Source organism: Populus trichocarpa, chromosome 3, assembly GCF_000002775.5.
Source record: "Populus trichocarpa isolate Nisqually-1 chromosome 3, P.trichocarpa_v4.1, whole genome shotgun sequence".
Lineage (NCBI taxonomy): Eukaryota > Viridiplantae > Streptophyta > Magnoliopsida > Malpighiales > Salicaceae > Populus > Populus trichocarpa.
The window spans coordinates 12,316,035-12,458,420 of record NC_037287.2 but is presented as its reverse complement, the minus strand read 5'-3'; the positions used below and the strand labels follow the sequence as shown (position 1 = coordinate 12,458,420).

The window sequence follows — 142,386 nt, the reverse complement described above, 5'->3', positions numbered from 1 at the left end:
TAGACCCTTTTCACCAAGGTTGATTTTCCCAAGCCTCCCATTCCGACCACAGAAATCACTTCACGTCCTGTTTTGCTTCCAAGAAGCCACTCAATCAATTGCTTTTTGGGTTTTTCAATGCCCACCAGATCAGCTTCTTCTATTAAAAGGGCATCCCTTTGACATTCCAGCCTAGGGATGCTGTTGGAGCTTGATCCTTGAATCATTATATTATTCTTGTTGCAGTATCTCCGATGTGACTCTGAGATACTGATGACTCGAGATTTGATGCTTTGGATTTTTGAAGCAATTCGTCGCCGAGCTCTTTTATCCTTAATAGAGCGAGAAATTTTCCTGAAACAGGAAAAAATACCGTGCCCACGATCACTAACATGGGATAGGCTGAAATTATCAAGAGCATCCTCCGTGTCATAAGCTGCATCTCTCACTTTCTTGACCAAACATTTTAACACAGGATCACTGTCTTCCATCGTATCTCCAAGTCTTAGGAAGGCTGTCATGAACTCTAGTTCATCACTGATATACTCAACTTCACACTCGACTCCTGCCAGGTTCTTTCCCCTTTCTACGAGGAAGTCTGCAAGCTTCGTGAGTAAAAAGGTTACCACGCCTTCAGACATGGGTGGTTTTACTTTTTAGTTTTCCAGCAAGTGATTCTGAAACTTTAGGGAGTTTAATATTGGTGTTCAGAGTTGGAGTTGGTTTGTGTTTCTGAGAGTTCACTCTCTATTTACATAGTGTTTATATATATATATTAAATCTGGATGACCACTTCCTTTATGAATATAATTTGTTATTAACCAATGAGATCTTTTCTAGAAAGTGTAGGACACTCCAAATAAACATCAGCAAGGTTCTTTCTGTACTTGTTGTCTAAAGTTCACTATTTGCAAGCTCTATGTAACTTCTCTTCAGTCATACCAATATTTCAATAGCTCCAAAAGGTTCGAGAAATTAGTTTTCTTTTTTCCCATTTAGTTTCAGCAAAGAAATGAACAATTTGCTATTTTCTTCTCAGAAATTTAAGACCCTGCTGTTATCAGATGCGCCTGGGTTCTTGAGTCCATTTTGCTGAATCCTGAATGTGATGAACTGAGGTGGCCTTGTCCAATTCTACACGGTAATGTTTAACCTTCTGGATGGTTGCCACTTTGGCAGCTTTAAAATTAATGTAAAACTTGACCAAGACAAACAAACTGACGCCCAACATGAAGATTTTATAATCGGCTTTAGCGTATATTTATTAGAAATATTCGGTGGAGAACGACTGGCAATATGTGATTATATATTGAATATGCATTGAGGAAGAGACGAAAGATAAGTTTAGGACTTCAGGACAAGAAATAAAAGTGATGAATGTAGAAGTTAAAGAAAGCAATTAAACAAAGAATACAAAATATTTTAAATAGATGAAACTCTAAATTTACAAGTTTATACTTTCTAAAAATAACAACAATGAAATTTGTCTAATTAGAAGATTTACAAAACCTTCAATAAGTCAAAAACCCTACTTTAACTAGGAAATAAAAATAAAAATCCAAAATTACAAAAAGAAAACCATAAAATCTAAAATAAACAAAAAATCTAAAAGTAAGAAGGACAAACACAAAAACTATCAAAATTAGATGTCTCAACAAGATTTTTGATATCTAAAGATTCGATAGTTCGTATAACGATCTAAGAAAAAATAACCTCTAAAATTACTTTAAAAATTTGAACGTAATCCAATAATATTTATAGTTCTTCTTGAGCTGTTATTTTAGCCAGACATATCTAGATTTTTGGAAGATCTTAGCCTAATTTATTGATTTATAAATTCATATGCTAAATAATCCAAATAATCTTTCTTCAGAGTATATTTATTTTGATTAGTACATACTCGTACCTCGCAACTCAAAATCTCCGCCCGACTACATCAGAAAGGGTCATTCTAGCTGAGACACCATTGCTAGGTAGTATCTATAAAATAATAGCAAACCCAAACTGGGCTAATTTATGCTGACGCTGCTGAAAGAGCTTGCTTTCAGGCAGGGACACAATGCTATCTCACATTACCAGATGCTTTACAAGTGTCCTATTCTTACTCTACACAGAATCACGTGTAAAAGGAATCTTCAAGTAAATATTAAAATACCTTTTCTTTTCTTGTTTAGGCAAGCACTCACGTCAGATTCAAATCCTTTCGACGGTCAAAAAAATAAAAAATACAGAACAAGGATAAGATCAAGATTTTGTTAGTTCTGGGTCACTGTCTCTCTCCGTGGCAAGCTTTGGATCCACCTTCGGCATTTGAGTCATCAGGTTATACTAACTTTCTTTAGAAAAGAAAAGGGGAAATAAAAGAATAAAAACACATAGTAAACCCTGTGAATTTGACTTCTAAAACATCATTTTGGATAACCATGCGCAGCGGCTAGTCAGCATTAACCTTTTCTCTGAAGGAGAAGGCAGACTACTAGTTAACGAACGCCAGGAAATTAGACAGCAACACTAACCTTTTAAGGAGAAGGCAGACTACCAGTTAAAGAACGCTAGGAAATTAAACAGCAGCACTGACCTTTTAAGGAGAAGGCAAACCACTAAAGAATTATAGTGAAGTTTCTGCACAGTCTTCGAAGCTATGTTTTCCCGAACACTTCTCGTTAAGAAACTGAGAAATTTACAATCATCCCCAGAAAATCTTGAGACGTGATCATATATATGGGGGAAATCTATGGGATTACACAATAACATTTTTATCGAGTTGGAGAGATATGCAGCTGATCATTCACCTTGGCTCAAGCACAAGCTTCCTTACGTGATAACTTACATATATGACAATTAATTAAGTCCTAATCCAAAAAAAAAAAATTAAGCTATTGGGTTAAATATCTATTCTTGTAGAGGTCACTTAAATTTTTTCAATATTTTTTTTTAGATTCTATATTTTAATTCATATTTTTTTTTCTTTATGTTTTTAGATTCTTAATTGATTTTAAAGAGATAGGGTTTTTTGACTTATTAAAAGATCGTGTAAACCTTTTAAGAAAGCAACCATTATATATAAATTTTATTTTTTAAAAAATAAAATTGTGAATTTAGAGTTCATGTTTGCAATTCTCTTCGCTTATTAAATCTTTTATATTTTTTTATTATGATTTTTATGTTATTATTGTCCTACTTAACTTTCGCTGCATGAAATAAATTAGAGAATTTGTTTTTGCTGGTGCTATAACTGATTAAGGGTTCTCTATATCTCTCTCTAATGCAATCTTACATGTAGATTTTATATTTATAAATCTTAATGACAAGCTATAAGTGTTGGATACAAATTGAAACAAGAAACATTAGTACTCCCTTAAGAGAAGGGGAATGGTTGCAACCCAATAGCCTTATTAGGGCATCTCAAAGGATGTCCTAAATAAAAAGTTAAGAGAAAAAAAAAATAATTTTTGGCTTTTATCTTTTATTTTTATAGCTCTAATAAAGCTTCTTTATTAGAGCATCTCAAAGGATGCTCTTAGTATGCTATAAAAAGCTTGGCAAAGACTACTTCAAAAGCTGAAGTCAGAAAGCTTTTTATATGATATATAGCAGCCTTGTAGAAAAATCAACCCTAGCTCCACACTACTCCATCGACACAGATTATTTGAAAATTAACGAGAAATATTCACATTTTACACAGCACACCGTACACCAAATTAAGAGAAAACAACAGAGAACGAAGGGAAGGAAGACAAACTAAGAGATAAGCTTATTCATGAATAATTTACAATCACAGAGATAAAAACTTGTTATTTCCAAATATAGTCGCGCCTGCTACCGCTAGGGCTATGCAGGGAAGAACTTCCATCTTCTTTGGTTAATAAAGCGAAGTTATCCAGTATACCGTTGTTCCAGTAGGTAGAGTAAACATCAGGAACATGTGCAACCTTCAAATAATCTCCATTCTCTTCACTGGGTTGCAAAGTCATGATGAGTTCTTTTGGCATATTGAAAAACTCCAATACCTTTAGCGTGGTCAGGTGTTCAATACCTGATGGCACCCTTTTCAATTCCTTGCAGCTTTGGACGATCAGCTTTTCAAGACAAGGCATTGCTCCTTGTTGAACAGTTATCACTCTGAGACTCTCTAATTTATTTATGCCCAGGAACTTGAGCCGTTGAAATCCCTTAGCTTGGAAACACAGCATCTCCCCATCGTAAACCTGTACAAGCTCGAGGTGTACTAGATTGGGCAGATGCTGAAGAGATAGCAGTGGATCATCACTTAACCGACTCCATTTTAAAACCAACTTGACCAAGCTATCCGAAGAATGCAACCACTCTGGTAAACTCTGTAACCGTCCTGTCAGGTACAATCGCTGAAGAAATCGAGGAGGATTTGATAAGTACTCCAAATCAATGAATTCACTGTCTGTGATTGAAGTTATAGATAAGGCACGAAGGTCTGTCAGCTTTGTAACAGAAGAACATAGAGCCTTCCCATGTTCCTTCCTGAACCTTACAATGCCTAACCGTCTCAACTGATTCAACCTTCCCAGTTCCAGCAGAAGATCACCGCCTTGATTTGCCTCTACAAAGCAGAGTTTTTGTAAGGATTGTAGACTTCCGATTTGAGGTGGTGGTTGGAAACCATATTTGGTGTGAATCCTGTCATCAGAATCAATTTCATAACGATACACCAAAAGGTGGCGAAGTTTTCTGAGCTTCAGAATCCCAACGGGCAATTCAGAGATTTGAGTATGTTTTAGATCCAACGTTTCCAGATTCAGAAGCTTGCTAATGGAGCTTGGAATGGAATTGACATTGGTGTTCCTCAAACTTAGATACTTTAAGAGGAAGAGGCTGGAAACTTTGCTGGGGAATTCCTTCAGAGGTGCTCCTTCCAGATCTAACACATTAAGCAACCTCAGGTGACCGAACGACAAATTAGGCGCAGGAGAATCAGGACAAGAATCTGCCCCCCAAAATATGAGCACTGAACGAAGTCGAGAGGGAACATGTCTTCGTTGTATGCTTGGCACGGCTTTATGTATTGACACACGACGGACTTTTTCAGACCACACCATGCCTTCTTCCTTGGCTATTGCTACAAAGTCTTGGTCTTTTGCCTTTGTAATCATAATCTCGCGCAGAAGGTCATGGATGCGGCATGTTTTGACGCGTCCATCACTGGTTGCCTCTACTACACGAACCAAGCTTCTTTTTATGAGCTCATTCAGGTAGTCTTCTGCAACTTCCTCTAATGTCATTACTTCCTTTCCTTCCACAAATCCTTCAGCTATCCATAGCCGAATAAGTTTCATCCGCTCAATTGGATTACCTGCAGGGAAGATGCTGAAATACAACAAGCAAGATTTGAGATAGTAAGGCAAATCATTGTAACTCAGTGACAGTATTTTTCTCGTACTCATCAGTGTGTCGTTGTTTTCAAATCCAGCACCAAGGCTACGATGGACCATTTCCCATTCGTCTATTTTATTCTTGTCTTTTGCTGCCAAGACACCACTGATTGAGACAATTGCAAGTGGCAATCCCTCACATCTACCAAGAATTGTTTCTGAAACATTCTTCAAATGTGGAGGGCAAGTATTGTTCTGAAATATCTTTTTGCAGAACAAAATCCAAGATTCTTCTTGAGATAATGGGTCCAAAGGAAGTACTCTGTCAGGGAAATCCATACATGCGGTAGAGGCAACTTCAGTATTACGAGTTGTGACCATAATTCGGCTGCCACAGTTGTTGTTTGGCAAGGCATGTTGGAAAGCACCCCAGGTACTTGTGTGCCACACATCATCCAAGACAATCAGGTACTTCTTCTGTTGCAGAAATTTATTGATCACTGTCCTTAGCTTATCATAGTCCATGCTATCCACACCTTTAGGACCTGGTTTTCTGTGAACACGAAAGAGTTGTTGAATAATGTCTTTTAGGAGTTCCTCTTTCTTGAAAGATTGAGAAACGGTGATCCAAGCTCGGAACTTGAATTGTTTCTTCACATCTGGATCATCGTAGACTTTTTTCACCAAGGTTGACTTCCCCAACCCTCCCATCCCAACCACAGAAACCACCTCGCGTCCTGATTTTCTTTCCAAAAGCCACTCGATCAACTGCCTTTTGGGTTTTTCAATGCCCACCAAATCAGCTTCTTCGAGCAGAAGGCCATCCCCTTGAGATTCCAGCCTTGAAATGCTGCTGAAGGTTGAGCCTTGCCCCATTATATTATTTCTGATCAGGTATCTCCGGTGTGCTTCTGAGATGCCTATTACTCTGGATTTGATGGCTCGGATTCTTGAAGCTATTTGATGGCGAGCTCTTAAATTCACAAAGTGGTCGAAACTTCTTAGGAGAGGAGCAAAGAATCTTTGTCCACGATCATGTGTAAGACGCAGCTTGAAATCATCAAGAGCATCTTCCATCTCGTAAGCAATATCTCTCACTTTCTTGACCAACACTTCAAGGCTCGGGTCCCTCTCTTCCATGGCATCAGCAACTCTTAAAAAGGCTTTCATGAACTCCAGTTCATCACTGATATACTCAGCTTCTGTCCGAACCCCTGTCAAAAGCTGGCCCTCTTCTTCGAGAATTTGAGCAAGCTTCGAGAGGAGAAAGTTCACTGAACCTTCAGCCATTTTATCCCTTGCTTAAATAGCTAGAAGTTCGGGATCTGCTTGGTTACAAGATAGAGTTGGTTCTGTTTGTCAGAAAATTAACTGTATCCGAAGTGCTATTCTAATATATGCATTAGATTTGTGACAGGAATGGGTATGTCAGGGTATTTCTTAAAAGAAGGCTGGAGATGGGATTTTTGTTGTATGTGTCAGGACACTAAGAATTTAGAAGCAGCTGGTTTTGTTCAGGGTTCAGGTTAAATGTCAGGCTTGGTTGTGTTTTTTTTTTTTCCCCTCAAGGAATGGAACTTGAAGAGAAGGTTGTTTGAACTGTGATTCTGAGACTCCAACTTTGGGCTTATATAGTTTTTTCTCGCATTAGGTCAACTAGCCATGGTTGTCATAGGAAATATTCAAGATCCCTGGTGATCAGTTATCTACACACCATCCAGTCACTTATTTGCTTGAGAGCATAGTTTACTCAGAATTTTCGTAAGCAGGAATATAGATCTGTAGTTTTTTATTGTCTCTTCCAAAAATTGTAAATTCCATGAAATTCTCCAATTTGGCTTAAAGTTATGCCAGCCTCAAATGTATGTGGCCATTTCTACCACTTAGAGTCCAGAAAGCTTAAATTACTTGCGCAGGAGAGTTAAATGATTGATGATCTCTCACTCGCTGAAAGTTCCAAACAGCTACTTTTCCCTTTCGTGGAAAGCTTCATGGGCTGCTGTCAAAATTGTAATTCCAAGGATCATTTTCATGAATGATGAGGCACCTACGAAGCCTAATTTGTTTTCTTTTCCTTTTTATTAGAAAGGGATGAAAAACTATGTTCTTAAACTTAACCCGATCTAACAGAGAGACTCGAGAAACTCATGACCTGGAGCCTGAACCGAAAAACTGAAACTCAAAGCCCGACTCAAACCAGATTTCTAGTCGAGCTGAGCCAAACAAGACGTTGAGGTGGTAAAACCTGATTAACCAAGCCATGTTTTCAGTGACTTACTTGACCTGCAAAACTAGTTGGTCAATCCGAGATAACCCATTACCTATTCCAAGTACTTACTTCGAGGAAATACCACCTGAATAGTTCCGTTCGCGAGGTTGAAAAGTTCAGTATTTCTTCTAGGAAATTGCAGATATGAAAACACATCCACTCGAACAAGCTACAACGTCCTTTTTCTCCTTATCAGCAAGTAAGATTTTTAAATATAAATTGAAACTCTCGAAAGCTACAAATAACAATATTCTTTTTTTAAAAAAAAAACCCGTAAGCTGATGGCTACCTCGTCATTGATATGACACTCTGTTCACTAATCAATAACCAGGTGTTACCCCATATTCAATGTACATTTTGACCATGGAAACGTCCTCGTCATCACTCATCACCACCAAGACAATGCCGAGCATTAACAAGTATTAACAACAAATTATGAACTCTGCTATTACCAAGTTCCACTTATTGCGAAATTACGGGACAAATATTCATGCAAGAACGGCGCCATTTGACATCGTCAAGAAGTTTCATTCTATTTCCCTTTCTTTAACTTGAATTTTGCCAAACTTACCAAGCAGTTTAGGTTTAGGTTATGAGATAACAAATCCGTTCATGCTTTCTCTGGAAATAAAGATTGACTAATCTCAATTGTTGGAATTGCCCGGCAGTATGTTACCATTTGAAGATAATAGTTTGATCTTACCGGCGGATGACACCTTTCGGATTGACGGTTAATTTGACAAGTTGTTAAGAACCAATGTCTCCTTAATTACGATGAAATAATTATCTATGCAACTCTAATTTTCAAGGGGATTTTAGTCCTAAAAAGTAAATTTAAACTTTCATGGCATGTAGTAGTAATACGTATTAATCATCAAGTACATAACCTGTGTTATTGTTGATTTTTACAGCAACTTGTATGTGTATAGATATATTAATTTTTATTTTATTTTTTTGAAGACAAAAGGTATCACTTCGATTTTGCGCATCAGATTAAGAGTCTGTTTGGAAACGCTGTTACAACAGTATTTCCTTAAAAAAAATTTAAAAAAGTTTGCTAAAAATTATTACTTTTTATGTTTTCATATTGTTTTGATATGCTGACTTTAAAAATTATTTTTAAAAAATAAAAAAATATATTATTTTAATGCATTTCTATGTAAAAAATACCTTGAACTGCAACCGCTACCGCTACCCCAATTCCAAACAGGCCCTTACTGCAACCCATGGCCCCAAGAGTTTTTTTTTTTTTTTGTTAATTCTGAGGGGTGTAACTCAACTAGTCAGGCTCTAGGTTTGCTTCTTAGAGGTCACTAGTTCGAGTCTCACAAACCTCAGGGTAACTGGAGGCTTAAATGGTCGTTAACTTTAGGGTCCGTGAGATTAGTCAAGATGCACACAAGCTGTCCCAAACACCCACGTTAATAAATAAATAAATAAAAGTTTTTTTTTAATTTTATGTGGACACTAGGATTCAAACTTGAGACTTATCTTATAATCGTCGCCCAACAAGCATAAAGCATGAAACTCAGGAGCCCTCCCCTAAAAAATCGCATTTTTGCAGATGGCAGCTCTTTCTGTTGCTTTCCTACAAGCCCCGGTCATGACCCGGCATCCTGTTACCTATTTATCAATTTGGCTAGACCCATGTTTAGTTGCTTCTTTGTTAAGAAAAAAAGAGAGATTTTTGCTGCTACCTATAGGATTATTGTCCTCGAGCTTTCGTGTCTACTTTGCTTATATTGTTCAAGGTTATTTAGACAACAACATTTTAATTTGAATTCAATTTCCTTTAACTCATGTTATAAATTATATTGAATTTAATAATTTTATTTAATTACATGATAAAAAAAATAAATAATTACAAAATCAAGCACCAACTCAATTTAGAGATGTTTTTGTTAAGACTGAAATAACAAATATATAAAGCTATAGAAAGAATAAAAAAAATTAAAAAATTAAAATTTGTCATATATCATTTTTATTTTATGTTTACATAAAAAATAAAAAAATAAAAAATAAATAAACATTTATATATTTATTTGTCAATGGAAAGTGGACACATGAGATGAGATATTTAAAATAATTTATCATAAATACAATATCTCATAAATAAAAATCAATTAATAAAATAATATCATATGACATTGACAAAAAAACTTGAACGCCTCTACAAATCTCTATAAATAAATAGTTTCTCCCTATCCATAAGGGACAAAAATAAATTCTTATTAAAAATATAAAGTTTTTTAAATACAAGCTTTTCAGATAAAGAAGCTCTTTTAAAAACTCTCGAGCCTTTTTTATCTATGTTTGAAATCTATAAAAAAACAAAGTTGTAACGACAAAAAAAATATATATATGCATTGAAATCTCAATCATATAATCACGTCATGTATTATTCATTTCATGTTAAATAAACCCATCGGTAGTCTCAGGCCTACCCATCATTTCCATGTTCCATCAAGCATAATATATAATTTTGATGAGTCATATTCATACAACAATGACGCTAAACAACAATAGACATGAGCATGCATACATATAAAACTAGCCTAAAGTAGAGCTAGAAACAACAATAGGCTACAACTCCGGACAAGTATGTGAGGTACCTGAAAACAACATACAGTTTGAAGACCTACATTAAAATAACGTATCTTTACACATTTATTAGTACATTAAAATAATAAATACTTATACAACACGTAATTTTCACCATATATAATCAAATATTAACTTGATTTCGTCACATGGTTCAACCCGTGAACTAGGTCACATGGTTCAACCCGTCAAACCTACGAACCAGGTCATAGACTTTACTAGGATCAATAACTTGATTTTTCCCCAAAAATATTCTTTATTTAACTACTTGATAACAAAAATAGATAATCACAAAATCAAGCGCCAACCCAATACTGCGATGTTTGTCTAAGACCGCGATGACCTTATAGAAATTGAACAAAAAATCACGAAGCATAATTCTCAATCAATCTAATTTTGAATGATGAAATTGCAAAAAAAATAATAATTTTTTTTAACCAGCTAAACCCATGAATCGGATCAACCCAGGTTAATTCGTTAAACTCATAAACCAGTTAATGGACTCCATAAAGTTTAATAATAAATTTTTTTTTCCAAAACAATGTTTTTAGCTATATGATGAAAAACAATATATGATCACAAAATCAACTTCAATCCCCAAAAAAAAAACACACAATCCAAAAACTTAATTAAAAAAAATAAAATTCAATAACCAAATAAAAAATTAAAGGACCAAATACAAAAAGAAAAAAAACATCATGAATTACTATTGTATAATGAATAAGATTGAATAATATTTTTTTTCCACTCCCTTTTTTTTCTAAATCTTAATTATATATGTGTTCTATAAAATATTTTCATAATAATATTATCATGACATTTTTTTTTTATCAATAGGAAATTAAGTATTTTTCTTGGTTGATTTTGAGGATGCACCTTCCACGTCAACCTAGGGTATTTAAAGGAATTTTTTAAAAAATTCCTCTTGTTACAACCTCTTTTAAGGTTCAAGTGTCTTTTTGCCTCCAATCATATCTATTATACCATGTTATGTGGTGCTATACTATGAAATTATATACATCAAACTATTTGATAATTAATTACCATGCTAGTAAAATTGTTATTAAACTTATAATTTAAATCAAACAATTTCTTTAAAAAATAAAAAAAAATTAAGAAACTAAATAAATTGCTTAAGAAATATTTTTTAAAAAAACCACACAAATATCATAACAAAATGTAAATAAAAAATAATATCAAACATTATATAAATTATTTTAGTAAATAGAACTACTAAATAATTTAATTAAAATCTAGACAAGGTAAAATCTAATATACTTGAAATAAAATAATCAAGGTTGGTTAATTTTAAAACATGTAAGGTTATTAACTATGTAACTAAATATTGGGTAATTATTATGTATAAAACAACAAAATGAAGTTAGTTAAATTTAAAATATCTAAGATAGTTTTTATTTTTAAATAAAATAAGCTTTCTTTTATCTAAAAGAAAAAGGCACGTTTCATATTTTTTTTAAGTGAAAATTATTATAGATTTAAACTATTTTATAATAATAATTTTCACTCTTCAAAGTTAAGCATCTAATTGTTAAAATCATGATAAACTACTTTTTTGAAGAATTTTTTAAACAAATCAATGTTTTCCCTAACACTTCTTATTAAGAAACTGAGAAATTTACAATCATCCCTAATAAATCTTGAGACGGGGGAATCTATGAGATGTTTTTATCAAGTTGGAGAGATATGCAGCTGATGATTCACCTTAATTGGATCATGCACAAGCTTCCTTACGTGATAACTTACGTATATGACAATTAAAAGTCCTAATCCAAAAAAAAATAAAAAATTGGGTTAAATATCGATCATATATATAAGTCATTTAAATTTAGAGCCTTGATGCTCCGATTTTATTATTTTTTCTATAGTTTTTCAGATTCCATATTTTAATTCATATTTCTTTCTTTTATTTATTCCTTTTATATTTTTATATTCCTAGTTATTTCTAAAGAGGTAGAGTTTTTTAAGAGCTCTTGTGAACCTCTTAAAAAGACAGTTACCATATACTTAATTTTTCAGAAAATAAAATTGTGAATTCAGGGTCACGTTTGTAATATTTTTTTTATCATTAAACCTTCCGTGTTTTTTTTTAATGATTTTTGTGTTATTGTTGTCCTACATAGCTTTCACGTGCATCAAATGACTTAGAATATTTTTTTTTGTTATGCTTTTATTGATTATGGGTTCTCTATATCTTTCTGGAATATAATTTTACATGTAGATTTTATTTGTATAAATCTTAATGACAAGCTATAAGTGTTGGATACAAATTGAAACAAGAAACATTACTCCCTTAAGAGAAGGGGAATGGGGCAATTGGTTGCAACCCTTATTGATTTGTACCATGCTGACTGTTTTGTATCTTAAAGGCTTAAAGCCAGTGATTCTCATTGGCCTATGGGCCTCCTCAATAGGGCATTGGATCCAATGGATATATTAAATGGACTTTCATATCTTATTTTTACAGCTTCAATGAAAAAACTATATTGGAGAGTCAAAATAATATTATTTTTACATGAAAAACTATTTTTATATATCAATCAAAAAGATTAAAAATAAATTTATTTTTAATAAAAAGGTTTTTGATTGAAGTTGTATTAGTTCGTTATAATTAATAAATAGTATTAACTTTTTTAAATGAGTTTTTTTTACCATAGAGTATATATAAACAAAAAAATTATATTTAAACTATTTAAAAATTTGTATTATCAATTTAACTCTTCTAAATAGCATTTTTGTTGCGAGATGCGTATGCTATAAAAAGCTCGGTAAAGACTATTTCAAAAACTGAAGTCAGAAAGCTTTTTGAGGGTGTTTCGCTTGGAAGTGTGGTGGTTTTTTTTCAAAGATACAATACATTTTAAGCACAAATCACACCTTCAAAAACTATAAAAACATGTTTTTACTATATAAAAAAAACACAATCTACCTCTCATCCAAACATTCTTATATATGATATATAGCAGCCTTGTAGAAAAATCAACCCTAGCTCCACACTCCTCCATCGACACAGATTATTTGAATATTAACGAGAAATATTCACAGTTTACACAGCACACCGTACACCAAATTAAGAGAACACAACAGAGAACGAAGGGAAGGGAGACAAAATCAGAGATAAGCTTATTCATGGTTAATTTACAATCACAGAGATAAATTAAAAATACTTTATAACAAATCAAAACATGTTATTTCCAAATATAGTCGCCTGCTACCGCTAGGGCTAGGCAGGGCAGAACTTCCATCCTCTTTGGTGAATAAAGTGAAGTTATCCAATATACCGTTGTTCCAGTAGGTGAGTAAACATCAGGAACATGCTCAACCTTCAAATCATCCCCATTCTCTTCACTGGGTTGCAACGTCATGATGAGTTCTTTTGGCATATTGAAAAATTCCAATACCTTCAGCGTGGTCAGGTGTTCAATACCTGATGGCACCGTTTTCAATTCCTTGCAGCTTTGGACGATCAGCTTTTCAAGACAAGGCATTGCTCCTTGTTGAACAGTTATCACTCTGAGACTCTCTAATTTATTTATGCTCAGGAACCTGAGCCGTTGAAATCCCTTAGCTTGGAAACACAGCATCTCCCCATTGTAAGCCTGTATAAGCTTGAGGTGTACTAGATTGGGCAGATGCTGAAGAGATAGCAGTGGATCATCACTTAACCGACTCCATTTTAAAACCAACTTGACCAAGCTATCCGAATAATGCAACCACTCTGGTAAACTCTGTAACCGTCCTGTCAGGTACACTCGCTGAAGAAATCGAGGAGGAGATGATAAGTACTCCAAATCAATAAATTCACTGTCTGTGATTGAAGAAATGGATAAGGCACGAAGGTCTGTCAGCTTTGTAACAGAAGAACATAGAGCCTTCCCATGTTCCTTCCTGAACCTTACAATGCCTAACCGTCTCAACTGATTCAACCTTCCCAGTTCAAGCAGAAGATCACCGCCTTGATTTGCCTCTACAAAGCAGAGTTTTTGTAAGGATTGTAGACTTCCGATTTGAGGTGGTGGTTGGAAACCATATTTGATGTGAATCCTGTCATCACAATCAATTTCATAACGATACACCAAAAGGTGGCGAAGTTTTCTGAGCTTCAGAATCCCAACAGGCAATTCAGAGATTTGAGTATGTTTTAGATCCAACGTTTCCAGATTCAGAAGCTTGCTAATGGAGCTTGGAATGGAATTGACATTGGTGTTCCTCAAACTTAGATACTTTAAGAGGAAGAGGCTGGAAACTTTGCTGGGGAATTCCTTCAGAGGTGCTCCTTCCAGATCTAACACATTAAGCAACCTCAGGTGACCGAACGACAAATTAGGCGCAGGAGAATCAGGACAAGAATCTGCCCCCCAAAATATGAGCACTGAACGAAGTCGAGAGGCAACATGTCTTCGTTGTATGCTTGGCACGGCTTTATGTAATGACACCCGACGGACTTTTTCAGACAACACCATGCCTTCTTCCTTGGCTATTGCTACAAAGTCTTGGTCTTTTGCCTTTGTAATCATAATCTCGCGCAGAAGGTCATGGATGCGGCATGTTTTGACGCGTCCATCACTGGCTGCCTTTACTACACGAACCAAGCTTCTTTTTATGAGCTCATTCAGGTAGTCTTCTGCAACTTCCTCTAATGTCATTCCTTCCTTTCCTTCCACAAATCCTTCAGCTATCCATAGCCGAATAAGTTTCATCCGCTTAATTGGATTACCTGCAGGGAAGATGCTGAAATACAACAAGCAAGATTTGAGATAGTAAGGCAAATCATTGTAACTCAGTGACAGTATTTTTCTCGTATTCATCAGTGTGTCGTTGTTTTCAAATCCAGCACCAAGGCTACGATGGACCATTTCCCATTCGTCTATTTTATTTTATTCTTGTCTTTTGCTGCCAAGACACCACCGATGGAACTGATATACTCAGCTTCTGTCCGAACCCCTGTCAAAAGCTGGCCCTCTTCTTCGAGAATTTGAGCAAGCTTCGAGAGGAGAAAGTTCACTGAACCTTCAGCCATTTTATCCCTTGCTTAAATAGCTAGAAGTTCGGGATCTGCTTGGTTACAAGATAGAGTTGGTTCTGTTTGTCAGAAAATTAACTGTATCCGAAGTGCTATTCTAATATATGCATTAGATTTGTGACAGGAATGGGTATGTAAGGGTATTTCTTAAAAGAAGGCTGGAGATGGGATTTTTGTTGTATGTGTCAGGACACTAAGAATTTAGAAGCAGCTGGTTTTGTTCGGGGTTCAGGTTAAATGTCAGGCTTGGTTGTTTGAACTGTGATTCTAGACTCCAACTTTGGGCTTATATAGTTTGCTCTGGTTAGATAATAGTATGAATCATACTTTGAGATCTCACCTAATAATTTAAGTTATTGAATTAAGATGGTTCTTTAACATATATCAAAGTTATGATGACTAAATGGTTATGAGTTCGAGTCTCAAAATTCTTATTTATTTGATAAAAATTTAGCACAAGGTAATGTAGGCTTATGCAAGTTTCAAGTTTAAAGGATTTTCACTTGAAAATATATGTTAGAGAATAATTAAGCTATTGTGTTGAGATTATTTTTCAACGGTTTTCGTATTGGTCAACTAGCCATGGTTGTCATAGGAAATATTCAAGATCCCTGGTGATCAGTTATCTACACACCATCCAGTCACTTACTTGCTTGAGAGCGTAATTTACGCAGGAATATAGATCTGTAGAGTTTTTTATTGTCTCTTCCGAAAATAGTAAATTCCAAGAAATTCTCCAATTTGGCTTTAGTTACGCCAGCCTCAAAAGTATATGGCCATTTCTACCAATTAGAGTCCAGAGAGCTTAAATTACTTGCGCAGGGGAGTTAAATGATTGATGATCTCTCACTCGCTGAAAGTTCCAAGCAGCTACTTTCTCTTTCGTGGAAAACTTCATGGGCTGCTGTCACAATTGAAATTCCAAGGATCATTTTCATGAATGATGAGGCACCTAGGAAGCCTAATTTGTTTTTTTTTTTTATATATAGAAAGGGATGAAAAAACCATGTTTCTTAAACTCAACCATACCTAACAGATGACTCGGGAAATTCATGATCTGGAATCTAAACCGAGAAACCTGGGACTCAAACCCGACTCAAACCAGATTTCTAGTCGAGCCGAGCCAAAAAGACGTTCAGGTGATAAAACCTGGTTAACCAAGCCACGTACGTTTTCAGTGACTTACTTCACCTGCAAAACTAGTTCGGTAAACCCGAGATAACCCATAAACTTTTCCAAGTACTTAATTTCAGGAAATGCCACATGAATAGTTCCGTTCGTGAGGTTGAAAAGTTCAGTATTTCTTCTAGGAAATTGCAGACATGAAAACACATCCACTCAAACAAGTTACAACGTCCTTTTTCTCCTTATCAGCAAGTAAGATTTTTAAATATAAATTGAAACTCTCGAAAGCTACAAATAACAATATTCTTTTAAAAAAACCCTGTAAGCTGATGGCTACCTCGTCATTGATATGGCACTCTGTTCACTAATCAATAACCAGAAGTTACCGAGGTTTGCTTTCTCTGTGATCTCAGGTTCGAGCCATGTGATTGCTTATATGATGGCCACTGAAGGCTTACATGGTCGTTAACTTCAGGGTCCGTGGGATTAGTCGAGGTGCGCGCAAGCTGGCCCAGACACCCATGTTAAACTAAAAAAAAATAACAAGAAGTTACCCCATATTCAATGTACATTTTGACCATGGAAACGTCCTCGTCATCACTCATCACCACCAAGACAATGCCGAGCATTAACAAGTATTGACAACAAATTATGAACTCTGCTATTACCAAGTTCCACTTATTGCGAAATTACAGGACAAATATTCATGCAAGAACGGCGCCATTTGACATCGTCAAGAAGTTTTATTCTATTTCCCTTTCTTTAACTTGAATATTGCCAAACTTACCAAGCAGTTTAGGTTTAGGTTATGAGATAACAAATCCGTTCATGCTTTCTCTGGAAATAAAGATTGACTAATCTCAATTGTTGGAATTGCCCGGCAGTATGTTACCATTTGATGATAATAGTTTGATCTTACCGGCGGATGACACCTTTCAGATTCACGGTTAATTTGACAAGTTATTAAGAACCAATGTCTCCTTAATTACGATGAAATAATTATCTTTGCAGCTCTAATTTTCCAAGGGGATATTAGTCATAAAAAGTAATTTTGAGCTTTCATGGCATGTAGTAGTAATACGTATTAATCATCAAGTGCATAACCCGTATTATTGTTGATTTTTACAACAACTTGTATGTGTATAGATATATTAAATTTTTTTTTTTTGAAGACGCAGAATATCGGTCAACTTTCACGTATCATGTTAAGGCTGCATTTGGGAACGCAGTTGCATTCCTTCAAAATTCAATTGTTTTTTTATTAAAAATTATCTTTTTTATATATTTTTAGATCGTTTTGATGTGTTGATTTTAAAAATAATTTTTTAAAAATAAAAAATATTATTTTAATGTATTTTTAAGTGAAAAATACTTTTAAACGGTAATTAATACCATAATTTCAAACAGGCTTTAAATTATTGTAGCCCATGGCCCCAAGAGTTTTTTTTTTTTTTTTGATATAAGGATTCAAACTTGAGACTTGGAGAAAGCACAAGCTGATATTCGCTAGACCAGCCTTTCAGGTTATAGATATATTAATTGGTATAAACAATTTCTCTTTAAGATGGCGGTCTTTAACAATTTTATTGTAGGTAAATTTTCCATTTTGTATACGCTAGGTTTCAATTTACCTAAAGAGAAACAACAATAATCGGTCACGTGTGATTAACGTGATTATCATAAATAGATGAAGAGAAGTCTGCAAGTTTACAAGGATGAGAAACTTGGGTATAAAATGACCTCGCATCAAGTGTTTGTTATCCAGATATCCTTTGAGTTAGTTTTACCTTGTTCTTCCAAAGCTCTTTTTTAATGAAGTACCAAAAGTCCAACTAGCACAAAAACATGGCTCCCATATTAGATAATTGGTTAATAATCTCATATATTTTTCTCAGCCAAGATGGTTTGTAGCTAGTACTTGTAAAATATCTTATTTGATGGATATGAGAACTCTCAGATATTTGAGTAAGTATCTTTTTAGATAGAAAAAATACAATAATATTCGTATTCTAGAGATAGATGCTCTTAAATATATATGCAGTAGAGAATGAATATTGTGAATCTTTATTTAAAATGATTTATGATGTATTTATAGCTCACAAGCTTTGTCTTTTTATGGATAAGAAGAGCTAAAGTGTAATTTCACCTTTATAATATTTTGAATTGTGAGTTATATTCTATTAATTTTATCCAGCAAAAAGATGGAGACATGGTAGACTATAAGAGACTTTAATATACCTAATGGTGTTGGTGGAGTATAGACTTATTTAATTAAGTCTATTTGTTGATAAATAATCTCTCTACAATTTTATATAAAAATCTCTAAAATTGTAAATATTTATAAAATTTATAACATTAGTTTCAAGCATTATGTTTCAATTCATAGATATAGCGAATCCAGTTATGCCCGAGGTGTGACGATAAAAATCCTCAAGCTCGACATCCTCGGATAACGAGCAACATGCCCACCTCATTAGCCTGACAGCGCTCCAGGCCAAGCATTAATTAATTGATAAAATCTTGGTTTATAACTTTTATAGTTTTGCTTGTTCTTTAATATTCTTTACTTTGTTGATCTCTTATTTAATTAAAAATATAATTTACACTGGATTTCCAAATTTCCAAACATATCAGACACTAGCCCTCTCCTACATTCAAAAAAAAAAAAAAAAAGACTTATCTTATAATCGTCGCATTTTTGCAGATGGCACTCTCTCTTTTGCTTCCCTACCAGGCCCGGTCATGACCAGGCATCCTGTTACCTATTTATCAATTTGGCTAGACCCATGTTTAGCTGCTTCCTTGTTAAGAAAAAAAGAGAGATTTTTGCTGCTACCTAGGATTATTGTCCTTGGACTTTCATGTCTACTTTGCTTCTATCACTATGGGTATATTGCTCAAGGTACTTTAGACAATGATATTTTAAATTGAATTCAATGTTTTTATAACCCAGTTATAAACTTTATTAGATTTAATAATTTTATTTTTTTAATTATTTTTATATAATTACATGATAAAAAAAATACTTATAAAATCAAGCACCAACTCAATTTAAAGATGTTTTTGTTAAGACTGTAATAATCATATATAAAGCTATAGAAAGAATAAAAAAATCAAAAAATCAAAATTATATGATAAAAAACTATTACATTTAATAACTTTATTTTTTAATTATTTTTATTTAATTATATGATAAAAAAATAAATATTCGTAAAATTAAGCACCAACTTAATTTAGAGATATTTTAGTTAAGACTGTAATAATCATATATAAAGCTATAGAAAGAATAAAAAAAATCAAAAATTTTCACATGTCATTTTTATTTTATGTTTACATAAAAAATAAAAAAATTGAAATAAATAAAATGAAAAATAAATAGACATTCATATATTTTTTTGTCGAAAAGTTGACACATGATATGAGATATTTAAAATAATTTATCATAAATACAATATCTCATAAATAAAAATCAACCAATAAAATAATATCATATGATATTGGCAAAAAACTTGAGTGCCTTTACAAATCTCTATAAATAAAGGGCTTCATCCGAGACATAAAGGATAAAAAGAATTCTTCTTGAAAATACAAAGTTTTTGTTAATACAAGTATTTCAGACAAGGAAGCTTCTTTAAAAACTCTCAATCCTTTTTCATTTATATTTGAAGTCTATAAAAAAAATATCGTTGGATAACCATAATCAATTTTTCAATACCATTGGTAGTCTTAGGCCTACCCATTATTTCCATGCTCCATCAAGCATAATATATAATTTTGATGAGTCATATTCATACAACAATGACTTTAAACAACTAAAATCATACAACAACATAATTAATTTACATTCCAAAGTAAAATTACCATTGAACATAATTACAAAAAAAAATCAAGTTTAAACTTTCAAAAAACATGTTTCTTAGTTATCTGATACTAACACATCACTAAAGGATATATTTAACTTTTTTATGAGCATGCATGCATGCATATATAACTAATATATAGAACTAGAAACATCATTAGACTACAACAACATTAGACTTATTTGAGGTACCTGAAAACCAATATATAGTTTGAGGAACTACATTAAAATAATATATTTTTACACATTTATTAGTACATCAAAATAATAAACATTTATACAACATGTAATTCTTTCCATGTATAATTAAATATTAGCTTGATTTCACAAATAAATCAAGCCGCCATAAATCAAATTCAAATGAAAAATCAAAAGATTAATTTATTCTTTTGTATGAATATTTTAAATAGACATTGTATAATGTTATACATTTTAATAAAATCAAATATTTATAAACGTGTGCTTGCTTAATTCTTAGGTATTCAAATTTGTGTCTATAAAAACAAACCAAAATAAATTATGAAACTTATTTTTAATGAACCCGATATTGAAGAAAAAAATTAAAAAAAGGCACATCAGGTTTGGTGGGCAAACCCATCAAACCCATGAACTAGGTCACACAGTTTAACCTGTCAAACCTATGAACCGGGTCATAGACTTTACTAGGATCGATAACTTGATTTCCCCCCAAAAATATTCTTTATTTAACTACATGATAACAAAAATATATAATCACAAAATCAAGCGTCAATCCAATACTGGAATGTTTGTCTAAGACCGCGATGACCTTATAGAAACTGAATAAAAAAAATCATGAAGCATAATTCTCAATCAACCTAATTTTAAATGATGAAATTGAAAAAAAAAAATTAACCAGCCAAACCCATGAACCGAGTCAACCTGTATTAACTCGCCAAACTCATGAACCTGTTAATGGACTCCATAAAATTTAATAATTTTTTTTTTCCAAAACAATTTTTTTTAGCTATATGATGAAAAAAAAATATGATCACAAAATCAACTCCTATAAAAAAAACACACACACACAATCCAAAGACTTAATTGAAAATAAATAAAATTCAATAACTAAATAAAAAATAAAAGAATCAAATGCAAAAAAAAAAAAACATCGTAAATGTTCATAGTGTAATGAATAAGATTGAATAATATTTTTTTTTACTCCTTTTTTTTTTCTAAATCTTAATTATATATGTGTTCTATAAAATATTTTCGTAATAGTATTATCATCACATGACATTTTTTTTTTGTTAATAGGAAACTAAGAATTTTTCTTGGATGATTTTGAGGATGCACCTTCCACATCAACTTAGTGCATTTAAAGGAATTTTTTAAAATTGCTTAAGAGTCCAAGAGTCTTTTTGCCTCCAATCATATCTATTGTACCATGTCATGTGGTGCTATACTATGAAATTATATACATCAAACTATTTAATAATTAATTACCATGATAGTGAAATTGTTATTAAACTTATAATTTAAATCAAACAATTTATTTAAAAAATAAAAAATTAAGAAACTAAATAAATTGCTTAAGAAATATTTTTTTAAAAAAACCACACAAGTATCATAACAAAATGTAAATAATAAATAATATCAAACATTATATAAATTATTTTAGTAAATAGAACTACTAAATAATTTAATTAAAATCTAGACAAGGTAGATCTAATATACTTGAAATAAAATAATCAAGGTTGGTTAATTTTAAAACATGTAAGGTTATTAACTATGTAACTAAATATTGGGTAATTATCATGTATAAAAAAACAAAATGAAGTTTGTTAAATTTAAAATATCTAAGATAGTTTTTATTTTTAAATAAAATAAGCTTTCTTTTATCTAAAAGAAAAAAAGCGACTTTTTATATTTTTTTTAGTGAAAATTATTATAGATTTAAACTATTTTATAATAATAATTTTCACTCTTCAAAGTTAAGCATCTAATTTTTAAAATCATGATAAAATACTTTTTTGAAGAATTTTTTAAACAAATCAATAAAAAGTGTAGAAAATGCTACGAGTTTAAACAAATCAATAATTTTTTTCGAAAGCACTCCTTTTCTTCCCCTGAAGTTGGGCTCATAAGTTTCAGCCCATGGACCCAAAATAAGGCCTAAAATGAGTTAATACTTCATACGTAAATCCGACAAAATCAAGACCCAAACTCTCAACATCTAAAACCCTAGAATAAACCACCTCCTTCCCCTCGAAAACTCTCTTGGCTTTGGTTCGCTCTGCTTTCACTTTGCAGCCTCTAACCTACAACAACAGCCATGGGTAAAAAGATTCGAGAAGCCAATCTTAACGGCGAACCGATTGCCCAACAAGAAGCCGCAAATGGTCACAAATCAGATAAAAAGAAAAGGAAGGATAAAAACAAGAATCAAGAACCTGAATTCCAAGAGACACAAAAGGAACCAACTCTAAAGAGAAGGCTTGAGGAAACCCAAGACCAGGAAACCGTCAAGAAAGAAAAGAAGAAGAAGAAGCATGAAGAAGAGAAAGAAGGTGAAATCCATGAAGGGAAAGACAAAGAAAGTGAAAGTTTTCCAGAAAGTACCAAGAAAGATAAAAACAAGAAGAAAGAAAGCAAGAAACAGGAGGAAAATGGGAAAGAAAATGTAATTCATGAAGTGAAGGAGGAAGTACAGCCGCAAGACAGAGTAGTGGTGTCCGGAAAGGATACACAAGAGACAAAGTATGCGTCTTTAAAGTCTTTTGCTGAGGCGAAACTGCCTGATAATGTGTTGGAATGTTGCAAGAATTTCAAGAATCCATCTCCTATCCAGGCTCATGCTTGGCCCTTTTTGTTTGATGGGCGTGATTTTATTGGGATTGCAAAAACTGGATCAGGTAGATTTTGTGGTTTTATTTTGTGTGTGCTGAAATGTGATTTTGTTGTCCATCGGTTAATTATTTATTTTATGTGTTGAGTGTGGTGAATTTAATTTTTATATGTTTATGTTTTTTGAATAATTTGAAACTAGAAATAAAATTTGATACAAATATGTGATTTAGGTAAGACTTTGGCATTTGGGATACCTGCAATAATGCATATTCTGAGCAAGCGAAAGGGGAAATCGACAAGGGGGGCAAATCCACTTTGCCTTGTGCTTGCTCCTACAAGAGAATTAGCTGATCAAGTATGTATTTTATTTCCATAAGCTGTAATTTTAAATTTGTATCCCATAAAAAGCTGGCATATGCATGCTGAAGTTTCTTCCTTCGAGCATGAATTGTAAGAGGTACACAATCTTCTACTATGCAAGTGAAGATCATTTGAGAATCTGCAGTTGAATGATTTCAGCAACATGGGTGTTGCTACAATTTTTCTGGGCTCATTTTTCGCAGAAGCTACAGCAGAGGTTTTAAAACTTCGACAAATGCTTTTATTTTTCCATCAAAAGAAAACCGACTGTCTGCTTACGAATTGAGACCCTTTGTGGGTGCCAGCAGGCAATCACACCTCATTTGATTGTTGAAAGAGGACGATGGCATGTGGGAAAAAAATATAAAGTCAGTGCTTTACCTTGAAAAGAAGATCAACTCGTTTGTCATTGACAACATGGAAACAAATATGTTGGTTTGGGTAGAAAGAATTTGTATTGATTTTCTCATTGTAGTCCAATTTGTTTCCCTCTTTTTTTGTTTTGCCAACTTCACTATACACTATACAAATGATCTTTTAAAGTTAAAACTTTTGTTTTAATTTGATTGTTGAAACTCATTGGTAGAAAATGGGATGATTCTTTATCTTTTGTGACAGATTTCAGTTGTTTTACGTGATGCTGGGGAACCTTGCGGTGTGAGATCAGTTTGTATATATGGAGGAACTTCCAAAGGACCTCAAATCAAGTCTCTGAAGGCTGGCGTTGTACGTTATTCTATTATCTCTCTCAAACTAAACACAAAGGCATGCATTTTCTCTTTCTTTCCCATACACACAGAGAGACCGCATAAGTACGAACTTGTCAGCATGCTTTGTCTTAATCCACATGTATATTATTTTGATGCGCGACAAGAAGATTTGAAGAAAGAAAAGTAGAGAAAGGGAAGAAAGAAGGGAAAAAAGAAGCTTGAGAAGAAAAGGAAACGGAGCTGAAGAAGAGAAGAGAAGGGAAGGGAAAGAGGGAGGAGGAGGAGCAATCCAAAGATTTTTCTTAATTCATCATAAACTGTCTACAATGTAAAAAGAGCACATATAAATAGTAAAATCCCACACAACCAGCAATTGGGCTTATAGCCCACTAAAATAAAATGTTCAACAATAACAAAAATCAAGCCCAATTATTAAACCAAATGAAATTCAATCACATAGACATAAGCCCAATCTCCCAACCAAAAAGTGATGTAATTGAGCTATCCTCTGTCATCAACAACCATACATGTGTGTGAACTTTGTCTCTTGTCTAGTGTCCACACCATATTTTCGAAACTTATTTATTTGCAGAGTGACATTTCCTGTTATCATTATTTGTTTACAGTATTCTTTTCTCTTACATGCTCAGGATATTGTCATTGGAACCCCTGGCCGTTTGAAGGATTTGATAGAAATGAATGTATTGCACCTTGCAGAGGTATCTTTTGTGGTAAGTTAATCAATAACTGCTTCCCCTAATTGCTATTTATTGGATCCTTTTTATTCGTATTCCATAGCCTTATGTTGGTTGCTTAGCATGTTATCTTATTGTATCGAGCTTTAAACTGAGTGACTCCTCTAACCAAATTATATATGAGAATACAACATAAATTCAGGATTACCCCAAGTTGCTCAGATAAAGTTTACAAGGTGTTGTCGTGGATGCTCAACATATAGGATATCTATCATTTCCAGCATTGCAGTTTAAACTATTGTTGATACATCATGCATGCTGGAGGTTTCTGTCTAGTTGCTGGAGAGTTTGTGGTATTGCGTAAAGAGCCCTTTGCCTGTGATAGTTAAATTGTTTACTCTGAGGTTTCCAGTTTTCCAATATTCCAAGAGGTTAATTTTAATGTTTTGTTCCTGAACTGCATCATCGTTATTTAAAGCAAACTCGTCTCTTGGTTTATGATAAAAGTTTTATTTAATGCTGTGGTAAGACCATGACTCTGAGTTGTTGAGTTGTTTTATAAGCCAATCGATTGAAAAGGATATTGGTGTTCATTTTTCTCCCTTGTCAAGAAGGATGATGGTTATGTACTCTAGTGTCTTTGTTGCAGTTGCAAGCATCATTATATTGTCTTTTGTGTATTTCATATTGCTTTAGTAAATGAATATATTTTTGTAGCATTCTAACTTGAAAGAATTAAAATTGATTTCTGTAGTAGATGAATATATTTGAATATATTCTGTAGTAGATGAATATATTTGTACATGAATATAGTCATATTGCTTTAGTAAAATTGATTTCTGTAGTACATGATTATATTTGTAGCATTCTAACTTGAAAGAATTAAAATTGCTTTCTGTAGGTTCTTGATGAAGCAGATAGAATGCTGGACATGGGATTTAGACAGGAAGTTCGTTCAATATTGAGCAACACATGTTCTGGTATGTGGTATTATTATAAGATACAGTTATATATGGAACTGCACAATCACTTCAAGACAACAATCCAGCCTTGAAATTCCTAGAAACTCTAGGCTCAGTACCAACCTACCCCTGGTTACAGTTTTTCCTCCATAACCAGTGATCAGTTGCTGACATGTATAAGACACCAATATATCTCCTTAGGAGAAATATCCTTATTCCCTAGTTGACGAAGAGGTAACTTGGACATTTAGATTTTAACTATCTTCTCTCCATTTTATATTTCTACTCTGTTTTGGTAAGTTTTTAGTGCAGAAATGTGCATTGAAAGCCCCCAAGCAGGGAAACCTATACTTAAAAGGTACAAAGTAAAACCTCAAAATCAAAAAGCTTAAACTCTAGACTCCCCACCCTGAGTTCTTTTAAAGGTATGGAAAGAATCTAACACTTGCTCCCTCCTTCAAGAAATAAATGAATGAATAAAGAACTTTCCACGACAAAGTCGTAGCCCGAAGAGGTTTATTTTGAGTAAGCTTGTTGCATTACGTCAAGGTGTTTGTTTGTTTGACTCCCGTGTTTGTTTGTTTGACTCCTGTGGAACTTGTAATAGAACTTAAGGCAAACTTAGTTTAAGAGTATAGAAAAAGAAGTAATAAATTCCACTTGTTAGAACCTTATTGCATGAAAAATAAGAGAAAGTTGTTTAGTTGATGTTTTTTATCTTCTTACTTAAAGTGTTATACTAAAGTTACTTGAAATCATTTTAATTATTACAAGCTCAAATAAACTACATTTGTAATGCACATGTATTTGACTGTTGGTACAAATCTCAAAACCTGTGCAGCTCGCCAAATGATAATGTTTAGCGCTACATGGCCTTTAGATGTTCATAATTTGGCAGAAGAATATATGGACCCAAATCCTGTTAAGGTGTGGCTCTTTGCATATCATTCCATTACATATTTGCTTTTCTATATGCTCTAAAATATGAGCTCCATCTCAGGTGGTTGTAGGTTCTGAAGATACAGCTGCCAACCATGATGTCATGCAGATTGTTGAGGTCTAGTTTCTTAATGCCCAGCAGGAGGCCCTTTTTCACTATTCAATGTTTCAATTAATAAAGAGAGATGTTTGTCCTTATATTTACATTCTCACTTCCATAAATGCAGGTATTGGAGGACCATTTGCGTGATCAGCGTTTACTTGCTTTGCTAGAAAAATATCACAAATCTCAACAGTACGTTTGCTATTTTTTTACTGGATTTTGTAAAATTTGTTCTACAGACATATCTTGGGTTAATGCCTGAGCTATTTGAGCATGGAGAATTTAGAGCAATAGTTTTTTTAAACAGTACGTTTGCTATTTCATTACCATCTTCTTTTGTTTTGATGAATGACCAAAAAGGGATTTTATTGGTTTTCAGAAGCTGATGCTTAATGAGTGTTTACTTTCAGAAAACAGTTTTCCCAAGTTCATTTTAATTTTCATCTCTATTCTAAATTGCTTCACCGTCGAAAACTAAGAAAACGTTTGTTCTCACTAATAATTTTCTAAGATAGAAAGCTAGGACCATGTTTGGATTATTTTTAAAATGACGAATGATGAAGAGATCAAATAGCATGTTGACTAAACAGGCCCTTGTTTTTCTCTAAAGTGGAGAATTTGGAAAAGAACTAAGTTCCTTTTTAAAGAATCTTGTTTTAAATTTTTAATCAGCAAATATGTTTTCCATTTTCTGTTTTTGTATTTAGAAAATTGGAAAATTCTCGATATTATACGTGAACTAATGCCTTCTTTCCTCTATTTGCATCTGTGACGCTTTTATTTTACAAGTCAATGCTATCCTTCCTTGGTTATCTGAAATGGCCTCTATATCTCCATGCTAGATTATGGAAAACCTTGAATTTCCATATTTTCCTTGATATGCCTTGATTATTCATTCATGGTGCTTATTCATGGGTTGGGCCTCTAATCAGGAATAGAGTGTTGGTTTTTGCCTTGTACCAAAAGGAAGCGGAACGTCTTGATGGAATGCTAAGAAAAAGGTACACAAACATTATTTTGGTTATTGTTCTCTATTTGCTAAGTCAACATTTTCTAGCCAGCTGCTGAAAGTACAATTGGAAGTCGATGCTGATTTCAATGAGCTTGTTTTCACTTTCTTTCTTTTTTGAACTTAGCTGCTGAACTTTAATTTTTTTTATTCGAGTATCTCAAACTATTTTTTTGATTAAATATAGGTCTTTTCGTTAATTTTGATCATAGATGATACTTTAAAAAAATGACGTGTCAAAAAAACACGTGATTTGAGAAGAAAAAGTTAATCGAGGGCCCTACCTTTTACCCCCAAAAAATAGTTCATGGTAATCAAATAAAAAATTAAAGTTCAGCGCTTAAGTTCAATTTGACCCAATTTTTAGGATAGTTTTGGGTAATTTAGCCTTTTTTTAACTTGTTTTCTAGTGGGTGGAATGTTGTTTCTATTCATGGCAACAAAGCACAAGAACAACGAACAAAGGCATTGTCATTATTCAAGAAGGGCAGCTGCCCTCTGATGGTACGTTGAACAATTACAGTTTTTCAAGTATCATAAGACAGTTTTTCATTTTAAGGTGTGTGCGCTTGGACATTTAGTACTTCACTTATGGAACAATTAATTTGTCTTCAATATGCTTTTCCTTTTTCAATAATGTAATGTTAATGAGTGGGACTTCCAAAAGTAACAAATCCTCAAACCATGTTTTTCTTGTTTTAAATACAGTTTTTATGCTGAAAATGACGTGTAAAATTTATCTTCGGGATCAGTTGTCTCTTAGGAGCCACTCATTGTATATGAACCTTGTTATTGTAATAGTTTTCTTTAAGTTCATGTTTGGTTTTTCTGGCAATAGATTAGAATTTTGGGTGTTCTCTCACATCCCTATATCTATAGGTTGCTACTGATGTGGCTGCTCGAGGATTGGATGTTCCAGATGTAGAAGTAGTAATCAACTATACCTTCCCACTCACCGCAGAGGATTATGTCCACAGAATTGGCAGGACTGGACGGGCTGGCAAGAAGGGTGTTGCTCACACATTTTTCACGCATCATAATAGGGTAATATTTAAAACCTTTCTGGTACTGCCGCTTTAAATTCTTCTATCAAAATATCAAGTCATTGATTATGCAATATTTTGGCCATTATTTTCTCATCTGATGATTATTTCAGGGGCTCGCTGGAGAGTTGGTCAACATTCTTAGAGAAGCTGGGCAAATCGTGCCACCTGCCCTTTTGAAATTTGGCACTCATGTGAAGAAAAAGGTGCGCATTTCTGTCCTACATTATCCACTAATGTTCTTACATGATTGTTCAATATATGAACTGCAACTTATGTCATGTGCATGCACACTGAACTCATGTCTAATGAGATGGCAGAAATATAATTAGCCTGAAGTATGGGCTGGTCTCAGTAATTGGGGTACTTAGCGCATTATGAACCTCCGTGGCTGTATTCATCATTCACAGTGCCTTTTCTCGTTGCAGGAGTCCAAGCTCTATGGGGCTCATTTCAAAGAAATCTCTGCAGATGCTCCAAAGGCCAAGAAAATAACTTTCAACTCGGATGACGAAGATTAAAGCATATGGTCTCCAGATTTTGTAAGATCAGCAATGAAACAAATATACAGTATCGGTTATCTATTATTTAAAGTGGTATAAGATTTTGTAAGATCGCTTCCTGTCTCTTCTTTTTGCTCATTTACATAGGTGAGATATCAGCAACATTTGATTCTTTGGCAAATTTTCAGTAAAATTAATGTCGATCGTTATTGGATTTAATCCGCTCCGATTGTCTTTATGTATCTCTCATTTATTCATGTATTTTTCAACCTTTTTTTTATCGTGTTTTTCAACCTTCATGTGAAGAGTCCTTAATCAATTTCTTTGGTTGCACTGAACGTGATAAATGCTCAACAATAACATAAATAAAGATCAATAATAAAATCAAATGAAATCCAATCTCATAGGATTAAGCTTGATCTCTTAAGTGATGAATTGAGTTATCATTTGTTATATACAATTTGAAACAACTTAATAACTCAATTTCATTAATATTATATGTAGTAGAGATTATTTTTTAAAGTGATTTTTGTTTGGAAATATATTAAAATAATATATATATATATATATATATATCATCATATAAAAAAATTAATTTAAAACAAAAAAAAAAGTGCGGTTGGACCATAAAAACAAAAGTTGTCTAAATATAGCTTCAAAGAGTGTGGCTGCGGTTGTTTTTCAAAGTGCTTTTCACTCAGATATATATTAAAATAATATTTTTTTATTTTTTAAAAATTATTTTTGATATTAGCATATCAAAATAATCTAAAAATAGCAAAACCATATTAATTTGAAGTAAAGAAAAAAATAAAATAAAATTTAAATTTTTTCAAAAACACTTTGTAAATGCAAAAACGAACAGAGTAGCAGACTTTACTGCAATATTGCTATTGTGATTCAAGTACAATATAAAGCAGGTTGCTTGTTCCATGAACTAAGAATTGTTGAATTTCATATCCTAGTAAAAACAAGTGAATTTAAAATAAAATTAATATGTTTCTCTAGTGCTAATGATAATGGTAATGAAATATTGATTTAAAAAAATATCATTAAAGATACATGGGAATAAAACATACAAGCTTTTTAGATTTGTAAACATGAACACTAAATAACTTAAGGTGCGGGGAATAGAACAAACATTATTCAACACTTGAGTGGATATGAATCAATAACAACCTAGTAAATTATAATCATTTTCCTTATCATATATAAGACTTAAGGAATTATAGAGCTCAATATACTCCTCAAATTTTATATCATATTGGATATCAAGCATAGGGGATAAGGAATCAAGAAGTTTAGAAGGACAACTATCTTGAAACTCTTATTCTTATATATCCTTTTCATCTAGGTTATTAAAGTTCTTGGGATTGAGCTCATACACTTATTCATTATAGTCTTCCTCTTCACTCTTATCCTTGTGTTCTTTGATGAATTGGGGCTTAGTGATATAGTTGGTTGTAGTATGACTAAACCTTGACATTTAACACACTAAACTCTTGAACTCATCTTAGATACTTCATTGATGATTCACTTGTCTTTTTTTTTTTTTAAGTTGAGCACTACTAGGATTAGGTTCATGAGGTGGAGTACTTAATACAAAACTATTATTTCTAAATTAAGACCTAACATGGGTATAAAGGTCTTAACATTTTGTCCATTAAATCTTAATGCCCTTTAAAGGTGACATGCAGATAGAAAATAGTTAACGACTAAGAAATACGATGTTGTATTGACAAGTCATATGTAAGTATGGGTCACACCCGGTACCATACTAAATTCATTAGAGATCATAATTTTGCCTCGAGGTACGTGCTAATCATTGGATTCCTAAGAATATGTGTGGTACTGGGTCTAGCTCAAATAGTACCTCTCAAGGTTGTTTGAAGCTCAAACCTACCAATATAAGGGTGACCGGTAGCTGATCTCGTGGTTAGGTTGAGGCCTAACCGCAAGACCAGACAACTTGGCTAACCAGTATAGCCTCATGTGACTAGCCAGACAACAGGGTTAGAAAAGGAAGCCAACAGTCTTGGGATTAAAATAAGTAGCTTTCTCCTCCGCATTAGATACTTGAAAATGAGTTTCAGAAAGGTGGGCGATACACTGGGCATGTATACGATACAAAGCAAGCAACAGGGAAGTGAGACAAACAGAATTGATATTGAACAAATTATGTACAGATCTTAAACTGTTTATCGGAGCATTTCTTTTATGAATATTTCAGAGACGCGGGCTTCTGATAGCACCTGGGTAGTTTTTGATGTTCTACAATGAAGCTATACAATAATCTACAGACAACTAGATACAAATCCTTGCAGTTTTCAACTACAGGTAGTAAAACCAACCTGTGACAGAAATGTTATTTCCGGCGAGTATGGTAAATAATCTACGGACAACTAGATACAATACAAATCCTTGCAGCTTTCAACTACAGATAGTAAAATCAACTTGTAGCAGAAGAATCATTTCCAGCGAGTATGAAGCTCCTGGCTCCGTATTACGGGACTCGGCCGGGAAGAGTCATTCAGACTCTCCAAAGAATGGACTTCCCATCCCCCTTCTCTCCAGTAGGTTGAGTACACTTCTGGGATGTGCGCGACCCTCCAACAGTCTCCCCCTTGTTCATCTGAAAGAAGTGTCTTGATTAGTTCTCGAGGCACATCGAAAAATCCTAGCACTTTCAGGTTTGTCAGATGCTCAATGCCTAATGGTGCCTTCTGCAGCAATTTTCAGCGCTGAATACTCCGTTTTTTCACCACACGTGAAAATTTCAAAGTATAAACTCCAATAATATAATCAAATAAATTAATTATTATTTATATAAAAAAGTAAAAAAAAGTTGTTAATAATAAATAAAAGAGAAACTGAAAAATTAAGATATAGGTATAGTTTAAGATATTTAATCTCGTAAAATGAGTTATTTATTTGTTTTTGTCAACTGAATTTGTTTATTAAAATCAATAAAAGATAATAGAACTAGAAACACATGCGAAACTGATTAAATAAAATAAAATAAAAATTATCTTTTTATATAAAATAAAGCTCATCTATGTAAAATAAAAAATAATTCTTTAAAAATTAAATAAAAATAAAATATTTTGAAAATAATTCTATTAAAAAAAGGTTTGCAAAACCCATAGTCTAAGCAATGAGACGAGAATAAATCGATAGAGAATAAATTAAAGATAATCATAATTTTTTTTTAAAAAAAAACAAATAATATAAAATAATAAATTCGTAAAAGAAAATGAGAAAAAAAATCCTGAACTACATGGACTTTTCAGACTCATTACTCATGTTATTAGATAGAAGCATGACAAATAAAAAAAACTACAAAGCCTATTTTCCAACAAATCAAATGTCGAAAGATAAAACTTTTAAAAAAATCAATCACACAATAAATTTTGATTACAAGAATGAGGGTGGAAGTCAGAATAAAAAATAAATTAGAGAGTATCAAAATAATTTAAATTGGAGGGTTAAATTGAAAAGGAAAAAACTTTAACAAAAGAAAAATGAAATCAAAAAAATGAGAGCTAAATTGAAAACAATAAAACAACATAAACTTTGATTGAAGGATAAAATTGAAAACCAACAAAATTTTAACAAAGAACCAAGAAAAAAAATTAAAAATCAAAAGAATAAGGACCGAATTGGAAAAAATAATAGACTAAATTGAAAACATAAATTTTTTTTATAAAATGACCAAGGACGAAAATAAGCAATAAAAAACATGAGGACGACAATTGAAAAATCTAAAGAAAAGAGGACAGAAAGAAAAGAAGGAAGAAAAAAAATAATTGTCGTCAACAAACCACTCATAATTCGCTGCCACGCGCTACCTCATAAGAAAGAGAACACGGTGGAACTTCTAAGGACACGATGAAAGGACAAATTTGGCCACCGTATGACATCGCATGCGCCACCCAAAAAACAGTAATGTCACCCACTCATTGGCGCTTCTTCATCATGCACTAACATCTTTTTCGAATAAAAACAATTTTGCAAATGAAAAATACTAGAATGTCCTCCATAAACATGAGAATTACGGGGGGGGAAATAGTGAAAGTACACAAATGCCCCCAGAGTTATGCCTTGAGTTTTGTCTTTTCCAAGGGTGAAAACATATTTGTACTTACCAAGTGAAAAATTAAACAAACTCTTGGTTAACAATTTTTTGTTTTTTTTTACTTGAGGGGTAAATACTTATTTTGACATTTTTAAAGATTTTGAAAAGACTTAACATCTCTTGGATTTTGTTAATTTTAAAAGTATAAATATTTTTTTATTGTGCAAAAAGATTGAAGAAGGACCAACATATCATCAAACAATCTTTTCTAATTTGCAATGAACCTCTGAAAAATAGTAAACTACCCTCGTATCGAAGCCTCTTATTTTTTAAACCCAAAAGCATAGTAATTTTATTGTAATAATCCACATTATTCTGTATCTATAGCTAAATCCACAATATAATTCATCTATAGCTACAATGAAACTCTCATGCCCTGTTTATGTTAATGTGCCCAAGGCTATAACACCAATGAAGATAATGCAGATCCAACTGTTTAAACAAGCAAAATAAATTGGTTTGTGAAGAAAGTCCAAGCACGTAATCTCCCTCCAGCCATCCAAATTATAATTGCTTGGAACTACATTGATCGATGAACACAAAATATTCACTGCCAACTTCCTTAGAACACGACTACAAATATTTCACTAAATTAAATCACTGTAGAAACAAGAAATTATAAATAAAGCCAGACAAAAATCAGAGTACTAATAGCAAAATTATAGTATTTTGCATTAATTAAAAAAAAAATCGACATACAGCATATGCTCTATGTGGGCGATCCGGTCCTCCAAGACGTATAAAAAATTTCTAGGTGAAGCAATCTTTGGGGGGAGGTCAATTTCCAAAAGGAATTTTGATGAAAATGGCTGACCCAGCAAAAAATCTATTTACTCGAACCTTACGGAAATGGTAGCTATTTTGGGCCAATTAATGCCATACAGATACAAAATCTAAGTTCATTTGAACCATGATATCCAGTTTTTTCTTATGACATTTTATCCCCTAGATAAGCAAAAACCCTTTTCTTAAATACCTGACCTAACTCAACAATTTCTGATTCTTTCACATGTCCTTGGACATCAGATTGCCTGTGTCTCTGGTCTTCTTGGGACAACCTGTTTGCAATATCGATGGTCAAAATAGCCATATCTCTTCTAGCTGTTAATACACGCAACGCTATAGCCGAGTAGCCAGGATTGGACACAAGTCTATTAAGTAATATCAGTGCCTCCCGAATCAGCAATGTCCTACATATACAGAGGCATTGACGACAAGAGAAGCAATCAAGGAAAATGGGCCATAAAAATGTAAGCATAGACAAACTATTTAAGTGATCCACTGACCTTGCTTTGATGCTTCTTTCTGGCTCAGCAGAAGCTTCTACATCCATTTCGGACACCAACACTTGCAAAATCAACATAAGAAAGTTTGTCTCTCCAGGTAATTTGCAAGTCACCATAATTTCAAACCCAGGTTTTCCAGATGAGGCTAAAAAGGCCAGCATGATGATAGCCCGCTTGCGAAGTTCAATATCCTGAAAGCCATTTACTACAAAATGAAACAGATTGCATTTTGCAGCAAGTACCATGTTTGTATGCTTTAACAGAATAAAAGAATAAAATGAAAGATAAACCAGATTGCATAATGATCAGAGTCATTTTATGTAGAGATAGATTTCCAATAATAAAATGACAAAATGAAATGCAATTTCATGTCCCTTAATTAAAAAGGTGTAGACTTCCATTAAAAAATAAGGGGAAATAAAGTGGCGTCTCACTGTTGCTGCACAGCCTCTAGACATGCCATATTAATATAAAGAAAGTCATGAGATAAGATGTTACCTAGGATATATTAACACAAGTTTTCTCTTGATAACATTGTATCATAAACAAAGATCATAAGTTCAAAACCAGAAAACAGGCAAATGCAACGGGAGAAATAAACTGCACATTAAAAATATATGAAAAAATTGTGCCACATCAAATTGAATCGTTAAACTGAGAGCTAAATTATCACACCTACCTGTAGGCTATATCCAGAGCATGCAATACATTCTGCCAAGCCCTCAAGGGTGCTACTGAATCCTTTGGGTGTTGAAGTAATTTTCTTGTCATTTGTGGAATCAGAAATCTCTGCCTCTTTACAACCAGAGCAAAATATGCTCAACAGCTTGGAACCTTCAATTCAACAAAGAACCGTAAGCTAGGAAGGGTTTTGCTGGGTACACCATGGAAGTAGCATGTCAAGTAGTTCAAATCTTTAACTCCTAAAAGAGGGAGGTACAATAGAGTACTGAGCAAAATAAGGTGGTATTCTTAATTTATTCAGCTCAAATAAATAAACTTCATATGGTTTAGTGGGTAGACATGGATATGAATATGTGTTAACCATAATCCACTGCTGCTTCTGATTGTTCAAACTTTTCAAGTAAATGAAAGGTCTCCAAATAAGTGTCAAAAAAATGGGGGGCAAGGTTGCAATATCCTCAAAGGTATATTTATAAGGACATCAATGGGGGACCGGTTCTATAGAAATTAGGACCTTTATTTTCTAAATACTAGGACTTTCTGAGTAGTTTTTGTAAAATGGTGCTATTTTTGTTGGGCATTGCTGATATAACCACCCATGTTTTATTTTATTATATTTGGTGTACGGGAATGATGGATTATTGAAATCTTGACTATTCTTTTTCACCAATTGTATTATAGGTCTCCTTGAGGACTCAAGGAACCCCTTGTCAGTCGCTATGGTTTATCTTCTCTTTTGATAACACACTTGATAACACACACACACATGTATTTATATATCCAGAATGCTGTAAGACAAAAGATCTTGGTTTCAATTAGTTCTTGCAGTAAACCATCAGATGCTAGCAAATCTTTATGAATGGCCAGATGGTGTGATTTTCTTTCTTATCATATGTTTGTTACTCATTTCAATTCAAAGGAGCATTTGAGATAAACTAATCCAATTTAGTGCATACGAGTTTATTCTGAGCATTTGGATAGAAAAGAAATCTTTTTCTACTAATCAGGTGTTTTACAGCTTTTAGGGTATAGATTTGCTTCTTTCTTTTAACCAAACTAGAAGATGCACACAGTCACCAGCAAATCACATGAATCGATATTTGCAAGCATCAAAACTTGATCCTTCAGTTTTGTACTAGACACTACACCGCTGCTTATTCATTTGGATCAACAATCAACAGAGCAGGTTTGTTTCCAAAATATTTAATACTGACTCTAAATAGAGAGCAAGCTAGTTAACAAACTAATGGAGCTAAGATAGACATCATAACCAAATGGGGGAGAGCAGATCAACTCGGATGGTATCTAACAGATTGTAAAAGAAGTTTGACAGCCAAGTTTGAAGTTAAAGCAAAGATTCTAACCAGAAAGAAAGACAAGGAAAGCTAGTCAAATTAAACAGGAACAAGAGACAAAATTGGCTCCGACTTACAATTTAGCAACAAGAATAGAAGATGGAGAGCTTCCTTTTGGACACGTGAGCCAGCTTCCCTTTTTAACAATTGTGCTATGCTTTCAAAAATTGGTAATTGGCCAAACCTTTTTAAGCAACATTGGATTCAGAATTTAAAAAGTATTGCTTTTTAACAGAATATGCAACCAAAGGGGTAGGAGAACTCACTTTTCCCTCTGTGTAAACGCATTAGTACTCATCAGAATCACATTCATGATAGAGACTGCCTCCAGTCTCACACATTCTTCTGTATTGCTCACAGCAACCCGAAGCATCAGTTCAAACAAAGAAACCCAGTTTACAGAAGTAAGAAGCAATGATGTGTCAGCATTCCAGCATCGCTTCTTGCACAGGTGTTTTAAATCAAAAGATCTGATCCCATGCGAACTACAGCCCACATGAGATGTCTCATGGCTGACCACACTAAACAGATCTTGGCCTCCAAGGCTGCCCCCAGAGCAAAGTCCCTCAATCTTGATATTGTCCCTGAGTATAGTGCACTGGAAAGATCAAATCAAAGTTCATAAGAACACAAACACAATTAGAAAATTTTAAGACCATCACTTTGCAAGCACCAGATATGCAGAAAACAAAGTACCAAGTCCTCCCTTTTCCAAGAGAAGATTACGTAATAACTTGAATATGCTGGTGAATATTTGATGCTTATGAATGTACACAAAACTAAGAAAAAGAAGTTTCTGGCTTGATTTCCTGTTCTCTTCCCAGCGAGCAAAACTATCCAGATTCTAGACCATTTCCTATTATTTCCTCTTCGTTTTCTGCTCAATAGATCATCAGTCATAATTCAAGATGTTCTTTAGCTCCTCTGTTCTAACATGTAAGAAAAACAATCCTTTTTATTTGGTGTATCAAACAAATTGACCAGAGTTGGGATCCTCTGCTATGTATTTAGGAAGTTCTAGTGGTCAAACTGCTTTTTAGAGGCATTTAAAGTTTTCCATGTTTATTAAAAGCAACTTGAAAAATACAATATGAGCAATGGCCATATACTTCTAGAATCTAAATGGCATTTTGACAATCTAAAATTTTGAATAAGGAACAAAAAACAAATTAGGAAGTTATCATTGCATAGAATCCAGATTTTGATCGGAACAAGAAAACTAAATCAAAACATCATGACAATCAAAGGAAAGGGTTCTAATCCACATCACAAAGCATGACATTGTTCAGCATATAAAATCTCAGCAATTCATTTTAAAGGCATAAACAAACTTCAAGAAAGAAAAATGAATATATGAGCCATAGTAAACTTACCCTCCCAATTTTGTTCCCAAACTCAATAGGTACTTCAAAAAGACGAGCAGTATATGTAAAGAACTAGAAAGAATGGAAACCTGTAACAAGGAAAAAAAACAAAGAAAGATAGGTGATTCCTTTGAACTAGATGAGAAGAAAACAACTGAATTTGACTATGAATGACCCAAAATGAATTTTGATCATGAAGCATGGAAAAACAGAGTCTGAGCTCACATTTGGAACATCACAAAGATCAAGTAAAGATCTAAACAAAGCTTCCAACTGTAGCACTCCATTATTGATCTGCAAAATAGAAGAAACAAACAGAAAACAAACTTATCGGATGCTCAAAAATCAAAATAATGGGGAAAACATCCAAGGATAATTTAAGAATGCCTTAAGCATGAAATGGTTTGGCACATAACACAAAAGAAAGTTAGCCCCCATGTGTTCTGCAGGGTTATAAAACTATCTCAATATCCTTGAAGTTCATGTCATTACCATGCATGGCTTCTCAATCAATTACCATGCGCAGTCAATATTGCTGTCACAAGCAAACATAAAGGTCTTTTCTGACTAAGATTGCCAATCATTTTTCTTCTTCTATTAAGGTAAACCCACCTAATTTTGTAAGGTTCATGTTTCTATGACCCACATCCTTAATATCAATGATATGGTCAGTGCTCAGTTATGGTCCCAAGCTATCATAGAGAGGGCCTTGGAAGGAAGTGATTGGAGAAAGTCAGATGATCCCTTATATTTGTATCCAAACAAGCAACTTCAGAGCATGGCAATGAAAGGTAAGGATGAAAAGGAAACCAACACCTAAAATTTAAACTATTCAAGATTATCAAAATGATATTAAGGGAAAGGGAGACAAATCCACAAGAATAAGGGATCCCACAAGACACTAACCAGAGCTTCATAAATATGAAGTCCTGAACCTTCAAATGCTTGAACTAGAGAAACTAGACAGGGATATCTCAAGCTAGGCTGGTTATCCATACATGTCATTCGAAACATTTCAAATTATTAATATATAGTCATCTTGACTCTTTCTTCTCTTTATAAGGTGTTATTTAGATTTTATTTCTTAGATGACATTTTTTTAAGCATTTCCAGTCATTTTAATTCCCATTTTATTAGATACAATCGAAAAGAAAAGGCTAAAACAATGAGCCACACATTTCACACAGTTGCACTTCTAGGGTTGGTCTCACTTAAACAGGACATGATGCATGGCTCCTTACACCTCTTCCTAAAAATGAAATCCCTAAATTGTAAACTATGGGATGTGTCTCAATCGTAAATGCCTAAAATCTATCTTTATCTCTAATTAAATGTACATGAAGTTTTTACATTACGATACCTTTGTCAGTACAGAATACAGATGAGAAACTTTTGCAGCTTCAGATGTCGGAAAAGAACGCAAATGATACTGCAAAGCTGCATGAGAAGAGCTTTCACCTGGCATATAGTCCATTTGTACTCTAGAGGACATATTCATGCTCATGCACCCAAAAAGAACCTGAAAATCTGTCAGGCAGGCCATGAACAACTTGGAGATCATATTTCTTCCTAATTGTTGTTCACTTGTGGAACCCCAGATGCCCAGCAATGTTTTGGAAAGTTCAAGGTGAGAAGATAAATCATTGTTCAAGTCTATTTTGGTAAAATCAATGCTTCTCTCTGTCTGAACTCCTATGGCCTTGGACGTAGAAGCTGTTAACAAACAAAAGAACAAAGCATGGAGACTTCAAGTCAAAATAAATAAATAAAAAGACAAGAAAATACTATGACAATACACATTTATCCAACTCATGCATCTTACCTATATGACAAAAGAAAATGCTATGACAATAGACGTTTATCCAACTCATGCATCTTACCTATATCAATCTGGTCCTCCAAAGGTTTTGCATTTTTAGAGTGCTGGGAAATTCCATGAACATCCTTGCTGTGAAACCCATGTTCCCTGCCACTATAGCCAGTGCCATTCAAAAGAATTGTAAAATGTAAATCATAGCAATAAAAAAGTGCCCACTGCCCAATTGTGATTTTATAACTGACAAGCTAAATAGTCAACGGAAAAAATGCAAGCAATGTTAAGAAAAAAAAAGGAAAAAGGAATAACCAAAGCCATAGCTAGAGAAAGTTTTCAAATAAACTAACTGATGATGTTGACAAAAAAAGAAGCGATATTGATTGTTTTTTATAGACAAGGGTATTTCTGCACTTTTCAGATTTGCTGGAAATTATGAAAAAACTGTCTAGATCTAGTTTTATTTTATATATATCATTCTACTAGTTCTAAAAGAATTAGCTTTGTTAGGCTTTTCCTATTCTAAATAGGAATAATCATGTTGGAGGTTTAGGAATCCATGTCCTTAGTGGATTTGGACAATTAAAACTCTATAAAATAAGAATGTAGGCTTTCAATATTTTTCAATTTAATAATATGAAATAATTTCCAGTAACTTTGCTTTGATTGTGTAACTCGATCTCTTCTTAGGTATGAATCTTAAGAACCCTAGGTGTGACTCTTAGAATCTATCTACATCCTTCCTCATATACCACCACAAATCGACACTAACACAGTTCTAACAGCCATAAAACAGCCTCTAAAAGTCAGATTCTGAACAGCCTCTACGCTGCCCTGCATCAACTGACTAAGAATAAAAAAGCCACCAAGAATATTTTTTATCTAGATAACCACTCTGAGGCTGTCAAACTGTGAACTGGATTTTGCAGCGCAAAATAAGATTGATCAAGACCTCAGCTGGTGTTTGAGTAGAGATAATAAGCCACACATGCAATATCACATAAACAGCTGCTTGGATATATAACCAGGATAGTTCAAAGAAAATTTAAAAGATACCGAGAGGGAAAAAAAAGCCTCACAAATTCGTCTTTTTTCGGCTGTGAACATCCATATCTTTTTCTTCAATATTTGCATATGCAGATTTAATTTGGTCATCTTTTTTTCTTCTCTCCTTCTTAAGTTCAAAGCATTCTTTTTCCTGAAATGATTTAGCAATTCATCAAAACAGAACCCCATTAAGATGGACATAACTTTCAAATAAATAAACCAATTAAAAAATGTAACAAAGTGCCACTATCAATGAGATGTAGCTTGAAAAACTAGATAATGAAGAAAATGGATAAATAATGCACAGATAAATACTTATAGCATAGAGAAAGAGTAGGAATTTCTTTTTACCAAATTTGTAAGGTGCTTTGATACGCGGCCCAATTCTCTCTGCAATTTGTAAAATCAATTAAAACTGAATCAGAAATTTCAATCCTTTTCCCCTTGAGAAAAACATGGCATCACATTCATCTTTCACCGAAAGTGGAATTGAAAAAAAAAACACTAAGATATCAAAATGTAAAGTAACGTTTAACAACGTCAAATATCGGTATTTGATAAAGGAAGCAAATATGAATCCAAAGAAAGGAACGAATAAATAAGAAATTTCGAAAAAAGAAAAACGAAACCTTTAAGCGATCAATTTCCAGGTCTCTTGCATTATCGTTGGAGACGGAAGTAGAAGGAGCGGAATGCGAGAATTGGTTAGAAAAACCATCAAACGTCATGCTGTTATTGTAGTTGATACCGAACTCGATTGGTCTTTGAGAGAGTTCTCGAGGAGGAGAGTAACTGATGGAATTATTTTGATAATCTTGGTGTTGTTGTTGTTGCGGTGGTTGTACTGGTGGTGGGAGGTAGGAGAGTTTGGTGGTGGTGGTGGAAGGGGGGGATATGGAGGAGGGGAGTTGAGAAGAAAGAGCGTGTTCTTCGACTTGGATCAATTGTTCTAAGAAATCAGCGCCCCATTCTTCAAACCCTTCCTCCTCCTCTTCTTCTTCTTCTTCTTTCATTTTTCCCTTGCCAGTTTTTGAATTAAGACAGAGCTGTTGGGAGTTGGGATTGTGCGCCGTTCCTCTATATGCAAAAAGTGTGCAGTGGCAGAGTAAAAAAATAAAAATAAAAAACTATTTACTTTTTGAGTACTTGCACATTAGTTCCTCTGAATTTTTTAAAACAAATTAAACAATCCTTTTAATTTTAAAATAATTAATTAATCTCTTGATTGGTGGTGACCGTACATAAAGCTTTATTCTAATAATATCTTTTTTCTCATCCGTCTTTCCATATTATTTATTTATTTTTTACTTTTTTATTTTATTTTTTAAAACAAAATAAATTTAAGAAAACATAAAATGTATAAAAAGAATTAAGTTACAACTATATTAAAAAAAACATCAGGATTAATTAATTATTTTTAAAATTAAAAGAATTGTTTAATTTATTTTTCAAAATTATAGATTCTATTTTATAATTTACTCTTAATTTTTCTTGGAAGTGACTCCCTTTCAAAAAAAAAAAAAGAATTTCAAATTTCATTTAGTAAATATACTTAAAGTTTAGATTGTGTTTGGAAACATGATTGAAATTGTATTTTTTATTTAGTAGAAATGTCAAAAATAAATATAAATAATACATATCAGATATTTTGGGTGTCCACTCTCTATTAAATCATACCAAATAGGAAAAGTTATTTCAAAAGTCAATTGTATTGGAGTGGAAGATATAAGTGTTTAATTTTTTTTAATGAGTTTGATGTTTTTTTCTTTTCACATGGCTACAGTTTTAATTGGTTTGTTTTTTTATTGACCTACTTTATTGGTTTTGACTTTTTTAAAAAATACATAGGAATAACATTTGCTGGAAGAAAAAAACTACTTCAATATGTTATTTAGCACTTCCTTTAAGCACATAAAATAAATATAAAATAATTAAAATAATATTTTTTTTTAATTTTTAGCTTTTCATTTAGCGGACTTTGTGCTCTTAGGCACTAGGAGAGGTGCATGTTCATTTACAATCACGGAGACAACATCAAGTATTGTAGGCCTATCATTTGGACTTTCTTGGAGACAAAGAATGCCTACGATGGGTAATTAAGTTATCTTCCACGACTTGAACAATTTTCTTAAAAAATAAAAAAAAACTTCTGATTTTATGGTAAAAATTTCCATGTTTTATAATGGATAATTAAGGGTTAATAATAATGATAATTAATTATGATAATTACTAAAATTATTAATTCCAACTTTAAAAATAAACAAAAAAAACTAAGAGAAGAATGGATTTTATTGTATTCCTCGTTACAAAATATTATTTATTGAAATAATATTATTAATTTATTGGATTTTTTTTACAGTTTTTTTTAATTTCAATTTTATTTTTTAATATTATATTTAATGAGGATTTGAATTAATAATTTATTTTAACTTATTTTTTTCGAGGTTATCTCAGACTTATGATTTAGACCGTAAATTTGACAAATTAACTCAATTAACTCGAGTTTTTTCCCTTTTCATAATTGATTTTTTTTCTTTAATTTTATCATTCAACATTGAGTTGATTGAGAATTAAACTTTGTAATTTATTTTGATTTGTTTTACATGAGTTTATCTCTATCTCATGACTTGGATTACAAGTTTGATGGTTAACTTGGGTTGGTTCGAGTTGATTTTTTATGTTATTTTTTAATTAATTTTTTAATTTTATCCTTCAATATTAGATTTATTAGTGATTGAATTTTATAATTTTTTTCAATGTATATTTTATAAGATTATTCTAATCTCATGACCTGAACCGTAAATTTAACAAATTAATCGACTAGAGTTTTTTTTATTTTTTTTTATAATATTGAATTTATTAGAAATTATAATTCTTGATTTCTTTCTGTTTGATTTCCACGAAATTATCCTAAATTGTCAAATTGTATAAGTGTTCGATGTGATGAGTGGCTTGATGGGCTGCGGGACGAGAGAGAAGTATTGCCCCCAAATGCAGATGTTACTGGGACAGCTGCTGGCACTGCTGCTGCTCCTCATGGAATTGAAGTAACAGTGTAGTTTAAGCCAGTTGAGCATCCAATTGAGTCTCTCAACAATGATCAACCAATTCAGTGCCCGCTTCCTGAACCTTGAATTCTTAATGTAAGCATGATTATTGTTTTGTTTCTCAATTTTGTGTTGTATTTCCAACTTTGTTAGTTTTCTTTTTCCTCTTGTTTGAATTGCTTTAGGTGCGAAGTGTGGTGCAAAATCAGGCCCGAATTCGGATTCAATCCCGAATGCCTTTACCAACAACTGGGATTTGATCGAGTTGGATTAGGACTAAGGAATTAAGTTTTCTTTCTGAGTTGGGGAAAGGTTTTGTTACTGAGTTTTGTTAGGTCATACTGCAAGTTCCTAATGTATGGAGGCCATCCATTGTGGTTCGGTCGCAATGTTTTTGAGCACTAATTTCTGAAGAAGATTAAATCATTGTAACGAAAAACACATGGCTTGTATGAGAATTAACGGCTATTAGGAAATTACATGTCAAAGGTGAATATGGCCTGGTTTCGAGCTATGGAAGTGGGCTCTGCATGCTTTTTCTTTCTTTCTTTTGGGATTCAGATTTTTGTGGATGAATTTGCGGCAGCTTTAGAAGTTCTCCACTGTTTTATTTCACAAATTTATTTTATTTTTGGCCACGCTAAGGGTTTGAGACTCTAATTTCAAGTTTCTTTATATAGGATGGAAGATTATGGAAGGAGTGAGTATCTGCAACTGTGCATAGAAGAGGTGACTTGCCTGTCGTGAAAGAAGGCGGGGCTCTTGAATCTGAATCTATTGAATCTAGGCCACGGCCAAACCAGTCCAATCGATTGATACTGCCTTCTATCAGTGCCCTCGAGCATAATTTACTAAAACTACTTGAAGAATGCGATGCATCCGGGATCCAAAACCTGGTATCAATTTCTGATCGGAATGCAGCTCTGCATAGTTCCATACAAAATTTAGTCTCATTCTTTTCCTTTTTCTGTGCTTTATCTGCTTCTGCATAAGTTCACTGGAGAATACGTAATTACCCATGAACCATAACAACGTTACACCTGTTCTATGTATATGTAACGAGTCAATTTTGGACGCAGAAACATTCTCAAAATTTGATAGATGTGGTCATTTATTACAGCTTATGGAAGTAGTCATTGTTTATATACTCTACTTGACAATGGAGTTTCCAGGTCCAACCAGTTGTTGGTGTCATCATTTCCACCCTTGTCAAGGTCATTATTGAAGCACGTTGTGCATGCTGGTTTGCATTACAGCTGCTGGATCAGGGAATTTACATTTGGATGCAATCCAGAATGTGCCTCCTATCTTGCGTCAAACTGTCAGCCTGTGCCTTAACGTGTTTATTTGTCGTCCTCAGCATAACATTTGTGGATCAATCCACTCGTTTCCTTGTATGTCGATGACAACCTAAGGATACATCCTGAGGGGCCAGGATTAATGAATATAGTTACGGACCAAGCGAACTATGAGTTTTCAGTATCCATAAGTAGTTGGAGTCAGGGTAGCACTTTCCATGTTACAGTGATTGCTTGTTACATGTAAACAGCCCTTGCATACAAGTGTGAATGTGTGATCATGCCGAATGACTTGGATTCAGCTGTGATTGTGCTGGTTTGTTAGGATGGCTGTATCCTTGTATCTACTGCACTCTCTTTAGTGTTTGTAGAATGCTTTTGTACGATGGATCCTAATCCAGCTGTGACCTGTGATTTATCAAAAACAGAGTAAATTCTCATAGCATGAAATAACATGTGATTTATCACCAGTTGGTGATTTTTTTGTGCACTCAGCGTGATTCAAATTTTCATGCTATTCAGCATATGATTTTTTATTAAATACTTCCCAACAAGACGTTTGTTATGCGAATCTTCCTTACTTGATGTTTTCGTGGTCAACACATTCTGTTGGCTGTTGCCTGTTAACAACATTCAAGAGGAAAAAAGTTATGGATTGATCAAGCACTCGGTTTGATTAGTTTTATGGTTCTTAGAAGAAATGGAGATGATTTCTGTGACAAATTGAAACAGTGCATTAAACCGAGGTAGTAATCAAATGAACTGGTTTGAGAAATGTTCCTTGGAGAAAATGAGATGAAAATCCCATTAAAAAACAAGGTTATGATGGTGCTAGAGGATCAAAATCAATGTTTGAGTTCATCTTTTAGAATGCTGTCATTCAGCTATACTGATCTGCTATCCGGAAGAGTTCGGTGAAGAACAGACAACAGGGAGGTGTTGAAGGCTTGAAGCTCTTTTTTTTCATTTAATAGAACTTGCACATGGGACTCAGCCAATCCCAGTAACTGGTATGAGCGAATTCAGAAAACTAATCACAATAGCTGATACATTCAAGTACCCCCTAAAGGCCTACAAAATTAGATAAATAGTCCAGGATGATACCACAGATACAGAAGCACACATAAATAAACAACAAAAGAGGAGGAAGGAGAGAAGAAGAAGAAGAAGAGATGTCAAGACGAACTAGAAGAAGAGTAAAAAGAACAGGGAAGGCTATGCAGGCAGCTTGGAAACTTCAAACGGATGCTCCACTGTTGGGTCGACAAGGTGCTTCCTAGGGCCACGAGCGCTTCCGTGATTTATTCTCCGCCACGACCGATATGAATTTGGAACACTCTTTTTCCCGGCAGCATCACCGGCAACAGAATGAATTGAGGTGAAAACAAGGAGGAACAAAAGAACAAGGGATGCGAGTATGGCCTTGAACAGCATCATTGTGTTTCTTGGCTCATGCTTTTCTGCCTTGGGAAGGAGGGTGGGGTTAATAAAGAAACTCAAAAGGGATCGTTAACTTTGCGTTGCTCGGAAGTCACATGGAAAATATTTGACCTTGCATAATATAGATATTGATTGCTTGGGGGACTTATCATGGTTTTAGTTGGGTTTTGTTAGAGGGGCTGGTTTGTCCGCGTTGCTGCTATCATTCTGCTCGAAGACTCTTCACCAGAATAAGAAATCAAATGATTTTAGTATTCAGAAAGGTCCTCTAAGAAATCATACTTAGGCCTCCCAGGTGCATGGGTAAGATGCAGAGCATCCACAACTCAACCCTTCTTCCATTTTTTGGTAAATGCTACTGATTCTTCAATATTGGCTAATATATATATATCAAATCCATGTAACATTGTTTATTATAATAGGGTTTTGTGTTTTTTTTATTTGATTTTTTTTAATTTTAGTTTTTTAATAACAAGTTGTTTTGGAAATTGAAATTTGTATTTTTTTCAATTTTTTCTAATAAGTTATGTACTGATCCCATAGATTTAATTTAATTTTTTTTCTTCATTTCAATCTTCAACATTACATATGTTTGAAGTTAAACTTTATTATTTGTTTTAATTTATTTTCTATGAGTTTAACTCGATCTCAGGACCTAGATGGCGAGTTTAACATATTAACCTGAGTTGATTTTAATTGTTTTTTTTTACCGTTTTTTCTAGTTGTTTTTTTGTTTTTTGATTTTATCTTTCAATATTAGGTTGGTTGAGAATTGAATTTTGTAATTTTTTTCAATTTTTTTCTATTGAATTATCTTGATCTTATAGATTTATTTTTTTTCCTTTTGATTTCAACTTTAAACATTGGATCTGTTGGAAATGGAGTTTCGTCAAATTTTTATTTGTTTTTTATGAAGTTATTTTAGGCTCGTGACCTTGGTCATGAGTTTAACAGATTAATTCGATTGGCTTAGTTATTTTTTTAAGTTATTTTTTCAATTTCATCCTTCAATATTGGGTTGCTTGGAAATTTAGCTCAATGATTTGTTTTTATTTGTTTTCTGTTGCATTGTTTCAATCTTATAATCTAGGCTGCAGGTTTGACAAATTGACATAAGTTGATTTTATTCATATTTTTTGGGTTTTGTTTTTAATTAAGTTTTTTTTATAGAGTTATCTTGATCGTGAGTGTTTGGCAGGTAGACAAAAGTCAACTCGGTTTATTTTTTTGGATTCTTTTTTAATTGATTTTTTTCTCAATTCCACCATCTACCAACTCAATCTTCTCTTTTTATTTAGTTTTTTTTTTTCAAATTCATCTCTTAATATTAGATTGTTTGAGAATTGAGTTTCGTAATTTTTTTTAATTTACTTTTTTTGGAGTTATCTAAATCTCATAGATTTATTTTTTTTTTCTTTTCAATTTCAACCTTCAACATTGAATTTGTTGAAATTGAAACTTTATAATTTTTTTATTTGTTTTTTATGAAATTATTCTGATTTCATGAACCAAGTTGCAAGTTTAATAGGTTAGCTCAGGTCGACTTCAGTTATTTTTTCAAGTCCTTTTTTGAATTGATTTTTCTTTGATTTTATCCATCAACATGATTGGAAATTGAGTTTGTATTTTTTTTTCAATTTTATTTCTATGAGGTTATTCCAAATCACAAGTTTGGTAGATTAACCCATGGTGATTCAGGTATTTTTTTAATCTTTTTTTTCAGTTAATTATTTTTCAATTTCTTCTTTCAATACTGAGTTGATTAGGAATTGACCTTTATAATTATTTTTTGATTTTTTTTCTATAAAATAATAACAATCTAATTACCATAAATTTGACATGTTAATTCGAATTGATCCAATATGTTTTTTTCTCAATATTTGAGAAAAAATATAATTTAATATGTCATCGTGTTAATATTTTTTAAAAAATATTATCCACTATATATTATATTGTGAATTTAAGATTTTTTTTGGGTTAAAAAACAAGTTAATAATACTTGAATATCTTTTTACATTAATTTTTTTTAAAATCTGCAGCACAGAGCCAATACCTGGTCTAACCCTAAACCACGGGGCACGTTCATGCTCTTCAATTTAATTTTTGTACTTAATTTTTTTTACCTTAGAAATCACAACCCCTTGTTTTATTTGATGTGCGAAGAAAAAACTAATGTGAAACCTTTTGAAGGAGGGGGGTAAATGCGTCAATTGAATTAGAAATTACTTGTATAAATGCACCAAGTATTCTCGTTCGATTAAGCTAGCTTCCAACTTAAATACACATATTATTGCACGTAAATTAGATTATTTAGTGAAACTTTTATTTATTGTGAATAATAATAGTGTAGATTGTGTTTTCTGTATTGGATTAGTTATATTATTATTTATTATTATAAAGGAAGTGGACGTGCTTCATTTTGAAATGAATAAGACATGGCATGGAACACAATAATTTTGTTAATGTAAAAAAATATTAATATGTTGAGATGTTATTAATATGTTTATTGGTATGAAAAAAAAATTAAAATCAAGTGAGGATTAATTTGATATGATTTAATTAATTTAATGAATATAAAAAAATTAAATGATTGTAAAAAATAAAATTTGACTAAAAATAAATTTCATAATATTTTTTTTAAAATATTAAAATAAAAACATATTGGATCGACTTAAATCAATTTGGATTAACTTGTTAAATCTATGATCCAAGTCATAAGACTAAGATAACCCTATAAAAAACAAATTATAAAACCAAATTTTCAATCAACCTAATCTTAAAGGATAAAATTAAAAAAATTAATTTAAAAAATATAAAAAAACAATTTGAGTCAAAATGAGGTAGCTTACTGGAGGTCATTTGATTAAAATAACCTTATATAAAGTAAAAAATCCCTTGATGAATTGTAATAATAACAAAAAAATATATATATAAGAAGAAGACAAAAAAACCCTTGAATCCAAGTTAAAAATAATTTTAACCGAACGATAATATAATCATTTTATTTTATTTTAAAAATAAAAAAATCACCCTACCTTATAGTTTATTATTGTTTTTAGAATATATTAATTATTTTATTGTAAAAAAAATAAAAAACCATTATATCAGCCGAGCCCAAAGTTTTATCTTTATGAGTTCAAAATTATAATTTTATTTTATTTTAAAAATAAAAAAATCACCCCTGCTTGATGTTTATTATTATTTTTATTTTGTAGAATATATTAATTATTTTATTATGAAAAAATAATAAAAACCATTATACCTGCCGATGCCAAAATTTTATCTTTATGAGTTCAAAATTATAATTTTATCACTCCAATTCATATTACCAACGACAAGAGAGCAACGGTAAAATATCTATCCTTTTAGTTTCTTTAATAATAATAATAATAATAATTAATAATAAGTAGTCCAAATCAATCTTATCTTGGCATGCGACTTCGGGATAGTAGGAGGAGGAGGATAGCCCTACCAATGTTTACTGATTTTGTTTTGTTGGATTGGGCTGAATTATGAAAGCCCACAAATCCAATCCTCTACTGTGTAACCCGACCCAGACATTATACTACTCCACTCCACTATTTTCTGTTTTTCCCTTTTTCCTTTTCCTTTTGTTTTCTTTGAGCTCAAGCCAAACAAACTAAACCCACAACGAACAAAGAAATTAGAGAGACGCATCACAAACAAATATTATTAACCCTCCAAAGCTCAAAACACAGAAAAAAGATCTCTCAATCGGCGCCATGGCTGCTCTACAGTACTTGGAGACACAGCGCAACGCGCATCCGGAACTGGACGAGTGGTACAACTCACTTGCAGATCTGTACCAGAAGAAGCTTTGGCACCAACTCACTCTCAAACTTGAACAGTTTGTCGCTCTCGCCGTCTTTCAGGTCTATTTCTCTACGCTTTCTTCTGCTCCACTCTTGTTTAATCCTCTTTTCTGCATGTGTCATTGTTTGCTTGTTTGCTTGTGGATGTTAGTTTTTTTTTCTCTTTGTGGATCTGTTGGGATATTGTTTTTGGAAATTGTGTCTTAGGTTTCAAGAATTTTGGGGATTTAGGGTTTTGTGGTATAATTAGGGTTTTTAGAGGTGCAGTAAGTCGTTGGATTTGGTAATGAGGAGATTTGTGGTCTTGACTTTGTAATTAGGGTTTCTACGTGTGTCTGTGTGTGCGCTTGAGTTTTGATATTATTATGTGTTTTGGCTTTTTAATAAACTGGGGAAATGAAGCGAGATTTGAATCTGAGTGTTTCTCATTTTTGGTTTTCTTGTTCAATTCTTGCATAATTTAACTAGTTGAAGTTAGTTGCGTTGGTGGACTGTTGTTTATGGCTTTTGCATTTTCTTTTTGGTTTTCATTTTTACATGTTGCGGACCGAAATTTGGTAACTGTTTATTGTGGTTTAAGATGTATATGATAATCAAGAACTGTGGCTTGGTATTACATGCAGACAATCTGATTTATTTCACGAAGTTGTCATGCACATTGCAACATGTTAGTAGGAAGATCTGTTACCAAATAGTATTGTCTTTGTAGGTTTGGAATCAATATGTCAAAAGCATACAATGATTCTGGTTTTTAATCTGTTGTATTTGCTAATTTTTGTTAGCTTCTAGTAGAGTTTGAAGTGCTTATGGCTGCTCTTCAATGAGGACTTTTGGTACAATTAGCAACCTGTCAAATACCTTGAAAGCTTATGTACTTAGTTACACAGGCACGCACACACTCGCACACTTACACTTATTTTACTCTCTGATTCTCATCCCTTTACCCCTTCCCAATATACAAGAGTGCTGCTGTTTTCTGTATTTATTCACTTCCTCACTTGTATTAAAGTAACTTTCCTTAGGTTTGTTAGCCTATATGACTCAGATACTTATTTTTTATTTTTTGTTCGTTAAATTCCAGGCTGGTGATGCTCTAATACAGTTTTATCATAATTTTATCACCGACTTTGAGACAAAGATCAACCTTCTCAAGCTTGCACACTTTGCCGTTATAGTTTCTCGGCGTTATGCAGAGAAAGAAGCTGCCATTAGCTATCTTGAGGGGGTGATTGAAAAGCTTCGAGCAACTAGAGAACAGCGTATAGAAGAACCAGTCCTTTACATTAAGATGCAAATAGCCATATTCAAGCTTGAGCAGGGGGATCAGAAAGAGTGCAAGAAGCTTTTAGAAGATGGAAAGAGTACCCTTGACAGTATGACTGATATAGATCCATCCGTGTATGCCAGTTATTATTGGGTTTCGTCTCAGAACTATAAACATCGTCAGGAATTTGCTGATTTCTATAAAAGCGCTCTTCTTTATCTGGCATATACAGCAGTGGAGTCCCTCTCAGACTCATTTAAGCTGGTATGATTATAGATGTCCAAATATCTGATACAAAAGACTGATGGTGGTGTGGCTTTCTGCCATTATATTTGAGCTCTATATTTTCTCGGTTTCTTTTGGCATGCTAGCTCTGGTAATATGCATGGAACTTCTAATGCCAGATATCTAGATCTTGGTTCTCTGTAGCAATTGTTTATTTTGATTATTCCATGCCCATGGAAACTTTAAAATATTGTCTCGCCAATTTAAGTCGGGGATCAATCTCTCATTTCTTTCAGACCAGTATTATTTTGGCATTCTTCATGGGGGAAGTATGATGATCTGAAGAAAGTTCAAGCAGTGAAGTTTGGTTGTGCTTTTGTGGGTCTAGGTGCTCAACTGAGCAGTTTGTGTTTTTATTTTGTTTTTCCTATCTCCTGCTAACTTGGATATGTTATAAGTAATGACTATTTATTATTTTGAATTGCTATAAGTTCAAAACAGAGAAAATGAACTTGCCATCAAGTATAAATGAATTAAATTATTTTTGACAATGTCTTAGGCATTGTGACGATTGTCAATGACTCCTGGGTTAACGTGAATTCTTAATAGTGGTTTGAAGTTTTTTACACTACAAGCTTTAAGATGGATGGTAATTATTCTCCTAAAGCATCAAATTTTGAAGTTTTAGTATATAATAAAGATGTCTAAACATCAATTAATCTCTAGGAGTCTTGATTTCTGAATCTCTAGTTTTAATTGATTTGCTTAAAGTTATTATTTCTCTGTTTGGAATGAGAATTTATTTTAGCGATGATGTTTTTGCTGGAATTGGAATTTATGAGCATTAGGTCTGATGAAATATAGGTTGTATGGATTGTTTCTTACAGTTACTGGCACTGGTAACAGATTTTTATGAAGGAAAGAGTTAAAACAAACAGAGTAAATTCATTGGTTAAATGGTTTATATGCTTCTACTTTGCATATGTCTTGTGCTTTGCATTATCAATTATGATATGGTGTTCATGTTCACAATTTGATTCAATTTCTTATCTTTTCTTTTTAGGATTTGGCATTTGATCTTTCTCTTTCTGCGCTTTTGGGGGATAACATCTACAACTTTGGAGAGTTGCTGGCTCATCCTATAGTAGGAATATCTTCATCTCTGTTCCTTTTCTCTTTATAAATCTGTAGAGCTTTCTAACTACATTGTGGGTTTGGGATGATGAACATTTAATTTACTTCACAGATAAAGAGCCTACTGGGCACTCAGGTTGAGTGGCTCTACTACATTCTCCAGGCATTTAACTCTGGTGACTTAGTTCGCTATCAAGAATTGTGCCGTGTGCACAACACTGCCCTGAGGGCCCAGCCAGCATTAGTTCAGAATGAGCAGAAGCTATTAGAAAAGATTAACATTCTCTGCCTAATGGAAATTATCTTTAGGTATGTGTATTAGTAATATCATTTTACTTGTGGTTTGATGGCCAAAGTATAGCAGATCATGTGCCACTTGTATAAGATTATTGCTGGCTGAACTTAAATTTGCTTCCTTGCAGCCGTCCTTCTGAAAATAGAACTATTCCATTAAATGTTATTGCTGAGCGCACAAAGCTTTCCATTGAGGATGTGGAGCATCTTCTCATAAAGAGTCTCTCTGTAAGTCCAACTTTCTCTCCCAATATTGATGTTGGAACTTGGATGAGGTGCATAAATTTTGTTCACTTAATAAGATCCATCAGCATTCTTTTCAGTGGCAAACTATGTAGTTTCCATAAAGAAACCGTTTCAGATGATATATATATCTGGTAGCCCAAAAGGCGAATTGCTCATCCCATTTTCATATATGTTCATTGGGTACATGCCTGACTGCTAACATTGCTACAAACATGCAAGGCAAACTTAAAACTCTTTTAACCTTTTTGGAGGCTTGAACAAAGCAAGCACTCACCTAATTGAAGTGAAGCACATGGTTCCAAAACATCATCCTCTCCCCCTAGTTCAAAAGAACTACCAAAGGGGAAAAAACTGAATCAACAAGCACCAAAGAAAGCAAAGGATTTGAATTGATTGGTAGTTTTTGGTCTGAGGAATTCTTGATGCATAGAAACGTAGAACATGGACTATGTTTTGTTTCACATCCTGTCAGGAAATAAGTTGCATATAAACATAAAAGGGGAAAAAAAAAAGAATTGGGAAGATGGAAATAGTGAAGAAGAGGGCAATTAGTGCATGTTTTATAGGTGCTTTGTGCTCCACGAAGAGTCCTACTGAATGCACCTCACTTGTTGGCAAAAAGAGCTTTTCTGCATTATTTGTGTATAACTAGCTGCAATTTGGCTAAAATGAGTACAACTTGTTTTGTTTTCAAGCTTTTCACTTTGAACCCAAAAGACTTGGGTTCAAAGCGAAAAGCTTGAAAACACTTGAGTTGTGTAATGTGTGCCCAAAGAAGCCAAAAGATCTAGTGTGCATGGAACTGCTTCGCTAAATTTTTGTCCCAATTGCTATTGATGCTTTGTGCTGCTTTGCAAAATAATCAAATTTCCAACCAATGGCAAAAACATTTGAAGGCATAAAATTGTGACATTGACAAAATCTAGAACTGCATTAACTCAAATTTGAAAATTTCATTTGCTTCTCTGTGCACCTTTTATTGTTTGAAGTTTTTACAGTGCAAAGCTAATGCTATGATTTTGGCAACAGGTCCACCTTATTGAGGGTATAATTGATCAAGTCGAAGGAACAGTGCACGTTTCCTGGGTACAGCCAAGAGTTCTGGGGATTCCACAGATCAAATCCTTGCGAGATCGACTGGACAATTGGTTGGATAAAGTACACACTGCTTTGTTATCAGTGGAGGCAGAAACACCTGATCTAGTTGCATCATAATCCCCCCCCCCTCCCCCTCATTTCTTCCTCTTGATTTCCTTTCAGCCTACTGTAACACTTTCTTAATACAAAAGGCGGATATTGATGGGTAGCAAAATGGAGAGACAAGCTGTAAGTCGCATGGGCAGTTGAGTCAAATTTGCATGCTTCCTTTCACATTGCAGAATCCTTTTTCCTGAATCATCAATTTTTTCTTAAAGGAGCTGCATGTGTACTTTTTTCACTTGGGATTTGTTGGCTATATAATGTGGTCTGCCTGGAGGTAAGGTGAATTTGAATGCAAAGAAAAGCTTTTCTACATTTAGCATGGTTATTACTTGTTAGACCATGTATTGGTATTTCTCGCCTAAGGCGTTCAAGATGTGATCCACTTATTTGTGGGAGCAGTAACTGCATTTAATTTCTGGTAGACATTCAGTTGTTGGTTCTTTAAATGCATAAGCACTGCTGCTAAGTTGTTTCATGTTGTGTGCTGTTTCTGTGCATGTACGTCTCTATTACCTTATCTGGCAATAAATCTAACCCCAATCAATCCCATATTTAGAGGGATTTTGTGGATGTCATCCGTGATCCCTGGAAAGTCTTGGATTGATGGGGGTAATCTAGGTTTCCAGAAGGTATTCCTTCAGTTTACGTTGCGGAAGCAAATGCGATGCCTGTTTTGTACAGGGCTTACCGAATCTTTTGAAGTTTTATTTGGGTCTGGGACTGAATAGTGGAGAGAGATGCATCTCATAACACAGAAAGACTTTCAAGGTTTTCCATCAACTTTCAACCAATATTTATCTCAAAAAGAATAACACAAGTTTGCTGACATCGCAAGGTCTTCGTTTATAATGAACAAAGCCAAAGTTTTGTGAAGCCAAAGCTCAGCAAGCAGTTGCTGACTGAGCTACAGACTGCCGTGGAAGATGGAGCAGTGGAGGTTGGGCACCCAATGCCCCTGCAGTGCGTTCAAAGGCGCTGGATTGCAGTAAAAGCCCGAGTTCTCCATTTTGAGGAAAGATGGGCCGACAGCAGTAGGCTAGGCCATATACTTGTATTTATACTCAAAGCCAATACAATACAAGCGTTGCCAAACCTGCTCTCTATTCTTTAATCTCTGATTATTCTTTAGTTTAATATATAAAGTAGAAGAGCCTATCCATTAATTGTAGTATGGCTTTTCTAGGAAACATAACATCTGATGCTCTTAACTCGCAATCGGCGACCATCAATTCTACATCATATAATTCTCGCCATTATATTTCTTAAAACTTATTCACGAAAATTACTTATTTTGGGAGGCTGAAGTTGAGTTGTTTCTGGTTGGACAAGGTCTCTACGGGTTTGTTGACGGCAACGATATCTGTCCACTTGAATTTCTTCAACAACACATCAACACCAAGTCTCTAATTCTTGGTTGCACTGCTTTGAAAGCTGTTTGGGACACATTATCTTTTATTTTGGCCTCACCTTCCATTACTCGTATAATGTCCTTTCATTCAGCTTTACTGGGATTGGAGCAATCTCTGGATGAGACTGTCACAGCATATCCGTAGCGAGGAAAACCATACCATGATGGACATAAGGAACTTGACTTGACTGATTTTTTTTTTTTTATCAATATCATCCGGAATAGCTTATGTATATCTCGATTAATTTTATTAATTTTAAAATTAACGATCATATAAACTTTCATTGACCCTGAAAAAACTCTAACTTATGATTATTAAAAAAAAAACTTAAAACTTGACCAACTTTTAATTATTTAAATTACTGTGTTTGGAGTTTAAAGACCTTGTTACCACCGTCGTTGCAACGCACAAACCAGTGCCACTGATCTTATAATGTCCTTCAATGGTCATGATGGATTATGGTAAGGGATTTGACAATAGACCGACTTCACATGTTACTTCTACTTGATGTCTAGACATGAACGCCATCATGTTATAACCCACATCGAACCTTATACTGGTTCAAATCATCTCGAGGTTGGTAATGGTAAGGGACTCTCTATCTCTCATCTTTGTGATTCCTTCATTTCAACATCTACCAACACCTTGCGAGTCCATTTTCTCTTGAAAATAAAGCCCTTTTTAAATTTCATGGTGATTCATGTTTCCACGAGGAGCAAGTGTCCAAGGCTATCCTTCAGCGTTAAAGATGACCTTTCTTGGCTAGACAAGCCCTCCTCTAAATTGATCCCTCGTGCATTGTCTATTGTTTGTTCCACTTCTGACATTCGGTATAGATGTCTTGGTTATCCTCACACTGACGTCTTCCATCACTTGTTTTTGAATAAACACAATTTTGGTTATTTTTTTCTAGCTCATCTTTTCAGTATACTGCTTGTCCTTTGTACAGATCTAGTAGATTGTCATTAGGTCGTTCAAAACATATGAACTCTGCTTTGTTGGGGTTATTGTTTAGTGATGTTCGGGTCCCTCTTCCACGTTCTCATTTGAAGGGTACCGCCTTCACTTCATTGTTTTTACAGGCCATTTTTCCAAATTTACAAGGTATTTTTCCATGCGTGCTAAATCATATGCTTTAGTGTTTTTATTCAATTTTATACCATGGTTGAAAAGCAATTCAACACTAGCATTAAACAGCTCTAGATAGATTGTGGCTATGAATCCATCTCTGTGATGTCGGCATTGTTCATTGCTCGAGTTTTCTACTTTCTTTGCTCGTACTATCATCATAAAATGAACTATCGCTCTTCTCCATGTGTTTTTCTTGGCCATAGCCTTTTTTCATATTGATTATCATTGTATGGATTTGTATTTTTTAATATTAGACGTCATTGCACTTCCTTCGGACTCCTCTCCTCTTCCTCATTAGACACTTGGGGTCTATTATCCTAGCCAAACTTTTCTAAGCCTTCATTCCTTTCCATCCCTATCAACAACTCAATCTTCTTCCTTCCTTCGATCTCCCTCCCCTTTTTTGACTTACCCTCGTCCTTATCACCGTCTCGTATTGTCTTTCATTCTCTTTTTTTCATTTTTATCTTCGTTTTCCTTACTTCGTCTTAACGTCTTGGTCGATCTTAGTCCCTCCTCTCCTCTTTCTTTACCGTTTTCTCCTCTATGCCATCGTATCTGCATCATGCTATGACCTTATATCATTGTCAATATACTTCTCAACTAGTTCTTGTCACCGTACTAATCCTGAGTTCAACCCTTATTTGTAATAACACATGGTTGCTCGTTCCTACTCTGTTTTCATGAATATTGTGAGTTGTAAATGGGTGTAAATGATTATGTTAAATGCTATAAGGCGTGCCTTGTGGCCAAATGGTATCAGGAGGGGTTGATTTTGAGGAGATGATCAACCTGGTTTTCAAACCGTACACAATTCAAATAGTCTTGAGCATCAGTCCCTCTCATGGCCGACTGGTTCGTTAGTTAGATGTGCATAGTGCCTTTCTCAATAGGCATCTTAACACTGATGTGTATATGCAGCAACACCCAGGTTTTGTTGATCTTACTTCGTCGCATCATATTTACAAACTTCATCGGTCTTTGTATACATCAAAACAGGCGTCCTGGATTTGGTTCAATCGTCTCCATAGCTACTTAATTTCCTTGGGTTTTCATAGCTCTCAGGCTGATCCATCACTCCTCATTCTCTATATCATGAAGGCTACGATATATACCTTAATCTATACCAATGGTATATTTCTAACCAATAAAATCAAACATGGGATATCATGTCGTGACAACAATTCGGACAATTTTGACCATTGTTGCTTCCTGGTCTTGGCCTCTTTTACCAGATAAATATAAAAAATATGTTTCTTCATGGTGATCTCAAAAAGGACATCTATACGTGACTCTTGTTGGGTCTGCCCAATTCTTTTTCTGAGAATGTTTGCAAGTTGAAACGTTCATAGTTTGAAAGAAGCTCCTCATGCATGGTTTAAGAAATTATGTTCTACTTTGAGGAAGCTTTCTTTTGTGCAACTTATTTATTCATCAAACATTAGATGTTATGGATGACATTCTTCTTATAAGCACTAACTTTGTTCATAACTTCAACAATCCTTGAGTTCATCCTTCCATATGAATGACTTAGGTCCTCTCCACCATTTTTTGGGTTTGGAGGTTCATGCGACTTCCAAGGAAATCTTCTTGAATCAACGTAAGTATACCACCAATCATATTTTCTTTGCAGGTTTTGTTGATGCTACTCCTGTTGATGCACCAATGGAGATCAATCTTAAGTTGAGAAAGGAAGAAGGGGATCTTTTGTGTAAATTGTACTCTCTACCGCAAGTTTGTTGGGAGCTTGGTTTACATGACTAGTACTCGTCCAGACATTGCTTTGTTTGTTCAACAAGTGAGCCAATTCCTAGCTTTTCCGGTTGTAGTTCATCGCATCATACCACTTATGAGTTGCTCTTTCCATTTGATTCTCCATTGACTTTGACAACTTAATTACTACAATACTGATTGGTTGGCTGTCTAGACAGTCATTGTTCTACCACTGGCTTGTGCATATTTCTTGGTGATGCTCTTGTTTCTTGGAAGGACAAGATACAGGCAATGGCCTCCAAGTTTTCTACCAAGGTTGAATGTTGTGCTATGTCCACTACATGTGCTCCGATCATTTGGCTTTGAGGTCTGCTTGTTGAGATCAAGGTTTTGCTCAAACCAATCCTACTCTTGTTGCGATCAAGGTTTTGCTCGGACTAATCCTCCTCTTACAAAAGTTGACTCGACATCAATTCTTAATTGGCAGCAAATTGCTGCTGATTGATCTCCCAGCATCAATTTGGATGTGTTATTAAATCTATTTTTGTTATCAAGTCTATTTTAGACAATACAGCTATTATTGACTTTAATCTATTATAAATACTTCATAAGTTGCGCACCATTTATGACACCAATTTAAAGACAGTTCAACATTTCACCAAATGATTTCATCCCCCACCTATTTATAAAAATTGGTAATACGTGCAGAACTGTGAAAGCAAAGTTTTCCCACCAGCACGCTCCATCAAGGAGAAAGTAGATTGATTCCACCTGATTCCCTCACCAATGTCATCAATAAAAATTGACCTCACAATGAAAGATCACAAACAAGTGACTTATTTAGAAGGTTTAGGATACTGGTGATGAAATTAATTTCCTTTATACATGTTATAAAGGAAATGTAAGGAATTCAAGAGCATCACTCTTGCCTAACAAATGGTGAGGAGCTCATGTCAGTACTACTGTAGAATGAATCCTCAGCTCCACCATAGTAATTATCCTCTTTCTCCTCATCCCACTTCAGAACCTCCCTTGTGTACTTAAATGCCTCATCAATTGTCACTCGGTCCCTTGCCCTAGCTTGCCATACAAAAAGTTTACGGCCTGTGATGGAAGCATATAGATCTTTAAACTTCATTGCAACATAGTAGTAGGCCTGGTGAGCAAGTGATTGGTTGTTGTGGTGAGGTTGCACCGGACTGAAGTCATTAAACCACTCACAAGCACTTAAGTGCACCCGATTAACCTTCTCTTCGAAGACATCGTACTTGTTAAGTATCAGCACAAAAGGTGTATCCTTAAAGCATGGGTGCCTAATCATTGTCTCAAATAGCTCCTTGCTTTCTATCATCTTGTTCCGAAGTAGAGATCCAGTGCCACTACTCTCTGGCACAAGCCACATTTGATCGTAGTCACTAAGGGCTACACAGAATACCACTGCTTGAACGTCTTCAAACATTTCCACCCATTTACATCCCTCATTCATTCCCTTTGCATTTACTCTAATCAGTTGATATCTGAAAAAAGAAAATTGCAGGCATGAATACTCGAATTCAGCCAACATAATGAAAGAAAAAAGAGTATCGATTTTCAAGTTCAAATGCCATGAACTTGAAGTGTGTTTGTGTGTGCAAAAATTCAAGGTCCCAATATATATGAAGTGTGTTTCTGAATTTGATGTCTTGTAGAGAGAGAGGGAGGGAGAGAGAGAGATTCTGACCTTAGATGTGTGCACTTCCACACAAGGTCAGTTATCATGAAAATGTGTTAGTTTTCATTAAGGCATGCTGTCTTTCCATTAAAAAAAAAAGGTCTGAGCTAGGGTGCTCACAATGTGAATGCCTCTAGTAAAGTTGAAGAAATCTGTTAATTTTATTTTATTTTTCTGTTTTGTGCTACAGTTGGCATATTTTGTGGATTACGCAGAACAGTATAGAAAACTTACCTGGTCAGAGGTGGAGGTGGAGCATCCAGATTAGTTGTGTATGTTTCAGACATTGGACTCCGATCATCAAGGGAAAATTCGATGAAAGCAAGACCATTTCCTTGGGTGACCCCTTCTGCATAGAGAATATCACGTTCAGAAGGTTCGTATTCATTGCTTGAGATCTCAACAGCCTGAAAGAAAGAAGGCCACATGATATAGCCATTCAAGACCATAATGGTAATTAAAGTTTATCTAGGATCAAAATATGTAATAGACATCCATTAAATGCGAGACACCAACAATGTTAGAATTAACAACTTGGTGATTAAGAAGAATTCAGAAATAAACAAATGGCATATTGCAACTGCTAAATCTTGTACAACCAACTGATGTAAAATGCAGAATTCTACCCGACTCAAGAAGTACTCGGCAACATCTGGAAGGAAGTGAAGCTCATCTTTTCTTCTATATGTTTCCTGTGTAGCAGGATCTCTCCACACCTCCTCAACTAATGGAGCGTACTCACGTGTTGCTGCAGGGAAGAAAGCATCCAAATCTCCAGTGGCTATGATATCCAGTAGCCAGTCAGAGAAATGCTTCAACCTTGGGTTGATCGAATAGATACAGTGATTAGTTTCACTATGGTCAACATCTCCACCTAGAAAGAGCAAACAAATGATAGCCTCCATCAGATTACTCAAAGGTTTAGTGTTTAGCTCTGATTGAAAAAAAAAAATGCACTGAATTATTTTCCCTCCACCCACCGAAGAAAAAGATAATAATAAAAAAAAAAAAACCATAACCCCATTTAGAACCATTTCATGATAAATTCCTAAAAATAACGTCAAGATTACTGGAAATTGCCCTAACTTGCCACTCTTCCTTTATGGCCGGCGCGTGTCATCTAAAGGTAGTCAGTTTATCATCGGTAGCCATTTCTTTTTTTCCCCTTCATTTCTCTCTCCTGCATAGAGAGATGCACTCTAGTCCTTATTTTTATTGCCTCTCCAGTTTCAGTCCTTTTAGTTTTGATTGTTTATTTTTGTCATTTTCCCTTCTGTTAAATTTTTATGATTTTTCAATTTAATCCTTCAATTCTAATTTCTATATATAATATTTTTCAGTTTAGTCCATCTACTATTGATTTCTTATTTTGTTTCTTTTTTTCTTTTGTCAAAATTTTTATGCTTTCAATTTTATCCTTCAGGTCAATTTTATGTTTTTGTTTTTTCAATAATAATAAAAAAATTCAATTTGGTCCTTCTTCTTTTGATTTCTTGGTTTTTTTTTCTTGACTCTTTTGTCAAAGTTGTTATGGTTTTCAATTTTATCTTTCAAATCAAATTTATGGCTTTTGTTTTTTCAACAACAACAACAACAACAACAATAATAATAATGGTAATGATGATAGTTTATTATGATTGTAATGGTGTTAATGATAATAATGATTGTGATGATAATATTAATAATTGTGATCATAATTAAAATAACAATAACAGCAACAACAATGATAATAATGATAGTAGTAATAATACTACTAATAGTAATAGTGATAACAATAATAACAATAATAGTAATTTTATGGTTAGTAGTAGTAGTAATTTTATGGTGGTGGTGATGGTAGTGATAATAATCAAAATGACTTTGGAATAATGTGTTTTGGCATATTAGTTTATTTTCTCTTCAATTTAACACTCCCATCAAAAATTTGTCCTTTTTTATTAATTTTTTTTTATCCATTGTTCTTTTGAATAAGTGTTATTCCTTTTTTATGTAGTTCTTCAATTTTAATTTTTCATGTATTTTTTTTTATTTGGTCCTTATTATTTGAATTTCTTTTTTTTTCTTAACCCTTTTATAAAAGTTTTATTGGTTTTTTATCTCATCCTTCAATCCAGATTTAAGGTGTGTTATTTTTTCTCAATTTTTTCCTCACTCTTTTATTTTTTTTTTCTTTTTGCTTGAGTTATTTTTCTTTTCAATTAAACCCTTCAATTATAAAAATTTAGTTGCCCTCTAATTTATTTTTTATTTAGATTTTCACCATTGTTCTTTTAATTATAATTTTTTATTTTAGATCTTTTTGTGTAGTTAATTTTTTCCCCCGGTTAAGTTTTTATGTGTTTGTTGACCCGGTCCAATTTTTTCATCTTTTTTTATCTAATTTCATGCTTCCACTGTTTTTTTCCAAGGTATCGTAATATTATATTTTTTTGGAAAAAAAATCTGATTAATATTATTGTCTTTTCTTTTACCATCTAATTAAAATAAAACCAACTCATTAATCTCAGTTTGTGTTATACATCAAATAGTTAATTTCTCTTATTTCTTTAGAACATGTTAGCATCACCTAGACATCGTTTTTCATGAAAAAAATACAGACCGTTTGCATCACTTAATATCGTTTTTCAGAAAAAATACAAACCCGCAGCATAGCACAAGCCCATGCCTAGTTGCCACTAAATCTTATGGCATGCAATAACAGTGTCGTTTCCTTCTTTAGCATGCTTTTTTCTATATCGAGCATTTTGTAGAGCTAATCAGCAGCAATCTCCCTCTCTCATGTTAAAAATATCTCATTTGAATGTTCTCTACATTAATGTTATAAGTAAATTATAATGGAAGTTTCTTTTCTAATAAGATGAATACATTACTCCTATTTTATGTTGTGATTTCAACACTTTTTAAGCATAAATAATATTATAATTTTAATTTTTAAGGGACTTTATAAAAAAGAATGTTGAATGAAACTTGTTAATTTTTCTATATATGTAAAAAATTAATTTAGTTAGCATCTAAATCTTGGGTTTTACAATTTTAGTTTACGAACTCCCCAAAAATTTAAGATTAAAAAGTGATTGTTATAGGCTTTTATTGAATAAATATTTGATAACATACAAGTACAGAATATACCCAAGAATTTTAATGCTGAAAAGAAAAACTAGAAATTAAGATATTACCTGCATCTGAGTTTTGGTCTTCGTCACCAAGCGACTTCATCCAAGAGGCTTCCTCCTCAAAGCGCTCCCGCCCATCAAGCAAAATGCTAAGATATTTGTACATATTGCTCTGGATCATCAACTTGATATCTTGCAAATCTTCCGCAGTAAACTTGCTCCCGTACAAAAATTTGGCCTGTTTAAGTGATGCATAATGCACATCAAGAAAGATATCAGCAATCATAAAAAGACATTTCAAGTTCTAGCACGGGGCTTTAGTAAAAATGACTAGAAATTTTGCATCTTATCGAACTCAGGTTGAGTTGTAATTCTATTGAAAAATGCAAGAGAGAGTCTGATCTTTATCCTGCATGCATTGAGCCCAAGATATCTCAAGTTCTTCACTCTATCTTAGCGAAATATGGTTGGTAAAAAGTTTTGTTTGCATCACTTGAAGTTGACTAGTAATGCATAGTTTAAATAGAATTCAGTAAATGGCTCAAAACTTGAACAAGGTAATACAACACCCAGTGCAATCAATGAACTTGTTGCTCCAATTAAGTTTGACTTCGAGTAAGAAACAAATTATCAAAATGAAGTTGCTGATTGGACATGACAACTCTTACAAACAAAAATGATAGCTAATCATTTGGATAACCATCCCATGTGACAAGAACAAAAACCTCAAAATAACCACATTCAAGATGGAAATTCGAACACAAATACAGGAAAATTTGTGTTTCAGAAACCTTAACCAACTCATAAAAGGTTATATTTACCAAGTGTCAACCCCCTAACAATGAGTTCTTAATTAGATGGGCAGATAGGGCCCATGCTAAGAATTTCAGATCCACTTCAAATGTGTGATGAAAATTTTACAGTTGACTACTCTCTAGACCATAGCCAATCAAAGCACCAACAGAAAGGCCATACCTGCTTGAAGATAGTGCTAGTTCCAGAGCCTTGAATCCCAAGTAGAAGAAGTTTCTGTACTTTTTTCTGCTCTAGATAATTTGGAACGGTGGTGTAATTGCTGGCCTCATCTCTCTGTCCATGAGGTTGACCATGGGGCACAGGCAAAGAGAAAAGTGTACTAACAATCCTAGTTGATGCCTGTCTAGCAAAGAGCAAATCCAAATGATCAATACAGGACCTATGATTTTATACTGACCACAAACTTCTAATAAGGAGTTTCCAGCACATACCTTCTCCCAAATATTTCCCCTGATATTATTCTGACCTTCCTCTTCATAACGACCATCATCATAGACCCAAAAATGAGTGTCTCGAGGACACTGCACCTTCGCCAGCTAAAACATTAGGAAACCAGGTTAGCTATTGCGTTGGACATGAACCAAAGTGACTAAAAGCACAGACAGTACACAATAATACATCTACTCAGTAAGGAAGACCAATCCAAAAACTCAGTCTAGCTATGGTAGCAACCAATTATGCCCACAAGAACACTAAAAGGAAATAAAGTATTGTTGTGCAACATCAATAATACACTACTAAACATTCACAAGCTGGGCTGAAGTATAAGGTTAAGCTGTTCTCCAGCTATGACTGAAATTGGGCATCATAACCAAGCAGTGACCATGCTGAATTCAACTAGCATGAAGCGTTATTTGGCTCGTCTGCATCCACAGCTACTATCTCTCCATGACATACTTTCTAGCCTTCACCAATCTACATGCATCTCTGTTTAGAGATTCTCTATCTTTACACTCATTAGCATCCCTAATGGTGACAATATATTCAAGGCCTACAGTCTATGTTTAAACATGCATGAACTACATGCTGCAGCTTCATGACTGCTTATACTTATACGAGCATTGCATTCTTCATTTATGGGAACAGAGCTTTAGACCACTTTGGAAGGGGATATACAATAATTGTGGGAATTCATAAGACATTGTCATTTTAACATATCTAGTTTTTCCCGTAAACACAAAATGGTAACACAATTTATTAACAGTATCAACTTAAGATTTCAACCTACCACCCTGCTCATCTTTTGTCAATGCTGAGTGCAAATGAAAATGTCAGCAATAAAAAAAAAAAAAAAAACAAGGCATTGTCCAATTTCCTCCAGGAAAAATTGGAGATTTAAAGCAAAATTGAAATCAGAAAGTTCCCTCCCAAGCATTTGTAGTCAGCAATTAAAATAGGAAAATGTGCTTGAAATAATTTTTCTGTAAATGGAAGTGCCTAACAAATCCTATTACTTTATGAACTACACAAGAAAACTTGACAAATCCAATATTTTGTAAACTAAGTGAGAGAACTTGGGATAAGAACAACAAGCCTAAATGAGGTTGAATACCGACAACCCCAAAATGATTATCAAAATGTAGATACACATGAGGAATGTGCACTGAAGTTCATAAAAGCAAAGGATAAAAATCAAATCCCAAACTACCTAGCAGCTATTTTCATTTATCTAGTAAGAATCTAAATGTTGCTGTTTGCATCACACACCAGTACAAGAATAACTGGATGAAGAACTTACTTTTAGAACCCTCAGTTCAAGTTTGGTTATTTCCCGACCATTAATGTAAACCTCCGTGCGACCATTGCTTGCATTAGGGCTGAGTTTCCCTGTGAAATTTAAGTTTGAACTAAAGATTCTATCTGGTTTTTCTCCCTCCTGCAAAATAGCAAGTAAAAACCTTTAATTCATGCTAGCCTGAAGGAATTTAAATTTTTTTTCCCACAAGGTCAGGTAGAAAGAGACCTGAGTGATATTTTCTCAATTTGAATTTTAAAATTCAACTCACCTTTCCCCAAAGACCAGATTCCTTGTCATACCAATATCTACCAGGTTTCAATTTCCGCGGAGGTAATGGGCATCCAAGTAATTCAGACATCTCTTCTGGTTTCAGAGGATATCCATTCACAATCAACTGCTCTGGCCGAAGCTGATTACCCGAACATTCTTTCTCTGCTTTCATAATTTGCTTGACTTCCAAAGGACTGAGTAATCGTGACAAAACCCTTGAATGTTTGCCCAACTTTGACCTCTTTGATTCATCAATTGGTTGACCAATGCATGTCACACACTTGCGCCCTTCAGGCATAGATCCCATGGCTCGAAGCACACAATTGCTGCAATACTTAGCATCACAAACCAAGCACGATTCCTTGGTTTCCCACCTCCCCTTTCCACACCTGTAACAAACCCTACTTTTTTTCTTCTTCTTTTCCTTTGCAACTCCAACGTACCCTGGATAATCTAGCTTCTCTACATCTTTCCTCTCAGATCGATCAACAGTGTTAAATGTAACAACTGGCACTCTCTTTACTTCATTAGCCATTTGTTTTGGAGGATGACTAAGAGAATTTTGGACTGACCCTGGAGAAGCTGAAGCTGAAGCAGAAGAAAATTCAGGGTTTTGCAAGACAGAGACTACTGACTCTGAGCTTGCTGATATTCTAGGACTTTGATTAGGTGAACCAGTGACACCAGCTATTCGAGACACGGGTAAAGGAATTGGTTCAATTACTGGAGGACCTGGATTTGAAACCAATCTTTGTGATTCTGAAAGCGGTTCTGCTGTCAGGATCACATGAGAAATTACATCAAGAGGTTCAACTTTCGGGACATCATAAGAGACTGGTGGGCCATCATACACCATCGCTATAGAATAATCAAGCTCGGTCTCATCTTCAGGAAGAGGAACTCCTGGAGGAAGCATCTTTCTCACCAATTCCCGCCAGCTCTCTCCCTCTCTGCTCTCCATTTCTTCAACTATAACACCAGTTAACTATAGTCTTTACCTTCAATATCAACTAATAACTTCACAAGAATCACTCATATCCAAATTAAGAAAATGCAACTTCATGGAACTGCTACCAACAAGCAAACCATTAATGTTGCAGCAAACAAAAGATCCACAAAAAAAAAACCACTAAAAAAAGTTGAATGGCAGATTGTAGGCGATAATCTTGATGAGGACTTGGAATCAAAACCAGAAATAATCAAGCAGCCGCAATCAACAGTCGTATACCCCCACCTGGGTCAGCCTTTGAAGCCTTCATATTTGAACGAATAAATCACAAACTGATCAATAATTTGATCCAAATTCAAATTAACATGAACCAAATTCAACCATAGCAAAGAAGAACCAGTTTATACAAAATACCATCTGAGCTTAAATCATGTCAAAGTCAAAAAAGAAAAATTCAAACTGAAACGTATCCAAACTCGGTACTTTTTAGAGTCAATGCATGAGCTTTCAACAAAAACAGCCAAATCCCAAATCAAATCAAATCAAGTTACAGTCAAAATCAAATAGCAAAACTGGAATTTCCCGTCTGTCTTCAAGCTTTAAATTAACAGAAAATAAACAATTTTTACTAAGTCCAAAGTTAGAAAATCAAAGTTCATACAGTAAGAACTAATCACTAAGTCCCCCAGAACTTTAAGAACCAATGACTAATCCAATACAAAAGAAAAGAAAAACCAACCAAGAAAGGAATCCAGAAAAGGGAATCTGATAAATGCCCTTGAGCATAAACTTTCAAGTTTTCTAAAGTGATAGAGCGCATAGAGAGAGGAATAGAGACCATAGAGAGAGAGAGAGAGAGTAAGGCACCTGAACAAAGGGACGGAATGAGAGAGAGCTTGAGAAAAATCTATGAAGAAGAAGAAGGTACTGAGCTTTTCGAACCACTATTTCTACTTCTGCTTCTACTGCTAACTAGTATGCTTTGAAGAAACCAAAAGGAGAGACAGGGTAAAGCATTAAGCTTTTTAGCGCTCCATTCTTATGCAGAGGGAGTGTGATATACAGGTGATGATAGGGTGAAAACTACAGATAGATAGAGAAGAAGGAAATTGCGGGTCCCGTAGAAGGGAAAGTGGGGCCATACTTCATTTTGGTTTTGTGTCTTGTATTTTCTTAAGGATAATACCACGGAGTTTTTTTTAAAATAATATATAAAACTTTTTGAGACCATGGTAAATATTCTGTTTTAAAATATTTTTATTTAAAAATATATTTTTTATTTTTTTAAAATTATTTTTAATATAAATACATCAAAACAATTCAAAAATATTAAATAAAAAAATATTAAATAAAAAAATAAATTTTAAAAAACAATATTTTAACTTCACTACCTAACACCCACTTAATTATTGATTTATAAATGCAGGTATTATATGCGCGGTCAGCTGTGTAGGTCTCACACGCGTGATCTTAAAATTTAGAGGCCTTTTTTCGGCCTCTTTGACTTTTTAAAAAATAAACAATAAACTCAACGAGTCATATTTAATATAATTCATCTTTCCCATAACTAATTCACACAATCCACCTGCAATTCAATTTCATTTTAACTTAATTAAATAAACTCAAATAATTTTATATATTAATTATTATAACATTTAAGTATATCATTTAACTTTCTATATAAACAAATCTACCTAATAAATAACAAAAAAATTAAAAATATTTAAAAAAATCAATTTTTTTTAAATACAATTAAATTTACCTCCCGGACAGTTTTTGGATAAAAATAGATTTTAATTTCTTTTCTGTCACAGTAATCAGACGCAAAATAGGACGATAATGAGGACGGGCAGTGGGGAGCTCGTGGGCGTGTGGATAGACATGTCATTGTCAGCGTGAAGGGGACGGAAAGGAAACGCACACACGACCAAGATGTTTAAAAATATGTTTTGTTTTCCGTCTGCGTTTGACTGTTAATTCCGCGCGCGCGTTAAGGGAACGTTATGTGGCCAGATTTGGGATCATTATGAACTCTGCTATAATAATTATTGCTTATCTAGTTGCCATGCCGGTCTTTCACGTAACAAATAAACAACGCTTTCAAAGAGGGGATGATTATTTTGGATTTGATTTGATTTTTATTAAAAAAAAATAATTAAACTGAATTTTTTTAAAAAAAACCAAACGAGCTCTTGGTTTTGGTTTGGCTCGATCGGTTTTTTAAGATAAAAATCGGTTCACCAGGTTTGACTCGGTTTTTTTTATTTTTGCTCGGTTTTTTTCTGGTTTGGCTCGATTTTTTCTTGTTTTTTCAGTTTCGGTTCGGTTTTAGGCTTATAAAACTGAAACCGAACCGGTCGGTTTTTTCAAAATTATAATTGGTTTTTTTTTACGGTTCAGTTTTTTCGGTTATTATTTTTCGGTTTTCTTGGTTTTTTAGGTTTTTTGCTTACCTCTACTTTCAAGATATCGATAACTACCTCTTTCTATTTCTAAGTAAATGCGAAAAAATTTATAATAATCGATGGGTAACTAGTGTTATATATTAGTTTTTTTTGTTTATTTTAAAGAAAAATATATAAATAAAAAGAAAAGAATATAAATTTATGAATCACAAAAATAATAAGAATATTTTAATCTAAAATTCCTCTTTTCTGGTTATATTTTTTAGTTTTTTTAAAGTAAATCCCAGAAAATAATTAATAGGTTGTATCTAATTACTTTTAAAATAACATAAAATTACTTAATAAATTCCATTCTAAATAACTACCTAGTTAAATCGTATGGCCCCATTTCAAATGCATTTACCAGGTAGCGAAAAACGAGAAAAAAGAAGTAAATTTCACTAGCGCAACAAAAAGAAAGGGTTATTTTAACTTTGAGATTTATAATTCGACTGGTTAGGTTTTAGATTTATTTCTCATAAATCGCTAGTTTGAGTGCTATAAATTTTAGAACCACTGGAAATTTACTTAGTCGTTAATCTTAGGGTTTCGAAAGATTAATCAAGGTGCATGTAAACTGACCCGAAAACCCATAATTAAAAAAAAAATCAAAATCTGGATAAATAAAAGTTTTATTATTTGATATTTATATTAAAATCAACTGTTAGTGATTTATTTATAAAATCCAAGATCATGAAAGTAGAGAGAAATGAAAATGTCATCATAGATTGATTTTCTTCATGCACCACTTGCGACCTTGTTGATGCCACCCAGAAACATTATGATGTTAGATTATATAATTAAGTTAGTTTTTAAAAACGCAGCTGTATCTGTATTTTTAAAAAAATTAAATTATTTTTTTATTAAAAATTAATTTTTTTATATATTTTGAATTATTTTGATGAGCTGATCTTAAAAATAATTTTTTTAAAAATAAAAAAAAATATTTTAATACATTTTATTATAAAAAATATTTTAAAAAATAATTACAACCACACTATTGAAAATAAGCCACGTATATTTATTTTTACTGTTACAGCGAGTAAAAATGAGGGAATTAAAATAAAACTCTAATCTCATTTATGTTTTGCTGTCCAATCTGCATCTGCAGGGAATACGGAGGAGACAGTAATTAATGCAAGTTCGGACCCACCCGTGAAGTGGTGTACTTATTACATTATTGGGTCTTCGGGTCCCAGCATCCGGAGGCATATTTGAATCTACAAGCTACAGCTGAAATAACATAAAACAAATCACCCGAGAGCTTTTCAGCTTTCCTTTTCTTACATTACCCACGACTTGTAAATTTAACCATCTAGATGGGATCAATAATAAAAGTTTGGGATCAAGAGATTTATTTTTTTTGTGGTTTTAGATTCGAGCCCTGTGGTTGCTCATATGATGGTCACTGGAGGCTTACATGGTCGTTAACTTCAAGGCCCGTGGGATTAGTCGAGATACGCGTAAGCTGACCCGGATACTCACGTTAAACTAAAAAAAAAAAATGTCTGTTATGAGGATGGATTTTTTTTAAAAAAGGATCAATTTAGCGCTAATTAAATTTTAAAATTTATTTTTACTATATGAGAATCTTATATTATAACAATCAAAGTAAGGTGACTAAAAGATTAAAGGATAAAAAAACTGCGGGTGTCCCTTGCAACCCAATATGATTATGTCTCCTTCTTCTTTTTTTTATTGCATTATCATTATTTTTTAAAAAATAAAAAATATGAATCACATATCATATTTTCTTGCATATTAATATTACAAACATTATTCTATTGTTCATCGAATAACAATTTTACAAAACCAAGCTATAATTATTGCTGAAAATTTTAATAAAAAATAAAGATTAAATTTGACACTTTCCTAATTTGAAGGGAACAAGCCAGACACGTAAACAAAAAAAAAAAGAGGTAGGAAAACAAAGAAAAATGATTCATCGAGGCCACATAAGAGTGCCTTTGCTTGCGTACGTCTCACAACCACCAACCACTTTTTTCTTGTTCATTAAATTCAGTCTCCGGTTTGAATATTTGTTTTATTTTTAAATTTGATTCCTAAATATTTAATTGTTTTAATTAATAAAAATAAATTTTATCTTACCAAATCAAACATTAATCTAGTGTTTAATTATTATTTGTTTGACACCTCGAGAATCTCATACCAAACCAACATAAAGAAATCATTAATATCAAGCTTAAACTAAAGGATAAAAAAAATACAGAGTGACTAGAAAAGTAAAAGATGCAAAAACATAGAGAAGAAGGAGAAGAAACATGATAGAGTAGCATTATAATCCACAATTGATGATGTCTTACTCCACGATAACTTCATTATCTCTTTTAGTTTTTTTTTTTAATTAATTGTTTTGGAGTACAAGGGCTGGCAATTCGAGCTTTTATTCTAATCAAAAGGTCAAAAACCACCACGATGTAACCTATTATCCTTAAAAAAAAAAAAAAAAAAAGCTGGAGAAGATCCGTTTTGAAGCCGTGGGTAATCGCTTGCCCGACAACACATAACAGTTCGTTCTGTTTATTTTTGTGTTTTAAAAATATTTTTGAAAAAAATTAAAATTTTTTTATTTTATTTTTACTTTAAATTAATATTTTTTTATATTTTCAGATTATTTTAATATGCTGATATCAAAAATAATTTTTAAAAACTAAAAAACATTTTATTTTAATATATTTTAAAGTAAAATAAACTTGCAATCAGACTCGCAAGAAAGAATCTATGTATTATTCCATTGAAATCGCAAGTCAACTGGCACAAAAGATCTGGGTTGGTTTGGTATGAGATTCGGCACGGCTCGGCTCCTCTAGCATTCGTCCCTTCTTCTTTGAGATATTTTTATATTTTTTTGGATGGTTTCTTGCTTGGACTATTAATCGATGGGGGAATCCAGCACATCATGATCGACCCCATGATACGAGAAATTGGTGCAGTTGGGGTTGGTCCATCATGTTATGTGATTCACGTGAACCACTATCTGATATATCATATTATTGATTTTAAATTGATGTTTTTGTGTTTTTTTATTATATAACTAAATTAAAAACAAAATTATTAAATCTAGTGAAATTAATAACTTAAATTATAAGCTTGAAAGGTTAATCTAACTTGATTTATAAATACATTGAAATAATATTTTTTTATATTTTTTAAAATTTATTTTTCACATCAATACATTAAAACTATTTGAAAACATAAAAAAAATTAATATAAATATAAAAAATATATTTTTTAAAATATTTTTAATACATAAAAACAAATAAATTTTGATATCCCACCGTGAACATAGATACAATGTCCTATAGGCTATAGGGCACATGCATCCCGTACACTGAGAAAGTTGTTCAACGAACCAACCTAACATCAAACCTTGATATTGCTCCTTCTTGTCCAAAGATGGCTAACAGTCCTATCATTAAACAAAGCTATAGTCTTACCTTAGGCCTAAAAATATGGCAAATGATCTTCGAGACTTGGCTCAGAATCATTTCTTTAAGCCGTAAAATTAAATCTACGACCTAAAAACAGCAATTGCGGCATATATTGAGCACATAGTTGCCTTATTTTTATCGAGCTTGGCTGTACAGGACTGTTTTTTTCAAGATTAAATAGTATAATTTCCATTCATTAAAACATTGAAAGATAAAATTAGAAAAAAATTAATTAAAAAACAAATAAAAAATCATAAATTAACCTGTAAAATTCATGATATGTATCAAATATTAGTTTAACCTCATAAAAAGTATATCTTTGATACAATTTATGAAGCTCAATTCCCTATAAGCTCAAAGTTAAATGATGAAATAAAAAAAATAAATTTTAAAAATAAAAAAAAATATATCATTTTTCCAATGAACAATGATATGTGAGGAGGGGGACAATAAATTCCCCTTCTCAATTAGTGTTTGCTACTAGATGTGGACCCACACTACATCGCGGGGTCGTATTATTTTTTTCCATAAAGAATAATGTTTAGGTGTCATGAGCACGTTTTAAAGAAACAAGAAAAATCTATGACTCTGGTTATAGACCCGACTAGGTTAAATAAGTTGATTTTACTTTAATTAGATGATAAAAAAAACAATAATAATAAACAGACTAAAATTTAAAAAATAAATAAAACAATCACGATAACTTGGGAAAAAATCTTTTTTTGATAGGAAAAAACAATGTAGTTCAATTTCCAAATAATGAAACATAAAAGAATAAAATTTAATAAAAAAAAGATAAAAAACTAGTCTGAGTTAACATGACAAACATATAAACCTAGTAATAAAGGGCGAGCCAACTCGTCAAATTTATAATCCAGATCATAAGATCAAAATAACCCGCTAAAAATTAAATGTAGGCTTTAAGTTGTTATTTTTTATTCAACCCATGAAAAAACACGAAATAAGTAACAAATAAGTAACTAGTTGTGACCTAAAATGAAAGGAAACGCAGAAAGAATAGAATATTGTTAAATTAAAAATAAAATAAAATTCCACCCTTCAATTTTTTGGGGGTTAAATGTTAACCTCTTTGAAAATTTCCCCTTCCTCCGAAGCTGTACTGAACAGAAGTAAAGGGGTTAAAAATTATTACCCTCTCACCAAACATGCCCTTAATTTGAACTAGAACACCCTAAGCTGTAAGAAAACACAAAAAAAAATGTCTAAAACGGAAATTGTTAGCTGAGATTAGGCACCACCAATAATTATTGGAAGGTCATAAATCATAGATACACATCAGGAATTCTTCAGTTTATATGAATTTATAAATGGTTAATCACAGGATTATGAATTTGGAAATGGCTAAGCACTGCTGTTTATATGATAAAGCGTACATAATATTACAGTCAAAGCAAACCCAGGAAAATTTAGGGTCTGTCAGGTTTTTGATATCTGAAACCTCAAAAAAGAGTATCTCAGATTCATCGTTTTCTGAAGTTCAATAACCAAATAAAATCTTTCTATATCAGTAAGCTAACAAATAAAAGTGGAAGAAACACATGCAGCTTTATTTGATATCACTCAAGGCAGGCATGGCAGGTACAGACTTTGATACTGTTCCTCTTCTTTATGAGCAAACTTTGATACTGTTCACCAGGATTTTCTTTCATTTTCAACCCTTTTCAAACTGAACCAGTCCACAAAATCTAATACAAATCTTTCTGAATTAAATTTTCTATTATTAAGATTATAGACCTAGCTCACTCAATATGAACTGCAGACACAGCTGCTGTGATTTCCTTGGTTATTGGATCACCAGTTTCTAAAGAAACACCATGTGGGTCTTCTCTGACTAACAAGGCCAGAACATTGAGAGAACTCCAAGCTTTGGCGACATTGCTGCCAGAGTCCCCTAAGGTTACAGCAAAGACGGCATCGAATCCACCTGCTCCAGGAACTCCTGCCAGCAAAACTCCTTCCATGTCCATAGTAGCATCCAAAAGTCGAGTCTGTGATTCAGGCTCTATCTGCAAAGTTCAAAAAGATTATTAAACATCAAAAAGCTAAAAACCTAATTAAATTAATATTTGTTCCATTAGAGAAGCAGGATGAGAACCCAGCACAACATCTTCAACTTGCATTTCACAACAGATTTATGAAGTTGCTGTTTATTAATGTTGGCTTATGTTGCAAGGAAAAAAATAAAACACGAATGAAAATCTCCCAGCCAGAAGTTGCATGCAAACTTTGTGCATAGCTTTAACTTGTGACAAAGGCAGTTGTCTATGCACTTGATATTAAAATCTTACTCTCTCTTGTACCGCATGGGATCTTACGAGTACAAAGTTTCTTTCATCTTATTCTATTTAACGTTTATAAATAGCTTTCTCCAACAAATATTCTGCAGCTGCAAAATGTTCTCACTTTTCAGGGCCCGAAAATGTGCCCCGCTCATCCTTTTCAATTAAAGAATTGCAAACGTATGCACTACCTAAAAAAACCGTACCAAAAACAAAAGGACACTGGCACAAGGCATCCAGAGCAGGGACTGGGTGATAAACTACAACTGCAGTTAGTACATAGCTAACCCAAGAGATCCTATCTAAGGAAAGAACTAGTAAGCTGGAAAGTATATTTGAGTATGATATTGATAAGACAGCAGAATGATTATGCTATTCCTATCTTGCCCAACTGTGAGAACCGAGAAGGGTTTAGAACCCTTACATCAAACATTCAGCATGACACTTGCAGAAGCCATATAAAGTCAAACCATTACATGGCATAGCAGGAAGGTCAATATACCTTTCAGGAGAGTAGCCAAAGGAGAAGAATACATTGGCAGTAGGGGTGATCATTTTCGATTCGATTCAGTTTTTATCAGAAAAAAAAAACCAAACTGAAAATTTTATTTTTTTTAAAACCGAAACAGGTTCAAACCGACCGGTTTCGGTTCGGTTCGGTTTTTTAGGACAAAAACCAGTTCAAACTGGTTTGGTTCGGTTTTCTCGGTTTTGGCTCGGTTTTTTCCAGGTTTGGCTTGGTTTTTTCCGGTTTTTTTTGTTTGGGTTCGGTTCAGTTTTTTGCTTATAAAACTGAAACCGAACCGAACCGGCCAGTTTTTTCAAAATTTTAATCGGTTTAATCGTTTTTTTTTACAGTTCGGTTTTTTCGGTTATTTTTTTCCGTTTTTCCCAGTTTAATCGGTTGTTCGGTTTTTTTGCTCACCCCTAATTGGCAGTGCCGTTGTAACATAGTACATTGGTGAAGTCACTATAGCTAGCCAGTACTAAAGTAGCGAACGTGCTACTCAGAAACATTGATGTTTATATAATAACAAAAATTATTGTCCTAGTCCTCTTTTTATCATATCCATAAACATTTCACTCCGATATGAAAAGTTGTATCTCGGGAACAAAGAAAGAGAAAGAAACCTACCGGGACACCTGCAGCCTCGCCCATCTGGCGCATCAGATTTCTGATCTCAACCATGGCACTTCTTGCTCCTAACAATGCTTTAACAACTGCTTCTTGGCTAGGTTCGGTGGATTGTTCTATCCACTGTTCAAGCAATTCATGACATTATATCAAAATCAACACTAGGCATAAAAGTCACAACGTAAGGAAGGAGCACCAAACATAAAAGATTGAAAAAAACAGGATAAAAAAATACTTTGACAGCATAGACGAAGTAATTGGCAGCTTGCACATCGTTATCCACAAACAATATGAAACTAGTGTAGCTAGACATGATTCAAAACAAGCATCTAATTGGTTTGTTCATTCATGTCTACATTTGTCAAACACAGTTTTCTGTTATTAGAACAGTCATGTTTCAGGTACAGCACTTTTCTGTGGAGAATAGTTAAACTCGTGTATGAGGCTGAATGAACCCCACAATAGTGCATTGTTAGTTAGTCTCCTTGTACTATTTAGTCAGAGATGCTAATGGTCTTCAAGGGAGAATTTGGAATAAGCTAAGATCAATAGGAAAGTACAGAGCAAGGGAAGTATATAATGTCATGTCAGCTACGGTAATAAGAAAGAACAGCACCTACTGATAACCAGGTTTTACATTATTGTCCAGCAAAACTCACTTTACCTAGACTTCAACAACCATGAATGAGGAAGAAGAGAAGAGTAGAGAAGGCAAGGACCTTTATAGAAGACCCCAAAAAAATTCAGACTCCTGCTCTATATTTATCTATTTGTTTATTGACAAGTAAAATTCAAATATATGATAAATCATTGCCCCGCAGCAAACACCCCTCTACCACCAAAGTCAAAGCTTGGAAACCAGATTTCCTGTTCTGGTAATTCATGATTGAGGTGCTGGCAATGTGGCAGTGACTTATTTAAGGCTTTATTCAATTTGAAATGAATATTTTTCAGGATAAAATTAACAAAGGCATGTCTCAGTACTTAAGAAAACCACAGATTTCCAGTACCTGTCTTTCACAGAATTCCTACTACATGACTGGAGGATAACAGCAGTAGGTGACCTTTCATGAGGAAAGGAAACTCTAGATGAATGGTAAAAATCAAATAAAAATAGAAAATCAAGAAATTTAACTCACTACTGTTTCACAAACAACACAATCTACGACTCACAATTCCAGACAAAATCAATGTTCATAAATGCATATAACCTGTTTGACAATCAATAGAAAGTTGTCAGGGTTTTATGAGTGCTCTCTTTTTAGATATAACAGAAACAAGTCCAACAAATACCTTCTCTGACCTTTGCTTGCTGCAAATGTCTAGTACACATTTGTAAGCATTCCAATTCTCTTCTGCAAGCTTGCTTAAAATATTGAATTGGATTTCAAGTTTTGAATTTGCCTCTGACAACTTTCTCCATGTTTCTTGGGCCTTTGCAGGGTCAGATTTCTGCCACCTTTTCACAGCACCTACCATTGATGGCGTGGATGATCCTCCAGTCCCTGGTTCTCCTAATAACTTTGGAAAGCATCATAATTATTGTCAGCAAACAGTTATTAAGGTCTTTGCAAAAAGTGGAAATCTCAAACAAACCAAAAAATTGTTGTTTGAAAAAGAAAAGGAAATTGCAGCTAAAATTGTCCCTTTTCTACCCTGAATTTGTTAAAAGAAAAAAAAAGTTTTCTTTTGATTGCCTCCCTCAGTTTGTTAATGCATGCCTTTAATCATTACTGTTCTCATAGAATCTTCACATCTATTGTGTAGTCAACCAACAAGCACGAGCTTCTCATCAATATCAATAACACAGGATGACAAGAGGACAAATTCATTATACCTAGAAACCACGTGAGAGTGCATAAAAAATGTTCAAAATCAGACAGAAGGGAGCCATGTTTCTGGAAACTGAGATTAAATGAGAGATTTTCTTTCCTTCCTTTTTTTTTCTTTTAAGTCTCTTAAAACTAAAGTTGGAATAGGGCTTTCAGCATCATATCTATATAACTGTATGGTAGGACAGCTACATGTTTTCCAACAAAAGCATAACCATAAATTCATACACATAAGGAAACATCAATAGTATATGTCAAGATGCTCACAAGGTTCATCGATGGGGGCAAAGAAAACTTGGTCCTCTCATGGTCCCACTTTCCTTTTAGGATGGCAGCCATGACTTCCTGTAATGGTGTTCCATTCAATGCATCCTGCAACGTTTTCCATGGAGTTTTTAAGGAAAATGAACTCTAGTGAAAGTTGCATAAAACATACTCTCAACTTTGCATATAATGTTCTGAAAGTTGCAAGGATACAGTTTTCAGGAACAGATAACATCTTTATCCACATAAATAGACACGCATGATTGTTAATTTTATTTATTCCAAAATTGGCAACGATCTACACAATAGTGAGGCAGTTGACACGGTTCAATTAATGCAACCTGAATAAGTCGTCTTCTTACACATCACCCTTTGAGAACTGTAAACTTTGTCATTTATTCAAAAACCTTTAACCTTGCCTCAAGAAATGCACAGGAAATTATTTGTGCTAAAATCTAGTAAACGATGAAGGATTTTATTTATTTATTAAAGGTTTTATTACTGTTTTCACAAATAGAGATCACAGACACCAAATTGAATAAAATTTAGGAAGACAATGGATGGTAAAATTATGCAGAAATCAACTATGCTTAATTACTGAAAAAGTTTTTTACAAAGTCAAGTCTGCATGGCATCCAAAATACTAGAGTACTTACCAGTTTTTGATATAAATACATACCATAAAAACTCTTCACAACTTAATGGTGAAGATGGATATGCATAGATAAAGAAAGAGGGAGGGGGAGGGAGCTAGAATACAGGCCTTTGCTCAACTTTAGGTGATAACATTACACGTCAATTCCTCAAGAAGCCATACAACCCTCAAACCCAGGATGGGATTCACAGCGAGCGCATATCAAAGAAAGTAAACAGCAAATCAACCAGTATTTACCTTACCAATGGCCATTTAACTTGCAAATGTAATTTTAATCTCTTTACTTCTGAATCAAATTCAATGGGGGAATGATCATGCAGTCATGGTGTAACCTCTCAATTGACATCATGAACCCAATCATTAGATGCACAGAGAGGGAGAGGAGGCGAGAGAGGGATGGAGGGAGGGACCTGAGCAGAAGAAAGAACATCTGGTGAAAAGCGGACATAACGGTGACTTCCATAAACTGCAGAACTGACATCAAAACCACTTCCAATTTTCCCTTGTGCAATACAATGAGCAGTTTGAGCAATAATATGCACCACATCAAGATCAGCAGATCCCTCATTTTTAGACACGGGTGAAAGATCAACCACTCCAAGGTAATGAAGCAGAGCAGCAACCACAGCAGTGGTCATTGCTGCAGATGAACCCAAACCAGTTTTTGCAACTTCAGGCTTGCAATTCTGTCCATTTTCTTCTTCTGCATTGAAGGTAATTGATGTGAAAGGAGGAAGAGCTGCCAATGATTCTGGTGTCAAAGGGAGTCCACGTGCTTCAATCTTTGAAAAAGGGTGGCCACGTTAACAAAATATTATAATAGAAAACATTCTACTCTTATACGAGCATCTCATTCACAAGAATCAAATAATTAAATGTTCTCATGTACCTTTTTTTTTTGCAATTTATTTATGAGATAAAATTGTTGGCTGCTGTAAAGGAATGTGTGCTGTTATATTTTATGATGCAAAATCAAATTAAATGTGTTAAAGAGCAATCTAACTGACAGTTACGCATATCATGGTCGAAGAACAACTGTTGGGGAGAGAAGATGAAACAAAAGGGCACCGAAAGTTATGAGGGAGATGAGCAAGTTAGAAATATGCTCTGCCAGAATTTTATCTGTGTAAATAACACAATAGCTGGCAAAAGCAAAGAAAGGTAAATACCTGATTTCTGTATGAATAGAAGTCATTGCAACCTAAAATTGTGATATCAAGGCCTGCCTCAATAACCAGTAGAAACATTAGATTCTTGAAGTCCTAATAGGTGAATATTGCATAAAGGATAAAGAAAACATAAGCATCAACATTACCTTGCAAGAGTAGCTTGTGTAAGGCATCCTTCTTATCTTCGTCAAATAAAGCATGTGCAGCTGCTATGGCATATGGTACCGCTTGCTCCACAAAAGGGTTCCTTGATTCACTGAAACACAAAATTCATTTAACCATACATTTTCCTTAACAATTGCACTTTTCTGGCCTAGGGATATCTTTCTAGATAACCTTCAACATGTTTAGTGCTGGGCGTGCATGATCAGATATATGTAGGTACTGTTGAAATGAATCGATCAGGAATACAAGGACTATCAGGGATCCCGAATGACAGTAAAACACAAGCACTTAATACAATCCTCAAAAGAACTTGCCTTGAAGAGACACACTGAAGCATTAAATTCTTCAGTGACAATTTATACATGCTTTCTCTGGAGAGTTGGGGAGATGTTAATCTAACATCAGTCCAAGCCTGACATGCATCAAAAAAAAATATTCAAAAAACATTCCAACGCTTTGGTCACATTACGTTTTTTTTAAAAAGCAGAGATAAACAAATTAAATACTATGCATTGATTATCAAAGTTTGAGACTTTAATAGTATAATCTCAGAAACAACCAAAATAACGCTAAAAGATGACAAAAATTAAAAGAATCCCTCACCCAGGCCCAGCTATCAGGCTTCATTTCTTCATAAAGAGGTTTAACAATGGCATAGAAACGAGCATTTGTGCTTAAAACAACTCCAGCATTAGGTCTCTCCAATATGAGGTAACCCCCAGTCATCAAAACCTTACCAGGAGCAGAAGCAACTCTGTTAAATTAACATCAACAACACCAGTCTCATCAAACACTAACTAAAAAACCCAGATCAATAATTAACTAAGAAACAGCAAACGTTAAAAAATTATACAAAGTCGGTTAACCCAGAAACAAAAAGAATGAAATTCAGATTTCTTCACTTTGTGTTTTCTACTATCATAGCAGTAGTGTAGATTAGAACTCTCTCAGTGGTAAAAGAAGGAGATTCAAAGCATGGGTTTTTTGGTTTTGCAAAAGAAATGGATAATAATATTTGAAGTGAGGAGAATTGAACTTACACAGCCATAGCTAAGCTAGCTTCTTTGAGATTTGCAATCTGAGACAGGTACAGTCAAGAGTTAAATCTTTCGAATTTCGTAAGGCAAATGCAAGGAAGGAGGGAAAGAGATGTGGAGATTCAAAGGACGACAACCCGCACGCACTCAACCACTTTGGCTCGTTCGTTGGTTTTAACGTCAATATTTTTTTCTCGCCCCTATTTCCCTTTTTTTTAAAAAAAAAATAGCACTGTTTTAAAAAAATAATGAAATACGCTTATAGAATTCCCTTTTTTTTTAATGAAATAACACAGTGAAAATAACAACATTTTAAAAAGTTTTTGTTAGAAATAGTAATATTTTAAAGAAATAGTTAAAATGGTTGTCATAAATTTAAAGAATAAGAGGAGAAAAAAAAAACTTGAAAGCAAATCAACCACAATAAAATTTCAAAACCGTATTAGTTTAACGGTTAAAATATTTCTATAATTCTTATAAAGATAGGAATATAAATTTGATTTTCATAAAACATATTTATTAGAAGGAACAGTCAGAAACTCCAAATAGAACTAGTTTCATACTTTAAAAAGATATAAAGATATTCACCAACAATAATATAGTGATTTATACACACCACTTAAAAGCAAGAAAGTTTTTAAAAAATATCATTATTTATAATCATGATATTTAATAAAATGTATTATTTCTTCTAGTTTGGTTTTTTTTTTTTTGATATTAGAAAGGAAATTTACCCATTTCCCCTGGTGTTCACCTCATTATCGATTAAGTCGTCCAATAAGAGATTTTCTTTTCTGGTTCATAATTTGTTATTGAGTGCAAGTAATTGATAATATTAAATTATAGTTGAAAACTTTGAATTTTTTTTTATAAGTTAACATTTTATATTTAAATGAGATTTAAAAGTATAGTTGGGATTGTTTTTTTAAATATTTTTTTATTTGAAAATATATTAAAATAATATTTTTTTATTTTAAAAAAATTATTTTTGACATAAATATATTAAAATAATTTAAAAATATAATAAAAATTAATTTTTTATAAGAATTAGTTACTTTGAGAATTATTATGTTCTTAGTATTAACTCCAATTTTATATATTAAAATAGATACTGCATTAGATAGGTTTGACTTGTTGATAAATGAATTTGTTTTCATATTATTATCTTAAGTTTGAATTTAGAAAAAGATTGCAAAAAAAAAAAAAAAAATTGTAAGCGCGCAGACATTGACGTAAATGTCTTGTCCAAACAGTCCTTGGCCATTGAAATTTGAAACAAATAAAATAAGGTATTAAGAAAAACCGTCACGGAGATGCCGTTATTAGAAAAAAAAAATTGATTTTGATTTTGATTTTTTTATATTTTTAAATTGTTTTTAACATGTTAATATTAAAAATAAATTTTTAAAAATAAAAAAATATTTTTTTTACGCATGGGATTGTCGTGGGAAACAGAAGGGCATAAAGATTTTGCTTATTTCATGTTGAAAATGAGCATTTATTTTGTTTTTTCTCCCTTCTTTTCTGAACAAATTTAACGGGCCGCCTCCCACATTAATATTTTTGTGCTGTAGTTTCTTGACTTCTTCAACCCTTTGGTTTGGAGTTCTAAGGTTGTATTTCAAATTAAAAATGTTGACTTTTATTGTTGGAGGAAGTTGTTCTCTGTGGAACGTGGATTGTTGACCTTCAAATTTAAACTATCCTTTTTATTATTATTATTAAAATACTTTATACCATTAGTGCACTTACAATACACTTTATTTTTGGAATAATCTTAAATTATTCCCCAACCTATAATTTGTTTCTCAATTTGCATCTCCACCAATGTTTTTTACCATTTGGGTCCCTGATCTTTTCATAACTCCTCAATTCAATTTTAAATCTGTTAAAAAAGAAGAAGATAAATTTGATTGTGTTCATTTGAGTGAAAGAAGAGGAAAAAAACAAGATCACCTCACAATGGATGCCATGGATACTCCCCCCTTTTTTTAAGCAATATGTAGCTAAAAAATTCCCAAACACATTGTTGACAGAATAAAACCCTAATTCCTTTTTTTAAGTAAATATATCGTCACATTTTCATCGTGAAAACTTTTTATTCTTGTACTTTAAACACTTATAATTAATTTTACCTTTACTAATATTTTTCGAATTAAAAAGTATGAAATTAATAAAACTCTAAACCCTTTTAAGATAATCATGCCTATACAACCATTACTTATAAAACATGTATAGAATATTGATGACAATATTTATTATAGTGTAACTATCAATTCAAAATTTAATTTTTTACTAAAATAAATTTACAATCCAATAAGTAATTATCATTTTTATACAAATCCAATTTTGAACTGATTATCATCTTTACACAAATTCAATTTTGCGTCAAAATGTGATCTAAACAATAAAATTAACAATAAATAATCGGTACCCAACTAATTATTCTCACTTGTTTAATTCAAACTTATTCAATCTATATTAATACATTTTAATTATTATCAATTCCATAAAAAAATAATTTCCCTAAATTTTCTTAAAATTTCAATTGACAATAAAATTGACAAAATATAATTTTACCTATTAAATAATCTATCATTTCTTCAATTATAACACATCTAAGTTACAACATTGAACTCAATTTCATTAAATAACAAATAAAATCAATTTCTCTTATATTTCAAACAAACCCAACATACAAATCATTAATTAGCACAACAAAAGTTTTTAGGAAAAAAATTGTAAAATATTTAAATATCTAAGCAAACTATAAATACTATAAATTTTTTTAATAAATTAACCAAAAAATATAAATAAATATGTTTGCCTACTTAGTGTGGCAAAATTTCACAAGAAATTGATCATGGGAGAAGAGGCTGTTGTTTTTTTAGTAGAAAGAAGAAGAGGAAGGTAGGGGTATGAGAGAACTCACGAGTTTTTATTCATTTAATTTCTGTGATGGAATGTTTGTCGGCAATTTTTTCAGAAAATAATGATGTGTCACATTTTCAATGGAATTTTTTTTATTTCTCTATTTTGTCAAATTTTTTATCAAAACATATTCCATCGTAATTTACACTGGCAGTTATCGACGAAATTTTTTATCAAAACATACCATACCACTGAGAGGAGTATGGTAAAATACAGGCTTGAAACTTGCCAGGCAAAAAAGAAGAGCTTAATACATCTGGACGTGCAATAAGTTCTGTTGCTACTGTTCGTGGGTTAGATTTTAATGATTTTTGGAATTTCTCAAAGTTGGTGGCATTTCTGGGTACGCCTGTTAGTACTGCTCTCAATGAAATCTAAGAGCGCTGTGGTCCATTTGCTTCTAGTGGTGTTTGTCCTGTTATCTGCATGTCTCGCGTCTTTTAATGTTTTGTCTATCTTTAGGATCATCGAATCAAGGAATTCTCATCCACTCTCTCTTTATTGTGCACAGTTCCTGTTGTATTTATGCTGATATCAAGTTTTCTGTGCTAAACACCAGAGCTTCATGGAATAGATCGCACAATTTTGATGTGAGCATTGAAACTTCTAGAACATAAAGGGAAGCTTGCAATCTTTAAGGGAACTTCAGCTGATGATGAAGGTGTGAAATTCTCTGTGTAATGCTTGAACTGTCGCTTTGAAGAGTCACCTGTTCCTTTCAGTGTATTACACAAATATTACCAGACCACACAGGCTGCCACCATATTTTTATGGGTTTGATCAATGGCATTTTCCTCTGTTTTCTGGGGAAGTGGTACCACTCAATGTATAATGTCAGGTGTGATTCTAGTTTGATTTGCAATGGAGTTTTTCTGTTCTTCTTTTTTTTTACCTCGTATTACTGATTGAGCCTGGGCAATGTCTTTAGCGTTGAAGGAATTTTGAACTTGCAAGAAAAACCTTAATACCACAAAACTTTATCCGGAATAAATATAAATTAGATACAAGGGAGAAAATGGGGACATACAAGTAATTTTCTTGTTGGGTTTATGATTTACATGTTAGGGTTTTATTGGAAATGGACCAAGTTTTATCAATGGCGGGTGTACTCTGTCAGGGACTATTTTTTTCCATCAGTGAAATAATTCAACAATTTTTTACTGGTTCTCTTTTGATGGATTTGTCAAAAGATGCCGATAGCATGGAATATGACTAGATTCGAGCAGGGAAATGCCAAAGCTTATTCCCAGAATATCACCACTCTAGCATTTTGAGCTCTTTGCCTAACTAAAAGGCTTGTTTACAGCCTAACTTTTTGTTTGGTTGTGTTAGGAGGTGCTGTCCGCGAAAATGCATTACACAAGTTCTAACCATGCCAGATTTCAGCTCTTGCGTAGCTAGACTCGAGATCATTTATCAGAACTTAGGCTAATCCCCACAATTGCATTAATAAAAACAGATGCTTGACAAAAATTAGATGAAACTATCCGCAGAAATCATCAATTTCTATATTCTGTAATTAAAGTACACAGTTCAAACATTTCGCTCAAATAAAAATACATACATATATATATAATAAGAACCCTTAACATGCAAACAACAAACTATTCAAACAAGTATAATTCACGGGGAATTCAAAGCACAATGCAAAATGGGTCCAATACTGTTTGTTATTCATTTAAACCTCACAATACCTATTATATAAATCATAGTATACAAACATAAAAGTGAGATAACAAGACCTGAAGAAATCGTATAGTCACCGTGAGAGCCAGAGTTCAACTCTACCAAAGGTCAGTTTCCAACTGCATTCTAAGGATTTGAACCTCATTTATGTATACATATCAGGGTAACACAAAGATGTGAAGAACAATGACAAGCAATTGTACAGTAGTCGTAATAACATGAGCTGCCTCGCGTGAAGGTGTGTACAGAAAGCTTTCAGCTGTGGTAGGTGGAATATTTCACGCATATGATGGAGCCAAACATTCGTCGACCATATCCACCAGGTTTGGGTTTTCCAATGCTGCAGCTACTCGCTCTTTATCATTTAGTTGTTTATTAACTGCACAAAAAATAGATCAGGATAGAAAACAAATGCTGTTTTATAATTCATATGCACTTTTATCAAGATCGAGTTTGCATGCCACCTACAAGGCAAAAGAAGGAAAGCACGCATCACAGGAGTTCTAAAAAAAAATGATGCTACTCAGTAATCCAGGAAGTGCTCTGTGAAGATTCCCACAACTCATGTTTCAAGAGCTTGTTAGGTCACAGAAATAAGGGGGTGAAAAAAAAAATGAAAAAGAAAATTGGTTGTCGTTATTTCTAGAGGCCAGATATTTGATTAAGGATTCAAAACCAGTGCCTGTAGTATATACAGCATCCTCAGGCTTCAAAACATTAACTTCAGGGTGTAAGATGAGGATACGACCATATGGCTTTTAGTGTTTGGATAGGGAAAGAAATTCTAACGAAAAGAAGCACAACATGGAGAATAAGATAATAAATGGCGGCAAATCTATTAAAGGCATTTGAACTTCCACCCAGGCACAAATTAAAAGCATCCAACAGCTGATTCCCTCCACCCCAAGATAGAGTGATTACCTGCAGATTCAGTTGCATGAGTTCCTGGTGCAACCCTGATATCCACCTAAACAACATTGGGAAATATTGGTGAGAAGGAGAGGAGAAAAGGCAGAGGGGGATGCACTACAATTACAAGTATAAGAGTGTAAATTTTTTTAAGAATTCTTGGGCCAAAAGTAGCTGTTAAGACCGGCACTACAACACTACAATTAAAAGTATCAGATAAAATTCAAAGTTATCAACAAAAATTGACTTGGGATGCTCCAACCACATCGTTTCCAGAGTCCAAATCATATAGGAATTAAATAAGCACCAGCATGTACCCTTACTCCATCAATTACAAATTAGCGTTTATGTATGAGTTAAGTGTTTTCTGATCTATGCAGATAATCTGTGATGTTCAATCCATTTTAGGACATAATGGTTACTAAGAAATCATTGCTCTATCAAATCATTTTAGGACATGTTTTCAAGCGGTAAGAAATCTTTCTTCAAGGGAGTAATGAGTAGGGTTTGTGGAACAAAACTTCCTTTATATAACTATAAAGCATAATGTTGACAGTGCAACCCGGAAAACTTGGTCATCTACTTTATCTTAGTCTATTGTGTTCCCCAATTCCTGGTGCTGGTGAATCACACAACTACAGTGCTCGCATATTGTTTTGCTTCAAGCCATTCAAGTAGGCATTCGCAAATTACTCCAGATATATTGTGGGCGAGCTCAAAATTTCATAGATAAATAACAGACACCAAATGCCATAATATAAAGAATGACAGGAAATCAATTTAAGCAATTATTTGCCTAACATTCCCAACAATACAAAGCCACCAAGCTTTTCTAGATGCGCTTAGTTGTGTATTCCACCGACTTCAACAATATATCTATCCTCAACCTAATTTCATAAAAAAAGAGGCGTATCTCAGTATGCATGATCAGATTAGGGTTCATGAATGGCTATTCATGTTATCGGGGGAAGTGGTATGACCTTGCAACATCCAAAGGAACTTAAACAATACTGCCAATCACAAATTATGGTCCGCCTCTGCTACAGAAATAGATAACAAAGCTGAAAACACAGTTAACAAATACCTTGTAACGTTGTGGCAGGCTTCTCATAAGTTTCACTCTCAAGCAAAGACCAATGACTGTTGCCATGCTACAATGTTCAACTGTTGGAGTGAATGTCACCCTGAATAAGAGAAATCTCGTAAAGTTTTATTTGAATTTCAGTTATTTATTAAAAGGAAGGCCAATGAAGTAGGAATAAATAGAATTGAGACGACAGGCATTGTTACCTGACATAACTGTGATTGTCATCTACTTCAATCGCATCCTCCGTTATCACTTTAAGCTCTTCCAAAGAGTAAGGATGCTCCGGATCCTTTATGTCTCTAATATGATTTAAGAATGTTAAGAAAATAAACACTCTAACAAATCTTGCTTCAAACTACCGAAAACATCAATCCATTCTACATTTCTTAGCATTGCTTGCGCGCCCACTCCAAACCACCGACAGTAACATATTTTTCATGTAGCGTAATTGGGGTTAATTCTTACACTATCTAGCCCCATTCCCAAACAGAAAAAATCATCAAATATTTTGTCTTTAGAAGCAATAATATTTTGATCGCTTTTGAACCAAACATAAGAAGAACGCACAGAAAAAAGGGGGAAAAAAACTAAACTTTAGAATTGAATTAAGAAAAATTAATGAAAAGGATATCAAAAACTTCAAGTTGATCAATAGGCTCAACAGCATGCTCATCATCACCAACACTTGGAGCACTTCGAACCCGTCTCTCCTTCTTCTCATAAATTACTGGATTAGCGTTGATTAGCCCAGAGACCATTTCTTTTCTTCTTCTTTTTTTCCTTCTTATACCAAAAAACCAGAAACAAGAAACAGAATAATACAATACTTTACGTAAATAGTAACCAACACCCAAACAAATTCAGAGAGAGAAAGAGATAATCGACAGAGGATGCTGATGAGTTTTTCTAGACCTCCTCTGCAGGCTGGAGCGGTGAAACCTTTACGGCTTTCTTAACTCTTTCACGGCGCTGTTTGTTCTAGTTATGGGTTGGGCCAAGCCCTTGTTTGGGCTCATGAAGAATTCAAGCACGTTCTGCATTGGCGGAATAAATAAATAAAAAGTATAATTATATCGATCGTTTTTTTTATTTGAAAAATTAAACCTTACACTTACATTTTGGGTCAATCAATTTTTTCATAAAATAACTAAATCATCCTTATATATAATAATATATTAAATTTCCCAAAGCCACTTCTTCCTTTTCCTGCATGAGCAAAAGAGTTGTAAATAAATCAAAATAATGAACAATGATTAGTTTATTAAGAGAAGAGTGATAAACATAAGAATGTTTTTTTTTAAAAATCCAGAATTTATATAAATTTAAATTTATAAGTAAAAAAAAATTCATAGCAAGCTTTCAACTCAAATATCAAATAGAATAATATCATGCATGCAAATTATATATCCAAACTTATAATTGATATTAATTCAAAGTTCTAGCATGGATACTAATAATAAAAACGTTAATTATTAAATTAAAACAAATAAAAATATTAACTTCTTGAAACATTTTAAAGTAATAAATCTTTTATTATTGTCAATGATGAATCATTTGTTTTTAAAGCTTTATTGTTAATAGCTTGTATAACTCTGATGTTTGTAATATGTTTTTCAAGATTCCAACACCACCACTTTGATTTAGAAAGTCTTTGAATTAAAAATTATGTAACTTAAATATCTCTTAACAAGATGAACCTAAATTCTTAGATTTGAAAGAAAAATCAAAGTATAAAAAAAAATAAAACATTAAAATATGAGGTGAGGAAGGGTGTATAAAAAATTAAAAAGAGTCAAGCGAAAGCGAACCCCTAATCAATAGAAGAGGCACCAGAAAAGAAAGCTAAACTAAACATTGTTTGAAACTTTTCCTTCACCATCTTTTTTATAGTTGATTTTGAAAATTAAAAAGTTGAAGAATTAATTATGATAAGAATCATAATTAATTCTCATATTACCAACATTTGATTAATCACCATAAATCAAGAATTAAATATGAATATAGTGGTTATAAATATGTATTTCTTGAGTTTAAGAAATTATACACATTTGCTAGGAAGAGACTATTAACATTTATGGGGTAGACTTGAAAAACAATGGGATGATCAAAGTCCAAATTTTAATTGGCAAAAAAAAAAAAGTTGTCCACCCCCTTAACAAAACCAAAAAGTAATAATTTTTTTTTATTTGGTTTTTTTTGGCACTTTAAGAAAAATCTATTAGATTCATTTACTATTTAATTTTAACATGATTCTTAAATATTATGATAAATTTTTATTTGAATCTTCATAATTTAATTTTCAATTATTATATATATGATAAGAGAATAATAATATTAATAATAAATTGTTCATGAGAATTCAATTCGAATCAATTTTTTATTTTTAAAATTTAAAATAAATTTTGAACATAATTTTTATTATATTTATGATTTTTTAGCTTATAATCACACATAAAATATTAACATACTATTTTTATTTTTTTTGTTAAACAGAAAAAATAATTACAGTTAAAAACCTTTGGTTTGTTTGCTAAGATAAACAATAGTTTTTACTTGATTTAAGTTCTTCAAAAAAAAAAAAAAAAGAACAAGACTAGTTTTGTTATATATATATATATATATATATATATATATATATATATATGCGCGCTAGGACAATACTTTAATCTCTTAATTAAATTTGAATATATGCTTAGTTTTGTTTGTAAGATTTCCATGATATAATAAATTCCATAATTATAGATTAAACTTGGAAAACTAATTTGATTAGTATGCTTTTGTAATTTTAATTAGAGGAGAATGCTACCGTTTCTAACACTTGCAAAGTCAGCCCTCTTGATCAGCAGGATGTGACAGAAAATTTGTAGCAAGGAATGAGGCTTCTAGGAAGCTTCTCCACCTAACATGGAGGAAACCTGTGCTCTTTTTCGTGGATATGGACACTATTATGTTGTCTAATCAACGGTCACACTTGAGAGTTGAGACTGTTCATAGATTCTTCTAGTGAAATGAACAGATTCACAAGTAATTGACTCAAACAAACAATTTAGTACAGCTATTTTTTTTTTAGTTTAATATAGGTGTTCAGGCCAGCTTGCGCGCACCTTGACTAATCTCACAGACCCTGAAATTAACGACCATGTAAACTTCTAGTGACCATCATATAAGCAACCATAAGGCTCGAACCTGAAACCACAGAGGGAACAAATCTCTTGGTCCCAAGCTCTTACCACTAGGCTACTATCTAGACGGTTTAGAGCTAATTTTAATTACTTCTGTGTTAGATCACCCATGATTATTTATTTTATTAGGACATCAAATTGAAATCTTAGCTTCAGTACTGTTGTTGCCATTCAAAAAGTAGTTAAAATCGAAGTTTCATATTCAAATCTGAGGATAGATGGTCTCAGGGTTTATGGAACTTGGATGTTCTGCTACAACGTCACTATATATCTAGCTCTTTGCTTGGCCAATCACCACCTACCTCCTAGGATACCATTTCCACTTTTAAGTGAGATTTATCCAAACCCCATATCTGCTTTGGAGAGATTTCTGCTTTTTCTGAGCATTTCTTCAATGTATCGTAAGCTATGAAGATCCCTAAGCTGATGTTCTCCTTCCTTCTCTTTGCCTTGACAGCAATATCATTTCAAAGGGCCATTGATGCTCAAGGTCCCAAAGAAGCGGTGGTTGATTCAAATGATAACGAGGTTCTCCTGGGTTTAGATTATTACATCGCAGTCACCAGTCCATTTGACGGGATGTCTCTAGCCATGGAAGCCAGCTGCCCACCTCCTGTTGTGCACAGGAACAATCTCTCTTTGCTTCCGATAAAATTCTCATCGGTGGTTGATTCCAATGACAATGTGGTCCGAGAAGACACTAGTCTGAACTTGGAGTTCAATGTCGAGCTCAACAACAGTGATTGTAACGTGCCGACCATTTGGAAAGTTGAGTTTAATGCATCCATGCAACAATGGCTGGTTATGATCGGTGGGGATCGAAGTCATAATCGGTTTCAGATTGCCAAGGCATGCCCATATAGAAAATATTTCTATCAGCTTCGTTACTGCCCGGTTCTCGGGTCCATCCAATTCCCTTGCGTTACAGTTCGCTCTCTTTTCAAGAATGGATTAAACTATCTGGCTCTCAATGGCGATCCTATAGCAATTGTGCTGGGGCAGCTTGTATCTTCAACATGATGCTATTCTAGAATATTACGATCTTCAAACTTTTTTCCATGGAACAGGGGGCTGCATGGCTAGGATACACTTTTGTTGGGGGCCAGGGGACCTGGCTGGAAGTACTCTTGAATAAATAAATTCCAAGCTTTTGCATTTGCTGTGGTCGATCAAAAATCTTCTGTGAGCCCTTTTATTTTCTTTGGTTTGAATTAAAACTTGTTCTGATTGCCATAATTCTTAACTTAAAACAAGTGGTTCTTTGCAGTAATCTGGTAAATTTGGCTCTTTGAAACGGCTGTTGTTTTCCATTGAAGTGCCTCAGTCCTAATCCAGAGCACCAATACCATGCAACCCTACAAACTTACTTAATCTTCAAATCATGGAATCGTGTTGTTGATTAACAAATATTAAGAAATCAAGACCATGCTGGCGCTTCTCATGAGATGGCTTAAATGGAACACAAATGGCTCTTCTCTAGACCATAAGCCTAGGCATGCCGGTGTTGGTTAGTGTTTTAGGTGGTAGAGACCGGTTGTCGTCTTGTTGAGGCTTTGAAACGGGGTGAGCCTTGTGGATGCTAAATTGCAGCTGCTGTTGCGGGGTTAATTGTTAAGGTCGTTTGTTCGTCCTGACCACCGCTGAACCACGCTGTTCTACTGAGTTCGGGAGATAAAGTGTGATAATTATTGTTTTTTAATGTTTTTTTTATTTAAAAATATATTAAAATATTATTTTTTATTTTAAAAAAATTATTTTTAATATTGACATATTAAAACAATCTAAAAATATAAAATAAAAATTAATTTTAAATAAAAAATATTCAAAACCTATAAAAAAACATTTTTGTACCCAAAAATAAACAGCGCACAAGGAACCCACCACGAGGCCCATGCCTTCTGTTCGGGACACAGACAGCATAATTTTAAGACTATAATGTACCTACCACTCTATACAATCAGAGTGACATTAGTTACTGAACAAAATATTCTGCAGCATCAAATTAAAATTAAAAGAAATACTGTAGAAAATTTAGTTACAGATTTAATTTAAATAGTAAAATTATAATTTTTTTCCTAATTATCACAATACAATTGGCCGTGGTAACAGAGTATAGAGGTTTTTTTTTTTACACAGTAAAAAGATTGATGAGAAAAAAAAAACAATAATGCACTGTAAAATAAGGATATGTTTTATTTTTTTCATTTTAAAAACATAATAAAATAATTAAAATATCATTAACGTCTAATTGCCTTAATTTGAGTCAAGTCGTTTTTCGGTTTTTTCTTATGATTTTTATGTTATTATTGAATCTTGTCAAATGCAATTTTATATTTTGACATATATAAAATATTATTTAATTTTTAAAAGTGAGTTGTGCGTGAACATCACGTGGACACATGTGGGTGCCCCTGCTTTTTCTGGTGAAGCATGTGGCATTCTTCAACGATCAAACTATATCTTTCACGATGACGTTTTAATCTTCACAACATCATCTCCATTACTGAGCGACACGTGTTGTCAGAATATATTGAGTTTTGTGATAGTGAATGCTTTTTTTCTTTTTTTCTTTCTTTCTTTCCTCTCTTCTCATCAGTTTTAGAGCCTTCCCCTATATATTTCAAAGCAGTCCTTTAATCTGTTTATTTTTTTTTTCAGATTTGATTCATGTTTCTTTCATGCTATTTGTTTTATTTTAAGTAATCCATAGAATTGGATTTTTCTTTCAATTTAATCCTATTATGATTTTTTTTTACCTTTTAGATTTTGTCCCCGGTCTTTTGTTTGCATTTTTTTTATTTCTAATCATTCTCTTCATTAAATTATCTTTCTTATCGCACCCCACAATATTTTATATAATTATCTTAACTGAATTATTTTTTCAATGGAACCCTTAATATTTTATATAATTTTTTTAATTGAATTATTTTTTCAATTGTAGCCCTCGATATTTTATATAATTCTCTTAATTGAATTATTTTTTTAATTACATCCCTCAATATTTTATTTTATATCAGATTTGGTTTTTATTCTTTTAATTACTATTTACTTTGTTTTTAATCATTTTTTATTGAGACTTTCTTTTCTAAATTTCATCACTCGGCAATTTATTGATCGAGATTTTGTTAATCTGAAATTTGATTTCATGTTTTTTTCGGGTTTGTTTTTTATGGGATGCTTCCGGCCTTATAACCCAGATCACGAGTTTGAAATATTAGCCCGAGTTGGCTTATTTCTTTCTAGGTCCTTTTTTACAATTGATTTTTGTATTCCATATTTTATGGTGTTATCTCGATCTCATGTGTCAGGTCATGGATTTTGTTGGTTAACCCGAATTGACTTGGGCTAAATTTTTTTTCTATTTATTTGTTGTTATTTCCTATTTTATAATCACCTCATTAAGTTAAGTTAACTGAAGTTATTGAATCCAATAAAATCAATAACCTAACTCTTGAATTTTTCTTACTTCTTTAAAAACACTAACATTGCCTAAACATTTTTTATGTCCATCTTTTATTCGAATCTTTTTACAATTTTATTTTTCAGCACCAAGTTGATTGAGAATTGAACTTTATAATTTGTTTTATTTTTTTTCTATTGAGTTATCCTAGTCTCATGATCTGGATTTCAAGTTTAACAGGTTAACTTGGATTGACACATATCATTGTTTTGGGTCCTTTTTTTTTTAATTGATTTTTTTTCAAATTCATTCTTCAACATTAGTTTTGTTGTAAATTCAACTTTATAATTTGTTGTGATTTGTTTTATATAGGGTTATCATGGTCTTATAACCCGACATGCAAATTAGCAGATTAATATGAGTTGACCCAAATCGATTCAATATATTATTATCTCATTGTTTATAAAAAAATTTTATATTGAATATTTATTTCGAGTCAAATTATCTTTTTACTGGTCATCAAGTTAACCGGGTTACATAAAATAAATCCCTCACAATTAAAAAAAAATTACCAAAAAGATATTAATATCTAGATATTTTTATATATAAAAAAAAAATCCAGTATAGCACGAGTTAGTCATCAAGTATTGGAAGCGTGCAACTTTATGACATACGGGTGGCGTGGGTCGTACACTTGGCTTCAATAAGTTGCCTGAATGACAGGTCGCTTAGAGGACATGCGACCAAGCCTGCTCTCATGTTGCATCCGTATTTGGAGCCCTATTTGGCTATTTGCCCTTGTTGTACTGTGCTGTGTAATACGTTGTCCTTGTGAAGTTAAACAAAGCAATTAAAATGTTTAGTTACAGACTACGGTGCTGGATCATAAAGTATAATACAAGAAGTTTGCTGGATCGATACGGTTTTGGATCATATAATATGAAACAAGAAGTTTGCTGGATCAAAACGAAGCGCCCGAGACTTGCTGGGTTGTGTAGACAATAATGCTGCTTCTGCAAATCCATTTCATGTATTTGGATTAGGAGGCTGTATTGTATTTAGAGGTAGCCAGTCTGTTGCTTTTGTATCATCAGTGCCAGAAAAACAAGACATTCACAGATATTAACCATTCACCAAGAATTCACAAGGCAGAAGAACGCATCACCAAGAATGACAAGAATTGTTCTTGAGAAACAAGAATATACTTTGTTCCTCAAAAATGTTATCAGCTTGCAAAAGTTTCAGCGTAAACCATTTGCCTAACGATAGCATTCTGATTCAGCAGTACAACCACATGGCTTGTGTACCAATCAACTTCCTGCCAACGACCGACCTCATGGCCTGCGCGATAACAACAGTATATTTATTATGAGTACACAGTTCCTTGTTGCCAAGGGATTCAAGTAACTGGTAACCTCACAACTATTTGTGCAGACAGCGACCGTCCACGCTGAGTTTTGTAGCTTTCTATGGCTTCTTTTTCGGTGCTTTAGCTGATGTAAGTTTTTTTATTCATCTCCCGGCAACAATTGACATCTGAGTTTAGGAGCAGTGAAGTTGTGACTGCTCAAAAGTCAATTACTTGTCTGCATATTCTGCTGCAGTTTTTGCATAAGGTCCATCTTGACCTACTGTTAAATATTATGACAGTTTGCAAACTAGCTGAAATAGCAAAACCAGTGACTTTGACAACAGAGTTGCTTAGTTTAAGTTGCCATTCTCTCATCTAGCAAATCACCTGCGACCTGCAAATTCTCATAAGCAGCTACAGTATCTGCAGAATGGTCAATCAACAGAGCAATCGAGTGCTCCAGCAGTAACCCGGAATTGATATTAGGCTAGTAAGTTCAACAAGCTAATTTCTGAAAGCTGTAAATAACTTCGTTACTTAGAAAGCTTGAGGACATCAGTTTCTCAAACCTCCACATAAAATCCAAAAGTTTGCAACAGAACAAAGTGAATTAAGCCTCGCATATGATTGCCGGTAGGATGAACTTGGCTAAATGCAACTGCCAGCTTCTTTTTGATGGATGGAGGATCCTCTTAATAAGAGAAAGCAAAGGCTAAAGAACCAATCGAAAAACAAGGATCAATTGTTAGAAAGGAATACAAAAGAGATTTTGAACTCATCAAATCTGAAATCTTCATCAATAGAAGCTGCACATAAAGCAGACTGTAAATGCGGAGCTTGCAATCTGAAGAGAAAGAATGACTTAGCAAATGATTTGACAAGAGCATGTTAAATAGTGAAAAAGTCAAGGTGTGAGTGATGTGCTCAAGTTTATGTCCAGACAAGGGCAATATTACAACCCCATTCCCATCCACAGAATGCAACCTGCAAATAGAAAAATCGACGGTACTTTTTCAAATTTCCTTTGAGGATTATGGAAGCCCTTTTCCATAGATCATAGAAGCCTAAAAATGTTATATACACACATGCGTAAATGTAAAAAAAAATGCGTGTGCTCTTATAGCATGGCATCTCATTAGGTTTTTTTTTTTTTGACCCAACCAAGAAACAGAACATGACCACGTATTAAGAAAAATCCTTGAACCTAGAAAATTCAGCAAACCTATGAGTATAGATACCAGGGGACAGCTCATACTTGTGGCTGCATTTATGGACAGATGGACCACCAATCTAAACACAAACTACATATTCGACTGCAACCAATCCATACATGAGGGCTATCATAGTTACCTATATAGATCATCAAAAATATCTGAAGTGTGTCTTTCAGTTTTCAATAAGTTCCTCTAAATCTTGAGATTAAACCCATTGGTTAGTTAGTCCTTTAAACCATGAGGTACTTGTGCCTCAGTTACTTGTGTGCTGCACTCCCACACTCACTTGTGTTTGGAGAAATAACCAAGTTAATTTTTTTAACAAAATTACTAAAGTAAATGATCAGACCAGAATAGGCAGTCATGATTACAGAAAACACAAAAAGTGATCAGTTGCATAATTACCTCGCAGGGTATTTAATTTACATCCATATATTTTCTACCTCAACCCCTGAATCAGAAAAGAAGAGCTATCATAAAGCATGTCAGTTTTCCCTACTCAATGTCAGCTTCCCCACCAACAGTAAGCAAATTTGAAGGAAGTGAAGCAGGATCAAGTTCCCAACAGTCCTTTAAATTGTCAGCAACCTCGTCACCAGAAAACTTCCTTGAAGGAATCTGATGTGAAAACAACCAAATATCATCTTTTTCAAGCAATCTAACAGCATGGCACCCAATCTCTCGTCTCTTAAATACAGTCTTGTACCCATCAACCTTCTCAAGGGAGGCCATGCTCAATCCATGCATCTCACTGTAAGTGGTTAACAGCACAACAATGTCATGGCATCGCTCATCACTAGCTGACAGATTTCTTCCTTCAGCACCTAAAGTTGCTTTATTATAAAGTGCCCACACAGAACCCTTCTTAGGATAAATCCTATAAACTTCCCTTGCTTCCCTTTCACATTCCACAGCATGTGAAAAGATATTAACAGAGTCAATTATCATCGTCCTGGCAACCTTAAATCTACCACAAGATACATGAAGACCCATTTTCTCCCAAATTAACACCTCGTCTCCATACCTTTGAAGATCCAACCAACTCAAGTTCACCTTAAAGGGATTCACTGAAACAACTTCATCAATCAAACCATAATGTCTCGGCATTCCATCATCGTCATAAATAGCCCAAACTTGCCCTTTCTTAAACCTCCTCTCCACTCTATCACTATCAAAATCAAAGAAATTTGAATACTCCACTGCCATGCTGTCCAAATCCCCCCTTGAATTCTTGTGCCTCTCCATTTGCAAACTCGCACTCTTCTTTGATGCTCCTTGCCTCATGATTTCCATTTTTCTACTTGTCTTTACACCTTCCCTTGTCTTGATTTCCGTATCCCCACTCTTCTTTGATGCTCCACCTTTTTCAGTCTCCAAATCCGTGCTCTTGTTCAAGACTAGACATGTTTCCTTCCCCTTCCCCTTCCCCTTCTCCATCACCTTCTGCTTCTCCTTCTTCTTCTCCTTTTCCCCAACATCCTTTTGCTTCTCCTTCAATTCCACCTTTTGACTCGCCTTTTTCTTTGCTTCCAACTTCATTTCTGCTAATGTCATCGTTTCATCAGAAAACTTCACCCTCTTCTTTGATCTCTCCAAAACCTCACCAACAGTACTCGTTCTCCTCCTCAAACCCCCGGTCCTCAATTTCCCACCACCCCATTCTCCAGAAATTACTTCATTCCCCTTCAAATTCACGCCTCCTGCACTTTCAGCATCCAATTCTCTCCTCGACCCCGCACTGACCCCTTCCCCGGAACTCAAACCCCCAATTCCCTTACCACCAATATCTTTCCTCCTTAGCCTCTCACTCCAAACTCCAACCTCAGCATCCTTTTTATCCCCTCCTTTTACCTCAACAGCCTCAAAACTCTTCTTACAACTAGGACACACCAAATTATGCCCCAAATACTGTCTCTCAAACTGATGCAAAAGCCTACACCGCGAACAGGCAGTCCAAAAGGTCTCCACAGCAGAATTATCACTAACCCTCTCGTCCTGAAGCCGTATCCTTAACCTCAAATCATACTCTTTCCTCCTAATCTTATCAGACAAGACTCTAAACCCCTCAGCAACAAGCTTAAATGCCTCTTCGCATCCTAAAAATGGGTTCTTATCAGGGTGTAAGACTAAAGCTAGTTTCTTGTATTGTTTCTTAATACTGTTCATATGAGAGAAGGGTTCTACCTGGAGAATCTTGTACCAGTCAGTGATGTCTGAATTTTGGGTCTTGGAGGCGACACGGAGAGTCTTCAAGGCTGTCAGCATTGAAGAGAGACCTTCGAGTTTTGGAGAGAGACGGTGGGCTTTCTTGGCGTGCTTGAGGGCTGATTTGAGGTTGGAGTTGGTAAATTTAGTCTCTGCTATTGTTTTGAGACGCCTTGCTTCTTCTTCTTGATCTGCCTTCGTTCCCATTGATTTTTGACACACAGAAAAAAGTAGGTTGAGAGAAAGAGGAGAGAAAATGGGTAGGGACTAGGGAGGGTTTTAGCTTCTGTATATTTTTTTTCCTTTCCTTTCCTTTTCTTTAATCAATGAAAGCAAAGCCACGACAGAAACAAAAGAAAACGTCGAACAAACACCAGTCTCGCCATAAGTAAATACAGTAGCTGTTTTTTTTTTTTTTGTGGGTTTTAAAGTTATTAACGGTTAAATGGGCTGGGCTTTGATTATTCGTATAAAGGAAGCAGATGGTAATAGTCTATGCCATTCCAAAGCCTAGCCCATAAAAAGGTAGATAAAGCTTGGTGGCCTCGGCCCATACACAACCAAGACCGAAAAACTTAGAAGTGGCTAGCTATGGATGTAGAAACTACTATTTATTTTACAGTGTTGTGTCGTGGATTGGATTAAAAAAATATATAGAGAATTAATTAATGTTATTATTAAATCTGTTGTAGTATGTTAATCTTGAAATTTCATAATCTAATTTCTTATATAGTTCGAGTTAAAAATTAAACTATATAAAAATTCTTTTGACGGACCAATTCAACTATATGCTAAGTAAACTGTGGTTCTGAGTATTTAGATAAATTTTTCATTATCTTTTTACCTTTTTAGCTTGGTATTTTTCATATGTTTCACTACATATTTGATAGACAAGAAGGTTTAATAAATAGAAAAATATTTTTGGTTAATTCAATTCATGTATTTTCATCATATAACACACTAATAATCTCTTCTCTTTTACTATTGTAATGTAATATATTATACTATATGTTAAAAACCTTAGGGTGAAAACGTTGTTCATGTGAACAGTGAATCACCTCAAGCTTTTTCTTCATTTGCATTTTTTTTATTCTTTATTGTGTCCTTCAATCTTTTTTTACCATCTTAATTTTTTTTATTTGCATCTTTTTTTTTTTATTGGATCCTTTGAACTTCTTTTTTTATTTGTGTCATTTTTTAGGAGCGCGTATGACAGGAGTTCCAAGAAAGGATTTGCATGTTCCTCTAGGTTATTATGAATATGGTCTGAGGGACTAGTTTTTCAATATATATATATATATATATAAAACATTATTTAATCATTATCTTTATTCCTACATCATCTTTTAAAAAAAAAATAGTTAGGCAAATACAAACCTCTCCATATCTCAGTTGACGTGAAACTTCAAGCTGCTAGTAAGAGCTTGGAGAATTCTTCGCAGGAAAAGTTGAGAAGCGAAGTAACTCGACCAAAAAGAAAGCCAACTCGATGGTGGCAACTCAAGAGGAGCAGCAACATCTACATGTGGTTGTCATGTTTGAGTGAAGGATTTGAGCTTGACGGCTATGCAAGAAAGAGAGTGGAACAAGATGAAAAATAATGGAAGCTAGGATGTTTGGTTTTTTTTCTCTTTGTTTGTTATTTTTTTATATGGAATCGTGTTTTGAAAAGAATAAGCTCTTTAATTATTATTTCAAATATAATAGCAATTTTATAAATAAATATATATTTTATATTGACTTTATAAAGTATTACAATTTTCAGGTTACAAAATGTAACATATAAAAACTTGATTGCAAAGTAAAAAAATAACCAAGAATACTTAAAGTAATTTGCCCTTTGAAAAATGAAAATTTTAAATAGTTTTCTGAAATAAATTATAAAAAATTCAGATTAAGGTAAAGTCCCCGCAACAAAGCAACTTTAACGAGTTTGCAACAAGAGCTTCAAGCATGCATGCATGCACCAATGTTGTTGACAAATTTGCTCGATCAAAGTAACACATCCGTTGCTGATTGGGCTCCGTAGACAAATGCTTGTCTTGTAAATCAAATCCATAAGGCAAAAGTACATATTGACCGAAGGACAACAGCATCAATGAAAAGTCCTTCACAAATGAGAATATTTTTGTTCCTCACATTTACCAACTTGCACTGATGTTTTCAGCTTAAACCATTAAGCTTCTAACACGTCAATTCGGGGTAGGCTTAATTTAACAGATATTAAGCCGATCGGGAATCCAATATCTAGTTGAAATGGGCTTACATTTTCCCGAACAATGTCACCGATTGAAGCACAAGAACCAGATGGCCCTTCACTTGTAGGCCGGTTACTTCCAGCCAACGACCAGCCCATGCCCCATGCAATAAAAATACACGTTATTTTTCTTATATAATGTTCGTTCTTGCCAATGGATTCCAGAAACCGGCAATATCACAGATATTTGAGCATACCGCGACCTTCCACGCTAAGCTTCGTAGCTTGCAATTGCTTCTTTTTCGGTCCCTTTAGCTGCTGCAACTTTTTATTCATCTGCCAGTAACAATTGACATTTAAGTTTAGAAACAGTAAATTTGGAAATCTCAGTATCTTTGAAACACAAGCATGGGTGCATACTGCAAACTCAAAAGAACATCGAACCATCGATTGACCTTTCCAAGGAGTCTCCTTTTTAAGGAAGTAAACATTATAGAGAACCATGATGCAAAGGAGAGTCAAAAGCAAACCTCAACCAGCCATTCATCAACAAGTACAAAAAAAAAACCCTCAAGTTGCATATGAATTGGAAGCGAGCATTTTAGTTGATCTAGATTGTGTTCAATGTTTTTTGGAACATATATATTTAGAACCATAAGCTTTGGCTAACTATTGAAAGGGGAAAGAATCGAGAGTAATAAGAATCTATCAAATCTGTCTCTGACAATACTGCAGGAGAGACCAATTGAAATTGAAAACCCTCACCAATATAAGAGGGCAATGACATTCTAAAGGATGGCTCCAAAGCACCCTGTTAGATAAGGATCCAAGTAACACGCAAAAACTTAGCTCAAATTGAGACAATCTTGTCCCATGAATAGTTCCAACTCAATGGTGGATCATGAAACATTGAGGTCATGCCATGTGAGTAATCATGCTACCACTCATTTTAACCTTTTACTCAACACAGCACTTTCTGTTAACTCTAAATGATTCAATTATGTGCTCACTTTCACATATTGGAATGGAAAAACCAACCTTTAGACGACGCTGATCTTGAACTACTTGTTTAGCACGGGCCCTAACTTCTTCAGGATCAATCTTAGATTGGGGACGCACCAAAAAATCCAATGGTGTTGCTTCTGGCCTGGATGCATGCTGTCTGTCTGATGACTGACTAGACTTCCGTTCCCTGAATTTTTTATTGATGTAAATTGAAGATTAGAATTGAGAAAAATAGCATGCCGAAAAAAATCATAGAAGCAAACAGGCACAAGATGTTGTTTAAGTAATCATCAGCAAACATGTAAGGAGTGATCTTCTGTCACATCTTACCGTGAAATATCCAAATCAAGATCTCCATCCCTTGATGACATTCCAGCAGAATTATTCGATGGCCTGAGATTCATACAAATTTACCACAAGAAAAATTTTCAGGCATAGACACATGAAACTCATGCACATATACAAACATCCAACAGTAATAAAAGTTGGCAGTGTGTGAAAAGAGAAATACCTTCTCACAGTTGGCCTTCTGAAGGCCCGATCATCTTCAACGTTTCTCATGTCCTCAAACCTTGTACTCTTATTAAATATTGGCCGACTCTATATTTATTAATTGCAGAAATGCAAGAAAATGTCATTACTTCAGATACAAATCTTCTTTGTGCACATATTTTCCAATTAATGAAAAAGATATTTTTTACCGAAAAATAATACCAATAAGGAAAAATATTCAAGTTTGGTTTAATTTTATTATATACTTGAGATCAACACATGACAAGTCAATTAAATATAAAAGAAAAGAGGCATTTCAAACAAACAGGAAAAGAGATCACCAATGAATGAACCCTAAAAGGAGAGAAACTATCCATGAGTGCCAGTCTAATATGATTTTCTAGTAAATGCATGCCCTAAGTTTTGCACTAAAAAAATATTAAGGAGAGGTGGCAGTTATTAAACAAATAAAAATCATGAGATGAAAAGAGATTGCATTACCCATTTATCAACCAGGTCCTTAGCAAGTTTTCTGTTGGATGTGGTTTCCTCATCAGATTTTGATAAAAACATAATAACCTGCCAGAGTATTAAATCAGTCTGAGTTTGGTTCAGTGCCAATAGAAACAGCAAGTTCGTTACCATCACATAAGGAGATCCCTAACCTTTCCAAGACCACTTTTTTTCAATTGTTCTCTTCTATCATACTGCTCCAGATCAATTGGAAACTGCATGAGAGAGAGAAAATGTTTCAGGCTCCACACGAAGTTCGTTCAGAAGCAACAAGAAGTACTAAATGGGGGAGGATGGTGGAAAACCCCAGCATACATCAGTCAAAATCTTCAAAATCGCAGCACGGATATTTATATTGGGTAAACTTCCATCTGGAAGGGGTTCTAGCCAATTTTTTAACAATGTTAGTACTCCATGATCTATGAACTCTTGTTGGAGCTGCTTCCTGCACCAGGAGACAACAATAAATTAACTGTAAATTCCAAGGGAACAAAAACAAGATTGTGTAAAGCCAGCTTACTTTGAGAGAACCTCGGTAAGAAGAGGCAACTTCTTGAGTTTATTAACAGCAGGCTTCCCCTGTCTATTAAGGTCTGCATCTTCTTCAGCAGTGACCTCAAGCTCAGCCATGACATTCTCAACTAATAGTGCAATCTCTGCAGGACTTTTCTCATTCTTCTTCCTTTTCTTACCCATCTTGAACATATCCTTGATTTCCTCATCCTCTTCACCTTCCTCTGCCTGGAAAGAAACGGAATAATAAACCCAATAACATAAAAGCTAGGAAGCTCCATATACAGCATGTCAACCGGCAAACATAAATATTATTATAGAGATGAAAGTCGATTAATAGTGCAACATCAATTATGGAACTCTGCAACAAGACAAGCAAAGTCTCCAAACACCAATTCAAAGCAATAGTGCGTAAAAAAAATACTGAACAAGCCAGGAGCCTCATCAATAAAACAGTCTATGGTGGCCTACAATTACAAGTGAGAGTCAGGAAAAGAGCTGGACTATTAACCTGAGGAGCATCAGTAGGAGAGCGTGGCTCATTGTCAATTCCATACCCATAAGCAGGATCCACACCACTGTCATCTATGAAGTTGTCATCATCTACAGTCCTAGCACCCTCTTGATCATCCTGTTCCAAAGGAAATTGAAATATATTTAGATATTCAATAACAAACTAAAAAACATAGTAGTTACTAAGGAAAGACCCAACACTTAAAACAAGTCAATAAAACAGGATTTATTCTATATCATAGACTCAACGATAGTCATGCAGCACGAATCAGACTTTTAATGTTAATTAACTACATAATTGAACCTTGAGAGACTAGCATATAACAAAAATTAGTAAGAACTATAGCAAAACTTGCTAGATTACTAATATATTGTCGTGAAAAAAGACGATGTGGAATCAAGTAAACAACTACATCAACATCAAACTGTGATAGAAATTGTACCCTAGAGGTTGATAAAGGAAGCTGCCGACCATTTAAACAGATTTAGCCACCTAGTACTAGTAATCAGATATCAACCAATTACTTGCCCATATAAACTCAAAAGACAAACCCAATGCTAATCCCATCCCAACAAAAATTTGTACTATAAATCAGAATAGCAATGTCCTATAGAATGCTATTAACATACCGACAACAAAAACAAAAATTAGCAACCACGAAATCAGCACCATGAAGGCTATATAACCCGGAAAACTTTAGCTCCGCAAACTGTCACCAAAATCACTCGATCTCTTCTTCGAGTCAATGAATCAGAAATCTCAATCAATCACATAGACAAACATAAAAAATCCAACACAATCAATTCAAAACTAAACACATCAAAGCATCAAAGAAAAAAAAATCTTAGAAAAAAGAAACTCAATTCAGATAAAAAAAAAAAGAACCTCGGAATCGCCACCAGCAATAGTATCCCACATCTCTTTAACTTCTCCGTCATCCTTTCCAGACACCAACTTCGTCGGCGTTCCTTTTTTCAGCCCCAATTTCGATTCACTTCCTCCTTTCCCTCCAAACTTCTTTTCCCCTTTACTGAACTTTTTCCTCTCCTTGTCCTTCGCAAATTTCTTGGTATAGTTCCCATCTCCAACCGATCCTTCCCTCTCAAACCCCCCGTAATCCTCCTCCTCGTCATCAACAAACGCCGGCGGCACATAACTACTGCTACCACTCTCTCTCCCTGAATCGCCGCCTTTTTTAACCAATCTTTTTCTAGGTTTTCCTACTTTATCCGTATCGTATACCGGAGTTTGTGACCTCTCTCTCTCCCAATTGTCAATATCATCCTCTAATTCGTCTAAGATATGATTCTGGTGTGGTTCCGGTGATTGTCCTCCGCCATCTGATTGCATTTCGTCGTAGTCCATTAACGGCTCTCCGTCCTCATCACGATACCTGACAAGAAAGCATCGGTCAATAGAATACCAAAAATCGTAATTTTCTCGATTGGGAATCGGTCAGCGAAACGCAAAAGAAAGCAATTGAAAAAAAAAACTAATTTTTTAGATAGATTGATCGAAAAGAAAATGAATTTAAAGAATTGAGGGAGTGGGGAGAGGGAGAGGGAGAGTACGGATCGTCTTCGTGACCCATGGTTATGCTTGGTTGTGGAAAGGTATGGAATTGATGACAGAATTTATAGTGAGGGCCGAGAGGATGGATTTTAATTGAGCAGGATGAAAGAAACAATTTAACCCAAAAGTTTATGCGGTTAGGTGAGGTTTCAGGATATAATTTATATTATTTTCTAACACATATTTTTAAGTGAAAACCCTTTGGGCTTGAAACTTAGACAGACTCACATTACCTTGTACTTAATTTTTATCAAATAAATGAGGATGGTGAGATTCGAACTCGTGACCGCTTGGTCATCAAGGCTCTGATACCATGTCAAAGAACCAATTTAACCCAAAAGTTTAAGCTATTAGGTGAGATCCCAGGATATGATTATGATTTATATTATTCTCTAATGATAATTTTAGTAAAGTAAGGAAATTTAGAACCAACACGAAGAGGTTATTTTAGTAAAGTAAGGAAATTGGGAAAAAAGAAAGGATAAACTATAAATTTAGCCCCTGTAGTTTTATCAATATTACACTATGATATTTGTATATTAAACATTTTCAGTATTTACCACATAAAATACTCCAATGTCAATATATATAATTTAGAGGGTGTTTGAGAATGTAATTGCGGTTAAATTTTTAAAGTGTTTTTCACTCAGAAATACATCAAAATAATATATTTTTTAATTTTTTAAAATTTATTTTTAACATCTACTCATCAAAACAATCCAAAAATATAAAAATATAATTTAAAATAGAAAAATTAAATTTTAGCAAGCCGCACTTCCAAACGGGAGCTTATAAATGGGCATGGATTTGTCAATATATTAACTGAAAAACAAAACCACATGTGTATTTCACTGTAGTCCAATCCACAATAAAATGTGTATTGGGTTGTAATGAAATTATCATTTTACCCTTCATCCTTTTATTTATAAGGCTTTGCTTGAGAGGTAAAATGATCTTTGCACACGGTTAATTTATCATTCTTTATTTTTTTTAGAGGAAACAATGTCTTTTTAATTTTTATAACAATACAATTATCATATTGCCCTTAAAAAGTTAACAATAAAAACCTTTGATCTAAATGTCTTATAGTAATTTTAATTTTTAAATTAATGGTTGAATTATTTCATTACCCTTACCATTAAAATTTGTTAGCCTTGGCTTTAGGGGCTTAATTGTAATTTCTTAACGGTTTTTTTTTTATTGTTGTTTAGTCCCAGGAGCATTTTTTTTTACAAATTAATGAACAATGTGATTACTCCATTACCCTTGCCATTCAATTTTTTTAACCTTGGTTTTAGGGGCTTGATTGTAATTTCATAATAGTTTTTTTGTTATTATTGTTTAGCACTAGGGACATTTTTGTTTTTTGTATAAATAAAAAAAAAGTTGTTGAAATGTGCCTTGCACGTGTCAGCCGCTTCGCCGCCTTCGGGCAGCGCGTGCAATTGACTCCAATGGTTTGAATCGTGATTCTGCCACATCATTGGATTTATCTTAGCATCCTTTTCCTCCCTCGGTGACGTGTGCTGGCCATGCAGAAAAAATATATCAACCATTTAATTTCTTTTATCTTTTAATTTGGTTCTTCTTTTCTTAATTGCAATTGTTTTATTTATATTGATTATTTCTAATTGAATTTTATTTTTGATTTTATCCCTGGTGGTTTGATTTTGTTAATGTTTTATCAAATTCGGTCCTCATTATTTTAATTGCTATTTTTTTTGTTTTGAATCATTTTCTTGATTGATTTGTTTTTTCAATTTCATCAATAAGCATTAATTTCATTTAATTTTTATGTCAAATTTGGTCATAATTCTTTTAATTACTATTTTTTAATCATTTTCTTATTTAGTTTGTTTTTTTCAATTCCACCCCTAAACATTTAATTTCATTTAATTTTCATGTCAAATTTAGTCTTAACTCTTTTAATTGCTTTTTGTTTTGTTTTGCATTGTTATTTTTTTATTGATTTTTTTTTCGCAATTTCATCATTCAATATTTGTTTGATTAAGAATCTTGCTTCTTGGATTTTTTTTTCAGGTTTGCCTTTAATGGGGTCACCCCGGTCTCATGATCCAAGTCATAGATATGAAAGATTAGCCCGAGCCAACTTTGGTTTTTTTTAAAGCATTTTTTTTAAATATTTTTTTGCTAGTATTTTTTTGGTTTCCTATATATAGGGGCATCCCAATTTCATATCCTAGATCATATGTTTGGTTTGTTGATCTAGGTTGGTTGCCGAGTTTGCTCGAGGCTTTTTTATATATGTTCTATATATTTTTATCATATTGGCAAGTGTTCATTCCTTATATTTTGTTGATATGTTCGACCCTGCGTAATCTTTTTTATGGTGTGAGTTTATTCAATTAGTCTTATTTGTATTTGTTGTTTAAGTCATGGGTTTTTTATGGTGGATTTATCTTTTATTTATTTAAATAAATAAGTTTAGTAAACACAATCGGTTGAATGTTTTATTTTTGCAGTTGGTTTCTTGGTTATTATTAGCGACTTTTTTTTTATTTACATAAATGATTATTTATTTATTTAGTTAGATGATTGCATAGGCTTTTCAATTTACACTTTGAATTTTTCATGTAAAAAAACACTTTGAAGCAACCTACATGAAAAAAAAATAATAACTCGTGACTAAACATGGGTTAAATGGCTAGAATAATTTATAATGTGGAGTGATTTTCTCACCGATTACAAGTGGATAGCATTACACCCAAAAAAAAATATTTTTAGTAAAACTAACATATTCCTTAAGCAACGAAATCATTGTAACAATGGTGAGAGCTTTGTTTTGCCTTGCATTATCAAATAAGAAAACATTGGCACGACTTGAGCCCAAAAGAAGTAACCCAACCTATTAAAATAATGGTGTTGACAAGTTTAAGAGATCGGGAATGGTGTTGGATTTCAAGGAAAGAAATATTGTTAGTGTCTGATATTTATAAAAAGCATGGGTTAATGGCAAATTGGATGTGTATTTTGGAAAAGGAAAAAACACAGTGAAATGGTGTGGGGTCTAAAAGAGGTCGTTTGTTTACGCGACTGTGGTTGCTTTTAAAGCAAACTACGTAAACAATACGTTTGGTAACAATAAAACACGAATCACTGTATACGTGGGGCCCGTTAAAAACGTTGTTTCGTGAGAAGCAGCTCTCAGCTGCTTTTCACGCGGCCACGTCTAATGCCCAGGTGAATTAATTCACCTAGGCACTGTTCACTTCAAGGGCACTGTTCACTCTTGAAGTGAACAGTGCCTAGGTGAATTGATTCACTTCTTGTAGTGAACAGTGCCTTGGTGAATGAATTCACCTAGGTACTGTTCACTTCAAGAGTGAACAGTGCTATTCACTTGGCACTGTTCACAGTGAAAAACAATTGTGTTTTATTTTTTTTATTTGTGTTTTATTCGAAAAATTAGAAGGAGATAGCTTGATGACGTAACAAAAAATTCAGTTTTTGTTGTTGCGTGCTTAAGAAACCATGGAAAATATTGTCCTTGTTTGGTAGATTTCGTACGTGATGAAATTGCATATAGTTTAATGGAATAATAAAAAATATTTGATATCAATATTATTTATTTCATGATGTAATAACAGTAGTTAAATCTACAATATTTAAATTAAAAACCATCAATATTAATATATATATTAATTATTTTATAACCTTAATTTGAAAATCATTCTTTTAACCAAACATATTAAACTACTTTTTGTTCAACCTCAATTTCAACCACAGTTTTAACCAAACATATATTTTTCCAAACCAACCTCAACTAAAAGTACTTTTTATAAAAGAACTTTTTTCAAACCACAACCACAACAACTACCATAAAAGTTGACTACTTTTTTATGAAATTGTGTGTTTGGTATTGTGGTAGCTGTTGTGGTTGTGGTTTGAAAAAAGTTGTGTTTATAAAAAGTGTTTTTAGTTGAGGTTGATTTGGTATTTATGTATGTTTGGTTAAAACTGTGGTTGAAATTGAGGTTGAATAAAAAGTAGTTTAATGTGTTTGGTTAATAATGCTTTTGAAATTGAGGTTATAAAATAATTTTAAAAAATATATATTAATATTTATGGTTTTTAATTTAAATATTGTAGATTTAACTATTGTTATTATATCATGAAATAAATAATACTTTATATAAAATATTTTTCATTGTTCCATTAAACTATCTACAATTTCATCACGTATGAAATATATCTGACAAGGACTACAGTTTTTTTGGTTTCTTAAGTGCGCGACAACATCAAGTAAAATATAATTAGGAACAAAATTGGAATTGCGATCAAATTCTGCAAATGCTACGTCATCAAGCGATTTCTATCTAATTTACGTAGTGTCATTGAATAATGTTAAACACTAGTTTTTCGAATAAAACACAATTAAAAAATTAAAAATAATTTTTATTTTTTATTTTACTGGGTCAGACCCGATTCAATGCATGTTAAGCTTTGGACCGAATCTGGTCCGGCCGGAACTGGTCCGACCGGAACAGTGTAGCATGCTACATGTTAATTGCACTATTCACTGAACAATGCAATTAGCATGAACAGTGCGCGAAAAGCAGGAATTCCTTGCTTTTCTTTCCATGCGTTTCGGACGCAAAAATAATATGGGACCCATGCACAGTAAATCTCGTTTTCATCTTTACCAGACAGTTTAAATCTGTGATTTAATTAAAACGCAGCCACATCCACGTAAACAAATGGGCTCTAAGTGGCATTGAAGTCGAGTAGTGTTGTGTGTTGTGATGCGACTAAGAAAGAGAGATGGAATATTGGGTTCCTTCTTTCTAAAAAAAACCTATTTTCTTTAAATTCATTATATATAGTTAATAGCAAAAATATAATTTTTACCAACTTTATAGAAACAAATATATACATATATTACACATAAATCTCGAGTTCAATATGGGTAGAATTTTGAATCGAGTAGAGCAATATGCTATAAAAATATGGTATTCATAACCATATTAAGTTAATAATTTAGTGGTCTTGGTTAATGAGTTTTAAATTTTCATTGACAAAATTCATGTATCTTTATGAATTGATACATTAGAATTGTTACAAAAGTCATGTATCTTTATAAGATACATTAGTTAAAGTCATGTATCTTTATGAATTGATATTTGATTTTCCTAAATACATTAGATACATTTACCAATATCATATACCATAAATATTAATATATCATAAAGTTAATGTATCATATTGTTTAAGATAAATAAAGAGCGTGTATCTATCTCAAAGAGAGATAAATGATTATGTATATATTTATGACTCTTTGATGAATCGAGTCACTTAGACAATTATTTCTTTATCCAATCGCATATTTTTTTTATAACAATTTCATCACTCGTGTCAAATATTAGAGTGAGTAAAGAAGAGAAGATCAAGTTGTTTATGTATAATTGAACATTGATATTAGAAAGTCAAAAGATACGCATAAGGAAATCATAGTAAAAGGAATAGGTATTTATGATAAGCATATTGGTTAAAATGGTGCAAAGTATGAAAATTACTTATATATATATAAAGTTATGATTTATTTTGCTTCTCTGTAATTGTCATCACTTGCAAGTTCATCAAGCAAAGGTGGCAGGGCTTTTATGTCATGTGACCAGGCTTTCCATCTTATCAAGTGTATAAACCCTGTGTTGAAGGTTGTGAGCCAGAGAAAAAACGGATTCTACCTTTTCAGGTTATTTGATCCAAGCTTTAATGAATATATTATCTATACAATAGAAAGAAAAAATGGCTAGAGAAGCTTAAAATAATGTTTTTTTGTATAACTCTCGATAGTAAAAATGGACAGGGAGCTGACAGAAAATAGGACTTGTTTTCCGAGGCAGGGGTGTACTTGCTTTGACCTTCTATGCTCTGCTTATATCGGGACTTCTATGTTTCATTTGTGTTCATGCGGGTCAATAATATTCTTTGAAAGGGTCCAGATATTTGAACTCCAGTATTTTGTTATATCAGAGTGAATATGCTTTTTATGCGGGCTAAATTCTATAATTCTTATTAAAGACATTCATGTCAATTGAACTATATAACTCAATTTGATAGAAAAGAAAAATTGATGATGGAAAGAAGCCAACAAAATCCACGCTTAGCAAGATGACGGGCTTGAATTTTAATGTGCTACAACTTTGATGAGTTTAGATAACCTGCCAACTGCAATGTTAGAAATAGGGAAAAAGTTCCTCATATTATCTAACACGTGATAATATTATGTATATTATACATACATGTCATGATCAACTATTATGATTTTTTTATGGTTAAATTGATAATCACCAAAGCAACCTATTCATATGACATTAAAGTACAATTGATTAGATAATTTTTTATGAGGTTATGATTTTAAAAGTATAAATTGTCCAAAAGGTACTTACATTTTTATAATTGTAGTCAAAATTGAAATGTTGATACCCAAAGGTATTAGCATCTCAATTTTAACAAGTTTATGATGTTACAAGCCCATGAGCATAATAAGTGAATTGTTTAATACTTAAAAGTGTTTAACATCTCCTTTATGACATTAAAGTATGACATAGTGAATTAATGGCATGCCTTTTTATATCTTAAAGAATGGATATGACGATGCAATGAATTGCTTAATAAAATATATGTTAGTGTCACTTTAAGGTTTTACTAAGCAACTACTTTAACTTTCTTTTTGGACCATATGCCAAATATTTCAGAGTTAAAATGTTCTAATTTTTCATATTGGAATAAACATATACTCATTACTTTAGAGTGTTTAAATTTAGAATTATATCTTTGCATGGATGAACCAATAAAAATGACTGACGTAAGTTCACCTCAAGAAAAAAGCCTTATGAGAATTGTGAACTTTTCAATAGATTAAGTCTCATTATTATAAACATCAAAATTGTTAAGAATCTTTATAAGTCAATTCCTATATACGATAAGGCATATGAATACTTGGCATCAATCAGGAAATAATTCCAAGGTTTTGATAAAGAATTGGTATGTATTCTAAAGACAACTTTGATTGCTAAAAGATACAATAGAGTTACGAAGATGATGATTGCAAACCCATTAACTAAAGCACTGATATCTAGAGTGTATAGTAAGCTTGTAAAGTCTATGGGTTTGACTAATGATTTCTAGTTATGTTTAACTAATATGACTAATTGTTCCTTTTCTTATCTCTTAGTGCATAATATTTGACGATGAAGAAGATGTAATGCTTTGAAATATTAGTGTCATTATTTATAACATGAACATGATGCATAGTTCGTAGTCTTCCTCATTAAAAACTTATCTTAATAAGTATTAGTATTGTGATACATATGAGAAATTATGTAACGTAATTTATGCAAAACCATCATGATCCATTTTAATTGTTTGTTTAGTTAAGTGTTACTTTTTTTTCTTTCTTATCAACATGTATAAATTAATCCATGAATGAACTTAATATGATCATTCAATCGAGTGGGATAATGTTGTAAAATATGACCTTCATGACCACATCAAGTTAATAAATTTAATGGTCTTGGTTCATGAGTTTTAAATGTTCATTGACAAAAATCATGTACTTAATTAATTAAATTTATAAGATACATTGTCCAAAGTCATGTATCTTTATAAATTGATATTTGATCCCTCTAAATATATTAGATATACTGACTAAAGTCATGTATCATTAAGTTGATACATCCCAATGCTCAAGATGAATAAAGAGGATAAATTTACCTTATATAAAGATAAAAAGGCCATATATATATATATGACTATTTGATAAATTAAGTAACTTAGACAATCATATGAAGGGCTCTTAGTCCGTTTCTCTTTTCAGGTATTTTTTATAACAATTCCATCATATATCAAATATTAGAGTACGTAAAGAGAAAAAAAATTGAGTTATTTCTGCATAATTAAAACTTGATCTTAGAAAGTCCAAATATATAAAGAAAAAGATCAAGATATAAGGAATGTGTACTTGTTTTAAGCATCTAAATTACTGGTTGACGTGGCACAATGTAAAAAAAATTACTTATACATATATATTTATGATTTATGTGTTTATAAAATAACAAACATCCTTATCTTACCTAACACAATAAGTTTTAGATTTCATTTTTAAAATATTTAAATAAAGATATTACCACGAATGATATCATGCAAAGGTAAAACATCTATTTTAGTTTGAATTCTTTTTCTTCCTCTCTATTCTTTTAACTTCAAGACAATGAAACCTAACAAAGTGAAAAGTTAAAGTGCATTCGATATCATTTTTTCAAAAACAAACTTATTGTTCGACTTTTTTTAGTTTATTTATTTTTTTATAAAATACATTCAGTTTCAATTAAAAACTTAAATTAGTAGATCCAATGTTTAAGTTTAAAGGCACAATCTTATCATTTACTTGATCTTGTATAAAATATAAAGTCAAAACTACGATGAAAGTTTTTATATATAAAATATAAGGAAGAGAAAAAATTTATGTTCCACACAATTTTGATATTCAATGAGTATTTGAATTGATGTGATGTTAGTAGATTCAAATTCAATCAAGTTTGATGTAAATCTTGTTTAAGCATCTTTATTCACCAAAATACTCAAACTCGATCAATCAAGTGGCTATCTAATATTCGATCTTCGAACATTTAATACTTATTTATCACTCATTTACCATTTTATAGTTTACTTGTTAATAATTCATATCTGTTTAGCATTTGCCTATTAAAGATGAACAAAAATTAAACATAAAATTGTAGATGCTAGGAAATAAGCCTTGATGAAGTTGTGAAAACTTCAAACAGGAACTAAGCTTTTTATGGTTGTGTTCTGGGTTGGTGGAGTGATTGAGCTTGGTTTTGGGTCCATAATTTTTCCTGCAAAACAAATTTTACGTCAGAATAAAGAAACTTTCAATGCTTAAGTTAATAAATATTATAAAAAAAGATTATGTGTGTGAAAAAGAGACTATACAAAGCATTAGAGTAGAGAAAACTAGCGTGACATTGGTGGATGATTTGGTGTTTATTATTAGTTGTAGAGCTAACAATTCATTAGATTTTTCCATAATAGGTGATTTATGTTTTGTGAGCTTATAAAATATAATGAAAAGTTGACATGTTTGTATAAAAATTCTTTCTCAAAAGAGGCTAAACATTTATTTTCATTATAATTCGATTTTTCACTTTATGCATATATGCATGGAGTAATTGTTTTTTTGAAAGACACAGTAAAAATATTATGAATCTTAAAACTCTCGTAAGAATATTTTTTTTAATCAATCATATGTACACTTAATTTAAAAAATTAGTTCAAAAATTTCACACATACATATTATAAAAGTCCTGGGTTTACTCATCAAAAGTCACCAGTTCGAGTGTCACAAATTTTAAAGCCACTAGAGACTTACATGGTCGTTAATTTCAGGATCTCGAAGGATTAGTTGAGGTGCGCGTAAACTGGTCCGGACACCCACTATTATTAAAAAAAAAATCAAGTAAATTAAATTCATCCCTTGTTATATTTTGCCAAGAAAAGGACAAAATAAAAATAACACCACTGAACTTTTATTTAGCGGTCCAGGCATGTTTTGGAAAAATATATCTCAGGTTAATCTATATTTAGTTGGTAAACGATTTACATTTGAACTATTTTTTTCCCCTGCAAGATTTGAATTCAAGATTTCTTTTAAAATTAAAGACCTAATAATATCACTTGAGTAACGTGTGATTGAGCTTATTTAAATTCATCCACGCAATTCTCAAATTTAAATTAATTGGAAAACAAATTCCTATTATTTTCCAACCTGAGCCAATGATAAAAAAATTAAAATTGTGACGAATTTTACAGTGAAAAAAGTAGTTTTCGTACCATTAAAAAAGAATTTAAATTAAGAGAGTTAGAAAAGAACAGTGTTTAAAAGTAAATAATGATATTTTATTAATTATAATCCATGTTCATTTTAAAAAAATTATAAATAAAAATAATTTTATGATAAGTTATGCATTTATTTTTACTATTTATATTTATTTTTTCTTTAAAATATCATAAATGTTTTTCGAGAAGTACCCTCAGATTTTATTTGTTTCTGAGTAGTAAAAAGTTTTTATAAAAATATGATTTTTTTTTAATTAATTGTTTTTTGTGTTTTTAAATTTTTTTAATGTTTAAAATAAATTTTTAAAAATAAAAAATATTATTTTAATATATTTTTAAATAAAAAAACAAACAATCAAATTCATCCATTAAACGCAAAAACCCATCAATAACCGTCCATCCTAATCATACATCGGCTGGACCAACCAACCACCACCACAATGATCTCCATTTTATTAGTCACTGATTATTATTATTACTAAAAACTAAAAAGAGAATTTTTGCTACATAGAGTTAAAAATAATAATAAAAAATAATTCCATGTGTTTTTTTCTACTGAAACCAGCGACTATAGTACGACGGCCCACAGCGTCTGGTTCCTGAACTCCCAGCACCTCCACCCGAAAAGTACCCAGAATTGAACCCTAATTTTGTGATCCTTCTCTCTCTGAAAGTCCCACGAATTTATTCATTTGTATTGAAAATTCGAACAAATAATTCCCTTTCCCAATCTTTGCCCTAATCATTTTCAAATTAACATCTCTGTCCTTAACTGAAACCAGCTCACGTGTATTTTATTTTTGGGTTATTAGTTTCTGTGGATCAAGTTTCGATTCTTAGCTCGATTTCGAGGATTTCAACAAGGGGTAATTAAATCGCCTGATTGTATTTGCGTGGTTTCTGTTAATTTTAGCCGTTAATTTGCATGATTAAGCTGAATTTCAAGGTTGCCTTTTCTTTTTCTTTTCTTTTAGGGTTTTGATTGATCAGTTTCTATTTACAGATTGCCATTACCTGAATTTCTTTTCATTTTTAGGGATTTGGTTAATTCATACGGTTTATGTCTCATTTTTTACTATTTCAATAAATGATTAATTCATAATCTAGGGTTTCTCAAAATGAATTATAGTCTCCGCAAATAGTTTTGGATATGATGATAACTATTATGGAGAAGTTAGAATCTATTGAAAGTTTGAAGCTTTGCTGTGTTGGATATGCTTCTGCAGCTTCTGCTGTGGCTTTGTTTTTTGGGAATTTTTATTACCCTTGAAATTAAAACTTATATGGAGGCACAAATATGATATATATTATTCTTTTTCTTCCTTCAGTAATTTGACTGTAAATTGTAGTTGGAGTCAATTCATGGGTTTGTAATGATGAGAATGATGGCTGTTATATTGTAGGATGGTGTGAGGAATTGTTGGAAGGTTATATATAATAATGGGTAGCAGTGATATGGATAAAACAGGAAAGGAGAAGGAGGCCAAGACACCATCTGCTGCTTCTACACAGGTCTACTTGCGTGTTTTTTGAATACTTTGTTTTTTGTCATAGAATAAACTATTCTCATATGTTTTTCACTCTGTTGCTGAAAAAATGTGATATTTTTATGCTCCTCAGGAACAGCCTTCAACTGCCGGTGCTGCCACTGTAAATCCAGACTGGTCTGGGTTTCAGGTTCTATTAAGGAAGACCTTTTCTTGGTTTCTTTTTCAAAGATAATTCTGGTTTCATACTTTAGCAGGCTTATTATACAGATTGGTTGTTTCTTTAACAGGCCTATTCTCATATACCTCCACCAGGGTTCTTGGCATCAAGTCCCCAAGCTCACCCATATATGTGGGGGGTTCAGGTACCAATGATTTTGTATTTACCTTATCCAGTATGCATTAGTTGTTATTAAAACCTAATGTAAAACTATAGAGGCACTAAATTTGGGTGTTGCAAGAAAAAAGTGTAATTAACTTCTAATTATCTTAGCCTCGAAATGGACTCAATTGTGTCAGGCATCTGACCATTTGAAAGATAAATGAGTTTACAGGTCACATGAATGCCTGTTTTGTCCTTGTCTGTTTTGACAACCTTGAGACTGCTCGTCTGACTGGTCTTGTGAAGTAGCATAGTCAATGTGGTTTGTTTTCCTTTTTAATAATTGAAATATAACATATTGGTCAGACAATTTGCTTCAGAGATCTGCATGATTCTTTTGTCATACTAACTGCGCTTCTATCAGAAAAAACTACTTTTCTTATGGGTTTCTTTGGCAATCATGAAAGCATCTGGGAATCATGGCTGCTTCACTTCCAGGACCTTTAGCTGGCCTTCTTGCAGCTCCATTTTGATTTGAACGCCAGCTTGAAATTTGATTTCTAGCCTGGCTAAAACTATCCAAAATTAGTTGCGTTAATGATTAGATGCAGCTCATAGGCAGCATGCTTTTTAGTTCATTGAAATGCCATTATTTAGCCGGTGCTTTCTATACCTGTAGCCAAAAGATGTTATAGATTGTCTTTGGGTCACATAAAGATATTAATCATCAAATTACATGAAGCTTTAGATTGTTTGCATGTTAATTTCATTTGCATCTTTTCAAGTATATTTATATCTCTCAGGAAATTTAAACATCCTCCTTCAGCTTCTGTAATTTCACCTTTTGGTTGGTAATTGTCACAGTTCCCATGTAAATTTTAAATTGCAGCACATTATGCCTCCCTATGGTACCCCACCACATCCATATGTTGCAATGTATCCTCACGGTGTATATGCTCATCCGTCCATTCCCCCGGTAATTTGTTTTCATTATGCTTAAGATTTTTTCTCTCAAATTGACACCATCAAATCCAGCAAAAGTTAATCTTATCCTAAATCCATGTAGGGTTCTTATCCTTTTAGTCCTTTTGCAATGCCTTCTCCAAATGGTATCGCTGAGGTTTCTGTGAGTTTCCTTTACTAAGTTTCTTCTGGAATAATTGCAAACGACAAGGCATCTCTTTTTCTGCATGTCAACATAAATTTAACTTGTATGTTTGAATGTCTGATTTAGGGAAACACTCCTGGCAGCATGGAAGCCGAAGGAAGACCATCTGATGCCAAGGAAAAATTACCTATTAAAAGGTCCAAAGGAAGCTTGGGCAGTTTAAACATGATTACTGGGAAGAATAATGAGCATGGGAGAACAACAGGAGCATCTGCTAATGGAGCTTATTCGAAAAGGTAATGATGGACATATGTAACATGCATGGCTGTGACGTATGTTGATAGATGAATTTTACCTAGTGTTTTTTGGGCTACAAATGTCGTTGAGCTCTGCTTTGTGGTCCAAGTTCACCATTTATTGATGATTTTTTTTTGTTAGATGGAAGGAAAATAGCAGGGTAGGATCATGTGTCTCAGATTTTTTGTGACCACCATTACCTTATCATAACTAATTGTAGAAAGGGTGTCACTCTGCATTTACTTATTATTGCTGCCATGACATTTTCCTAATAATCTGACATTGGAATTAATCTTGATATGTAGTGCTGAGAGTGGAAGTGAAGGCACAAGTGAAGGAAGTGATGCGGATTCTCAGAGTGTAAGTGCATTAAGATCATTTGTTTATCTTAGTTTTATTAAATGCCTCACATGATTGATTGGCATGCTTGGCGCCATTCTTTTTTGCATCAGCCACTTAAATGTAGAATTTGTGGTTAATCAAACTTATGCCCCATCTTAATTCTTTAGCATTACCTGGATGATTGGACAAGAAAGTTCTTTGGGCTGTCTGTGTGGAGCAATATTGCCACTAATAACAGTGGTATTATTTTGAGCATGGAATTTGTGATCATAATAGGGTCAATGATAGAATGTTGATTGCCATTTCCTGTTACCTTTTCTTCACTCATGTAGGAATACATATATCTGGTTCATGATCACATGTCTCTGGGAATAATTATTACTGGTGTTAAATGTTATGGGGACAGTTAATCTGTATAGAAGCCAGTATTAGACATTTTTTTCGCACGCTGCACTTATCACCTTTGAATTGACACGTTGAAAATCACTTACATGAGTAATCTTGTTCTGGTTGCTTTGCATCCTTGTTATTCCACAAACAAATGAACTTTCTCAATTAGTGTTTTGTGCAATGAAACTTGATTGCAATATAGGTATATGAAATGCTAACTACAAGATGCCCAAATGAAAGAAAGAAAGAAAGAAAACAAAATGCTATGTCCTTAGACTTGTGAATGTTTAGTCACTCACAAGGACCGTTGTATGACAGGGATAGTTGAAGGCATTGTTTTTTAGCACAAAGTATGAATTAGTCTCAATATATCAAGAAAAGCTTCATAAAGTTTTCTTAGAATATAGGCTTGTTCCAAATCCATTTATCCTAAATAAAATTTTCTATTCCTGTCATCATTGCATGCTGCTTATCCCAAATAAAGTTAATAAGGTTTTTGTACTTGTCATTCATCATCTAATGGACTTGGTTGCTTATGGATGTGGGGGCACCTTTTCTTTATCTGTATGCATCTTATAATATCATATTCACACGCTTCATTTTCCTCTACTTTTGTAGGACTCACAAATGAAGTCAGGTGGCAGACAAGATTCTCTGGAAGGTTTGATTATGATCATATTATCTTTAGTGAAGTCATCATACTGAGTGTTGCATGTTTATTGATAAAGAACTTTATTACAACAGAAACATCTCAGAATGGTGGTTCTGCACATGCTGCTCAGAATGGAGGACAGGGTGCATCTACAATCATGAATCAAACAATGGGTGTCCTGCCAATATCTGCTGCCAGTGCCCCTGGAGTTATACCTGGTCCCACAACCAACTTAAATATTGGAATGGACTATTGGGGAGCCCCTGTTGCTTCTAGTGTTCCTGCAATTCGTGGGAAGGTTCCTTCTACTCCAGTTGCTGGAGGGATTGCTACTGCTGGATCACGGGATGGTGTTCAATCGCAGCATTGGTTACAGGTTAATTTTAGTCTTTAAATTGTTGGTTTCAAATTGATGGAAATACTTTGTTTCTATAGTTTGCACCTACCTACATGAGTTTTGTTTTGATGCACCTGCCAATGCATTCGCATGGCCTTATACTTATTTACTATAGAGTCAACTAACTCCTTGCTGTTTGAGACTGTAATTATATTGGAACATCTGTAATGTAGATACTCTCAGAATAGGAGAAGCAATATTCACTGGCATAGGGGGCTCTCCAGATTCTCAACACCTAAAACCTGAAATTAATTGAACAGGCCACAAAGTGAAATAAAATCATCTAAAAATGCTGCTCCCACTGCTTTTCTGAGGCCATACCTTAGTGAAATCATGCTTTTGCCATGCTCATTCATTCAGCGTTCTAAATTAACTCTTATACCATGAAAGATCATAGTATTTCAAGGGAGTTTCCATGCAAAAATTGGATTTGTTGGATTTTTTTCTTATCTAATGTCAAGGTCTATTGCTATATTTGATAGTGATATTCTAGATGTTCTTCTATGAAGAAATTCAGTTTTTATCTTCTGTGTTTTTAAATATTTTTTATGCTCTCCAATTGAGTTGTCTCAAATGGAATGAATTTAGATTCTGTTAGACATGACTTATAGAAACTGACTTTGGATTTTGAGTCATAATTCACGAGTTGTTTTTTGTTAAATAACTTATGACAAAAATAAGTTAAAATGACTATAAGTTAGAAGTATGTATGGTAAAAATGACTCAAGGCAACTTTTTTGAAGAAAAGATGTGGTATGAGTTAGAATCTATAAGTTTTAGAAGTTAAAAATTTAACTTTTGATTAACTCAAAATTTTGATCCATGTCAAAAGTTATTTTTTAACCAAATATATTTATGACTTTTCTATGAGTCAAAAGTTAAAAAGTAACTTGAATCAATCTGCAAAAGTCATACCAAATGGAGCCTTGGTCTTTCATTTCAAGTTCACAGCTTTTGAGGTGAAGTTTGAATTATCAGTTGCCATACATGGTTATTGGATTATGTGTAAAACTAATTCTTTCCAATCTTTGTTAGAGATCTGAATCAGACCCAAGTAGAACGACATGGATTATTTTGTTAGGAGCCAGAAGTTGTTGTCATACTTTTGTATTTTCAACTGTTACACATCTATAATGAGTCCTCTCATCTTGTTTTTCTGGGTGTAGGATGAAAGAGAGCTTAAGAGACAGAGAAGGAAGCAGTCAAACAGAGAATCTGCTCGCCGGTCCAGGTTGCGTAAACAGGTATCGAAGTGTTCCTTAATATCAATTCATTGGGTATGTCAAGCTACGTGCTCCTATATCAATTCATTGGCTTGCATGCATGCTTTTGAGTCAGGCTGAATGCGATGAGCTGGCCCAACGTGCTGAAGTTTTAAAAGAAGAAAATGCCAATCTTAGATCAGAAGTAAATCGGATCAAGAGCGAGTATGAGCAGCTTCTTGCAGAGAACGCCTCTCTCAAGGTGATGTTTTAATCTTTGATTTGATTTGTTGAATTCTGGTGTCTTCTATCTCAACCAGTCATCATCTAAATATCCTGCACGTGACATATAATGAAGTTTAATGCATTGCAAGGTGGGGTCCCTGAAAGAGGCTTTACAACCATAGCTATGATTCATGAATTATTGGATCTGAGCACTTTGATTTCACATGTTGGAAAATAAACATACAAGTTGTTTGAGTGAGTGGACAGAATTAAGTGGCAAATTAACCGGATTTCATGGGAACTTTTCCATGAAAAATTTCAGTTGGACCAAAAATACCTTTCATTTCGACTTGAGTACAAGTAGGCTGTTGGTTGATGATGATGAGCACCTTTTACAAATGACACTTGGGGGGATCCCGATGAAGGTCCTGAAGGGATTAAAATCTTTAATGCTAATTGCAGATAATTTTTGAACGGCATTGAGACAGCACAAATTCATTAGCCACCTCAGAAACAAGAAACTGTGCTTGTATAAAGTGGTTTTCTAATACAAATTCGGTTGCTATTACAGGAGAGGCTCGGGGAAGTTCATGGACAAGAAGATTCCAGGGCTGGCAGGAATGACCAACATACGAGCAATGATACACAACAGACTGGACAAACATAGCTTCTTCAGGGTGGTCTCTAGGATCTAGGTACTCTGTTTTCATGCAGCTTTGAAGGAGCATAACCTAACCAATTAGCAACAGGAGTTTTCTTCATATTTTACATAGCATCTAGTTTGAATTTATCGAAGCTGACCTTTGTAGTTTTAGGATATGTTCATCTCATATCATCCTAAAATTCTTATTGGGTCCATCTGTAACCCTTGAAGACCTAGGATGGGATGCAGAGTGAAATTTGAGTTGTACCCTGTTTTAAGAGGGCAGTATCCACACTTTTCTTATGTTTATCTGTATTAAAAAACTTGGTTGAGGATGGTGTTAATTGTTAAACTTAACTGTGCTATATTCTATATAAATCCCTAAATACAGTGTGCCTGGTTCTTATGTTTTGCTGCTCGGGTGCTTCTGACCCTGCATTTCTAATTTGACATCTTAAATTGAATCCATCTTATTTTGCAAGTGATATAAAATGCTCATGCTGTGGTAAAGAGAGAGACTCTAAATTTATCATGCTATCTCATCCGAGTATTGGCTTCAAAGCTATACATAATTGGTGGAATAATAAAAAATATTCTTCTGAAGTTTATAGTTTATTTCATGCTACAATTGCTGATAGTAGTGAAATCATTTCTCTTCCAAGATTAAGATATGATTTCTGTCGAAATATTGGCCATATAGTTCATGTCAAAAGGCACACGGTCCACGGTATTAGTGCTTAGAACTTGAAATAGGAAATCTTTATCAGGAGATATCATTTTCTCTTGTCTTTTGAAAAAGAAAAAAGTGAAATTGTTTAGTAACATGGCATCAATGAAAAACACTGGCAGCCATACGTCTGAATTATTTTAATTCCCTAGTATGCGTGCTCGGAGGAGGAGATGAATCGAGTGTATTCTACTGCTTTCATCTTTTGACTCTCATTTAATCATGTTACCTTTTATTCTCTTTCACTCTAGATTTTTACTTCCTCATCCAAGAGATCAATTATGATCACTCTTTTTATACTACTTTTGCTTGGTTTTTGTTTCCCTTTACCTTATTTCTAAGGGGAGAGAAATCTTTTATTAGAAAATCTTCATAAATATATCAATTGAACCATGAATACTGTGCAAAAAGATTTAGCTTTCGGCCTCCATTCTTGAAATAAGAATAAAATAAAACATTGTTCCTGTTGGGTTGGCCCATTTTTATGTCATGTTCAAGATAAAAAAAAGAAAGAAAGAAGCGAAACAGGGAAAAAGGCCGAGAGTATCCATACCAGATGTGAAACAGAGAAGAGACTTCGAGGTGGTTTGTTTTTCTTATTAAAACACTGCTGATTATGTTTTAAAAATATATTTGATATAAAAAATTATTAAATTAATATATTTTTATTTTTTTATGGTAATTTTAGTGTATTAGTATTAAAAAAATTTATTTTAATATATTATTAAAAAAATTTATTTTTAATAATTTTTAATTAATTTATTTTTGTTTTTGAATGATTTTAAATTGTTAATATAAAAAAAATATTATTTTAATATAACTTTTTTTAAAAATTCTTTAAAAAATAAACTCACCCACCCGTGATCATGCACAATTCAACAACCACAATTTCTCTCCAGTATCACCATCAGATATCTCCTTCCATCTACCTTTTGGATTTGGTAAAAGTAAAGAAGAAGAGGAAATAAAAATATGCAGCAGATAAGAGGAGGAGCAGCAAGCGAAGTGTTGTCGGTTTCCATCCCTTCAACTTCAACAACTGGAGGAGCTCTCAAGTCTCCTCAACTACTTGCGCAGAACTTCCATTCTCTGTCCTTTCTCTCTCCTCCTTCCCATCTTACTAAAGTAAAAAATCATAAGTCTCTCCCTCTGTTGTCTGTACTTTCATATTCTTTGTTATGCTTTTCATGTTGTAATAATGGGAAACAATTGTTTGTCTCTCTGTGTGTGTTTGTTGTTTTTTGATCATTCATGTACTTGATGTTCTTCTCATGATAATTTTTTTTTCTGTGTTTTCTTTTTCGTTCCTCTTCCTCATTATTTCAATGGAAAGCCAGTCTTTGAATTTGGAATGCTTGATATTTGTTCTTACACAATCTCTTTCTCTTCTAGAGATGCCCCTCTTTTGGCATTCCGAGGCTAGGAGCCGGCATGTATAAGTGCCGACCAAGAGGCTTAACTGTGAGAGCGTCAGGGGATTCGGCTGGTAATCCGGTTCCAGTTTCTCCTCTTGAATTCGAGTCCCCAGTTGGGCAGCTTCTGGCACAAATATTGCAAACCCATCCACATTTACTCCCTGCAGCCATTGATCAGCAACTTGAGAACCTTCAAACGGATAGAGATGCCCAGAAAGAAGAAGCTGCGTCATCTCAAGATTTCCTTTACAAGTTAGTGTTTTCCACTTTCTCTGATAGAAGCACTATTAATTAAAGTTAAAGATTGATTTCATTTTAGATTTTGGCATGACCACGCATGATTACTGTCTCGCGACATAAAAAAATATAGACAGTTGGGATAGCGAGGAAATGTCACTTGAAAGGATATAAATTCATTGTCAAACTGTTGTGAGATAGATTTATTTGAAGTATCTGTTTTCGTCCTCTCTAACCAAACATGTTTCAGAGATGTATAGAAATAGAATCGTGGTGATGAACTGCAAATTCTGAAGTGCACTTGCTGTGGATTTGGGCATTTATTAAGATGCCGACTACATCTGTGGGGATAGACTTACATGGGATGCCATTTACTGAATTTGGCCAAGGTTTAGGTTAGCCTATATGACTCCCTGCATCATGCTATTGCTTGCAGGAAATGGCCTCGTGATGAGCCTAAGGTGTGTGCCTTGGAACAATTCCTGGGAACCTTGGGGCATTTCCTCAGAGTGTGGCAATCAAACATCCATATGGAAACCTTGACAAGTTAATAAATGTTTGTATGGTATCCTTTTGGAAAACCTGTTCTTGGTATCCGTTGCAACTCTAATATAAGCTTACAAAATAAATGTAACCATATAGTAGTTTGCCAACAGTACAGCAGTAGAAAATTCTTAAAATAGCTACGAAGACGGTTGTAACATATAGTTTGCCCAATACAAATTAATGCAGCTTTTCTATCAGAGTAGAAGGAAATTGATTATTACAAATATCATAACATAAGCTATAAGGAAGTCATAAATATGATGCACAATTGAAAGCCCTTGAGGATTTGAAACACGGTAATCGTATGGATGTATATGATTTGAAGTGTGTTCTAAGTCAAGGGAATTCTAGGTGGCTAAGTCTTATATACTAAAATTGATCAAAGAGGTATGAAGTCTGGATAAGGAAGAACATGTCAAACTTGATTGTAAACCAGACTTTATCACTTAAACTTGGATAGTGAATGGAAAGTATAAAGAGTCTACATGGTACAAGATTCTTAAAACAAGAAATGAGTAGGTAGTTATCTTGAATAGAGTGAGTGAATAATTACAAAAGTTATCATGAATAAGGTGAGTAGGTAGCTACTTGGAGTTATCTTGAACTTTATTTAAAGGAGGCAAGACAACCAAGAAGAACAACAACACAACAGACAATTCAATCAAGTTCATAGAATCTTTAAAACTTGTTTATCAAGCAGGCATGTAATTGTAGGCTGATAACCAGTAGATGGTAGCTTGTAAATGGTAATTCTGTAGATGATAGAATAGTGGACGATAATTAAGTAGGCTTGCAATTTTGCTTTGTAATAAGTAGGCTTGCAGTTTTAATTCTATAAACCACAAATATCAAAAAAATATTCAATTATCCAGGAGTTCCAATTCGTAGATGTAATCAGAGTATAAATCACTTTATGAATATAAATATTTATTTTCTAAGTTATTGAGTTTACTTTACATTCCAATTATTTTAATTTTCAGTTAAACTATTGTTTGTATGAAGTAGATTTAATCATATTGATACTTGTGTAACTCTGTAATAAAATTTTGGAATTACATGAATAGATCTAGGACTAAATCCAGAGTTCAAACCATTTAACTTAAAACTCTAATTTTAAGTTGCAAAGTTCTCTTAATTGAAGTAGGCACAAAAGAACTTACATCAAACAATTGACGACCATAATGAGAGTGTCATATTTGTTTCTTTAAAACTATGACACCGAAAATATTAAAATAACCAGAAAATTTAGAAGAAAGAGAAGAATTGGTGAATGTTCATGTTAAAGAAGGAAATAGAGAATCAATCCTTCTAGGAGTGACAATAGAAAATGGAGAAGAGGAACACAAGTTTATGAATATAGAAGAGAGATATACACTCTTTAAATGAAGGGTAGAAAAAACCAATAAAATACTTGAAGAGAGATATAAATTTTTTTTTGAACAAATTGATCATAAGATTTGTGATACCCTAGCAAGGACTTTGTTAACCAAAGAGCTTAAAAGGAAGAGAAAAGTCTTTTCTAATGATTAGACAAATAAAAAAATGAAAATCTAAAGAGGTAGTACTCCAAACTACCATTAAGAGGTTATTAATTTACTGGACAATCCATACTCTGGAAAAGGAAGATCCAGAGTCCGAAAAAGAAACACTAGATTCAAGTGAAGGATCAACGATAAAAAAATTGAGTGTGATCTAAAATCAGAATCATCCCAAGATGTATGAGAATAAAAATTAAAAGGGTTTTAAATGAAGAGAAAAAAAAATTCATATTAGAAAATTCAAATCATCCCAAGAAAACTCATTGATATTAATATAGATAAAGACATTAAAGTCTCTTTAGTTGCCCTTTATCTCCTAATTTGAGGAACAAATCAGTCGTTAATGGGTTGTTTAAAGGGGGGGGGAATAATTGTTATACACTAAAATTGACCAAAGAGTTATGAAATCTAGACCAAGAAGAACATGCCAAACTTGATTGCAGACCGTACTTTATCACTTAAACGTGGATGATGAATGGAAGGTATAAAGAGTTTACATGGTACAAGATCCTTAAAACAAAATATAAGTGTGTAGTAGGGGTGGACAAAAAAACAGAAAAACCGATTAAACTGAAAAAACAAAAAAAACATTAACCAAAAAAACCAAAACAAGAAAAAAAACCGAACACATCGATTAAAAAGCCTAAAAAAAATCGGTTTGGTTTGGTTTTGATTTCTAAAATTTTAAACCGATTGAACTGGACCGAACCGAACCGGTTCAACCAACATTGTTCTCTCTCACCACTCTCCTCTAATTCTCTAATTCTCTCATTGTTCTTTGATTCTCTGAATCAAAACTCAAGCCTTAAAAAAATTATAACCAGAACTTTCAACGCCGGCATCATCATTTGACCCTAAATTTTCAATTTTTCCCTCATTCATACTCTATTTGTCTTTGACATGTGAACACTTCACCATTATTATTTTTAAACAATAGATGAAGAGATATACCTCTTTTTTTGCATAAAAGGGATGTGCGCTTTTTCTGTCTGTTCTTGCATAAAAAGGATGTGCACTTCTTCTATCTATCTCGGTTTCATGGATTTTTCAGGGCTGTTATGACTTTTTTATAAGTTAGTGGAAATCTTGTTGATCCTCTCATCATTTAAAAAGAAAAAGTCAGGATCGTTATTTTGCACTTGTACATGGCTGAAATTCTTGCCATTTAGATCAATCAATTCATCATCCATATTCTCCACATTGTTGGCATCAACTTGCCCTTCACATGAAACAGAATTGGATATATATGTTTTTTTTATTTTTTTTCCTCAATTAACTGAACCGAACCAAACCAAAAATGGTTGGTTTGAACCGGTTTTGGTTTGATTTCGGTTTTAAATTAAAAAAATATAAAAATTTAGTTTGGTTGGTTTTTTTAAGTAAAAACCAAACCGAACTGAAAATGCTCACCCCTAGTGTGTAGTTACCTTGAATAAGGTGAGTGAGTAGTTACCAGAAGTTATTTTGAATAAGATGAGTGGGTAGTCACTAGAAGTTATCTTGAACTTTTCTATTTAAAGAAGGAGGCAAGACAACCAAGAAGAACAACAATTAACAACAACTCAACAAAACAAAACAACAACTGCATTGCAGTTCAATCAAGTTCACAAGATCTTCAAAACATGTTTATCAAATAGGTATGTAATTGTAGGCTAATAACCAGTAGGTGATAGCTTGTAGGTGATAAGTCTGTAGGCGATAACTCTGTATACGATAGAACAATAGACGATAATCAAATAGGCTTGCAATTTTCTATGTAATTTGTAAGCTTGTAATTTCAATTCACCAAAAATACTAAAAAGATATTTTATTATCGAGGAGTTCCAATTCATAGATGTAATTAGAGTATAAATCACCTTATGAATGTAAGTATTCATTTTCTAAGTTATTAAGTTTACTTTACATTTAAGTTGTTTTAATTATTTAGTTGCTTCTTCAATTGAAGTACTGTTTGTATGGAGTGGATTTAATCACAATGATACTCATGTAACTCTGTAATAAAAATTTGGAATTATATGTTTAGGACTACATTCAGAGTTCAAACTAAAAGTTTAATCTTAAGTTACAAAGTTTTCCTCTTAATTGAGTAAAATGCAAAAGAATCTAAAATTAAACACAAGTACAAATTAGTCTATCATGGAAGAGAGCAAGGGTTTTGGCTGCACAAATCCAGACTTTAAAAAGAGAAACATTAGGGAAGCTAGATAAACTAAAGGGCCTGAAGACAATTTCTATTTAAAAACTACCGAAGTTCTCCCAAGAATCTGCATAATGACATTATCTTCAGAAATGATTACCATTAAATATATGCATTTGCATGACATAGTAAATGTGTAGCAAATTGGAATAGAAACCCTTATTCTGGATTCTACAGCACGCCCACATCTCAATAGGGCGAAGTATGCACGTTAACACAATGGTCACCGGTGGCATAAACGACATTCACGGATGCCTCTTCTTTAACATTGCACTTCAAATTAAAGCACTTCATGCATTTCTAAATGGATCTCGTCACCGAACCATCATGTTACTTGATAACATGTGTTTAGAAAGCCCTTATACAGACTTGGTGAGAAATAGAAAAATCTGAAATGGAGGGGTGCTGTGTTACCCCCATCAGGGTTGATAGGTATCTTCAGTTTATGTCTTAATTTTTGTGGTTCTCCTCTGCCTGGTATGAACTTAACCTTTTTTTAGTATTCATAAAGATCTACTGTCCCTCGTGAAATTTGGCTGACACCCATCTTATTTAACTGTCCAATTCAACATATGTTATCGTTGTTGTCTCCCCTGAGTTACATGAAGATTGGAAAATAGGTAGTATGGCATAGATATCTAGCTCACTGCTTTGTGTTTTGCGTTTGACATTTATGTTCGTTTCATCCAATGCTTAAACAGACAGGTTTTAATTGTTGTTTGCTTGCTTTTCCAATTTTCATAAAGGTGCTCCCATATTTCCAAGCTTGTATTTTCATATGTACCAATCGCTTGCTAATCATTCACTGGCATGCGATACAACAACTAATGTCACCAATCCTTGGATTTTTAGGAGAATAGCTGAAGTCAAGGAGAAAGAAAGGAGAAAGGCACTGGAGGAGATCATTTACTCCATGATTGTACATAAATTTTTAGACAATGACATTTCCATGATCCCAAAGATATCGCCGACATCAGATCCCACTGGACGAGTGGATTTTTGGCCAAACCAGGAACAAAAATTAGAATCTGTTCATTCCCCTGAAGCCTTTGAGATGATACAGAGCCACTTGTCTATTGTACTAGGAGAACGATTAGTTGGCCCCCTTGAGACCACTGTTCAAATTAGCAAAATCAAACTTGGGAAATTATATGCTGCTTCTTTAATGTATGGATATTTCCTCAGAAGAGTTGATCAGCGATATCAGCTTGAGAGAGCCATGAATACCCTTCCCAAGGGATTTGATGAAGACAGGGCAAGATTTGAAGATCCAAGTCCGGCGAACAGACTCTGGGATCCAGATTCTTTGATAAGGATTCTGCCTGATAGCGGTGAACCTGATGGGGACTTCACGGATACTGGTGAGGAAAAATCATATAGACTAAGATCATATGTGATGTATTTAGATGCGGAGACACTGCAAAGATACGCAACTATAAGATCCAAGGAAGCTATTTCTTTGATCGAAAAGCAAACTCAAGCACTCTTTGGGAGGCCAGATATAAGGATTGCTGGTGATGGTTCCATTGAGACAGCTAATGATGAAGTGGTTTCAATAACATTCTCAGGACTTACAATGCTAGTCTTGGAGGCGGTAGGTTTTGGATCATTCCTATGGGATGCAGAAAGCTATGTTGAATCAAAATACCATTTTTTCAACAGCTAAAACACATTTGTATATTGATTCTGCAGATTTGTAAATTGCAACGCAAGGTCTTTTTCTTTGTTTTAGTGGTTAAAATGGAACACAATAGCTGGGAGATAGATGGTAAAGGCATGATGTAGGAAAGCAAGCTCCAAGCAACCACTTCTCATGCCTGTGTAGTATCAGAAATGACTCGAGTGTTATCTTTCCCCGTCATGCATTTTGCTTATGTGTTTCTGGTCGTTTAGCTGTATCTGCGGTCAGCATACATAAAATCTCATCTCCAGAGCAGATGATACTGTGGAAAACCAAAAAAAATCATCGAAATGTTTATATTTTATTCCAAAAAATCTCTGTCTAAGTACATGACTGATGCCCTAGGTTTACTTTTAATTCTATAATCTACAATTAACAGCCCTAGCTTTCTAGAAATTTTGACCTGGCAAGGCCATTATTTTATCTGGCTGCTTTCATTACCTTGTGACGTTAGAATCTATCCATCCATCCATCTTCTTCTTCTTTTCAAGTTTATCTCGTGAAAGTTCTCATCAACCTGTGGTCGTAAATGCCACCATCAAACGTTTCTCTTTGACCTTTTGATATTGACACAAATCAGTTTTATAAGAGTTACATTAAAAGTGAAGAAAGGGTGTTCAAACAATCATCTCATTAATTTTAATCAACACCGCAATGGCTCAAGGTGAGCTCTTCTGACATTGCTATCGTGCCAACAAGGCTTGCATTTCACTTGTTCTTTTAGTATTGTAAAGAGCACATCACTCAGTATAGATAATTGAGAACAAAAGCAGTCAACGCAAAGGGGATGTAGCTCAGATGGTAGAGCGCTCGCTTAGCATGCGAGAGGTACGGGGATCGATACCCCGCATCTCCACTTTTTCCCCTCTCTAAAAACAGAAATACGCTAAGGTTGTGTTTGCTTTCTCGATAGATAGGTGAAGAGGATTTTGAAAAACTAGTCCTGAATATCCGCAGACCACACATGAAGAAGTTATACCACTCGGTTTTTTCTTCGTCACAAGTCAATATAGAACATGATAACCATACATTATACACCTACACGCATGTTGACCATTTGGAAAATAATGGTAGATTTAAATATAGGTTAACTAAAAAAAATTAAGATATTTTTTTTAAATATTAAAATAACAATATTTTAAATTGACTTTAATCCACTCGAGTTAACTTACCAAATTTATTATTCAGATAATGAAATCCTAATAAACCTATACAAAGAGAATAAAAAAAAAATATTAAACTCAATTATCAATCAATCAATTGCTGAAGAAAAAATTGAAAAAAAATAGTTGAGTTAACTTGGGTTAACCTGTGAAACCTAGGTTATGAGATTGAGATACTCTTATGGAAGGTAAATCGATATAAATTATGAAGCTTAATTCTCAATCAATCAATTATTGAAGAATAAAATTTAAAAAAAAGACACAAAACCATCTAAGTCAACCGACAAAATCTACGATATGAGTCATGACATTTGGATAACCTCGTACAAAAAAAACTAATCAACTTAATATTGAAGGACGAAATTAAAAAAAAAATCAACTAAAAAAAGTAAAAAAAAATCCAAGTCAACTAGCCTAACCCGTGACTTGGGTCATAATACCGTGATAACCACATATGAAACAAATAAAAAAAATTAATTTTCAATTAACCTAATTTTAAAGGATCAAATTGAAAAATAAAATAAAAAAACCCAAGATAACCCAGATTAATCCAGCAAACTCAAGTCAATCGATCAAAATAACTCTTTTAAAAGAAAATAAAAAAATCATGTTCTTGATAATATTTATTTTTTTACGTTAAAAAAAAAAAGCATGTTCCACGAGAAAGGGCAGGCCAGTATCTTCTGTTCTAAAGGGGAAAAAAGAAGAATAAATTTCTGATAATTTGAATGGTAAATGCATACAGCCAAAACTTGGGCTTGAAATTTGTAAAAAATGTCGATAATTGTGATATTAAAATTGTAGTCTAGCTGATTATGGTGACCTCTTGTTGACAATTATAAAATGCAACATTTTTCAAGTTAATTAGCCATGTCGATTAAGTACTCTGTTGTCGACCAGTAGTTTTTATATATTAATATTAAAAATATTTTTTTAATATACTTTTAAATAAAAAGTATTTTTAAAAAATAATAATAGAATACAAGTCGGCTTTGCTCTCTCTATCCTTTGAGCGGTTACTCCCAGCATCCTTCATTTCCCGCAAAGCCCTTCAACTTGCGTATCAAAACGGTGAAACTACCCTTTGACCATTCTGCCTCTAGATTTATTGATGGACCAAATTGCCCTGCACACATCTCATTGGACATCTTACTAATGATATCCATTCTTGACTTTTTATATTCGTTTATCCATTGGCTAATCTCACAATCAATATTAAATATTGTTTGTTATGTCATCAAGTGGTTGGACCACATCATAGATGTTGAAAACAAACTCCCCCCTATCATGTTTTGACACGCAAGCATTCGGCAGAGCTATATATATATATATAAAGCCTAGTTGGTTCTAAATTATTGAGATGGATGGAGCATTTAGCGAGTATGATGCATACGTGTCTTCATGCATAGCAATCCAAATTAATATCTAATTGAGATGTCTTTATTAAGTAATAAAGCATAATTTAATATAGTAGAAATATGATTTTTTTTCTAAATTATTCCCTTTCAATGTATACGAGCTACCAAAATGCACGTGTAACCACTCGCCAGTGTTCCAGTTGGTAACAACAGCAACAATTATAGTGTTTTTCCTTATCTTCTCCCTGCCTTATCTTATACAAATAGAGATCACAATGTTATGAATTTCATATATATATATATATATATATATATATATGAACAGCACACAAGGATGTGACTAAATCATCATAGCTACTCTTATAAAATGCTATTCAATAAAATAGTATTTTGTGTTTTTTTCTTTATAATTTTTGTTTTTTAATTTTATATTTTAATATTAGATTGTTTTGAAAATTTTGGTTGATAACCTTTTTTATGTTGGATTTTATATCGGTTTCATGAATTTTGTTTTTTTTTTCTCGATTTCAGCCTTCGACATTTGCAGAAAACCTATAGGACTTGAGTTTTCACTATAGTGCAAGACACAAATTGATAGATATCGCTAAAAAATTATCATTTTGTCCTTCACTATTTGATTTCTAAAGCTTTGCTTGAGGTTAGAATAGCCTAGACCTTACTAATCTTCTATCAAAGTTGTCATTTTATAACTTGGAATATCTCAGTGAACTGTAAGTTAAAAGGGGCAAGTCACTATTTTATCTGGTTTTATAGTAATTAGAAATCTTAATTAATAAGAGACTAGTTATATATTAAGGAAGATATGATCAACCTATTTATCCTATCTAAGATAAATTGTATTGTTATTTGTTTTAAAATAAAATGTGTTCGTTATGCTTTGGGTTTACCCAAACCTACTATTTTTATTTTAAAATTAAACTAAAGAGTGATTTTAGATTTGGGTATGCAAATAGCATAATCCTCACATTGACAAAAGACATGCAACGTTTAAGAAAGATATTTCAAACACAAGCAAATCACATAAACATGTACTCATCAATTCAAATATTCAATAATCAACTACCAAGGATAGGAACCAAGAACAAGTTCTCTATCATGGGTTGATTTCTTAAAATAAGTCACAGTTTATACATCACATATGAAAACAAGCAAAAGAATCATATGATAATTGATACATACATATATTTGTTAATTCAAATATTCGATGGTCAATATCCAAGAATGAGAGTCGAGAGCGAATCCTTTAATTTGGGTTGAGTTGGGTTCTCGAAATAAATGACATCTCATACAATAACTCAAAGGCAATACTTCAAATTTCTAAACCAAGACCAAACTATTATGTCTTGTATATTCAACTCCACAACAATAAATCCCTGACGACTTTATACTCTCGAGATTACCATGCATCGGTGCGAACCGCCTCAAATATCCATCACAATTCCTAAGAATCACAAGTAAAAAAAAATCAATGATACAATTAAAATTACTCAACAAAAATTACCAGGGGTTCAAAAATAAATTTCAAGAGCCACTGGAAATGAGAAAAGGCTGTTGGAATCTGACTGAGTTAGTAGTGGTGTGTGGACCTATGCGTTGCCATGTGGAAGTTGTTTTAAAATGCAAGACGCATGTGGTTCACACGCCAATACTGCTTATTTTTTTTGTTATTTTAGGAATTCTTAAATTAAAAAGATTAAAATTATCGATCTTAATATTTTATTTCCTAGCATAAATAGAAAAAAAATAAAAACATCATAAAAAAATATTTTTTCAAATTAAATAAAAAATAATAATAACTAATTTTTCCCTAAAAATTCATGATTTAACTTATAATCCACAACCATAACCAGTCATTATTCATTAATAAGGTGTTTCACAATGAGTTTTAACATGATTTTTATTAAAATATGAATTTTTTTTGCTTTAAATAATATTTTTAGTATTATTTTATCATTTTAATGTGTTGATATTAAAAATAATTTTTTTTAAAAAAATATTTTAATATATCAAAAAAAATCTTTAAAAATAACTGTTCGCGCACTGAAATATCTAAAACCAACAAAGACATTGGCCTGAAAACGCAGCTACAAATTGCAGATACCGCCACCACCTCATATCCCACTGTACAGTGGATATAACGTAAAATTGAGACTTTAAAAGGGCATTGTTGTACATAAACTCAATTCGAAAACGCCCGCAGACTAATTTAACCCTTGTTAAGACCAGTCTCTCCCCCTCCCATATTCCTTCTCCTTCTCGTCCCAATTCATGTTCTTTGTACATATGAAAACTTGCAGAGAAAGCAAAGAAGGATTAGGGAGTGAGACTAACAAGAAATACTAAGAGAAAATTAGGTTAAAAGATAAAAATGGATTGCTTATGTTGTTGGTCTGTCTCGAAACCTTTGTATCTCCTCCTCTTCTTTTACTTCTTTTCTTGCACTGCCAAAGCAGCTTTCAATCTCTCCACCATCTCCTTTGATGAAGGTTACAGCCCTCTCTTTGGCGATGGCAATCTTGTTCGCTCTCCTGATGGTAGAAGCGCCCGCCTCCTCCTTGATCGCTTCACAGGTATTCATATCTATATGTATTTAATTTTTGAAAATCTGCATGTGTGCTTATACTGGTATTTTGCATATAGTTATACCGTTGACCGGTCGTTAATTTTTGGGAATTTCAGGTGCGGGTTTTATTTCATCCAGGATGTATAAATATGGATTCTTTAGTGCGAATATCAAGTTACCAGGCTATTACACGGCCGGTCTCTGTGTTGCCTTTTATGTAAGTGACAAGCAATAATCATATATTCCTTTCGAGAAACCAGAAAATTGTTCTCCGCTTTATATATATATGTGTATATATATATATGTATGTATATATATATATATATATATGTATGTATATATATATATATATATATATGTATGTATATATATATATATATATGTATGTATATATATATATATATATATATATGTATGTATATATATATATATATATATGTATGTATGTATGTATGTATTGCCTTGTCTTTTCAAAGGTAAGCTTTTTGGTTTGACAAGGAATTTGAGTTTATTCTGGCTTTGTATGAAGGAAAAGTTCAACTCTAATTTGAATTTGCTCACCATGCTTCTTAATTTTCGGCAATTAATTGATCTCTTAAGGCTCCATTTATGATCACTTATCTTTCCTCGTTAGTTTTTTGGAAGATTTAATTCTTGCTTTGTTATTTTGAATTTTCCACGAGGAATTTAGTTGTTTTGGACCCACATATTGATTAATAATCCTTAGTTTCATCTTCGTTATAAAAATTTCCCATACAAACATTTGAATTCGGTTATGCATATATGGTTTTCTTTTTTCTATTTCCTCTATGCTTTCACAATTACCTATTGTAAATTTAGATATTGCACCATGTTTTTTTTTTTTAATTTAGATTTTGTTTAAATTATTTTTTTATGTTTTTGAATCGTTTTATATATTGATATCAAAAATAAAAATAAAAAATAAAAAATATATTATTTTAATGTATTTTCAAGCGAAAAACACTTTGAAAAACAATCGCTACTGAATCAAGTAATACTCTCTACTATAAATCTGGAGGAGGGACTTAGGACATCAAATTATTATTATTTTTTTAAAATAGTATTAATAAAATTAATGTCAAAATAATAAATACAGAATTATAGTTATCATGGTCAATGTATTATGGATGATGTTATTTTGAACGCGCACGCAGACATCGAACGGGGACGTGTTCAAGAAGACCCATGATGAATTGGACATTGAATTCCTGGGAAACACCAAAGGGGAGCCATGGAGGTTCCAAACAAACTTGTATGGTAATGGAAGCACAAGTCATGGCAGAGAAGAAAGATATCGATTGTGGTTTGACCCCTCCAAAGAGTTCCATAGGTATAGCATTCTATGGACGGCAAAGAACATCATGTGAGTTTGTCTTCTAGCTCCCTCTAACTTTATATCCACTCATTTGCTTTTTGCTTCTTCACATTTTGATTATTTATGGGATTTCTTGGACTTTAGACATAGCCTAATTTAAGTTTTTTCTTGTTTGAACTCTGAGAATTGCGTGAGAGATGTTAATACTAACTAGTGGACAAACGTGAAGTTAACGAGATGCATTTCTAGATTGCTTGTGAGGCCAGATTGGTTTTGGAGGGACATGGCAATTTGGCCTAAAAAGTTGGCTAATTTATTGTTTTTCATCAACAGTATTGTATCCTCTTAAAACTTCCAATTATGTTCTCTATATATATTTGGTAATTGAACTTCGAAAATAAGCTTTCTCATCCTTTCAGTTTCGGCTACATTATTTTCCTTGGGAATCCTTGGTCTCCCACCAGATTATTATTCCAAACGGAGATTGTGTCGATTTTTTTGACAGTAAAAGTTGTCAAAAATTAATCAGCATTTAAGACTCCGAATTCCCTCGATCTCTTGGATCAAGTAAAAACGAGTAGTGATTTTGCCTTTAGGAACACGTACCTTCTGAAACTGAAAATTCTAGTGTAAATATATGATTTATCTAAGTACTTTCCCCTCATCCTCAAGTTTATCATCTTCCAACTCTCTAAATTCCATCTTAAATTTAAATGATTCCTCCTCGTTTACACTGCCATTTCCATCCAAGTTATACTTTGTTCTTTAACCTACAAGCCTATAAAAATAGCGTTGCCGCTAGCAACTTGGTCGTGAAAAAGAAAAACCCAGATTCCACATGCCTCTATTAATAACAAGAATCAATAAACCAAAAGTTGTCTTGAGATTGAAAAGCAAGCCAACAAAATCGACAGGAAAAGCTGACCTCTTTCCATTCTCCAGTAGTAAATCATGTTGATATATATATATATATATATATATATATATAGAGCAGTTTCCTTCAAATCATCATAATAATCATGTTATGGGTATTTTATTGTGAGTATAGAGGAAGAAATCTTGAAGATCAAATGTGTTTTCTTTTGGATATAAACAATACTAAATATGAAATTAAATAAGTTAAAATATGTTTTTAGTCATTTAGTTAAAAACTTAGTATTGTAGCTTAATGGAGTAATGCTGACGTAGTGAGTTTGATCTGTAAAAAAAAATTTAATATTATTTTTTTTACATTCTAAAATTTACACCGACTGCTTTAAGTGAATTGAAGGTTTTAATTTGTACCAAGCAAATGCTATTATTTCCCCCCCTCTTTTCTGGTTAATCTCCATGACTAATATGTATGAGCATTTTTTTTGCTCCTCTTGATCGAAATTAACATGTGACGTGTGGTTGTGAATTTTTAGATTCTACATTGACGATGTTCCCATCCGAGAGGTGATTCGCAATGAAGAAATGGGCAGCGAGTTCCCATCGAAGCCAATGTCCTTGTATGCTACGATATGGGATGCGTCGAATTGGGCAACTTCTGGTGGGAAATACAAGGTCAATTATAAGTATGCACCATTTGTGTCCGAATTTAAGGACTTGGCTCTCGAGGGCTGCCCTTCTGACCCCATCGAGGAATTTCCTTCATTTGATTGCTATGAGAGTGATATTGCTAGGCTCGAGAATGCCGATTATGCCACGATCACGCGGAGGCAACGTTCGGCAATGCGGCGATTCCGCCAACGTTACATGTATTATTCTTATTGCTATGATGCATTAAGGTATCCTGTGCCACTACCAGAATGTGTTATAATTCCATCAGAGAAGGAGAGATTCAGGGACACTGGCAGATTGAAATTCGGTGGCAGCCATCAAGGTGGCAAACGCCGTTCAAGGCGCCGAGGCCGAGGCCGAGTTCAAGCTTCTAATTTAGAATATGATCCGGATATGTGATACCAATTCGTTCATTTGTAAACTATTTTGTATGGGGCTTGCATTTTTTTTTTTAATCTTTGTTCTTATATATAGAGAGAGAAGAATTTAATAATCTAATTTGGTGATTATATTATTGCAGCTGCATGGCTTGGATTATTTGTTGGTTCATCTTGATTAGCATATGAACTTCTCCATTGAGTACGCTTGATCATTGCCAGAATAATTATTAAGACATTATATATAGTGTAATTGATACTCTAGGGTAACAATACCGTCCAACAGTTAGCTAGCCATGATGATCAAAGTCTTGCACCGTTCTATTTTCGTGTGTGTATATATAAAATTCATAGCTATGCTATAAAGGAGATTGTAATTAAATATCAAATGTTTCCCTTTTTAATAATCTAATTATCAAGGGCTAACTGAGAAGGGAAAATCATTGTTCCCTTCTCACAAAAAACTGTTCATAGAAACAATACTTTTTTTTTAATCTTTATTTATTTTCAATTTATTTTTTTAATTTTATTATTTAGAATGGGATTGATTAAGAATTATATTTCATAATATGTTTTGATTTGTTTTTTATTATGTTTTCTCGATCTCATGATCTAGGTTTGGTAGGTTAACCTGAGTTATATCAGGTCAATCCCTACATAGATTAAATTTTTTTTCCTTCTTGAAAATACGTTAACAATGCATGAATATTTTTTTTAATATTTAGAAAAAAAAATTTATCTCATTCACAACAAAATTTAATCTTTATTTTTTATTTAGAAATCTCTCTACTATTTTTAATTTTAATAACAACTTAAAAGATTATTTGAATTTTGAAAATTAGTCTCTTGGTCCCTCAAGTTTTTTGAAAAAAAGATTTGATATATATATTTTATTTTTGTTACAATAAGATATTATTTGAATTTTTTTCGTACTTTTTTTTTTCTATAAATACAATTTAGTCCATGAATAATTCCTTTTCAATAAAGTCCCTACATTCAAATTGTAAACTTGCTCAAAATTAGTCAAGATGAATTGAAACAAGTATACATGTATAAATATATATAAGAGTTTTTCTATACTATGATATTAAAAAAAATCTTTTCTATTATGATATTATAGAACTTTTTTAATTAATAAATAAATTAATGTTGTTAGGTCATTTAAGTGTTTTTACTTTGATTTTGATTATTTTCTCATATTACTCCACACACACACACACACACACACACACACACACACACACACACATATATATATATATATATATATATATATATATATATATATATATATATATATATTATTTTTCAATAAAATTTTGGTTTTTTCTATAATCTAATAGTTGATGATCAATGTGCGGATTTAAATAGATATACCAATTTGAAAAATAAAGTTTTCCTTTTCCTATAGTATTAATATTTATTGCCTTAGATTTTTAAAAACAATTCAAGGTCGATGACCAAAAAACTTTAATTTAAATACTTATTTATAATAAAATTTAAATATAAAGACTAAAGTAACTTAAAAAAAACATTTAGGACTATAATGTACATCAACAAAAATATTTGGTGTGAGCATGTGACAAGTGTCAAATTTAACGGTATAAATAACACCGAAATGGTATAACGATAATATTTTACAAGGTTG

The 142,386-nt window shown here is 33.2% G+C and overlaps 15 protein-coding genes, 2 long non-coding RNA genes and 1 other non-coding gene across 21 annotated transcripts in view; 9 read left to right on the top strand and 9 right to left on the bottom strand.

Moving 5' to 3' along the window:
- The window catches only part of LOC7456109 (disease resistance protein RPM1-like), a 7,513-nt gene extending 6,746 nt beyond the window's left edge, over positions 1–767 (bottom strand). Inside the window, exon 1 of the mRNA XM_024598124.2 lies at positions 1–767. This exon is cut by the window's left edge and continues 1,360 nt beyond it. Coding sequence (XP_024453892.2) covers positions 1–620 — 620 coding nt within the window. The 5' untranslated portion in view covers positions 621–767.
- Positions 768–3,534: 2,767 nt separating this feature from the next.
- LOC127905045 (disease resistance protein RPM1-like) lies at positions 3,535–7,009 on the bottom strand. The gene has a single exon (XM_052451034.1). It carries the CDS (start codon positions 6,612–6,614, stop codon positions 3,774–3,776), a length of 2,841 nt encoding a protein of 946 aa, XP_052306994.1. The 5' UTR covers positions 6,615–7,009; the 3' UTR covers positions 3,535–3,773.
- Positions 7,010–13,216: 6,207 nt separating this feature from the next.
- Positions 13,217–15,091, bottom strand: LOC7491887 (disease resistance protein RPM1-like). Its single transcript, XM_052451035.1, has one exon. It carries the CDS (start codon positions 15,066–15,068, stop codon positions 13,401–13,403), a length of 1,668 nt encoding a protein of 555 aa, XP_052306995.1. The 5' UTR covers positions 15,069–15,091; the 3' UTR covers positions 13,217–13,400.
- Positions 15,092–22,397: 7,306 nt separating this feature from the next.
- Positions 22,398–29,570, top strand: LOC7456107 (DEAD-box ATP-dependent RNA helicase 5). Its single transcript, XM_002304325.4, has 13 exons — positions 22,398–23,092; positions 23,258–23,382; positions 24,006–24,113; positions 24,748–24,828; positions 25,694–25,772; positions 26,596–26,681; positions 26,755–26,811; positions 26,921–26,988; positions 27,729–27,797; positions 28,216–28,309; positions 28,685–28,849; positions 28,962–29,054; positions 29,277–29,570. Exons 1-13 carry the CDS (start codon positions 22,513–22,515, stop codon positions 29,367–29,369), a joined length of 1,698 nt encoding a protein of 565 aa, XP_002304361.4. The 5' UTR covers positions 22,398–22,512; the 3' UTR covers positions 29,370–29,570.
- A 4,564-nt stretch (positions 29,571–34,134) lies between these two features.
- Positions 34,135–42,120, bottom strand: LOC7491886 (protein SENSITIVE TO UV 2). The gene is made up of 12 exons (XM_024596727.2): positions 41,665–42,120; positions 41,387–41,425; positions 41,068–41,186; positions 40,056–40,147; positions 39,536–39,888; positions 38,401–38,469; positions 38,185–38,264; positions 37,078–37,395; positions 36,889–36,995; positions 35,452–35,606; positions 34,773–34,963; positions 34,135–34,676 (listed from the first exon to the last, which is right to left on the bottom strand). Exons 1-12 carry the CDS (start codon positions 42,046–42,048, stop codon positions 34,415–34,417), a joined length of 2,169 nt encoding a protein of 722 aa, XP_024452495.1. The 5' UTR covers positions 42,049–42,120; the 3' UTR covers positions 34,135–34,414.
- Positions 42,121–43,901: 1,781 nt separating this feature from the next.
- Positions 43,902–45,870, top strand: LOC18096989 (uncharacterized). The gene is made up of 2 exons (XR_002980771.2): positions 43,902–44,178; positions 44,763–45,870. It is a non-coding gene; the product is annotated as an uncharacterized LOC18096989 (long non-coding RNA).
- A 4,552-nt stretch (positions 45,871–50,422) lies between these two features.
- LOC7456105 (26S proteasome non-ATPase regulatory subunit 13 homolog A) lies at positions 50,423–55,494 on the top strand. The gene is made up of 6 exons (XM_002304324.4): positions 50,423–50,713; positions 51,735–52,181; positions 53,206–53,286; positions 53,389–53,585; positions 53,699–53,798; positions 54,846–55,494. The coding sequence occupies exons 1-6, from the start codon at positions 50,564–50,566 to the stop codon at positions 55,029–55,031; spliced, it is 1,161 nt and encodes a 386-aa protein (XP_002304360.1). The 5' UTR covers positions 50,423–50,563; the 3' UTR covers positions 55,032–55,494.
- A 1,478-nt stretch (positions 55,495–56,972) lies between these two features.
- LOC112326964 (uncharacterized) lies at positions 56,973–59,862 on the top strand. Its single transcript, XR_002980978.2, has 2 exons — positions 56,973–57,532; positions 59,193–59,862. It is a non-coding gene; the product is annotated as an uncharacterized LOC112326964 (long non-coding RNA).
- A 134-nt stretch (positions 59,863–59,996) lies between these two features.
- On the bottom strand, positions 59,997–68,932 carry LOC7456103 (extra-large guanine nucleotide-binding protein 3). 3 transcript variants are annotated; one of them, XM_002303410.4, is made up of 9 exons: positions 68,737–68,932; positions 66,919–68,173; positions 66,651–66,788; positions 65,344–65,448; positions 65,072–65,251; positions 64,160–64,334; positions 61,610–61,857; positions 61,218–61,390; positions 59,997–60,789 (listed from the first exon to the last, which is right to left on the bottom strand). In XM_002303410.4, the coding sequence occupies exons 2-9, from the start codon at positions 67,879–67,881 to the stop codon at positions 60,192–60,194; spliced, it is 2,580 nt and encodes an 859-aa protein (XP_002303446.2). In that variant the 5' UTR covers positions 67,882–68,173; positions 68,737–68,932; the 3' UTR covers positions 59,997–60,191. The 3 variants fall into 3 exon arrangements, with proteins under 3 accessions (XP_002303446.2, XP_024453524.1, XP_052307412.1); XM_024597756.2 differs by having other exon boundaries at positions 66,919–67,987; XM_052451452.1 differs by lacking the exon at positions 68,737–68,932 and having other exon boundaries at positions 66,919–68,201.
- A 6,380-nt stretch (positions 68,933–75,312) lies between these two features.
- On the bottom strand, positions 75,313–82,497 carry LOC7456102 (phosphomevalonate kinase, peroxisomal). Its single transcript, XM_024598182.2, has 10 exons — positions 82,326–82,497; positions 81,889–82,039; positions 81,600–81,697; positions 81,267–81,376; positions 81,121–81,173; positions 80,362–80,733; positions 79,300–79,404; positions 78,494–78,721; positions 77,201–77,323; positions 75,313–75,792 (listed from the first exon to the last, which is right to left on the bottom strand). The coding sequence occupies exons 1-10, from the start codon at positions 82,331–82,333 to the stop codon at positions 75,526–75,528; spliced, it is 1,515 nt and encodes a 504-aa protein (XP_024453950.2). The 5' UTR covers positions 82,334–82,497; the 3' UTR covers positions 75,313–75,525.
- A 4,408-nt stretch (positions 82,498–86,905) lies between these two features.
- Positions 86,906–89,895, bottom strand: LOC7491884 (protein AE7). Its single transcript, XM_024596735.2, has 5 exons — positions 89,567–89,895; positions 89,139–89,244; positions 88,933–89,032; positions 87,861–87,906; positions 86,906–87,318 (listed from the first exon to the last, which is right to left on the bottom strand). Exons 1-5 carry the CDS (start codon positions 89,691–89,693, stop codon positions 87,218–87,220), a joined length of 480 nt encoding a protein of 159 aa, XP_024452503.1. The 5' UTR covers positions 89,694–89,895; the 3' UTR covers positions 86,906–87,217.
- A 2,326-nt stretch (positions 89,896–92,221) lies between these two features.
- Positions 92,222–93,275, top strand: LOC7456101 (wound-responsive protein GWIN3). Its single transcript, XM_002304323.4, has one exon. It carries the CDS (start codon positions 92,526–92,528, stop codon positions 93,135–93,137), a length of 612 nt encoding a protein of 203 aa, XP_002304359.1. The 5' UTR covers positions 92,222–92,525; the 3' UTR covers positions 93,138–93,275.
- Positions 93,276–96,326: 3,051 nt separating this feature from the next.
- On the bottom strand, positions 96,327–100,680 carry LOC7456100 (uncharacterized). 2 transcript variants are annotated; one of them, XM_052451451.1, is made up of 3 exons: positions 98,488–100,680; positions 96,933–97,852; positions 96,327–96,858 (listed from the first exon to the last, which is right to left on the bottom strand). In XM_052451451.1, exon 1 carries the CDS (start codon positions 100,492–100,494, stop codon positions 98,578–98,580), a length of 1,917 nt encoding a protein of 638 aa, XP_052307411.1. In that variant the 5' UTR covers positions 100,495–100,680; the 3' UTR covers positions 96,327–96,858; positions 96,933–97,852; positions 98,488–98,577. The 2 variants fall into 2 exon arrangements, with proteins under 2 accessions (XP_052307411.1, XP_024454173.2); XM_024598405.2 differs by having other exon boundaries at positions 96,327–97,852.
- Positions 100,681–102,313: 1,633 nt separating this feature from the next.
- Positions 102,314–107,208, bottom strand: LOC7491883 (protein IWS1 homolog 1). The gene is made up of 11 exons (XM_002303406.4): positions 107,093–107,208; positions 106,407–106,914; positions 105,519–105,638; positions 105,015–105,235; positions 104,810–104,939; positions 104,647–104,709; positions 104,483–104,560; positions 104,001–104,089; positions 103,820–103,882; positions 103,523–103,676; positions 102,314–102,820 (listed from the first exon to the last, which is right to left on the bottom strand). The coding sequence occupies exons 1-11, from the start codon at positions 107,110–107,112 to the stop codon at positions 102,722–102,724; spliced, it is 1,545 nt and encodes a 514-aa protein (XP_002303442.2). The 5' UTR covers positions 107,113–107,208; the 3' UTR covers positions 102,314–102,721.
- A 10,292-nt stretch (positions 107,209–117,500) lies between these two features.
- LOC7491882 (bZIP transcription factor 16) lies at positions 117,501–124,449 on the top strand. Its single transcript, XM_002304322.4, has 13 exons — positions 117,501–117,838; positions 118,376–118,484; positions 118,593–118,649; positions 118,750–118,824; positions 119,671–119,757; positions 119,848–119,907; positions 120,016–120,185; positions 120,492–120,546; positions 121,537–121,579; positions 121,663–121,946; positions 123,134–123,211; positions 123,306–123,431; positions 123,966–124,449. Exons 2-13 carry the CDS (start codon positions 118,413–118,415, stop codon positions 124,059–124,061), a joined length of 1,203 nt encoding a protein of 400 aa, XP_002304358.1. The 5' UTR covers positions 117,501–117,838; positions 118,376–118,412; the 3' UTR covers positions 124,062–124,449.
- A 1,190-nt stretch (positions 124,450–125,639) lies between these two features.
- On the top strand, positions 125,640–132,421 carry LOC18096988 (UV-B-induced protein At3g17800, chloroplastic). Its single transcript, XM_024596366.2, has 3 exons — positions 125,640–125,889; positions 126,157–126,431; positions 131,550–132,421. Exons 1-3 carry the CDS (start codon positions 125,737–125,739, stop codon positions 132,361–132,363), a joined length of 1,242 nt encoding a protein of 413 aa, XP_024452134.1. The 5' UTR covers positions 125,640–125,736; the 3' UTR covers positions 132,364–132,421.
- A 740-nt stretch (positions 132,422–133,161) lies between these two features.
- Positions 133,162–133,234, top strand: TRNAA-AGC (transfer RNA alanine (anticodon AGC)). The gene has a single exon. It is a non-coding gene; the product is annotated as a tRNA-Ala (tRNA).
- A 3,873-nt stretch (positions 133,235–137,107) lies between these two features.
- LOC7456099 (probable xyloglucan endotransglucosylase/hydrolase protein 30) lies at positions 137,108–140,898 on the top strand. The gene is made up of 4 exons (XM_002304320.4): positions 137,108–137,490; positions 137,600–137,700; positions 138,659–138,867; positions 140,226–140,898. Exons 1-4 carry the CDS (start codon positions 137,289–137,291, stop codon positions 140,758–140,760), a joined length of 1,047 nt encoding a protein of 348 aa, XP_002304356.2. The 5' UTR covers positions 137,108–137,288; the 3' UTR covers positions 140,761–140,898.
- Positions 140,899–142,386: the final 1,488 nt, after the last annotated feature.

Bases quoted from the DNA above. Each gene is read 5' to 3' on its own strand.
- LOC127905045 (XM_052451034.1), bottom strand. From the start codon at position 6,614: ATGGCTGAAGGTTCAGTGAACTTTCTCCTCTCGAAGCTTGCTCAAATT.
- LOC7491887 (XM_052451035.1), bottom strand. From the start codon at position 15,068: ATGGTCCATCGTAGCCTTGGTGCTGGATTTGAAAACAACGACACACTG.
- LOC7456107 (XM_002304325.4), top strand. From the start codon at position 22,513: ATGGGTAAAAAGATTCGAGAAGCCAATCTTAACGGCGAACCGATTGCC. The intron at 26,812-26,920 runs GTCTAGTTTCTT...CCATAAATGCAG, and splicing joins ATGTCATGCAGATTGTTGAG to GTATTGGAGGACCATTTGCG. The intron at 28,850-28,961 runs GTAATATTTAAA...TGATTATTTCAG, and splicing joins TTTTCACGCATCATAATAGG to GGGCTCGCTGGAGAGTTGGT.
- LOC7491886 (XM_024596727.2), bottom strand. From the start codon at position 42,048: ATGAAAGAAGAAGAAGAAGAAGAGGAGGAGGAAGGGTTTGAAGAATGG. The intron at 39,889-40,055 runs GTAAGATGCATG...GTTTGTTAACAG, and splicing joins GGAGGACCAGATTGATATAG to CTTCTACGTCCAAGGCCATA. The intron at 36,996-37,077 runs GTGAGTTCTCCT...TTGCTTAAAAAG, and splicing joins GCGTTTACACAGAGGGAAAA to GTTTGGCCAATTACCAATTT.
- LOC7456105 (XM_002304324.4), top strand. From the start codon at position 50,564: ATGGCTGCTCTACAGTACTTGGAGACACAGCGCAACGCGCATCCGGAA. The intron at 53,287-53,388 runs GTAGGAATATCT...TTTACTTCACAG, and splicing joins AGTTGCTGGCTCATCCTATA to ATAAAGAGCCTACTGGGCAC. The intron at 53,799-54,845 runs GTAAGTCCAACT...TTTTGGCAACAG, and splicing joins TTCTCATAAAGAGTCTCTCT to GTCCACCTTATTGAGGGTAT.
- LOC7456103 (XM_002303410.4), bottom strand. From the start codon at position 67,881: ATGGAGAGCAGAGAGGGAGAGAGCTGGCGGGAATTGGTGAGAAAGATG. The intron at 66,789-66,918 runs GTGAGTTGAATT...GCTATTTTGCAG, and splicing joins AATCTGGTCTTTGGGGAAAG to GAGGGAGAAAAACCAGATAG. The intron at 65,449-66,650 runs GTAAGTTCTTCA...CTAATGTTTTAG, and splicing joins TTGAACTGAGGGTTCTAAAA to CTGGCGAAGGTGCAGTGTCC.
- LOC7456102 (XM_024598182.2), bottom strand. The intron at 80,734-81,120 runs GTATTTACCTTT...CCTTTTTCAAAG, and splicing joins TCTATTCATACAGAAATCAG to ATTGAAGCACGTGGACTCCC. The intron at 79,405-80,361 runs GTCCCTCCCTCC...AAAACGTTGCAG, and splicing joins ATGTTCTTTCTTCTGCTCAG to GATGCATTGAATGGAACACC.
- LOC7491884 (XM_024596735.2), bottom strand. From the start codon at position 89,693: ATGGTCTCTGGGCTAATCAACGCTAATCCAGTAATTTATGAGAAGAAG. The intron at 89,033-89,138 runs GTAACAATGCCT...TCTCTTATTCAG, and splicing joins GACAATCACAGTTATGTCAG to GGTGACATTCACTCCAACAG. The intron at 87,319-87,860 runs GTAATCACTCTA...TTTTTTGTGCAG, and splicing joins TCATGCAACTGAATCTGCAG to TTAATAAACAACTAAATGAT.
- LOC7456101 (XM_002304323.4), top strand. From the start codon at position 92,526: ATGAAGATCCCTAAGCTGATGTTCTCCTTCCTTCTCTTTGCCTTGACA.
- LOC7456100 (XM_024598405.2), bottom strand. From the start codon at position 100,494: ATGGGAACGAAGGCAGATCAAGAAGAAGAAGCAAGGCGTCTCAAAACA.
- LOC7491883 (XM_002303406.4), bottom strand. From the start codon at position 107,112: ATGGGTCACGAAGACGATCC. The intron at 106,915-107,092 runs GTACTCTCCCTC...CTTTCTTGTCAG, and splicing joins ATGGGTCACGAAGACGATCC to GTATCGTGATGAGGACGGAG. The intron at 104,710-104,809 runs GTATGCTGGGGT...TCTCTCATGCAG, and splicing joins TTTTGAAGATTTTGACTGAT to TTTCCAATTGATCTGGAGCA.
- LOC7491882 (XM_002304322.4), top strand. From the start codon at position 118,413: ATGGGTAGCAGTGATATGGATAAAACAGGAAAGGAGAAGGAGGCCAAG. The intron at 118,825-119,670 runs GTACCAATGATT...TTTAAATTGCAG, and splicing joins CATATATGTGGGGGGTTCAG to CACATTATGCCTCCCTATGG. The intron at 123,432-123,965 runs GTGATGTTTTAA...TTGCTATTACAG, and splicing joins CAGAGAACGCCTCTCTCAAG to GAGAGGCTCGGGGAAGTTCA.
- LOC18096988 (XM_024596366.2), top strand. From the start codon at position 125,737: ATGCAGCAGATAAGAGGAGGAGCAGCAAGCGAAGTGTTGTCGGTTTCC. The intron at 125,890-126,156 runs GTAAAAAATCAT...TTTCTCTTCTAG, and splicing joins CTCCTTCCCATCTTACTAAA to AGATGCCCCTCTTTTGGCAT. The intron at 126,432-131,549 runs GTTAGTGTTTTC...TTGGATTTTTAG, and splicing joins TCTCAAGATTTCCTTTACAA to GAGAATAGCTGAAGTCAAGG.
- LOC7456099 (XM_002304320.4), top strand. From the start codon at position 137,289: ATGGATTGCTTATGTTGTTGGTCTGTCTCGAAACCTTTGTATCTCCTC. The intron at 137,491-137,599 runs GTATTCATATCT...TGGGAATTTCAG, and splicing joins CCTCCTTGATCGCTTCACAG to GTGCGGGTTTTATTTCATCC. The intron at 137,701-138,658 runs GTAAGTGACAAG...ACGCGCACGCAG, and splicing joins GTCTCTGTGTTGCCTTTTAT to ACATCGAACGGGGACGTGTT.